The 144,179-nt window shown below is 43.7% G+C and overlaps 3 protein-coding genes across 13 annotated transcripts; 2 read left to right on the top strand and 1 right to left on the bottom strand.

The window, feature by feature from the left end:
• The first annotated feature begins 266 nt into the window (after positions 1-266).
• GET1 (guided entry of tail-anchored proteins factor 1) lies at positions 267-16,096 on the top strand. The gene is made up of 5 exons (XM_032355259.1): positions 267-472; positions 9,793-9,958; positions 11,224-11,291; positions 13,406-13,520; positions 15,252-16,096. The coding sequence occupies exons 1-5, from the start codon at positions 371-373 to the stop codon at positions 15,323-15,325; spliced, it is 525 nt and encodes a 174-aa protein (XP_032211150.1). The 5' UTR covers positions 267-370; the 3' UTR covers positions 15,326-16,096.
• A 7,662-nt stretch (positions 16,097-23,758) lies between these two features.
• Positions 23,759-64,936, bottom strand: LCA5L (lebercilin LCA5 like). Of its 11 annotated transcripts, XM_032355224.1 has the most exons (12): positions 64,735-64,854; positions 63,769-63,834; positions 58,828-58,906; positions 55,735-55,859; positions 44,013-44,353; positions 43,600-43,737; positions 39,446-39,960; positions 37,358-37,495; positions 32,485-32,569; positions 29,006-29,109; positions 28,721-28,838; positions 23,759-25,533 (listed from the first exon to the last, which is right to left on the bottom strand). In XM_032355224.1, the coding sequence occupies exons 5-12, from the start codon at positions 44,341-44,343 to the stop codon at positions 24,809-24,811; spliced, it is 2,154 nt and encodes a 717-aa protein (XP_032211115.1). In that variant the 5' UTR covers positions 44,344-44,353; positions 55,735-55,859; positions 58,828-58,906; positions 63,769-63,834; positions 64,735-64,854; the 3' UTR covers positions 23,759-24,808. The 11 variants fall into 11 exon arrangements, with proteins under 11 accessions (XP_032211115.1, XP_032211125.1, XP_032211079.1 ...); XM_032355234.1 differs by lacking the exons at positions 63,769-63,834; positions 64,735-64,854 and adding an exon at positions 64,861-64,936; XM_032355188.1 differs by lacking the exons at positions 58,828-58,906; positions 64,735-64,854 and adding an exon at positions 64,861-64,926 and having other exon boundaries at positions 55,735-55,891.
• A 5,126-nt stretch (positions 64,937-70,062) lies between these two features.
• Positions 70,063-115,202, top strand: SH3BGR (SH3 domain binding glutamate rich protein). Its single transcript, XM_032355270.1, has 7 exons — positions 70,063-70,369; positions 77,479-77,664; positions 84,752-84,832; positions 97,688-97,762; positions 99,131-99,223; positions 112,590-112,728; positions 115,159-115,202. The coding sequence occupies exons 1-6, from the start codon at positions 70,325-70,327 to the stop codon at positions 112,692-112,694; spliced, it is 585 nt and encodes a 194-aa protein (XP_032211161.1). The 5' UTR covers positions 70,063-70,324; the 3' UTR covers positions 112,695-112,728; positions 115,159-115,202.
• Positions 115,203-144,179: the final 28,977 nt, after the last annotated feature.

Consider the following 144,179-nt stretch of genomic DNA (forward strand, 5'->3'; position numbering starts at 1 on the left):
AAACCGAGTCAATTTAAAGTAAGTACTCATTACGTAATAATAAGAAAAGGCTCGCAGCTAGACGAAAACTGAAGCTGGTGGCAACCCAACCACCAGAGCTGGGAAAGCGGCGGCCAGGGCGGTGGTGGGGAGGGTATGAAAGGCTACGGAAGCCGGAAAGGCCAAGATTTGCCCAGAAAGCGTCCACCAAGACCAAGAAGCAAAGTCTTGCCTCCCCGCCCAGTGCAGCACAGTGCGCAGGCGCACCGGCGCGTTTGCGCGGCCCCCCCCCCCCCCGGGCCTCACTGCGCAGGCGCCCGCGCGGCGTGGGCGCCGGCGTGGTCCCCATGGAGTTACCTTAGCAGAGCCGGCACCTCCGGGAGCATCCGGGATGAGCGGCGCGGAGGCCGACCGCTGGGCGTGGCTGCTGGTGCTCAGCTTCGTGTTTGGGTGCAATGTCCTCAGGATCCTCCTCCCGTCCTTCTCCTCCTTCGTAAGTGGCTGCCTGGCCTTCCCGGGGCCGGTGGGTGGCCGCCGCGGTGCCCGGCGAGCCGGACTGCGCCTGCAGAAGTGTCCGCTTGGGCCGTTCTATTTTAAGATTTTTTTCTTTTTGTTAATTGCTAGCATCCAAAAGTTGCAAAGCTTTACTCCCCACATCCGGACTTCTCGATTCTGAGGGAGGAAGAATGACCTGGCGACAGCAGGCCGCGTTTTCCCGGGGCAGCAGCCCTGAGGCCGGGAGTTCGCAGTGCCCCCTGCCAGCCGGCCGCGCTGGTTCCCGTTATCTCCCGGTCGGCGGAGGCTTCGCGCAGCCCTCGCTGCTGGCGGCCAGCGCCTGGCGCAGCGCGGAGTCCAGGCTTTCCTGGAGGCCGCCGCCTTCCCGCATGGAGTGCCGGAGTGCCAGCCGTGCCAGCCGTGCCAGGTCCCGGGTGGAAGGCTCTCAGGCTGCAGCCGCCTCCACTTTTGCGGTCAGAGGCTGTGTAGACGGAATCTCGGCACTGTGTCACGCTTCCTGTGTTCAGGAGAGCAAAGGGCACCGGGAGCAGCTCTCTCGTGCACTTGGCGGAGGCATGAGTACATTACCTCGTGGCCGGTTGTCAGCTGCTGTAAAATGCGAATGTCATCCCATGTCCCTTTATCTCAAAGGAGGAGTCTGACTCAGAGGGTCACTGTGCATCCAGTTAGTGACCACTGGGGCGGAGACTGATCCTTGGTTGTGATTCTCCTGGTTTTGTCCCTCTGCCTCTTGGAGCTTGGTAATAGGGTTGGAGGCAGGTTTGATGAGGTGTGTGTGGGTTAAGGGCGTCCCCTTTACGCCTACAGCGGGAGTCTGACAGACCTGGAGACCTTTAAGACTGGGTGCGTGCCATGGCATTATTGGGGGAAAATGCCATAATTGGGGGGAATTGCGTGCCATAATTGGGGGAATCTCCCTGCTCTTACTTCCTGATTTACATTGGTGGTGGTGATGGTGGTGTGTGTGAAGGGGGTATTATTTAAGACTAGGCAGGATTTCTCCTTTCTTTATTTTACCAGTATTCATTGAGTGCCTGTTTCCTGTAAGATTCTATTCAAGGACTGTACTACCTGCATTGCCCAACTAAGGCATGGGGAATTCTCTCTTAACCCTTCATTCCCCTTTGACACTGCTAGGTTTTTAAGATGATGTCCCAAGTACTTAGCATTGCATAAAAGACCCTGAAAGAACTGGCTTCTCCATCTTTTTTCTCTTTTTAAATAAAATTTTGGTAAAATACACAACTTAAAATTTACCATTTTAGCCATTTTTGGGTATATAGTTCAGTTTCATTAAATCATTACATTATTGTGCAACTATCACCACCGTCCATCTCTAGAACCTTTCCATCTTCCTAAACTGAAGCTCTGTCCATTAAACAGTAAGTCCCTATTCTTCTTTCAACTCAGTCCTGGCAACCACAGTTCTACTTTCTGTCTCTATGAATTTGACTACTCTGATTATCTCATGTAGGTATTTTTCCTTTTATGCCTGGCTTCTTTCATTCAGCATAATGCCTTCCGGGTCTATCCCTGTAGACCATGGTTGTAGCATGTGTTAGGATTTCCTTCCTTTTTGAGGCTGAATAATATTTCATTGTGTATGTATACCACATTTTGTTTATCCTTTCTTCTTTTGATGGACATGCAGTTGTTTCCACCTTTTGGCTATTGTGAATAATGCTGCTGGAACACTAGTGTGCAAATACTTGTTCGAGTCTCTGCTTTTGGTACTTTTGGGTAAATATCCAAAGTGGGATTACTGGATCATATGGTAATTCTATTTTCAACTTCTGGAGAAACTGCCCAACCATTTTCCATAGCAGCTGCACCATTTTGCATTCTCACCAGCAACGTACAAGGTTCTAATTTTTCCACAAGTTCCAGCACTTGCTGTCTTGTTTTGTTTTGTTTTTATAACAGTCATCCTCAATGGAGGCAAGGTGTGATTTTATTATGATTTTGATTGCATTTTCCTAATGATTAGTGATTTTGTGTGCTTATTGGCCATCTGTGTATCTTCTTTGGAGAAATATCTGTTCAAGTCCTTTGCCCCCCTTTTTAATGGGGCATCAGGTGCTTGTCCATAAGGGAAGGGCATCCTCTGTGGGTTCAGAGTGGGGAGTGAGTGAGTATTTGGTTTGTTGTTGTTGTTGGGTGAGGAGTTGTTTACTTACTGGGTATATGATTTGTAAATATTTTCTCCTGTTCTGTGGTTTGCCTGCCCATCGTTTTTGTCACCTTGGTTCTTCTTGTATACCCCATCCCATTTCACCTTTATTGGAACTGTAAGAAACTAAGTTGCTCAAAGAGGCTGTGTTAGTTTTTTTTTTTAAATTTTTAATTTTTTATTAACATATAATGTATTATTAGCCCCAGGGGTACAGGTCTGTGAATCGCCAGGTTTACACACTTCACAACACTCACTGTAGCACATACCATCCCCAATGTCCATAACCCCACCACCCTTTCCCTACCCCCCTCCCTCCGGAAACCCTTAGTTTGTTTTGTGAGATTAAGAGTCTCTTATGGTTTGTCTCCCTCCTGATCCCATCTTGTTTCCTTTTTTTTCCTTCCCTACCCTCCAAACCCCCACTTTGCCTCTCAACTTCCTCATATCAGGGAGATCATATGATAATTGCCTTTCTCTGATTGACTTATTTTGCTCAGCATAATACCCTTTGGTTCCACCCACGTCATTGCAGATGGCAAGATTTCAATCTTTTGACGGCTGCATAGTATTCCATTGTGTATATATACCACATCTTCTTTATCCATCTGTAGATGGACATCTAGGTTCTTTCCATAGTTTGGCTATTATGGACATTGCTGCTATAAGCATTTGGGTACACGTGCCCCTTTGGATCACTACATTTGTATTTTTAGGGTAAATACCCAGTAGTGCGATAGCTGGGTCAAAGGATAGCTCTATTTTCAACTTTTTGAGGAACCTCCATGCTGTTTTCCAGAGTGGCTGCACCAGTTTGCATTCCCACCAACAGTATAGGAAGGTTCCCCTTTCTCCGCATCCTCGCCAGCATCTGTCGTTTCCTGACTTGTTAATTTTAGCCATTCTGACTGGCGCGAGGTGATACCTCATTGTGGTTTTGATTTGTATTTCCCTGATGCCGAGTGATATGGAGCACTTTTTCATGTGTCTGTTGGCCATCTGGATGTCTTCTTTGCAGAAATGTCTGTTCATGTCCTCTGCCCATTTCTTTATTGGATTATTTGTTCTTTGGGTGTTGAGTTTGATAAGTTCTTTACAGATTTTGGATACTAGCCCTTTATCTGATACGTCATTTGCAAATATCTTCTCCCATTCTGTTAGTTGTCTTTTGGTTTGGTTGACTGTTTCCTTTGCTGTGCAAAAGCTTTTGATCTTGATGAAGTTGCAGTAGTTCATTTTTGCCCTTGCTGCCCTTGCCTTTGGTGATGTTTCTAGGAAGAAGTTGCTGTAGCTGAGGTCGAAGAGGTTGCTGCCTGTGTTGTCCTCAAGGATTTTGATGGATTCCTGTTTCACATTGAGGTCCTTCATCTGTTTTGAGTCTATTTTCATGTGTAATGTAAGGAAATGGTCCAGTTTCATTTTTCTGCATGTGGCTGTCCAATTTTCCCAACACCATTTGTTGAAGAGACTGTCTTTTTTCCATTGGACATTCTTTCCTGCTTTGTTGGAGATTAGTTGACCATAGAGTTGAGGGTCTATTTCTGGGCTCTCCATTCTGTTCCACTGATCTATGTGTCCGTTTTTGTGCCAGTACCATACTATCTTGATGATGACAGCTTTGTAATAGAGCTTGAAGTCTGGAATTGTGATAACACCAACTTTGGCTTTCTTTTTCAATATTACTCTGGCTATTCGAGATCTTTTCTGGTTCCATATAAATTTTAGGATTATTTTTTCCATTTCTTTGACAAAAAAATGGATGGTATTTTGATAGGTATTGTAGTAAATGTGTAGATTGCTTTAGGTAGCATAGATATTTTCACAATACTTATTCTTCCAATACATGAGCATGGAATATTTTTCCATTTCTTTGTGTCTTCCTCACTTTCTTTCATGAGTACTTTATAGTTTTCTGAGTACAGATTCTTTGCCTCTTTGGTTAGGTTTATTCCTAGGTATCTTATGGTTTTGGGTGCAATTGTAAATGCGATCGACTCCTTAATTTCACTTTCTGTCTTGTTGTTGGCGTATCCTGACACTTTACTGAATTCCTGCATGAGTTCTAGCAGATTTGGAGTGGAGTCTTTTGGGTTCTCCACATAAAATATCATATCATCTGCAAAGAGTGATAGTTTGACTTCTTTGAAAGAGGCTGTGTTAGTTTGGTATTCCTCCATGAATCGTTTGTAATTTCCTCTTGGCGGGGGGAGAGGAGTCTGTGTTTGGGGTATGGCAGTGGCTGTAAGTAAGAGCTGTCATCATCCTGCTCCTTAACCAAGCTTCCAACACACTGGTGCTCGGCAGCTAGGACACACTCACCAAGGGTTATTGCTGCAGTCTGGATGCACATGAGGCTGTGTCCCTGGGTGTTACTCATTTAGATGAAAAAGCACCGTGTTCACATTCTGTGCTGCTTCCACAGGATGTATGACCTCTGTAACCTCAACACAGTTAGCTTTCTTGAACCTGTTTCCCCTTGGTTCTAACGCTCATTGTCAGGGTCATCACATATACTTACCTGAGCAGAGATCTGTACCGCCTGGGCACTGGGTTTGTGGTGAGGGTCAGGGTGAAGCCGTATGGAACGCTCTTCTCGTGAGCAGGGTAAGACGCTGTTTTTTTTTTTTTTTTAAATTTTTAAAATTTCTTTTCAGTGTACTAGAATTCATTGTTTATGCACCACACCCAGTGCTCCATGGAATCCGTGCCCTCCATAATACCCCCACCTGGCTCCCCCAACCCCTCCCCCCCACTCCCCCCGCCCCTTCAAAACCCTCAGATTGTTTCTCGGAGTCCATAGTCTCTGACGGTTCATCTCCCACTCCAATTTCCCGCAACTCCCTTCTTCCACGACCATTAGAGGCTGCCTGTTACAGGTCCTTTTGGAGGACCTAAGTGGGGAAGACCCCTGAGGAGAAACGAAGCTTGACTGGGAATGGGCCACGTCCTCCTACATCGAATACAGCATTCTTCCGGTGTTTCCGAAGCGTTTTCCACTCAGCCAGTAGGAATGGGGGGCGGGGCGGGGTGGGGTGGGGGCGCACCATCCCGTTAGTCAGGTAGGCCGGTTGAAGCCCTTGAATCAGTCTCTTAGGTATCACAAGTCCTCTGTCTAGCAAAGCCTTGCAGGGTCCTGGGAGGGGACCTCAGCTCAATACTGCGGTGGAGTCGGGGGCCGGGATGAGGACTCCCAGTCCCGGTGCTGACTTGGTTGGACTTTTCCTGAGAGTTCTTAATTCTCTTCAAGCTGGTCATAGGGCATGTGGATGGGAGGGCCTAGCTCATTTACTAAGTGAACCAGGACTTTCTTCAACCAAAGGCAGAGAACGAGGGAGACGGAGATGCCCCAGCGAGCGCCGCTGTGGACGGCTATAGGGAGGTGTACTGCGCAGGCGCCCGGGCCTAGCAGTGGCGGAGGGCGTCCTGGCGAGCTGTGTGCACTGCGCATGCGCTCCGGGAACGCTGGTGGGAGGCGGGGCGTAGGGAGGCGCCCTACTCAGGCGCCCCACTCAGGCGCCCCACTCAGGCGCCCCAGGATTAACGTGGCTGAGAGTGGGTGCTGCGCTGGGGTAAACAGCTCCCCCCATCAAACCCTGGGCACGGACCCCACGCAGGTTGCCCTCTGGGATTTGGTTTGTGGGGTGACTACCACCTTCATATTTGATGACTTTGAAATTGCCTTCACTTTTTGGTCTAAAAAGTAGCCGCCTCCCTCTCCCTCTAGGGGCCCAGGCTTCCGAAGCCAGGGAGGCCAGGGACGGACACTGCAGGACCTGCCTCCTGCTGTAGGGGCCTTCCTGAGACCCTCCCCTCTTTGAAAACAGTCGCCTGGTGAGTTCCTCCTGGGACCACCAGGCGTGAGGATGGCCCCCAATTGTTATTTGTGGGGGTAGTTGGGGCAGTGGGGGTTGAGTGCACATGCGCAGTCGGGACCTCGTGGATGGGGTCATCCGGGTGCGGGGGACCAGTGCGGTGAGGAGGGCTCCTAACTCGGAGTCCTCGTGTGGGTCTGTAGTTTCGCCGGAGCCTTGGTCCCTTCTCGGGATGAGCAGTGTGTCGCCAGTATTAGGAACACATCTAAGCAGGCCACCCCAGCATGTCATTCACCTAGTGTCCTCTGTGTTCCAGGAGGGACTAACCTTTGGGCTTAAATGTCATTATACTTTAATTTTCAGATGGGGTCTAGTCCAGATGCCAGCCATTGAGTGGCGGAGTGGGGTTTGATTCTTCCTGGGTGTGACTCCAAGTTCAAACCGTAACATTTTGTCTATTCGGAAAGGGGTTTGGGACTTGGACAGGATCTCAGGGTGAGTCTGGTAGGACACTATGAGCTCATGCAGGCTGGCAGCCAGTGTCTGGGGGACAAGGGTGACAAGGAGGATCGGTTCTACCCTTGTTTTCTCCCTAGAGTCTTCCACTGCTTGTCATCTTAATACGAATTTTGGGAAAACTCGTTTTCTGCTTGAGGATTCTTTATGGACCCATCTCCAGGTCTTTGAAAAAGCTGTACCCCACAAAGCTTATGTGTTTCTATCAAGTGAGAGGTTTAAGGTTCTGGAAGGTGCTTTTGAATACATAAGGAGGTCAGAGGTTTATTTTTGTTTGAAAAATTAATATTCAGAACACTTAAAATCCCTTTAGATTTTACTATTTAATTCATAATTCTGGTACATTTTAACTGTCACTTATAAGGAGGTCTTGGATTAATATTGGTACCTATTTGCAAATTTAAATACTTCCAGATATTTTTGTGTACTTGCAGACCTAATTTAATCATTTTCCCTCCCAAGCAGTACAGTTGTCTAATTTAACCATAAGATTCTAAGCTCCTCCACAAGCTCATTTTCCCACCCTCACTCACCTAGTCCTGAGTAAACATCTTTGGTCTTCTTAAAAAAGTTTTTTTGGGGTGCTTGGGTGGCCCAGTGGGGTAAACCTCTGCCTTTAGCTCAGGTCATGCTCTCAGGGTCCTAGGACTGAGCCCTGCATCCGGTTCTCTGCTCAGTGGTGAGCCTGCTTCCCTCTCTCTCTGCCTGCCTCTCCTCTTACTTGCAATCTCTGTCTCTGTGTCAAATAAATAAAATCTTCAAGAAAGTTTTTTTTTTTTAAAGATTGTATTTTTTTGACACAGAGACACCAAGAACAGGAACAGGAGCAGGGGGAGGGGGAGAAGCGGGCTTCCCGCTTCCTTGGAGAAGGGCTTCATTGCGTAGGTGCTAAAGGCTGCTACCTCAGAGGCTGTCCTGGGAACCCGCACTTATGCAGGCGCCCTGGGACACCCGTGATGGGGCATGGCTCCCAGCTCTATCTGAAGCGTTGCTGTGTTGTGTAGAGGGGACCCCAAGCCGAGGGACGAACCCAGTTATTGTGCACTTGCTATGTGCCAGTACACTTATATACGTTATCCCCTTTCATTTTTTAAAAAATTAATCTGTTTTTTAGAATTTTGAAACTAATGTGCCAAAAAGGTATGCATACAGTACAAAGAACTGATTTTGTTTCTTGAAAACAAGTTGTCAACCTGGGCCCCTGCATTCCCCGACACATTACTGTATAAACAGGTGTCTTATCCACAACTTAGCCATCAGGAACCTTCCTCCTGACCTGCTCCGTTCCAGGCAAGGTCCTTTGTAGCAAAGGGTTCCGGTCAGCACTGTGCATTGCACACACTTGATGCATCTCTCGTCTGGAAGGCTTCCCAGTATGGTATGGCTCGTGTTTCTGAATATGGCAAGGGCAGTGAGTTTGCAGGATGGCCTTCGTACACCTTTGTCCGGTGTCACAGAAGGGATGCTGTGTTCTCGCTGCATCGCATCTGACCCCGTGGGACGTTCACTCTTCGCTGGGGGTGGGTCCCGAAGGATTTCTGCGTTCCCTGCCCCCCACAATCCCCGCTTGCCCTTGCTGTCCGACGTTGCTGAGGCATCCTGGCCTGCTGCCGGGCGCCACCTGGTGGCCACTGCCATCTGTCTTTGGCTCCAGCTGGCGGGTGTCCCCACAATTGTATGCGAGGGTGGGGGGCATCAGGAGACGTCCCATGTGGGGGTCTGGCTTTTGGAGGCTCTTTTTCACAAACATTTACATCTATATTTCTCTATCTACCAAAAACCACGAGTTCACACCATGCCTCCGATTCTTTTTTTTTTTTTTTTTTTTTTTAAAGATTTTTATTTATTTGACAGAGATCATTAGCAGTCAGAGAGACAGGCAGAGAGAGAGCGCGGGGTAAGCAGGCTCCCTGATGAGCAGAGAGCCTGATGCAGGGCTCGATCCCAGGACCCTGGGATCATGCCTGAGCTGAAGGCAGAGGCTTTAACCCATTGAGCCACCCAGGCGCCCCCATGCCTCCGATTCTAATTCAACACTTCAGCATTTATTCTGGTTCTCCTCATCCATATTTCTAACCCCCAGTTCTGATAGTGAGAAAACAGGCTCCCATTATATTCAGTGTGTTTACTGTATTTGATCAGACCTTTGTAATTAATCTCGCATCCCCACTGGGGCCTCCTCCTCCCCACCCCAGTGGCTGCTGGTCCCACTTGGGCTCTGACTCTGCTGTTGGCTGGGTGCTTTCCTCTTATCCTGTATGCCTCTTACTCTGACACCTATGCGGGGCTGCCCTTTCTGGAGATGCTCATATCACATGCTTGCCTCTATCCTCCCTTGCCAGGGTGCCCCTCTATGGGAATGCCCTCCTGACGGTGCTTGGGATTAAGTCCTCTGGCTGGGCTACCCCCTCCTCACTAGCACTGTCCTTTTCCTCTGCCTACCTAATTCAGGACTAGATTCTTCAGGAAGGGAAGAGAATGTGTGGTCCTTGTTACCTGAATGATGGCTGGAATTGGTTTTATAATCACAGTTTTATCGTTATGGTGAAAGATCCAGACATTGTGCTGGAGCGATCCATGGGCATGTCTGCAAAAGGAAAAGTATAATTTGACTGGTGATTCACATCGGAGGCCGTTTTTGTCTGTGGTGGTCCCAGAGGGCAGCAGCAGAACTAGGCCACAGAGGCTGGCTGTGCAGGTCCAGAGCAGCCTGCCCATCTGGAAGCAGCAGCACTAGGATGGGGTGGGGGAGGTGTCCCCCTGTGGGAAGGCGCTGACCTCAGCTGTCCACTCTGCCAGATGTCCAGGCTGCTGCAGAAGGATGCGGAGCAGGAGGCCCAGATGAGAGCAGAGATCCAGGACATGAAGCAGGAGCTCTCCACCGTAAACATGATGGATGAATTCGCCAGATATGCCAGGCTGGAGAGAAAGATCAACAAGATGACGGATAAGCTTAAAACTCACGGTACTTGTTTCACCTGTAGTGCGGAAAACTTCATGGGAGCTGAGGAATAGAGAAGTCTTTCTGTGAAGATTGGTAGAACATGCGCTTTGATTCTTAGATGTTCTAAATGTTGAGAGGAACTTCTGAGTTTGTCCAGAAGAAACTCAGTAGTCATGATTATTGTCTCTTTGTCGGTGAACCTTTGTTTCCTAAACACAGAAACAACTAACGTCCTTTTAGCTTTTTTTCTTTAAAGATTTATTTTTATTTTTATTTTTTAATTATTTGCCAGAGAGAGAGCAAGCGAGTATACACAGGCAGGCAGAGAGGCAGCAGAGGCAGCGAGAGAAGCAGGTTCCCGCTGAGCAAGGAGCCCGATGCAGGACTCGATCCCAGGACCCTGGGATCATGACCTGAGCTTTTTTTCATTTCTGTAGGTAGACATTTTGAAATTCAACACTCCCCCCCCCTTTTTTTTTTTTTTAAGATTTTATTAATTTGTCAGAGGGACAGAGGGCGCACAAGCAGGGGAAATGGAAGGCAGGGGGAGAAGCAGGCTCCCTGCTGAGCAGGGAGCAGTTCGCAGGGCTCAATTCCAGGAACCTGGGATCATGACCTGAGTGGAACGCTTAACTGACTGAACCACCCAAGTGCCCCTCAACACTTTTCGAGATAAGCCTAGAGCAAGTGTCATAGTGGATGCCCAAGGGCTTTTGTGGACACTCACAAATGTGCCCAGAGTGTCCTTATCTGAGAATAGACTGACACGGTCACGGTCAGGTCTTGTTCATTACTGTGTTGGCCACTGTCCCTAACACTCTTCTATGACGAAGACATTTCCACCCGTGTGCTGCGAATGCGCACTGAGAGAGAGCTGCCTCCAGGCTGGTAAGACATGCAGAGCTCCCCCGCGTCCCCTAGGCCCAGGACAAGCTAGGCTCCCACATGTGGGTTAGCGTACAGTGTAGACAGGGAGACTGGGGAGCAAATGTAGTCCTGTTGGTAAGTACACTATAAAAAGAATCTCTGATGTAGACGGGTAGTTTTAAGGGTGTTCAAAATTAAAGCTTCAAATCTTACAATCTGTGTGTGATTCTGTTTTAATGCATGGCATCATGTGTGGCTTTTAAGAAATTCTGTTTTCTGTTTTCTAAATATACTGAACAAATGTTATACAACATGATTAGAAGCTATTTTATAGGAGGAGAATAACATTTCTGTGTCTTTGAGTATTTTCCTTTATTTTCAGGACTGATAGAATGATTTCATCCTGTTTTTCCTTTCAGTGAAAGCTCGGACAGCTCAGTTGGCCAAGATAAAATGGGTTATAAGTGTTGCCTTCTATGTATTGCAAGTAAGTGTCCTATTGTGTCACCTGGGGTCGTTAAAGTTGTTATGGACTGTCCTCCAGAACTGCGGCCACCAGGATCCAGGTCCAAGAGTTCAGGCTTTTTCCACTTTCCGTGGCTGCGCTGCGTGATCCTGCCAGTATGGAACTGAACGCTGTGCATTTATAAGTTGGACTGAAGGAAGGCCTTTCCCTCTCTCTGTTTTAAGTTGAAGTATAATTAACATACAGTGTCCTGTTAGTTTCAGGTGTACAGCATAAGGAGTCAGTAATTCTCTGCGTTGCTCCTTGCTCACCGGGATGACTGCGATCCCCGCCCCTTACCGCGCAGCGTGTCCTGATGATACTGACTGCGTCCCTCTGCTGTGCTTTTCACCTCCATGACTGACTGACTTTGGAGCTGGAACTTTGTACCTCTTAATCCCCTTTATGTGTTTCCCCCATCCCTCTATTTCTCTTCCCTCTGGCAGCCATCAGTTTGTTCTCTGTATTCATAGTTCTGCTTTTTCTTTATTCCTTTCATGTTTTAGAGTCTGCATGGGAGTGAAGTGGTCCGGTGTTTGTCCCTCTCGCGTATTTCACATAGCGGTGTGCCTTCTGGATGCATCCCTGTTGTTACAGACAGCAAGAGCTCATCCCTTTTGGTGGCTGAGTAGTGTTCCGTGTGTGTGTGTGTCTGTGTCTGTGTGTAAATATATATAAATACACAGCCTCATCTTTATCCGTTCGTCTGTCATGGACACGGGCTGCTTCCCCGTCTTGGTGACCGTAAATAATGCTGCGGTAAGCATAGGTGTGCATGGATCTTCTCCAGGGACTGTTTTTGTTTTCTTTGCGTGAGTATCTGGTAGTGGAATGACTGGGTCCTATGGTATTTCTATTTTTAACTTTCTGAGGAACCTCCGTACTGTTTGCACAGTGGCTGCACCAGCTTGCGTTCCCGTCAGCAGTGCACGAGGGTTCCAGGGGAGTCTGTCTCCTGAGTTGTGAAACATTGGGGTTTTTTAGCACATGGATGCTGACGTAGCTTCTCTGGGACTCTTGGGTGGTGCCGTTACTCCAGTGCAGCTTGGGGAGCTTGTGGGGAAGTGAGAGAAGCTTCTTTAGATTTTGTATTTGCTAAGATGGTCAGTTAGGATCATTGCTTGTTACATGGCACACAGACATGGAAACTGCTGCTCACTGTCGAGGTGAGGACCCACTGTGCTCATTGCAGTCCAGTGCTGTTGGTCCTCAGCAGTCCCGTCTGGGATAAGAGAGTTCCTGGGGAGCTACTCCTGTTGCTGCTTTCCTCTGAGGTCGTGGCCATGCTGTGTCCACGCTTGCGGCTGCTGTCAGTGACTCTGGGTTTCCGCGCTGCGTGTGGTCCTCGCTGCACCAAAGGCCTCGAGTCAGCCCTGCAAGCCCAGGGTGTCTGGGTTCAGTGATGTACACTCGACCTGAGGTCCTGTCGCTTTGACACCGGTTAGGTTTCCCAGGGACAGGATTGAAGCCAGACTCCCTCTTTTAAGTCTTCTCATTTGAGTGGCTTCTCCAAGGCACGGGACAGGTGAAGGCAGCGGAAAGGATGCTTCTGCTTCGCTGCCACTGTTTAGACTCAGGGCTCTGTCCACACGCAGATGCCAGCCCTGTGTGTGTGTGTGTGTGTGTGTGTGTGTTGGGGGGGTGGAGAACGGACTGTTGTTTCAAGGATTTTAGGCATGAGATTGCTGTTGTCACTAATAAGGTATCTTTATCATAGGCTGGCTACTTAAAAGAGATGCTCAGTGAGAAAAGAATACTTTTGTTATAGGAGACTGTGGTTAATTTATCAGCTAATATCAGCTAATTAATAGTGCATATTTATTATTCAGATTAAAACAGTAAAGTGGCATTTCAGTAAGAAGGCTTGGCAGCAGTTTGTTCTAGATGTCCTGTGAACTGTCTTTAATCAGACCCTGTTTGGGGTGCTAGCAGGTCGGTGGCAGTGTGGATGTGTCTGTGTCCCGCAAGAACTGCATTGCTGGGGCTTGAGGTCATCGGCTCAGAGCATCTCAGTGTGTTGGTCGGTTTCTCCTCTGTCTCGGATTACTGGGCATGTGGCCAGCAGGTGGTTGCACTCATCCGCACTGTCCCCGCAGGCTGCCCTGATGGTGTCGCTCATCTGGAAGTACTACTCTGTTCCCGTGGCTGTGGTGCCCAGCAAATGGATCACGCCGCTGGACCGCCTGGTGGCATTTCCTACTAGAGTTGCAGGTAAGAGTTTTCTGGAGCCCAGAGCAGAAGTGTACGGCTAGGCCTCTGTAGACATGTGGGGTACGGGGGAAGGAACCCACGCTCATCTGTTCACTAGTGAGTAGTCCTTTGGGTCTTGGCCTCACACAAGGCTCACAGTGAAGACACAGGTCTGGAGAAGTTGCTTGCCTTATCCAGTGTCACCGAAATGTTAAGTAGCAGAGCTAGTCTGGGTCTGCTTACAGAATGTCCCGTACCTTGTCTGATATCCTGGTTGTTGAAACCCCCATCTCTAGGTCCTAGGTTCTGTGACCTCTTCATTTCTTTTGCATGGCCTCTCTGCTGCATTTACTGCTATTGGCCATTCTTTTATTTTTGAAAGGTAATGATATCCTTTGGGTGTTAAAAGTAGAACATAATCAGACACCTGGGTGGCTCAGTGGGTTAAGCATCTGCCTTCAGCTCAGGTCATGATCTTGGGGTCCTGGGATCGAGTCCCGCATCAGGCTCCCTGCTCAGTGGGGCATCTGCTTCTCCCTCTCCCTCTGCCTCCGCTTGTGTGCAGAGGCAAATAAGTAAAATCTTTATTTTAAATAAATAAATGAATAATAAATAAATAAATAAAAATCTTTGAAAAAAGTACATATTGTAGAATGATTAGAAATATAAGAATAATTTAAAAACATCTCATAAGCTATAGCTAACCTCACTTAACTTTGTGGTACATTTTCCACTCTTTATTTTTTCCTATTTATTTTATACCACTAAGATCATCTGGCACGTACAATTTTATTTTATTTGTTATTTTTAAAAAAGATTTTATTTATTTTTTTGACAGACAGAAATCACAAGTAGGCAGAGAGGCAGGCAAAGAGAGAGGGGGAAGCAGCTTCCTTGCTGAGCAGAGAGCCAGATGTGGGGCTCGATCCCAGGACCCTGAGATTATGACTTGAGCTGAAGGCAGAGGCTTAACCCACTGAGCCACCCAGGGGCCCTGGTACATAGAATTTTAGACCCCTTTTTACTTTATATTGTAAACCCTTTCCTATATCAGTAAACTTTTAAGGAATTTTGAATAGCTGCTGTTCATTGGGATATATCATGATGTACTAATTCCCCTGATAGAAGAGAGTATTTAGGTCCTAATTCCTTACTGTCAGGAATAATGCTGCATGTCACTCAGCCTTTGGTTGTGATCTGTTGCTGGAGGTGAATTACTGAGTGAAAAGGAGTGACTGCTTCAGAGATCCTGGTTTCACTACACCCTCCACCCTGCCTCCACCCAACCTTGTGGGCACCACTGCCCGCCGGTGGGCTGTCAGTGCCGCTGACTAGGAGAGCTCGAGGACGCCCTTCCAGGCATCTAGAGAGCCACTGGCCGCTCCTGCTGCCCGACTTCCTGTCTCTCCGTCACCAGCTGGGCCAGAAAGGCATGGGTGGATGCTGCTCTGTTTATAATGGTTTTTTTAAGAAGGAAAAACAAATAGTCATACAGGGTAGTTTTACTGTTTGTTAATATCGTATGTAACAATGCACATCCTTCTGGCAGTTGTCCTGCGGAGTTCCTGTTTAGGAAGGAAGGCAGCCCTGTGCATCAGTAGGATGTCTGCTGACTCTGATCGAGGAAACACACACCTAGTTTTCCTTAGGCGAGCACTGCTGCAGAACGCTTGACTTCCTGTAAATTAAAGGTAGCAGAAATGCGGGCAGATCGTAGGCGTGCTCTCTTACGGTGAGCTTCTCCATTTCCAGGTGGAGTTGGAATTACCTGTTGGATTTTAGTCTGTAACAAGGTTGTGGCGATCGTGCTTCACCCTTTCAGCTGAGAGAAGACGAATGCAACTATGACATTTTAGAGAATGGATTTCCACTGAGATGGTTAAAAATCTGATTTATACTATTTTTTTTGTAAGGAAACTAAAGCACACAGGTTAGTTTTTTTGTTGAATGCGTTCTTGGATTTCTTGTGAGATACGAGAGTCATGATTTTGTACACTTGTCACCGAGCTGGAAGGCCGGGCTTTCGCACATGTGACCTGGCCATCAAGTCCCGGGTTTGTTACAAGATGGCACCTGGGCATCCACTTATTGGGGGGTGCACCGTTGGCATACTTTAAAGGTCACATTGCCATCCGGAGAATCAAAGTTTTCTAACTTAAGTACCTTAAAGACTTTGCACTATTTTTATTCCAGATTAGAAAGTGATTTAAATTTTAAAACCACTACCAGAATTTTAAGTCTCCCATAGTACTACTAAAAGAATAACACTAATTGACATTGCTTGTGTGGTTTTTCTTTCTGTTTAAAGGATCATTTGTGGGATGAGCCGTTGTATAGTGTTATCTACTTATTTGAAGTTGTTAATTTTTCATTGTGTTTTATAAATGTAGTCATGAGATCATAATGCATTATTTGAGGCTTGAATTGTGTTTTATATTTAAAGCATTTCAGATGAAGTGTGTTTTATAAGCACTTAATATTTATGCTCTGTAGAATGGAACAAAGTTAACAAAGATTTCTGACTAAATTAATTTGAGTGGATACATTTTTTAAAACACTTTTTTTTTACTGTCTTTTTTTTTTTGAATTCTAATTGACACATAACATTGTATTGGTTTCAGGACTATAACATAGTGATTTGATATTTGTATACACTGTGAAATGATCACCACAGTAAGTCTGGTTTCCCCATGTAAAACACTCTTTTTAATTAAAATTTTTGCAAGGGCTTGTGTGACTCTTCCTTACAGCCGCTTACTTGCTATGACGTTTGTAACTGTGACAAGTGACAGAGGCCTTTCTTTAACTGTTAACTCGGTTGGCTGCAGCTCCGTAGAGCTACATTCTGTCCCTGGTTTTTCAAAGGTCCTATTTGTTTTTTTGAGTTCCCTGTCGATCTGACAAGTAGCTCATTGTTAATTCCATGAATTGTACGAGAGACAGACAGCGTGCTGTGGTGCGTAGTTCTCATCCTCAGAGTGGGTCGGGCTCTTCATTCAAATGTCTCCAGCCCAGGCTGACTTAGTTTTAAGAAAGGATGTGGAACAGAGGTCACAGGAGCATTCATAGCAAAAGCATCAGAGGGTTTGCGTGGGCCACGCAGGCTGGGAAGGCTGCCTGATGAGGCGAAGGCAGCAGCACGAGGAAGCTGTGGGGTTCAGGCGCACGACACCCTGCGTTACCACCATGAGTGAGCCGCCGGCATCAAGGGTGGGGTGTGCAGTGAACGGTTGGTTGCCACACAGGGTCCACCCAGGGACATCCTTGGATCACTAATCCTCGTCCAGTCTCCCTGCCAAGACCCTTCTTGATCTCCTAAAGATCCATTCTTTCAGTTAACACTCAAGGAGTTTTGACAAAGCTCTCTGAGGCTAGAGGAGAAGACGTACAGTTGACAGCTGGGGACCTTCCCACACGTAGCAGCAGTTGACGAAGACGAGACAATGGACATGTAAGTGTTCTTCATGTTTTACATTGTGGTTTTTCAAAAATGTTATTTGTTTTTAAATAGGTAATAAACATAGTACTGGATTCAAAAGCTACAGAAAGGGGTACAGTGGAAAGGAGCTCTTCTGACCCTTGACCATTGTGTTGCCCCATCTTCTGTGTGTGTGCTGAGCCTCCCCTGCAGTCTGTGTGTGTGCTGAGCCTCCCCTGCAGTCTGTGTGTGTGCTGAGCCTCCCCTGCAGTCTGTGTGTGCTGAGCCTCCCCTGCAGTCTGTGTGTGTGCTGAGCCTCCCTTGCAATGTGTGAAGCCCTCTCTAATCACCTTAGATGACAGTGATTTCTTTTTTCTTCCCCTCCTCATCTGAACATCTTACGCAGTATTTATTTGACTCATTTGTCAACCAGTTTTGTATTGATTTGGGAGGTCTCCTGTCATGTAGTTTCATCTCTAATGTTTTAGATGCTCTTGTGTGTGTGATAAAGGGTTTTCAGTGATGCTACAAGTGCCTTTGGGCCAGAGACAGTCCCTTAGGCTTTTTTATTCCCCTCCCAGCATGTCTTAAGTTGATACCCAGGAAGATTTAACTTAGAAAAGAACGGCTTTCCACGAGGGCCATGTAGGTCTTTTCTAGGGAGTGTATTTTCTTTGTAGTTGAGGTGTTAACCATTGAACAGTTTTAAGAATTTTCTAGGATGTTCTTCTCTTATAAGACCTTCAGGACAGAGGCCTTTAGTGGTGTCAGCAGATTCAAAGCTGTATGTGTTGCAGGTTTGCACACTAGTATGGATGCCAACCTCTCTGGGGGCTCTCTTGTGTGGGTTAGCTTTTCTGCTTGCGTATTTGGAATGTAAAGAGTACGCATCCCTCTTTCAACACTCAGTACTGACTCGTGCCTGAGAGTTCATTCTTAAGTTGAATGAAAATCATGTAGCTTTTGCCAATATTTTTGTTGTTGCTTGTGCTTTTGGTGTCGTATCTAAGAATCCATTGCCAAATCCAAACTCACCCAGAGATTTATGTCTTTGTTTTCTTCAAGAGTTTTATAGTTTTAACTTTTACACTTAAGTCTTTTATCTACTTTGAATTAATTTTTATTTTTATTTTTTAAAAAATATTTTACTTATTTATTTGACACAGAGAGACAGATCTCAAGTAGGCAGAGCAGCACACAGAAAGAGAGAGCGAGGGGGAAGCAGGCTCCCTGCTGAGCAGAGATCCTGATGTGGGGCTTGATCCCAGGACCCTGGGATCATGACCTGAGCTGAAGGCAGAGGCTTAACCCACTGAGCCACCCAGGTGCCCCTACTTTGAATTAATTTTTGTACAGAGAGTGAAGTACGATTTCAACTTTATTCTTTTGTATGTGGATCTTCAGTTGTTTAAGCACCATTTGTTGAGACTGTGTATTCCCAGTTGAGTGGTCTAGGCAACCTTGTCAAAAATCAGTGAACTGTAGAGACATGGGTTTATTTCTGGACTCTCAGTTGTATTCTCTCCACCTCTTTGTCTATACTTAGACCAATACCACAATATTTTGATTTCAGTTGCTTTGTAGTAAGTTTTAAAATTGGGACGTGTGCATCCTCTAATTTTGTGTTTCTTTCTTTCTTTTTTTTTTTTTTTTAAGATTTTATTTATTTATTTGACAGAGATCACAAGTAGGCAGATAGACAGGCAGAGAGAGAGGGGCAGGGAAACAGGCTCCCTGCTGAGCAGAGCGCCCGATGCTGGGCTCCATCCCAGGACCCTGAGATCATGACCTGAGCCAAAGGCAGAGGCTTAACCCACTGAGCCACCCAGGTGCCCCTTTTGTGTTTCTTCTTAAATAGTATTTTGGCTATTCTCTGTCTCTTGCAATTTCATATGAATTTTAGAATTTGTATCTCAGTTTCTACAAAGAAGTTAGTTGGGATTGTGGGATTGTGTTGAATTTGTCAGCTTGGGAGTACTGCCTTCTTAACAGTGTAAGGGCTTCCAATCCATGAACATGGGCTATCTTTCCAACTATTTAGATCTTTAATTTCTTTCAACAATGCCCTGTAGTTTTCAGATGATATTTTGTGTTTCTTTTGTTAAATTTATTCATAAGTATTTTTGATGCTATTTTAAATGAAATTGTTATATAGAAATTGATTTTTGTGTATTGATCTTATATTCTGTAACCTCATTTTATTGGTTCCAATAAATAGTTTAGTGGATACCTTAGGATTTTCTATATGCAAGATCATGTCATTCGCAAATAGAGATAGTTTTACTTCTTTTCCAATCAATGCCTTTTATTTCATTTTTGCCTGACTTCTCTGGCCAGAAACTCCAGTACAGGGTGGAATAGAAGTGTTGAGTGTGGACATTATTGTCTTTTTCCTCATCTGGTTTTGTTATCAGGGTTATGCCAGTCTTGTAAGAATGACTTGGAGAGTGTTCTTTTTTCTGTATTCTGGAACAGGTTCAAAGTCCGAGTGAATATATGATGAATATCATATTCATATTCAATATTCATATATTCAATATTCATATATTGAATATATGATGAATTTGCTGGTAAAATCTTTGAGTTTTCTCTTATTTTTACTGAAAGATTAACTACAGATTTCAATTTCTTTAGTGATTATGAGGTTATTAGTTTTGTATTTTTTCTTGATGTAGGAAAATTAGTGTAGGATTTATCCATTTCTTCTCAACTTTAAAATATATTAGGATAAAATTTTTGCAAATGCTCCATTTGTGATAAAAAATACAAGTTTTAAGTTGTCTTCTTGTATGTGTCCATTGGGTTAGAGTTATTGGCTGTCTTACTCACATCTTTGTCTTAAAAATGCATCCTATGCATCTTTATTTGCTGGGCTACCTGTTACCAGGAAGTCCAGGCTGTGCTTCTGACCAACCAGTTATAAATCAGAGGTTCCCATGACCTCTTCCTCAGGTTTGATTAATTTGCTAGAGCAGCTCATGGAATTCAGAAAAGCCAGTTCCTCCGTTTACCAGTTTATGATGAAAGGATATGATAAATGATTGATAGCCAGCACATGGAGGGGATCCTTAGGGCAAGGTGTGTAGGAAGGGCGTGGACCTTCCACGCCATCTCCAGGGATGCCATTCTCCTGGTGCCCCCACGTGTTCAACCCAGAAGCTCTCCCAACCCCATGCTGCTGGGATTTTATGGAGGCTTCCTCAGATGGGCATCCGGGGGTCATCGACTCCACTTTCAGCCCTTCTCCCCACTCAAGAGTATGGGGTGGGGCTGAAAGTTCCAACCTTCTAATCCCAGTGTGGTCTTTCTGGTGACCAGCCCCTATCCAGGAGCCCACCTGGAGTCACCTCTTAGAACAAAAGACATGCCCATCACCTAGGAAATTAGCAGGGTTTCCAGAGCCCTGTGTCAGGAAGAGGTCAGAGACCAAATACCCAGAACAAAAGGTGCTCCGACTGCTCTTACCACAGGGAGTTACTGGGGTTTCAGAGCTCTGTGCCGGGAGCCTGGGCAGAGGCCAGGAGGTATTATCTGTATCTCACGCTTGCCTTTTTTTTTTTTTTTTTTTCCCGTCCTCCCCATTAAATTTTGAAGTTACTCAATTTTTGTTTTAACACTCGGAAATTTGTCCATGCTTAATGCTTTCCTCCCCTCTGCAGCAGTGTGAGTCAACACTTGAATGTCAGCCCTTCCCCCCGATGCACGAGGTGCTTGTCATCATACGTATGATGCCTCAGCCTTGTGTTCCCTCTCTGTGACCCCACAAGAGATGGTGTAAAACCGCGATGTTTAGGACTACACATTCACCACTCTCTCGCTCGCACAAGAGACCTTTTATCTCAAACAAGTTCTCCCTGCGGTCTGTCAGTCCGAACAGGAGTGAGGCGGCAGGCTGCACTTGGTTCATGGTATTAGAACTCGGCCAGGCCTGGGGCACCTGGGTGGCTCAGTTGCTTAAGCCTCTGCCTTTGGCTCAGGTCATGATCCCAGGATCCTGGGATCGAGTCCCGCATCGGGCTCCCTGCTCAGCGGGGGGCCTGCTTCCCCCCTCTCCCTCTGCTGCTCCCCCCACTTGTGCTCTCTCTCTTTCTCTAACTCTCTGTCAAATAAATAAATTCTTTAAACAAACAAACAAACAAAAAAGAACTCAGCCAGGCCTGTTTTGTTTGTGTATCGCCTGTGGCTGTTTCCACCTTCCAGTGGTGTCATGAAGGTGTTACAGAGGGTAAGGTGGCCTGTGAAGCCCAAGTGATTACTCTCTGGCCCTTTACAGAAAAGGTTACCTGATCTTCACATTAGTGAGGCTCTGAAAACGTGTCCTGCCTCTTCCTTCTTCTGGAATAATACTGGAGGGTGTGCGGTTCTAGGTCATGGCTGTCCTGTTGGCAGCCCACTGTTCTCTGCCTTACTGTCATGACCGATGAGTAGTACAGTGGTTCCTTTGACAATACGCTGCCTTTTTCCGTGGTTGGTCTTTGTTAGGGTCCATGATCAAAGGCACGAGACTGATACAAAGCAAAGGTCAAATAAAACTTTATTTCGCGCCAAGCATCAAGAATCAAACTGACCGGTCAGGGCTATCTCTTACGAAAAGGCGATGACGATGATCCCGACAAGGTCACTCCCAAGAAGGCCGCTCCGGACGAGGCTGCTCTAGATGAGCCTGCTCCGCAGATGAGGCCGCTCCATGATCGGAGCCGCTCCCAAGAAGAGGCCACTCCCAAGATGAGGCCGCTGCTCCATGAGGTCGCTCCCCAGACAAGGTCGCTCCCAAGAAGAGGCCATTCTGGACAAGACCGCTTCCCGGACGAGGCTGCTCCCGACGACGAAGAGGCAATGACCGCGACGATGACAAGGAGGACAACCCGGATGACACAGACTCTGCTCCCCACGATGCCACTCTGACAAGGCTGCCACCCAGAGGAAGCCACCGCTGTGGACAAGGCTGCCACCCAGAGGAAGCCACCACTGCGGACAAGGCCGCTCGAGGCTTGGGGTGGCGAGGCATTGAGGCTGCTGGCGGCTAGGGGCCGTTGGCATCTCAGGGCTGCTGGCGTCTCGGGACCGCTGGCATCCAGGGGCTGCAGGCGTCAGGACCGCTGACTGCTGGACCGCTGGACCACTGGTGTCTCGGGACCGCTGAACACTGACTGCTGGGCCGCTGGATTACTGGTGTCTCGGGACCGCTGGCGTCTAGAGGCTGCAGGCGTCGGGACGGCTGACCACTGGACTGCTGGTGTCTCGGGACTGCCATCAGCGCAACTGCCAGAGGCTGCAGCTCGGGGCTGCTGAAGGCGGGGCCGCTGGAAGCTGCAGGCAGCTGGAGGCTGCAGGCGGCTGGAAGCTGCAGGCGGCGGCTATAGCTCTTACAAGAGCTGTTACAGCTCCTCCACTCCGCCTTCCTGTGGACTCTACCTTCTGCTCCCCTCACAGCTCTCCTCCTCTCCTGCTAGCCTCGCACAGCAACCTTTATGCGGTCGGTTGAGCCCCACCCCTATACAGGTGGCCAATCGGATCTCAATTCACCCTAGTGGACATACACATCCCGCACCGATTGGACGTCTCCACCTGGCCTGCCCCGCCCCTACATCCCGGGTCCTCAAGCAAGTTCCTCTGGGAGGGGCAGGCCCTTACAGTCTTAAGATTTTCCCTTCGTCAAGAAACTGCTTGGCAGTCTTCATGCCTAGCCAGGTGTGAGTTTCGTTTTGCTTCTATTTCTACTTATTTTGTTGGAATTTATTGGAGTTTCTGAATCAGTATTTTTCACCCTTTATCTCTTTAGAGACTTAGCCCTGCTCCATTCTCTCTTCTCTCTTCTTCAGAAGCTCGGATTACATACTAGTTCAGCCCTTTTCATCTGTGCGTGCCTGTAAAACTCCCCTCACATCATTTCTCTGCTCTCTCTGCTTCGATGCTGATCATTTCTTCAGATCTTTCTGCTCTCTGAGTTCTGGGTTCATCTGCTGTGAAGCCCATTTATAGAGTTAATTTATTTTTTTATTTTTTATTTTTTTAAAGATTTATTTTACAGAGAGATTACAAGTAGGCAGAGAGGCAGGCAGAGAGAGAGAGGGGGAAGCAGGCTCCCCACTGAGCAGAGAGCCCAATGTGGGGCTCGATCCCAGGACCCTGAGATCATGACCTGAGCCGAAGGCAGAGGCTTTAACCCACTGAGCCACCCAGGCACCCTATAGAGTTAATTTAAATTAAATGATTATATGTATGTCTTTTATGTTTTGTCACATGTGCTGCGTTCTTGTTCTTTTCATTCATATTTTCAGAAACTTTTTATTTCTTTAAACGTGTTTATTTTCTGTATATAATAATTCCAACATGTAGAGCCTTTGCAGATCTGAACCTGATATCTGTTGTGCCTGTTGGTTCTCTTAGCACATTGTTTTCTTGTGTCTTATCATTTTTTGGACTGCATGTATGTGGGTGTTTTTTTTTTGTTGTTGTTGTTTTTAATTTTTGTTTTAACTATCTTGTGGGAATTTCTTGAGGCCTGGGTCAAGGACAGGTTTTTCTAGAGATAGTTTGCATTTCTACTGCCCTTGGGGGTACTGCCAGCCTAGAGCTCTCTTTTTTTCTTAAGTAGGCTCCATGCCCAGTGTGGAGACCAACGTGGGGCTTGAACTCACAACCCTGAGATCAAGACCCCAGCCGAGATCTAGAGTCAGACCCTTATGGTTTATGCTCTTTTTTTTTTTTTATGCTCTTGTGGGTAGGCATAAGAAAAGATCCCTTGAAAAATCCTAACCCTGCTATAAAGCAAGTAGACATTGCAACACTGGAATATTATTCTATATATCATTTTTAAAAATCCTTTTAGTAAATTTCTTCAGAATTTAGGGCAGGCATTCATGTCACTTGACGGGCATTTGCGTATCTCCCCTTAGGAGCCTACGGGACACCTAACGCTCCTCCCTCCTTCCCTCTCTCCCCTTCCGTCTCTGTTCCCCTCTGTGGTTTTCGTAAAGATCAAAGCTTAGGCCCTTACAGTGTTTATCTCCTCTTTGGTTTTAAATACAATTGTTTTCCCACCATGGTTTTCACTTTCTTTTAAAAGTTTTATTTTACTATTCTCAGTTTTTTAAAGTGCTCATATTACACACCAATCCATAAACCTTTTTGGAAATAGCATGGTCCACATTGTAAATAAGTTGCCCTTAAAAATAAATGAAGGTAAATAAAATGATTAGTGCTGGGAGTGAAGCCCCGTCTAGTTCCGATAAGAGATGCTGTCAGTGCAATGGAGTGTTAGGATAGAGCAGCTCACTGGAGTGCACACTCCTATGCCTGGTGCTCTTTTATGGCAATATTAACAGGAAAAAGGACATGGTATAGGTATGTAACAAATAGAAATAAAAATAGTGAATCTCAGGTGTAGACAAGGAGAGAGTCATCACAAAGGCAGTTTAGCTAAATTGGAGAACACTCAAAAATAATTTTCATAGAACTGTTGGTAATCACTGTGCCTTTTTTTTTTTTAATAGAATCTTCTCTTTCAAAACTGCTTCCATGTTTTTTTAGTTAAAACACAATTCAATTGCTGTGAACATTCCTACGTATGTGAGATGTATGACCCTTGGCTGACTGACTTGGACTAACGAGTCATGGAGTCTCACAGAATATTAAAGCCATGGAATAAGTCAGTCTTCCAAAAGATAATGGACATGTTTCAGGTATAGGGAAAAAAGATACAGTTTTATATTTGAAATGTCATTGGCTAATACACAGTGGATTTTTAAAATTAGGTTATAACAAAACCTTAATTATCCAAAGTCAGTTCAAGGACAGAAACCCACGCAGACACACACTAACATTATGAGATTAAAGGCACATAAGAATGCGAATATGATACCAGAATGTATTAGGATATTGATTATATTCAAATAATTATTTTTCTTTTTCCTTCTGTAGGTGAAGACGACTTAATGGACTTTACCATAGTTACTTTAGAATCTCCGAAAGCGTTGCTGGCGGAGGCCTGACCGGGAGGTAGATGGTGCGTCTTTTTACTTTCCAGGGTCTCGTCAGCCTGTTGAGGAGCAGCCGTGCTGGTCTGGTCATGATTAAAGACATAGCCTGACCCAAAGAGTTCTTCCATCAGACTGTTTTTCTTATCTCTGAAAGCATCTTTTGCTTTTGTTCGGGAGGACTGGCCAAAAGAGGGTTCGTACCCGCTCACAGAATGTTCTGGCTTCAGGCCTTCTGAGTTCCTGCAAGGCTTGCTGGTGCTTAGGCCGCCTCTCGTCACTCCCGCGCTGACCCGCCCGCCAGAGGCAGGGAGCCCGTGATGCAGGTTCTCGATGGCGTCTGTGAACGAGTAATGCTTTCTCTGTCTGAAGGGGATCTTGATACTTGCAGCAGCATTTTTACCAGGCGTCTTGTCCGTGTCGTTTATTTGGAGACTTCTTTTGAACTTTTCTTTCCCCGCGTCGTCTTCCTGCTTGCCTTCCCGTTCAGGATGAGTTACCTGAATTCTTTTTGGTGGTAGTTCTTCCTCTTTCACTGGAGTGGTTTTCTTTTCTTGATCTTCTTTCTTCTCTCTCTGTCTTCCGGTATTCTCCAGAGGTGGTGGTTCTTCCAAATGTTCCTCTTCCTTCGATAAATCTATATTCAAAAAATAGTTTACTTAGTGGTCTTTAAAATGAGCGGATTTCTATTTCAAGAAGGCATGCTGAGCACACTTACTGACATCGGACAGGCACATGAGCATAACCTGCATTCCGCACGAGAATACAGGGGAAGGGGCTGGGAACAAGCTTGAAATGTCCTACTTTCCTAGAACATACCAAATAAGAATTACAAAGCCAAAAGAAACATGCATTTGCTAAGAAGTTGTCAGAGGATGCTCATCACTGCTAGGCGACAGAGTGTCATTAAAACAATGATACTCCCCCCCCCCCTCCAAATTGGCAGATAGTTTCTAGATTTGGGGAGAATATGGGGAAATTGGAACTTTTGTTCCCCATTGGTGAGTGTGTCAATTGGTACAAGCTTTTTTTTTTTTTTTTTTAAGATTTTATTTATTTATTTGGCAGACAGAGATCACAAGTAGGCAGAGAGGCAGGCAGAGAGAGAGAGGGGGAAGCAGGCTCCCTGCTGAGCAGAGAGCCTGATGTGGGGCTCGATCCCAGGACCCTGGGATCATGACCTAAAGCAAAGGCTTTAACCCACTGAGCCACCCAGGCACCCTGGTACAAGCTTTTTTTGGATGGCAGTTTGAACTATCAAAAAAATTTTTTTTTTTTTTTTTAGAGCGAGAACGCGCATGCTGCATGGGGGGCGGTGGCGAGGAGGGGCAGAGGCAGAGGGATGGAGAGAATCTCAAGCAGACTCCCCGCTGTGCGGAGCCTGACCCAGGGCTCAGTCTCAGGACCCTGAGATCATGAGCTGAAACCAAGAGTCAGGTGCCCAACTGACCTCGCCAGCTACGTGCCCCTGTATCTATCATAATTTAAGTGAACATACTCTGAGCTCCAACAACTTCACTTCTAGAACCAAACTTCATAAAAATACACAAGAGTAGGTATAAAGATGTGAACTGCAGCATGGTTTGGTAACAAGGAAACATCCTACATGTGTGTCAAGGGGTCAGGGGTAAAGAAAAGGCATGCACAGTCCATGGGACTCGGGGCAGCTATTATAAGATGTCATAAGCTATTACAAACTCGGGGCAGTACGCATGGACTGACAGGGGAGGGAGGGTCACCATCCGATGTTAAGTGAAAAGTCTTTTGGACGTGACCCTTTCCGTTCCTTACCAGCACTTAGGAAGCCCTGCCCTCAGCCTCGCCTCTTACGAGGAAGGGCTGCTGCAGGTACAGACGTGCACACCTTCTGCGGAAACCTGCACGGAAGACGCGCGTCCTGGTCACTTTCAAACTCCGTCCCTCTGCGCTGTGTCTCCGGGGCCCACGCTCTTCGCCGGGAATGCCCGTCGCAGGTGTCCCGGGTGTCCGCTCGGTCGCTCCTCCCCCCAGCCCCACCGTAGCCGCCCTGCCCTGCCCTCGGTGTCGTCCTTCTCGGCAGCGTCACCGCGCTCAGAGGCGCCGCACGCCTTGTTTCATGCGGCGTTCGTCCTTCCCGCGGGAACAGAAGCGCACGAGGACGACGTCTGGTCGTCCCTGCTGCAGCCGCGGTGCCCGGAGCCGCCGGACACAGTGTGCGCTCGAGGAGCAGTCGTTGCCGAAGGGATAAGCTCCCCGGCACAATGATGGACGCGGACTAGCCGCTCCGCGGACCGCAGACCGCGGACCCCAGACGGAACGGAGAGCGGAGTCGTCAGCTCCTGTCCCAGATGCGGCGGCGCGCAGCGAGCCCCGCCAAGCTCGTGTCGTTGGAGCGTATCCGGAGACCCCGGCTGATGCGGTGGCCGCGCACGGCCTCTCCTGAAGCCCGCCGGCTCCGCCGGGGAGCCCGGGGCCGGGGGGACTTGCCGCAGCGCGTGCGTTGCCGGGCCGTGGGGCGCGGGCACGTTCCCGGGGGCAGTAGTTGAACTTGGACGCCGCGGGGCGGGGGCTTCAAAATTCCGGAGGGCGCGCGCCTCGGTGGCAGCGTCGGTTCAGGCTTGGCCTCCGGATTTCCCGTCAGTCACGGTCCGGCTCCGCGGGGCTCTGCCCGAGATGCTCTCTCTCCCTCTGCCCCCAGCCCCACTCGCGTGTCCACTCCGTCTAAATACACATCTTTAAAAGAGATAATGAAATTCAGGAGGTAAAAGATCTCCAACCTAGACTTTCCGGCCAGTTTCTAGGTGTGACGGCCGCGTCGCGCCGGGTCGGGTGAAGGCGCGCACACCGGCCTTGCGCGCACCCATCCTCGGGCAGCTGGCGGGACCGTGCGCTCTCCGCGCGCACCGCAGGCAGCGACGAGGAGCACGTGGCTTAGGAGCCAGAAGTCTTCGCAGAGAACGGGGCAGCAGGAGCCTGCGGGGAAGGGCAGGTGCCAGCACCACAGCTGCGTGCCACCGGTGGACGGGCCCGGGCTGGAGGCAGAGGCTGAAGCCCTGAGGCCTGGCACCAAGATGCCCGCTCCGCAGACCTCCTGGGCGCCCGGCGTCCTTGGCCTGACCTGCCCGGCCCAGTGAAGGTGATGCCCTCGCCGCCGTGCGCTGCAGCCTGGTTTGGCTGGGGACATCCAGGGAAGCTGAAGCCCGAGTCTCTGCATCTTCTCCCTGGAGTCTGCGTTCAAAGTCTTCGTTAGCAGGGCCGTTGCCGCTTACTGAGCTGGGTTTGGGTTTGCTGCTCAGTGTGCCGAAACTGAACATACAATTTAAGGATGCGCGTTGTGAGGAACAAGGAGGGAACGAGGTCCATAAAGCCGAAGGTGGTGGTGATTTCTGGTGGGTGAGGGGCGCGGGCTGTACTTCGGGAGCGCTCCCAGGTGTTCTGGGGAACGCTGTGAGGTCCTAGTATTAAGCATGGTAGTGGCTACAGAGGTGTTCATTCCTAATAGTTCTTTACAGTGTATATGTTTTTGTGTACTTTTATTAATTTTTTAATAAAGATGTTATTTATTTGACGGAGAGAGAGCACAAGCAGGGGGAGCTGCAGAGAGGGAGAAGCAGGTTCTCCTCTCTCTGTGGGGAGGCCAGTGCAGGGCTCGAGCCCAGGTCGCTGGGACCATGACCTGAACTAAAATCAAGAGTCTGAGGCTTAATGAACTGAGCCACTCAGGCTCCCCTTATGTATACTTTCTTTCTCTCTCTCTCTCTCTCTCACACACACACACACACAGAATAATTCATAACTTAAATCAAGTAAGAGTAAAGGAAACTTTTAAAAGTGGTTAAAATTACCTTCATATTTGCTCTTGGAATCCTCTTGGTTTGCAACTTTGCTGATAGGGTGAGGAATTGCACAGGTTATTTCAGTTGATTTTTCTTTCTGACCAATGTTTCCAGTTGTCTTTTTACCCTATAATTTTGAAAAGCAGCAAAACACATTTTTTTGGGGGGGTATACATAATTTTAAATTGTTTTTTGTTCAATGAATACAAATGCTTTTCATGGGGAATAAGAGACTGTGTATACTGTTTTCACAAAGATAGGTTCAGACACTGCAAGAACTCAAATCTGTTGTACCTTAGCTGTCAAAGATGGAACATCTTCTGATTTTTGGGTTTCCTGGTGTTTCATACTTGTCAGTGAAAAGCTTCTGTCTGCTTGTACAGATTTGGTCGAAGAAACTATAGAACAGGTACATTATATGTCAGAAACATTTCACATGTGGAAGCAACATTGATTTTAGATCTAAAATAACATTGAAGTTTGTAGTGTAAGGAAATGTACAGACATATAAAACTTTTTTTCAATATATGGATAACATTTGTCAGTTCCCTTTCCCCCTACCATTTCACCTGTTTTGTCTTATTTTGGACTGCAAAGGTTGTGGGTGTCACAGTGTTAGACTCCAAAACAAGGAGGCTTTAGGCTAGGAGGGCGCTCTGTTGGAGGACACACCCTGCACGGACCTCAGTCCAGAGGCAGTGAGCCACAGTGACTTCCTGACTTCCTGTGGCAGTGACCTTAGTTACCAAAGCTTAGACTGATTACTGTCACTAGAGCCTGCCACTAAATCTACAGTTTCCTCAAAGTGTGGTCCCATTTAAATGACTCCGTGGTTGGTATGGTCATCTCTGCTGGCCATTATTCTGAATTACAAAGCAGAAGCAAACAAAGGAAGGCTTGTTGCCTTTAAAAGTAAGCGCAGATACAGATGATATGATACTCTACACAGAAAATCCAAAACACTTGACCCCCAAATTGCTAGAGCTCATACAGGAATTCAGCAAAGTGGCAGGATATAAAATCAAGTCACAGAAATCAGTTGCATTTCTATACACTAACAATGAGACAGAAGAAAGAGAAATCAAGGAGTTGATCCCATTTACAATTGCACCAAAAGCCCTAAGATAGCTCGGAATAAACCTAACCAAGTAGGCAAAGGATATGTACTTAGAAAACTATAGAGCACTCATGAAAAAAATTGAGGAAGTCATAAAGAACTGGAAAATGATACCATGCTCCTGGATTAGAAGAACACATATTGTTAAAATGTCTATGTTACCTAGAGCAATCTACACATTCAATGCAATCACTATCAAAACAGCATCAACTTTTTCCACAGAGCTGGAACAAATAATCATACAATTTGTATGGAACCGGAGAAGACCCTGAATGGCCAAAGGAATGTTGAAAAAGAAGACGAAAGCTGGTGGCATCACAATTCTGGACTTCAAGCTGTATCAGAAAGCTGTAATCATCAAGACAGCATGGTACTGGCACAAAAACTGACACATAGGTCAGTGGAACAGAATGGAGAACCCAGAAATGGACCCTTAAACTGTAGTCAATTAATCCTTGACAGAGTGGGAAAGAATATCCAATGGAAAAAAGACAGTCTTTTCAACAAATGGTGTTAGGAAAATTGGACAACCACATACATAAGAAGGACCATTTCCTTACACCATACCCCAAAATAGACTCAAAATGGATGAAAGACTTAAATTTGAGACAGGAATCCATCAAAATCCCAGAGAAGGACACAGGAAGCAACCTTTGTGATTTGGGTGCAGAAACTTGCTAGACATGTCTCCAAAGGCAAGGGAAACAAAAGCAAAAATGAACTATTGGGACTTTATCAAGTTAAAAAGCTTTTGCACAGTAAAAGAAACAGTTGACAAAACCAAAAGACAACGAACAGAATGGGAGAAAGTATTTGCAAGTATCTTATCAGAGAAAGGGCTAGTATCCAAAATCTATAAAGAATTTACCAAACTTAATACCCAAAGAACAATAATCCAGTCAAGAAATGGGCAGAACTGATGGTTCACAGACCTGTATCCCTGGGGCTAATAATACATTATATGTTAATAAAAAATAATTAAAAAAATAAAGAAGTGGGCAGAAGACAACAAACACATTTCTTCAAAGAAGACATACAAATGGCCAATAGACACATGAAAAAATGCTCAACATCGCTTGGCATCAGGGAAATACAAATCAAAACCACAGTGAGATCCCACCTCACACTGGTCAGAATGGCTACAATTAACAAGTCAGGAAATGACAGCTGTTGTCGAGGATGTGGAGAAAGGGGGACCCTTCTACAGTGTTGGTGGGAATGCAAGCTGGTGCAGCCACTCTGGAAAACAGCATGGAGGGTCCTCAAAAAGTTGAAAATAGAACTACCCTATGACCCAGCAATCGTACTACCGGGTATTTATTCCAAAGACACTAATGTAGTGATCGGAATGGGCATGTGCACCCGAATGTTTATAGCAGCAATGTCCACAATAGCCAAACTATGGAAAAAGCCCAGATTTCCATCAGCAGATAAATGGATAAAGATGTATTTATACACAATGGAATACTACTCAGCCATCAAAAGAATGAAATGTTGCCATTTGCAATGACATGGATGGAACTAGAGGGGATTATACTAAGTGAAATAAGTCAATCAGAGAAAGACAATTCTATCTCACCGTGGAATTTAAGAAATAAGACAGAGGATCATAGTTGGAGAGAGGGAAAGATAAAACAAGATGAAATCAGAGAGGGAGAAAAATCACAAGATACTCTTAATCATAAGAAACCAACCGAGGGTTGCTGGAGGGGATGAGGGTGGGGGGGAAGGGGTAAGTGGGTGATGGGCATTAGGAGGGCATGTGGGATAATGAACACTGGGTGTTATATAAGACTAATGAATCAATGAACTCTACCTCGGAAACTAATAATATACCATACGTTAATTAATTGAATTTCAGTTAAAAAAAAAAAAAAAAACAACCCAGCAACAAAAACCAAGTAAGCACGGAGTGGCTTTTTCTACCAAACCAGGGGTGAGTGTTCCTATCGTAGCTCTTTTGATGAGTCTTATGCTGTTAGATCTTGGCGGAGGGGTGGATAAGTATGACCCGTCTTGAAGGGAAAATACGACTCAGCAATGAAAAGGTACAAACGAGATGGCAGCAGCAACACGGGTGAGTCTCAAAAGCATTAGTCTGACCAGAAGAAGCCGACACAGAAGAGCACCTGCTGTGACTCCATTCAGGAAGTTCCAGAGTGGGCGAAGGAAGCTGCTCTGACAGGAAATCAGTGTTTGCCTCAGGAGGAGGGGGAGATTCTATACTGACCGGGCTGCTGGTCACACGCATAGCAGCTTTTGTCAAAACCTGCCGAAATGCACACTGAAAATGGGTGCATTTTACTTAGGCAAATTGTACCTAAATGATGATTTTAAAAACCCACACACTGGCCAGCAGATGTGCTCAGTTCACTGTCTGGCAGACATTTTGCTCCCAGCCGGAAAGTGGGGCTCCTGGCCCGCCTGCAGGAAGGACACGTGGGCACTTGGCAGAGGCTGGAGGGGCAGGGGAGCGTGTCTTTGCCCGCCTACTGGTTCCACCATGTCCCACAGCTCATTATTCTTCTAGAATCACAACATGTTTCAATACCTAGTAAGACAATTTTTAAAATATCCATTATTTGCATGATATAAAGTAGAAAAATACAACTACATCCTTAAAAATAGATTTGGACCAAAAGTAATTAAAATGTACCTTTTGGATAATCTTCTTTGTCATGTAAATTTTTAAGTATCCGACTAGTATAGATGTTTCTAATTTCAAGCTCTCGATCCTTCTCCTAAAGAGAACCACAATACCAAATTTTCTATAAATGTTTGCTATTATCAGCCTTGATTTCTTCTATAAAACAATTTTAGTGGACTCAGTATTCTTTGAATAAAATCTGCAGATGCTAGCAGAAACAGAAATCGGCCATAACATTCTATATCATTCCTGACACCAAAAAGTACTCTTTTTTTTTTTTTTTTAAGATTTTGTTAATTCATTGAGAGAGAGCAAGAGCACCAGCAGATGGGAGAAGCAGAGGAAGAGGGAGAAGCAGAATTTCCTTGAGCAGGGAGCCTGGCATAGGGCTCGATCCCAGGACCTGGAGGTCATGACCTGAGCCAAAGGTAGACACTTAACCATCTGAGCCATCCAGGCACCCCCCCAAAAGTACTTTTTAACAGAGCAACAGATTGTGTGACGGAGACAGTATTGCTGAGGGCTTTGTGAGCCAGCTTCTTTTTCTTTTTTTTTTTAATTAAATTTTTAAATTAACATGTAATGTATTATTAGCCCCAGAGGTACAGGTCTGTGAATCACCAGGTTTACACACGTCACAGCACTCACCATAGCACAGACCCTCCCCAGTGTGTATAACCCCACCACCCTCTCCCCAGCCAGCTTCTTTCACTGTACTTTTTCTGTCCCCGGGGTCTGTGCTGTGAAGTTTGCTGGTTTTTTTCTCATGGTCCAATACAGCCACTAGCCATGTTGTGATCTAAACTAATTAAAATGAAATGAACAGTTCGGTCCTCTGTCACATTACCCATGTTTCCAGTGCTCAGTAGCTGCTTGTGGCTAGTGACCACACAGTTTGGTGGGGCAGGCAGAACATTCCCACCATCACAGGAAGTTCTAGTAGACAGGGCTGCATTTAGACAGTACGTGCAGGTGGGTAAAGCCCAGAACAAAGGCATTATTGTTCAGCTTTAAATCTCAATATTGAGTTTTTATTTTATTATTTTTATTTTTTAAGGATTGATTTGTTTATTTTAAAGAGTGTGTGAGCAAGCATAAGCACAAGCAGGAGGGGCAGAAGGAGAGAGAATCCCACGCAGACTCTCTGTTCATGACCCTGAGATCATGACCTGAGCCAAAACCAAGAGTCGGACAATCAGCCGACTGAGCCACCCAGGTGCCCCAAAAGTACTGACTTCTTAAAGTCTTGGCAAAACAAAAGGTATGAAATCCTGGCTTGTTGAGGGAAAGAAAACAGGGAGGTTTCATTAAGCACCAAACACAAATGCTCTTCTTACACATGCATCAAGAGGCAAGCCCGTTAGACTCAAGACCACCAAGTTTATTCAAAACCACAATCAAAGGCGGATCTGAGTGAAGGGTGTCTTCTACTGCATGACTAGACAGGAAAGCCTGGAAGAAGAGGCCGAGGGGAGGGTTGGGGCAGAGATGGCAGGGAGGGAGGGAGAGAGGGAGAGAGAGAGAGAGAGAGAGAGAGAGAGAGAGATTGGATGGGGTTCTGGTCTCCTTGTGCCCCTCGGAAATATTAAGGGGGTGAAGAAACAACTCTGAGGTTTGGGAAACTCTCAGCACAGGAGATCTTGGTAGGGCCCAGGCAATTCAAACTTCTTCATCAGGCCCCCAGGTTAGCATGGAGTTAGGGTAACATGGCATTGCCAAGTGGTAAGTGGAAAAGGCAAAATGCAATGTCCAGGCAAAGGGCCGAAGATAGTGGTTCCCTCACTTCCACAAGGAGTGGGACCCCACAGAGGGGAGCTGCGTGGAGAGTAGGAAACTGGTTCCCCAGTCCTCAAGATTACCAACCCAGGTGATCCCACAGCACATACTTTAGGATCGATGCTCTAGCCAAGGATCAGACGACAGATGGCTCTCAAGGCATTGGCATCAACAGACAACAAATGAAGATCACCAAGATTTGACCCACAGGGAAGAGGCTGTGAGTTTCACCAGCCATATTCAGTAGACACCAGACAGATCCTGTTGGCTTGGCTAGTTAAGACTAGTCAGTTCTCAGTAGAACTAGGTATAGAGGTCCCAGAGGGTCAGGGGCCTCTTTCTCCTTTTACCAACAGAAAGTGTGCACCGCTCCGCATAGATGCTATCTCCACTGAGAAATGGGAGATGGGGTTGGGGAAAACTGCTGCAAGCCTCAGAGACAACCTATACTAAGACCGGTTTTAAATGGAACAGACTGAGACAAGCTTCTGTTTAATCTCCATATCTGTCCCTGTTTTCACCTCCTACTTGTGGGAATGGGGCTCATAAGGAAGTAAAGTTATTATAGAAAATAAAAACATTATATATTTTTGCACATCTGAACTGGATAAGGCAGAGTTTGTATTTATTTTAATCATAAAATTAATCTGCTATCAGAGGATAACATAGAATATTAATCTTTTCTAGAAATTAGGTTTCTGGGAGCAAAAAGGTTACAGTATGTTTCTCTTTTTCTTTCTTTCTCATTGTGATAGCAGTGCGTTTAGCAAGAAAGAACAGTGATGGGGACAGTTTGTTACCATGAAAAATTGGTCAAGTTTATTCTGGATATTATGTTTAAGAAGGATATTGTGTAGAAATCTTAGATTTCTTTTCTTTTCTTTTTTTTTTTTTTAACCCCTACTGGCTAAGACAAGAAAGCTTTTAATGATCAGAGGGACGAGCATTGATCATCTGGAAAATTCAGTTATTTCTTTTCATTTGGTCCGGCTCCTTGAAGGGCAGAGTATGTGCTTCAGCAGCAGAGAGCAGGAAGAAGGCAGGTAAGAATGGCTGACTGACAGGTGGCTGGTGCAGGGCTGGCTGGGGGCAAAAGGAAGTCATGGGAAGGACAGTCTTCCCACAGGCTTGGAACAAATGTTCAAGCCTGGGGTGTCCTCCACAGACTCAAAATCAAAGACAACAGGTTCAGAACGCAATCCAAGATACCTGTGTAGTTGAGGTCAATCAGTTAATCAAGCGAGGCAATAAGAAGGAAAATCCACATTTAGGAATGCTCATGGAATGTTTGGGGAATATTTATAGGAAAGACTACTCACAAGCTCAGAGGCGATCAGGTTAGAGTTCAATGGGAAGTTGGGTCATGGTGGAGAACCATATTAAGATCAGGATAGATGGCTTCCAAAAGATAGGAAATATATTTTTTAAAAAATTTTATTTCTTTATTTGACAGATTGAGAGAGAGCACAATTAGGAGAGGGAGAAGCAGTCTCCTCTAAGCAGGGAGCCCCATGTGGGGTTTGATCCCAGGACCTGGGTATCACCATCTGAGCCGAAGGCAGCTGCTCAACCGACTGAGCCACCCAGGTGCCCCAGGAAACTATCTTAATAGACAATGCCACACTGATAAGGGTGAGCTTGTAGCCTGGATGTAGGGTGGAGGTGTAGTACCTCATTTGGGAGTGGAAGACTGACATTCTATCTCCTTACTTTTAGAAATGGAACAGAGTCTAGAATTGTTGTTGGATGACTTGGAAAATGAATTTCTGGGCACCTGCGTGGCTCAGTTGGTTAAGTGTCTGCCTTCAGCTCAGGTCATGATCCCAGAGTCCTGGGATCGAGTCCCACATTGGGCTCCCCGCTTGGCAGGGAGTCTGCTACTCCCTCTGCCCCACTGCCCCGATCATGCTCGCCATCTCCCTCTCTCTCTCCTGCCCCCAAATAAATAAAATCTTAAAAAAAAAAAAAGGAAAAGAGAAGAAAATGAGTTTCAAAGTACAGAAACAGAAATTTTGAACTTTGGGACCATGCTCTCCCAAACTCAGGTATTAATGATTTACGTTAATATGGCAGACTGCATTTTTCTAAAATTGGTTCAGCAATATTTCTGATCCCATTTCTGGTCCCATACTCTCCCAGAACCTGGTGACTCCCTATCAAGAAGCCATTGCTCCTCCTCTTGTACTGCCTTGACAAAGGGAATGCGGTGGAAGAGATGCTATGTGACTGGTTCTCTGTCTGTATCTCTCCACTCTTCTCCTTGGAGCCTAGCTGCCGTGTTGTGAGGAAGCCACACCACATGTGGGTGGTTCTGGCCGACACCCCAGGCATGATCTCAGCTGTCAGTCGGCACCAACTGCACACACATGTGTGAGACTTCAGAGAATTCCAGCGCCCATCTTTGAACCACCTTACCTGATGCCAGAGATGAGCTTGTTCCTGCAAGCCCTCACCAGACTGTGGATTCGTGAACAGAATTAATATTCTCATTTCTTACACCACTGAATTGTGGAGTAGTATGTTATGCAGCCATAGTGACCGAGGCAGTCAGGACACTTAAAACATCTTTAAAGTTTCTATTCCTTCTATTTCTATTTCTATTCCTTCTATTCCCAAGGGGGTCATGACCAGGGATGACCATGAATCATAAAAGGCAATGTCATTTTTCCAGATGAAACAGAACTGGTTTGCAAACATTTCCAAGAGAGACTTTAAAATAAATCTGAGGGCCACTACAATTACTCACCCTATTTTAATCATGAAAGGTAATTAAAAAAAAAAACTCAGTTTGGCTTCCATTAAAATGATAGCAAAACAAAATAATATTAATTCATGTGATGGGATGAGAATGTTAATAGGGTTTTGTTGAGGAATCGCTGAGAGATTTAATTTTTCTCCCTACTGCACGTATTCACCAGGCTGGGAACTCATCCGAGTAATTTCAGATCTTCTATCTGTTCGTATGATTGTAGGGACAAAAAGCTAATTTGAGAAATAGATTTTTTTTTTTAAGCTTCTTGAAGTTAAATAATTTAAAGAATAGTTCTGATATTTTTGGGAAGCAAAATTTCACAAATTTTGTTATATTTTGTTTTAAAAGAAGTACCTTAAGTTTTTGTTGAAGGCGTTTTACTTCCATTTGCAGGGTCTTTGTAGCTACTTGAGCTGCTACCGTCTTCCGGGTCTCAATGGCCAGCTGCCGATTAAAAGCTCTATTGTTCAACCTCAGTTGTTTTTCCAAGCTCTGAAAACAGTATATATTTCAACTCTTCTGTCACCAATGTAGTATTGTTTAAAAAAAACTTCAATTGTAATGGCAGTAATTGCATTATTGAGAAGTGTGAATTTTTAACAATTTTAGTGCATGCCATATATTAGAACTAAATGTAACTACACACACAGACACAAAAGCCAAAAAACCCTAGATCCCAATTCTAGAGAATCAATATATTTTGAACCTAATGTTTTTTTTTTACACTCTGGAATTTGATTTAAAAATACAAACAACCTTTGAACATTTCTTGAAAACAAATAAATATAACCAATGCCATCTTTACAAGACCAGTGCTCTAACCCCTGAGCTATGGAGCCAAACCAATGCCATCTTTAAAACTCAACCCAGGTGGCTGGGCTCACATGGAGGAGACCTGCTAGTGTGGCAGGTGAACTCAGGAGCTCTGTCAAGCCTCAGCTGCTGGAGGGCAGGCGTAAGGGCTCGAGTCTCAGCTGACTGACCCTGGAAGCTCCTGCAGAGACTCACCCCAACCCCTCAAGGAGGAAGGAATTCTAAGACCAGAAGATCTCTGCTGGCACCACGGCCATCGGCACTCAGGGCTCACAGGTCTGTGAGCACCTCCTCTCCATCCTCTCCAGCACGATAATTTTATTGCAGAACTCTTTGGTCTGGACTTTGACAAAGGCTTGGCCAAAAGGCCTTTTCTTTCTTTTTTTCCCCCATTATAGTATTAATACTTTCTCACTAAAGAAAAGTGGGCAATATGGTAAGCTAGAAGGATGAAATAATCCTAAAAATTCCAGTCCCCAAACTATTAACATTTAAAAAAATACTACATGTTTTGGCTCATAAGCATTTTCTCCAACCACCAAATGCCCTACAACCCAAAATTTCCCATATGACCAAGTGCATCTGATAAGAAGATAGTTCTTGAATTCTTTTTGATTTTGGTTACAGACATAAAACATGAACTACTTAACATATATATGTCAAAATATGTAGATGAGATAAAAATACATTTATTTTTCCCTGACAGACACGTGCTAAGATGGATCCAATATTACTTAGAAGGTCAAATAATAGAACTTTGGATTATAAATTACATGACTGAAAATGAGGCTGCTCATTTTATGGGAGAAAATTGTCTTTAAAAGTAGAGGAAGATTTTTACCAAAGAGGAAATTACTGATAAGAAAGTACATGAAATGAACTTGATATGTTCTTATTTCAAGTTCATAAAAAAATTGGCCTCTTACCATCATATAATAAGGTATTAAACAGCAAATTTAAAAAATTTATGTCTGTCCATAGAGACCAAGGACTAACATAACATTGGCAGAATTCTCAGTAGAATCAGAGTGTTCTCCCAAATCATCCCTTATGGTGCAGTCCCTGAGCCTTTGATGACCATGTGCCTTCAGGAAGATCAATGCATTCGTGTCAATGATTGTGGTTCCTTTCTCCTCCCTGTTCCCAGGAGCATTATCCGGGAAACACTTCTGTTTCGAACATACCAACAATGTCGGCAGTAGTGAGAAGACAACTGACTGGGGAATATGAGGAATGGGAGAGATGCAGGGGGCAGGCTTTTAGGAAAGTAGGCTTTTAATAAACAATTTAAAGTAGAAGGTTAGCATTGCAGAGGTTTCACCCAGCCCAGCCCAACCCAACCCAACCCAACCCAAACCAACCCAATAACCTTTCCAGCACACCAACAAGCTTAGAGAATGGTCATTTCGAGACAAACGAGCCCGGCTGCAGAATGAGCTCACTGGACCACAGAAGGAACATCTCCCCTTGCCCCTGGCCCCGACCCCCTCTTTAGACAGCATCACTGGTGTGGCCTGGCAGCAAAGCAGCTAGTAATACTTCACTGCACAGGCATAAGGCGTGATGCACATACACCCTCTCCATGTCCATTTTGGGACATTACAATTTCTAGGCCTCTGAAATACGGACCTGTATTTTTTTGTCATTTGCCTCCGTTTTTGTTGTAAGAACAGACAGTCTTTGAGTAAGTTCCTCTCTCTCTGCAAGGTTTTTGTCTTCAGAAAGCTTCTGCAGGGCCTGCAAGGCGTCTTTAGTCTTGAGCAGCTCATTGTCGGCTTCTCGAAGTTTCCGAGATGCACTTCTTTCCTTTTCCTGGGATTTCCTAAGTAGCTGCCTCAAATTTTTGACTTCATTCTGATGTTTTGCCATAATTTGAGGTAGATTATTTTGTGAATTCTCATATTTCCCTATAGCTTTCAAGTGCCTAAGCTGAAGCTGTTTCAAGAACTGGTTTTCTAGGACTGTGACTTCCAACTTACGATGGATATCACCTACTTCGTTTTTTAGCTCTTTAATCTTATGAAGCCTTGCTGACAGTATGCGGTGAGTCATAGCGTCTCTTCTTTGGGTAATCATATTGTTTTGGGAATGTAAATGTGGTGCATTCCAGGTGTGCTTTTTTTCAACTGAGATTTCCTTCTGGCCTGTGTAAGCAGACAATCCAGTTTGTTACTAGTAATACGCATACGGAGGCAGATATGCACGTTTGTGTCCCCCTCCCCCACCCCCGCACCTGTGCACACGTACACAGGCAAACTAGAGGGCGAAAGAACACATGTAATGAATAGCCATGCTCTAGGGCAGGGACTTCATATGGAGGATACCTCATACCTCACTCAGGGTCAGCAGGAGTCTATTTAACAGCTGAAGACTGTAAGTCATTTGTCCAAGGTTCCATAACCACAAAGACACACAGCATGGATTGAAAACCAGGTCTTCTTTGATTGGAAAACTTATGCTTATTTCCATTATTAAAGCTATACTAAAAGCCATAATAATAGATATCATTTACTAAGGGCTTACCGTGTGTTAAGCATCGAACTAAATGTTTTATGTAGACTTTCTGATATAACCCTTCCGATAATATGTTATAAAGCAATTCGAGAATAACCTTAGAATCCAGTGTTATATATGATGATCTCATATATTAAAAAAAAAACAAACCCAGAAAGCCACTGAGCTGCTTAGAGGAATTGTATGGATAGTCCATCTCTCAGTAAGTCCAACATAGACAATTTTCCCCATTACTTTGGACTGGACTTAAAAGGAAGTAGTTAGTTGGCTTGTATTCAGAAGTCTATTTTTAAACAAAATGTATCTAAATAATATTACACCCAACTTCTAAGCACCAACCTTGTATAACTGCACTGACTATGTCAACTGTATATGTAATGTCACTGTGTTATTATCCCCTTTTAAAGATGAACAAACCGATGCTTTGTGAAGTCACTTACCGGTGGGCACACAGCTAGGGGGTGGGGAGACAGAGAACCCAGGTCCCATACACACGTGCATTCATTTGACGCTTATGTACATATATGTGCACACTGCCTGTGTGTATGTGTGTGTGTGTGTGTGTGTGTGTGTGTGTATTATTATATCCACATTCTGAGAGAGATTGAAACTAGATTCTAGGATCTAAAAAAACATGGTCTTCATCCCGGAGAGAGAAAGCACTCAGTGGCCAATGTCACTGGAGTCTGAACATTAAGCTATTGGCCCAAGTGTGCACACATCATCTGAGACTCAGCTTAACATGTTTGGTATGGGTGGCGGGAAGGGGGTGCTGCCTGCGATGGAAGTGAGCCAGCAGAAACAGGATGCTTTCGGGGATAAAGCATTTCAGTCGTGACTATGACAGACTAGACGGTGACAACGATCATAGTATCCGCATCATACCAATAATTGATGGACTGGCTTTACAACTATCGTCCCACTGGGAACGATTTCGTAAGGGCTCTGGTTGGATATTTGAGTATTTTGGAATAGATTTTTGAGTACACTGAAAATTGGAAAGTGGAGGGCTGACTCTAGGACACCTACTGGGACACCAGGCAATTTAATATCTTGGGTGCTGGCTAGGGGAGCCCCAGACCCAGGCAATGTGGGTTGGGCTGGATTACAACAGGGGTGTCAGGTCCTACATGTTCTACTTGGAAGCCTGACTCCCAGCTTAGAATATTTTACACTCTTGGGTGGTGTGACCTGGTGGAGAGAGGGATTTCCCTGACTAGAAGGACGACGGGTGGTGGGTTCTGTGGGCAGTGGAGACTTCTGTCCCTGTCTTATGCTACACTCACATGATGGGAGGGCAGAGTCAGAAGGAGTGGGTGCCTGGGACGAATCTCGGTGGCCCTGGGAGCACTGGCCAAGGCCCCAGGAGGAAATGTGCATCCGGAGTATGGGTGCTTTGAAAACAAGAAGTATCAGCCTCTTAGTGTGCTTGGACAAGGAGCACATAAGTGATGAGAATGAAGGACCAGAACCCTTCTCTGGTGATCTCATCTGTGTAAGGGTGCCCACCCTCCCGCCACCCCCCAAACCTGCCCGAGATTGCATCTTCTGCCTACCTTAGTGGGTGTTTGGGGGACGATGAACCAGACTGGTCCCCTTCAGAAGGTAAATATACCACTTGTGTTTGAGTGATATAGAATAAATTCATACTACATATTATGCATATTTGTATACTAATTAAGGTTATGGAAAGTTGAAACAGGGTTTAGTCCTTAATGATTTTTGTATCTCATTACACTAACCTACACATGTAAGAATGACAAAATCTACAGTTTCTTTTTTGTTTTTAAGTTAACGTGTAGTGTATTATTAATTTCAGGGTAGAATTTAGTGATTCATCGGCTGCATACAACACCCAGTGCTCATTCCATCAGGCGCCCTCCTTAGTGCCCATCCCCCCCCCGTTACCCCATCCCCCACCCACCTCCAGCGACCCTCAGTTTGTTTGCTAGAGTTAAGTATCTCTTACAATTTCTATCTCATTTCATAAAATGAGGCAGATTTGGCCTATTGATTAAACTACTCTTAATGAAGGGCCCCAATTTATGACCAGGTATCTTGCATAAAACACTCAATAAATAATTGTGGAATAAATGAGGAAACAATTTTTAGAAGTTAAGTTATCAGGCACTTAGAACCCACAGTTCAGTTCCTATAGAAATAGTTTTATAAATGTTAACTGCTTTTCATGCAGCCCCACAAAAGTGCAGAATCGATATAAAATGTATAGAGCCATGACCCCTGTCATAAAACCCTGGGGCCAGACTGTTTCTGAATTATTATTATTATTATTATTCTGCTGCATGTACAGTGTTGTCCATAGTACTCCCTGTAGGGTTGGGGATAGCAGATTTTAATCAAAGAATATTTTTGTGAAATATAGGACTCTTCACACTAAGTGAAATGAATAAAGATCAGTCTCATGTTAGTCCAAATCAGGTTTTTGTTGCCAAATCAGTTTGGGTGCCACAGCTATAGAAAATGTTTGATTTTCAGAGTTTTATAAATTACAAATGTGGATAAGGGATTATAACCATGGAGTCTACCCACGATATGGGTTCTATTGTGATAATCTCTTCCAAATGCCACAAACAGACTTCTTTTGACAGAGTCCTAGGTGAGAGAAGGAACTGGACCTTTCATGTCCTACCGTGGGCCTTGCCTGTGAGTGTAAGGCTCCCACCTCTCTGGGAAAAGGGCTTTTAGCTTTTTGAGGATCTGGTAGAAGCTCATGGGTCCCTTCTCCCTAGAAAAATTTAAAGATGTAAATAGACACAAAAAAAATGCAAAGATTTTCATGGGACTCACAGACATGGGTCTTAGATTAAGAATCCCTACCCTACAGCTTAGAAGAAGGGGACCTGAAGATGATTCAGAAGTAGCACAGGGAGTCCTAGGCACACCTGGTCACAGGGGGCAGGGGGTGGGAGATACGGGGTAAAGGTGACGGTAGGTGTGTTCCACATATAGCATTACATGCTAACGTATTTTCTAGTTGTTGACTGACGGCAGCTCTGGTGGTCACAGTGGAAGAGCGTTTCAGCTATTTCTCTATTCGGGGTATTTATAAGCCCAGGATTGCCTAAATGGGAGGGAGTCATCACGGTCCAGGCAGGGAGGCAGGGAATGAGCTTAGGGATATCACAAGGCTCCTTCCAGTTTGGACAGTTAGGAATGGATGGTGTCAGTACTCTGACAGTCTGCGAGGGAGTGACATTATCAACAGCCTTTGGAACCACCCCTGTTTCAAAGGATGACCTTTGCCTCACCAGACTTGAAGCCCATCTTCTTGGGGTGTTGAAACAGGTTTTTACATTTCATTGGCAATTCAAACATTGGCTCTTCAGCTGAGATGAAAGGCAAGAAGCCAGTGAGATCCAAGTATCTGTAACGAGGCCACCTGTTAACTAAAAACGGAACCAGCCTCACTCGTGGGCTCCAGGAGGGTGAGATGGGCAAGAGGGCTAGGCTTTACATTTTCAGCCTAACTTCCTGCTGTCTTGTTATGATTCTTAATTTCTCCATTTCCTAATTCCTTCTATAAAAGTTCACTTATACAGACACATTTCAAATGTGGGAGGATAATAAAACGGAATGTGGTCTACTTAAAATACTAGAGCATTAAATAAAAATGTTATTAGAAACAGAAATTTGGTCTTACTTGGAAAAGACTGCTTCTTACCTTTAGATTGGGAGATTTTAGAGACGTACTTTTTCTTCTCGTCCTTTTCCTCTTTTATCACGGGTTTCTCTAAATAATTTCTATTAAGAGCAGTTTCTGAACATTCAGAGAGAAAGTCTTCTGAGTAATCACAGCGAGAACTTAAACTTCTGCAGGAACACTGGGACCTGCTATAGTCAACACTCCTATCGGAGGCGTGTCCGGGACTGCCACTGGGACAGTCACCTGCGCCCGGGCTGCCCCCGCACTCAGCGGCCAGCCTACCGGGTCCTAATGCAGCATCGGGGAGCTGCCGGTCTATGTCTGTTTCTGCTGGACCAGGCAGAGACATAGTAAACAACCTGACAGAAGAAAAGTATTTTTAGATTTATAGCTACTGACATTAAAATGAACATATGCCTTATTATACTTAACTATAAGTGGAGGACTAGGAAAGGGAAACAATACATTCCTTTCAAGTTATTTTCTGGAAAAATCTCAGTTTGGCTTTTATGTTTTCTCCGCATAAGATTTATGAGACCAAACTTTGGTGAGATTATGCTCACAGGCAATGGAAGATAAAGTTCATATCAGAGAACAACAATGACAACAATTTATGAATTACTGAATTACATCCTCATTCTCTAAGAATGTTGACTTTTTTTTCTTTTTTGCCTTGAAGAGAAGGACAATACGTGGTAGGTGTGGGTGGCTGGTATGAAGTGGAACACGGAGGAAAGCCAGACATTATTTGTGGAGATGCACACACTTTTATTTATTAGTGATGAAATTACACTTTTGAGATTAAACATATAATATAGGATACAACTGATGAATCTAGTAGTTCTCTAGAGCTCACATTCATTCTAAATATAAGAGTGATAGTGAGTCCCAGGGATGTACACTTGATCCATAATTATAAGGCTTTTTTACATTTTAATTTTAAAAAATTTGCATTCCTTTCTGTGCTTTATTTAGACTATTATAACATGAAAATAACTTCCCTGATTATATGTTACATGATGACAGAAGGAAGTCAGAAAAACATGCTGATTTGCATGGAAAAATCATCCAAGTATTGGAGGCTTTTTGAAGACAACCTACCCAACGGAAAGTTCATATTTGTTTAATAACGAACTGCCTATATTTGCAGCTACATAAAGACTGGACTTTTACAAATAATGGATCTGGAAAAATAAAAACTGAGTTTGTCTAATTATTATAAACTTAACTATTCAGTGTGAAAAAAACTCTTACTTAGGAATTAAGTAAGAATAAAGTAAAGCAGAGTTCAATGAAATGTGTTTAAAAACTGAAGATGGAAATGAAATTTGATGAAGTGATCCTAGTTTCTCATCAGAGACAAAAGATCCCACATAGTCCAAAGTCCTTATAACCAAAGTCCATGGCGGAGTAACTTTATTTAATTAAGACCTAGACAGAGTCTCTTTTATTTTGGGTGGATTTGATTCAAACTGAGTACCGTACAAGGTGATTTAAACACAGTGGTTCTTCAGGAATGTTTAGGTCATGAAAGTTTTAGTTCAGTGAATTACTTCCCAAAGCAACTTTCACACACTGTTTCAGGGTCCATGTAGCTAAAATAAATCTTTGGCCCTTTGTTCTTGGCACCCTGCTTAATTAACATTCAGTGAAAAATAGATTACTGCATTTTACTTCCACTCTATTTTTAAATTCTTGGTTTAGAGCTTAGGCAGCAGTATTGAACTTGACTGAGCTAAGCCACTGTGTGACAAAAAAGGCCTGTGACAGTGTCTCACACTCAAGCTCTCCCATATGCGCCCCACAAGGTCAGCAAGACTTCTTCCTTCCTTTCTGATTGAAGGGCCCTGGGAGAGCCGGCAGCCCACAGTTAAATGCACACTCCCCAAGAACACGAATTTCACAGGAAAGCTGCTCTCTGAGGTGCAGTGAGTCCAGCTCTGAGATCGCTCAGGACAGCCGCTGCACGTAGCTTCTCACATAGCCCTGAGCCACGGTAATTTAGAAAGAGTGATTCCAACATACGCAAACTATTTTTTTTTTTTTTTATTTTTTGTTAAGTAATTTCTCTATGCCCAACGTGGGGCTCGAACTCACAACCCTGAGATCAAGAGTAGCGTGCTCCACTGACTGAGGCAGCCTGGCGCCCTTGCACACGGACTTTGGATACTGTTGATAAGCAAGCCCTGAGTTATCTGAAGTGAGAATTTAAAATGGAGACAATATGAAATCAAACAAGAAGGACCCCAAATGTGGGCCCTCCAGAAGGCTGGCTTTGGTTACACGCCAGATGGCTTTGCGTCCCTCTGCAATGTCCCTGCACTAAGGCACAGTAATGCTGCCAGGGGATGTTGCATCAACGCACTTGAAAAAAAGGAACTCAGCTCCCAGGGGCTTTACAAGGGTTACTTTCTTTTCACTTAATATCCTCGATTCTTCTGTTTTATCAAGAAAGCAAAAGAGAAATTAGCTGCCATCAGACCCTTCACAACAGGGATCTAACATCCTCTCTACTAAGAGTTTTTTTTTTTTTTTTAAAGATTTTATTTATTTGACAGAGAGAGAGATCACAAGTAGGCAGAGAGGCAGGCAGAGAGGCAGGCAGAGAGAGGGGGAAGCAGGCTCCCTGCTGAGCAGAAAGCCTGATGCAGGGCTCAATCCCAGGACCCTGGGATCATGACCTGAGCTGAAGGCAGAGGCTTTAACCCACTGAGCCACTCAGGCGCCCTCTACTAAGAGTTTTTTGGTTTTTTCCCATAAATCAGTTTCTGCCTCTTTCTGCCTTGGCTTGACTCTCAAACTTTCTCCTTGTCTCATGGAATACAGGAGGTGGTTCAACATCTCCCCACTACAGAAATCTTAGCCCCAATAAGCCTCCTAACATTAACACTGCTCTTAATCTTTCATGAGTGTTTTTGCTTCCCACAACCTGCGTTCACATCATCTACTCCTGGCCATGTGAAGGGGACAGGCTCAGGCCATGTGAAGGGGACAGGCTCAGGCCACGTGAAGAGGACACGCTCAGACGGGTGAAACAGTTGTTCATGTTTTCCCCCTTCAAGGTCAGGAATTTTTTCATTAAGTATCACAGCAGCAAACACCGCACATCCTAAGGCAAAGAATCAATCTTTCCAGACCCATTCTGCTGTGTAACAGGGGACAGAAGCACAGGCAAAGATCCTCACTTTTGAACATTTGTAAATGGTTAAGAAGAGACCAAGATGTTGGTGTACCAAACTCCAAAGGTCCAAAAATGTTCCCTTGGGCCCTCATAGCCTTGCCTGTCCGTGTCCCTGGGAGGAGTTCCTCCTCACCCCTCCTTGCTCATGACTTTAGCTCCGAACTTCCTCCCCCATCCATCCTGATAAATCCACATCACTGCGAGAAGCTCATCTGTGAGAAGAATTTTGGACCAGTTGTTCTTGGCTGACTTCCCCTTCTAAAGCCTTATAAAAATTCCCTCCTCCTTCCTTGTAACACACCTCTGAGAAAGCCATCCCAGTATCATAGGATACAGGCTTAATTCAAGACTGTGTTTCATTTACAGTCACAAATTGTTCAATAGCTACAGGAGTGGGAGTGTGACAATCCAAGGTGACAATACGAAGGAATACCAGCATGGGTTCAAACCCAAGTCTGTCCATTAGTTAAGCGAGCTTGGCCATCTACATAACGTGATAACAGCACGGATTCCATGGGGTTATTATAGGGAGAAATGAAACTGTTTGTAAATACCCATCACGGTATCCGTCATGTAGTTTACAATCAACGAATACTAGTTCCCTCTTGGACAAGTATTTCTGGGACAAATGCTGGGACTCTCCAGCGCCCTGCCTGTGTCTTTATGCGAGAGATGCAAACACAAGTCAGTCTATTTCCCCATTGACTATTTTACTGGGAAAAATTACTTGACTAAAGCCATTTGACTGAAAGCTCCCTGAAGACAGAGGCTGTCTGTTCCTGTTGTAACTTCAGGCCTAGCAGAGTGCTGCCACATGATCCATATTTGTAAATGCTTGAATAATGATCACCACCATCCCTGCGGTAGGCTCTATGCCAGCCCAGAGGTTAAGTGCTTACATACGGTGGATTACTTCATCATGAAGACAGTCCTGTGTAATGGGTACTAGTAACCCTATCTTACAGATGAATGCACTGAGGCTCAGAAATAACCTGTCCAAGGTCACAGAGCTAGAGTTGGGATAAGTGAGTTTTGAATCCAGGTCTGTAGGCCTTGAAACTTTTTTCACTTACGCCATGCTATGTGACCCCAAATGGACATCATTTGACCGAACTTATGTATCACTGTAACCTTAAAATGTTCCATTATTTCAAACCCCGTGACAGGCCTATGAAAAAACACGCTCTTCAGCTTTTCTTGTTTTACCTATAGTGTTGAGTCCCAAATCTGAGACTATATTGAAAATTATCACTCATCCCGTAATCTTTCAGGTTAATCAGTGCAACTCACTCAGAATCTGACATGACAGGAAAAGGGAGATGATGAATGGAGGTTAGGGTGCTGGAGTATTTTTTTCCAGTTTTGATTTAGAATGTTGAGGTTTGATGACGTGCTTATACTCCACTCCATCTACATTAAAAAAAATATTCCCTCTGAATCACATGCTTCCAGAGGGCTACAATGAGTTTTGATGCCCCGTGTCTGATGTAGCAGAGAGCTAGCCATCTTGCTCTCTTTGTTTAATAAACACTGATATCACAGGAAAAAAAAAAGGAAATAATTCTAATGGAAATCCACTGGAGCCAAATAAGCCTTAATATCTCTAAACAACCTCACTCTTAAAACAATTCTACTAGATTAAAATGTACTCTAATGGAAGGCTTTATAGGTTTAGCTGTAAAAAAGAAGGTGCATCTGAAGAATTATTGCCCTCCTCATTTATATCTGAAAGAACTATAAGCCTCTATTGATGGCTGAATTGTCCCACAGTACACAGTCTCCTATGAGTCTCTATTTTGCAAGGTCTCTATGGCTAGGAGACTGAATTGTAGCTCCTTTAACATGCTTGAAAAAATAATCTCATACAATTAAAAATGTGCCAATGAGAAGATGCCATATTAACAAAATTGTCTATTAATATTTCCTGCTCATTAATGCAATAGGTAGTTTTCATGAGATGCAAATGTGGTCTTATTATAGAGAAATCTTTTTTGTGTGTGTGTGGGATGGGTGGATAGAAAATTCTTTATTGTCACCAATTATCTAGTGGATGTAATGTCAGTTTTTTTTTTAAAGATTATTTATTTGACAGAGAGAGAGCAAGTGAGCACATAAGCAGGGGGTGCAGCAGGCAGAGGCAGAGGGAAAGGGAGAAGCAGGCTCCCCAAGGAGAAGGGAACCCGACATGGGGCTCGATCCCAGGACCCCAGGGCCATGACCTGAGCTGAAGGCAGATGCCTAACCAACTGAGCCACCCAGGTGCCCCTTTAATACATTCCTATAGTACATGGTATGAGGCACAGTCAGTCTACTGTTGGTCACTATTATAACCTAATCTATTTCACTGATAAAAAACATTAACTCAGATTAATTACTGGGTTCATTGATCTACACTGCTTCATAATTAAAAAGACACAAATACTTTATGTAGTAAAAGGGACTTTGCATTGATCAGGTGAAGGGGCCTGAGGTCAGGAGATGATCTCTGTGGGCCTGATGTAAACACAAACTATGATTTCAATCCATATCTGTAAGATGTTTTAGAATTTACTAAACCTAAAAGTTGTCATAAATGCTTTACATGGTGCTATGTTCTTTTGAGACAGAGTGTTTCCAACCTAGTGAAGCCACAATGTGGAATTTACTAGGACTTATTAATTTCAGTGTTATTAATATCAGCTTTTAGGTAAACTTATGTACTTCCTTCTGCCATAATAAATAGAAAGATAACTGTTCTTAGTATTAACAGTATTCTTGGACAAAAACACATCATAAGAAAAATGGGGACCAGATGGTTTCATATTAAGCATTTCAGTAGCAATGATACCAGCACTTGAATGAGTTTATTAGGTGATTCACCAACATTTAAATGATCATTTTAAATGCATCCAATGGGTCAACATAGTTGCCATACTGACAGCATATATTTCATAAGAAAACTAAATCATAAGCCATTTGGATACAATTTTTTAAACCTCTTTTATTGCATATATAGAAATACAGTATGCAAATGACATGTGATAAACTGCACATATTTGAAGTGTCTGATTTGATCGTTACAGACGCATGCATATACTTGGGAGATGAACACCAACATCCAGAGAGTCGACATGTCCACTGTCTCCAGAAGTTTCCCTCGGCCCCCGTGTCATTCCTCTCCCCTGATGCTCCCTGCTCCCCACCTTTACCTCAGACAACCACTGACTATATTTTGCCCCCTTCCGTTTGCATTTCCCACAGTTTTATATGAATGGAATCATACAGTCTGCACTTCTATTTGGTTTGCATTCTTTAACTTGGCATCATTATTTTGAGATTCATCCAAGTTACTAGGTATATCAAGAGTTCATTCTTTTTTTTAAGTGCTGAGTACTATCCAATTGTGTGACTTATACCATAATTTGTTTGCTCATCACCTGCTGATGGACCTTTCTGCTCTCTTCATTGTTTGCCTATTACAAATAAAACTTCTATGAACATTGATACACAAGTCTTACATATGGGCATAGGATTTCTTTCCTTTGGGGTGAATACCCTGGAATGGAACCACTGGAGCATAAGGTAAGTGTACATTTAACTTCTTAAGAAACTGCCAAACTGTTTTCCAAAGAGGCTGTACCATTTTGCATTCCCATCAGCAGTGTCTAAGAGTTCCTGCTGTTCCACATTGCTGCTGACACTTGATATGGTCACTCTTTTTAAAAACCTAATAGGTCTGTATAGTGATAACCCATGTGATTTTAATTTTAATTTCCCAAATGACAAATAATATTGAACATCTTTTCATGAGCTTATTTCCCATCCTAACATCTTCCTTTTTTCGGGGGTGGATGGAATGCCTGTTCAAATCTTTTGTCTGTTTTTCGATTGTGTTGCTTGTTTTCTTATGGTTGACTTTTCAGAGCTCTTTTATAATCTGGTCATTAAGTCTTTTATTAGATGTACATTTTTTTAAATTTATTTTTTATTTTCAGCACAACAGTATTCATTATTTTTGCACCACACCCAGTGCTCCACGCAATCCGTGCCCTCTATAATACCCACCACCTGGTACCCCGACCTCCCACCCCCTGCCCCTTCAAAACCCTCAGATTGTTTTTCAGAGTCCATAGTCTCTCATGGTTCACCTCCCCTTCCAATTTACCCCAACTCCCGTCTCCTCTCTAACTCCCCATGTCCTCCATGCTATTTGTTATGCTCCACCAATAAGTGAAACCATATGATAATTGACTCTCTCTGCTTGACTTATTTCACTCAGCATAATCTCTTCCAGTCCTGTCCATGTTGCTACAAAATTTGGGTATTCATCCTTTCTGATGGAGGCATAATACTCCATAGTGTATATGGACCACATCTTCCTTATCCATTCGTCCGCTGAAGGGCATCTTGGTTCTTTCCACAGTTTGGCAACCGTGGCCATTGCTGCTATGAACATTGGGGTACAGATGGCCCTTCTTTTCACTCCATCTGTATCTTTGGGGTAAATACCCAGGAGTGCAATGGCAGGGTCATAGGGAAGTTCTATTTTTCATTTCTTGAGGAATCTCCACACTGTTCCCCAAAGAGGCTGCACCAACTTGCATTCCCACCAACAGTGTAAGAGGGTTCCCCTTTCTCCACATCCCCTCCAACACATGTTGTTTCCTGTCTTGCTAATTTTGGCCATTCTAACTGGTGTAAGGTGATATCTCAATGTAGTTTTAATTTGAATCTCCCTGACGGCTAGTGATGATGAACATTTTTTCATGTGTCTGATAGCCATTTGTATGTCTTTATTGGAGAAGTGTCTGTCCATATCTTCTGCCCATTTTTTGATATGATTGTCTGTTTTGTGTGTGTTGAGTTTGAGGAGTTCATTATAGATCCTGGATATCAACCTTTTGTCTGTACTGTCATTTGCAAATATCTTCTCCCATTCTGTGGGTTGCCTCTTTGTTTTCTTGACTGTTTCCTTGGCTGTGCAAAAGCTTTTGATTTTGATGAAGTCCCAAAAGTTCATCTTCGCTTTTGTTTCCTTTGCCTTTGGAGGCATATCTTGAAAGAAGTTGCTGTGGTTGATATCAAAGAGATTACTGCCTATATTCTCCTCTAGGATTCTGATGGATTCCTGTCTCACATTGAGATCTTTTATCCATTTTGAGTTTATCTTTGTGTACGGTGTAAGAGAATGGTCGAGTTTCATTCTTCTACATATAGCTGACCAGTTTTCCCAGCACCATTTAAATAAATGGTGCTGGGAAAACTGGGCAGCTATATGTAGAAAAATTAGATGTACATTTGCAAATACTTTCTCCAAACTGTGGCTTGTGTTTTCACTCCTTAAAAGTTTCTGAAGATGTTTTTAATTTTGATGAAGCCCAACTGCCAATTTGTTTTTTTTATGAATGATCCTTCTGGTGTTACAGCTAAGAAATTTTTACATAACTGGACGGCACAAAGATTTTCTCCCAGAAATTTTATAGTTTTGCTTTACTTTGATCCATCTTGAGTTAATTATGGTGGATCAGAAATTGATGAAAGTTCATATTTTTTAAATAAGGATATCAATTGTCCTAGCACCATTTCTTGAAAAGACCAGCCCTTTCCCACCGAACTGCGTCTGCATCTTTATAACTGAGATGTCTGTACCTGGGTCTATTTCTGTGCTCTCTCTTCTGCTCTGCTCCTCTAGTTCTCTACCTTTACACCAATACAACACTGTTCTGGTTGCTGCAGCTTTATAATTAATCTTGAAATGTGAGAGCATTTGTCCTCCAACTCTGTCCTTTGGCCTCCAAGTTGTTTGGCTATTTTACTCAGGTCCTCTGAGTTTCCATGGGGATGTTAAAATCAGCTTGTCAATTGGGATTGTCAAATGGGATTGTCACTGGGATCATGTTGAGTTGATAGATAAATTCACAGAGAACAAATAACTTGACAAAATTGAGTCTTCTAGCCATGGTCAAGCCATACCTCTGGCTTGTTAGGCCATCTTTAGTTCCTCTCAGCAATGTTTTGTTGTTTTTGGTACATAGATCTCTTACATCACTTTTTTCAGATTTATCCCTAAATATTTCATATTTTTTAAAAGATTTTTATTTACTTATTTGAGAGAGAGAGAGCAAGCATGAGTGGGGAGGAGAAGCAGAGGGAGAAGCAGACTCCCTCTGAATGGGGAGCCCCTTGTGGGCCCGAGATCATGACCTGAGCTGAAGGCAGAGGCTTAGCCAACTGAGTCACCCAGGTGCCCCAATATTTCATATGTTGGATGATAGCTGCTATTATACTGGTATTGTTAAGTAGTATTATCTTTTAATTTCAATTTCCAATTATTTGCTGCTAGTACACAGAAATACAACTGATATTTGCGTATTGATGTTGCATCATGTAACCTTGTTTACTGGTTCTAGCAGCTTTTTTATAGATTCTATCACAGATAATGATATTATCTGTAAATAGAGTTGAATTCTCCTTTCCTAACATGGATCCTTTTATTTCTTTTTCTTGCCTGATTAGTTGGCCAGAATCTCCAGTAAAATGTTGGTTACAAGTGTTGCTAAGAGTTGATGTCCTTGTCTTGTTTTGGATCTGAGAAGGAAAGGGTCCCGTATTTCACCATTAAGTGTGATGTTACTGTAGGTTTTCCTTTATCAGACTAAGGAAGTTCCCTTCTATTCATTATTTATCTAGGGAAGTAAGGCTAATCTTGAGGGGAAAAACGGGAAGGGAGAAGTTATCAGGAGAGAGAGGGAAGAGATAAAGGGGAAAAGCAGAATCAGGGAATGAGAGAAGTCCATTTGGGGCTCCTGCTGAAAGCCTAGGGAATATCCACGTGGAAACCCTTTTTCCACTCAGGCTCAGGCAGTGGACATCTGCCTTGTACAGTACAAGCAGGAACTAGATGTTAGAACAAAGAAGTTGTGCTTTAACTTCCCAAACCAGTTCTATTCCTGAATCCTTCTCTTAAGAATCACTTCAAGCTCGTTAGATTCAGTTTACGGTATTGGCTTAGGAAAAGGTGGTCAGGTACATCTGGAAGACCGGAAGTCCACTTCACTGGTTATCAGGACCCTTCCTGTTGTCATGATAATGATCACCTGACTGTGGACATTCACTGGGGGGAAACCATCAGGTGATTCTTCCACATTGTCACTTTTCCACCAAAGGGCGTACCAGAGCATTCCAGTGCCTCCAGTGATGAAGAAGGGGTCATCACATACCGTTCTCAGGCTGTCTTTGGAATGTACTCGGTGTGGACGGTGGTTTCTAAGATGGCTCCCACTGATTCCCACTTCCTGATATTCATGTCCTTGTGTAATCCCCTCCCCTTGAGTGTGACTCAGATGTCCCGCCCTCCCTCCCTCTTTCTTTCCTATTCCCTCCCTTCCTTCCTTCCAATTTCATTTATTGGAGAGAGGAGAGAGAGAGAGAGAAAACATGAGCAGGGGGAGGGGCAGAGGGAGAGGGAGAAGCAGACTCCCTGCTGAGCAGGGACACTGAGGTGGGGCTCAATTCCAGGACTCTGGGATCACGATGTGAGCCGAAGGCAGCTGCTTAACCAACTGAGTCACCCAGGCGCCCCAAAGAACATTTATTTAGTATCTACCAGGAACTGGCATTATGAAGAGAGCAAAGCTCTGCCTTCAAGATTTTAAAAATAAGTAGTTAGTAATTATGTTATTAGTGCTTACTCTAGAGTGAGCAGACTAGTTTTTGATATTCCAGTTTATGGTGTTGTATAGTTCAGATTTTGGCAACATTTATATATATATATATTTTTAAAGATTTTATTTATTTATTTGACAGACAGAGATCACAAGTAGGCAGAGAGGCAGGCAGAGAGAGAGGAGGAAGCAGGCTCCCCGCTGAGCAGAGAGCCCGATGCGGGACTCGATCCCAGGACCCTGAGATCATGACCTGAGCCGAAGGCAGCAGCTTAACCCACTGAGCCACCCAGGCGCCCTATATTTTGAACACTGATGAGTGTTTATAGTATAAAGTGCTGTTTGATTACCGTTGAAGCATAATTGCACTGTTTCTATCATAACAGGGTTTACAGTGGTTTCTTTGTTGTTATGACTCATGAATACAACCCACAATTAAAAACACCGTTTAAATTGAAAAAATGTAATCCAGCTGATGATATGCTTTTCTGGAATGCACTGCAAAAAGGGATGGCTGCCCAGCAGAACAATACATTCATGTATCATGTTTGTTTAGTTATAGAATTAGAAAGAAGAATGTTTGGGGCACCTGGGTAGCTCAGTCGGTTAAGTCTCTGCCTTCAGCTCAGGTCATGATCTCAGGGTCCTGGGATCGAGTCCCGAATCAGGCTCTCCGCTCAGCAGGGAGTCTGCTTCCCTCTCTCTCTGCCTGCCTCTCTGCCTACTTGTGATTTATCTCTCTCTGTTAAATAAATAAATAAAATCTTAAAAATAAAGAAAGAAGAATGTTCAAGATCAAGATATACATTTGAATCACTCTGAAATTATGCTTTTGTGTCATTACCTTCAATTCTGCTTTTTCACAAAAGCAGACCAAAAAATATGCTAAAATGTTTTAAAATGAATTAATACATACCTGCTGTCCTTTATCAAACGTTCCTAAGATGTATGAAGATCAACTATATGTTCTGAGCTGAGGGTTCTTCACACTGTAGTATTTATGAAGTTTCCAGGGCAGTATTTTTTGACATGTTTTGGTCTCTTTTTAAGGAAAGAATATATTTTAAAAAAACCTAGAATATTATGAAAGGAAAATGTCAAGATCTCACAAATGAACATTTATATAGAAGAATATTAAACATTTTGAATCTGTATTAATTTATATATACTCATTTGTTTATGGATTGCTGTATACTTCAACACTACTGTTTCCTTTCCCACTTTATTTTTCCCTATAGCACATCTCATATGATATAATACATATTATAGTTATTTAGCTTATATCCTGCCTGACTGCCCCACTGAATTGTGTGTTTCATGACTGCAGCCTTTTGACTGTTTGTCTACTGCTCAGTGCCCAGAAGAGTTCCCAGGAAATAGTAGGTGTTCAATAAACATTGATTAAATAAATTAATGGTCAGGCTGCTTCTATGCTTAATTCCTATCTCCGTATCTATTACTCCTGACAAAGTTTTCATGACTCCTGACCCAACTTAAGATGCCCTAAATAAATTCTTTCCCAACATGATAAACAAATACACATCTCAAACTTAAAAGCTAGCTTCATGCTTAATAGTAAAACATTAACTGATGTTGCTAAGACGATTAAGATAAAGATGCCCACTATTACTTCTGTTAGTGAATACTGTTTTGGAGGTGCTAGACAATGAAATTAGATGTGAGAAAGAAATAAGAGGAATAAAAACTTGAAAAGAAATGGCAAATTATTATCATGTGCAGATGGCATGATTGTATATTTACAAAACCCTATAAAACACTGTAACATAAAGAGCATTCAATAAAAACTACAGTTTTATAGTTATTAAGTGGACATAAAAATCAATCTTTTCTGTATGCAAATGAAAATGACTCAGAAAATAGATAAAAATATCCTACTTACTGTATCAGCTAAGAATCTGAAAGTATCTGATACAGGTTTAATACAAATAATATAGAGAAAACTTTAAAACTACTGAAAGAAATAAAAAATTTATATAAGTAGAAAGATGTATGGTATTCTTACATAAGGACCCAGAAGATAAAGTTGTAAATTCTCCCTACTTTAATCTACATAATCAAAATACTCCTAATAAAATGCCAAGAATAATTTTTTTGAAATTTGACAAAATGACACTAAATTCTTTTGGAAAAATAAATATGGGAGAGTCCAAAGGATTTTGAACAAGAATGACTGGGAGGGATGACCCCTGCCAGATGCAGAGACAGAAGCCCAGATGCTAAAACAGCCTGCTTGTAGTGCTTGAAGAGACAGAGCCATGTGCCACAATAGAGTTCCGAGACAGAAGCACATATGTAGTGAAATCTAGTGTAAGATAAAGGTGGAGAAGAGAGTACATTTAATAAATGATGGGAGGGGGGGATAGGCCAGACATCTGGAAACCAAACCAAAAGCAAATTCTTACTGTATTCCTTACACTAAAGTAAGTATCAGATGGAGTGAAAATGTAAATGTTAGAAACAAACCATCAAAGGACAAAATAAAAGAAGCTGCACAGAACCTTAAACCTTCTGTACAACAACAACAACAACAACAACAAATCAAAGTTGGAAGGCACATGAGAAAATGGGAAAACTATTTTCAAGACATATGACAAAGAGTTAATTTCCTTAATTTACAAAGAAGTGTAATAATAATGCATTAGTAAAATGGAAAAAGTATACAAACACATTACAGAACAAGCACAATATGGAAACAGACACCAGGAATATATAAAAAGATGTTCAATTAATTAATGAAATGCAATGAAAACTATTAGATTCCAGTTTGATCCATCAGAATGGCAAAAATTAAAGGGTTGGATAATATATCATTATGACTATGATTAATATAATACTGCTAATGCACAGTGTAAAACATGAAAGAATAAGATGCATCTCTGCATGTACAGTATGTAAAAAACGCTAGAAGATGTTAATTTCTTTTCTTTATTGAGATTTACTTATTTTAGAGAAAGAGAGAGACAGAGTGAGGGGGATTCACGCAGAGGGAGAAGAGAGAATCCCAAGCAGACTCCATGCAGAGAGCAGAGTCCAACACGGGGCTTGATCCCAGGACCCTGAGATCATGACCTGAGCTGAAACTAAGAGCTGGACGCTTAATTGACTGCACCACCCAGGTGCCCTGAGATGTTCATTTTCTAATCAGTATCTGTAGGCTGCCCATCACCTGCCATGAAAGGAGTTAAAATCCTGTTTTTAAGATATAAGACTTGCATTTGGTACCATGTAGGGCTGAATAAGGCAACTAGGCCAGCCTAATGATGTCCTTATCCCCAGAACCTGTGAATCCCTAGACCTTGTGCCAGAACTTTTTTGTATAGTAAAAAGGACTTCGCAGTGATCAGATGAAGGGCCTTGAGGTGGGGAGATTACCCATGTGGGCCAGATGTAAACACAAGGGCTACAGGGGTGAGGACCCCAAAAGCGCTGGTCAGAAGAAGCAGTATGATGCAGGAAGCAGAGTCAGAAAAAAAGACACTTTGCTGTTGGCTTTGAAGACAGAGGAAGGGGTTACAGGCCACCTACAAGCTTCTCTAGAAGCTGGAAATGGCCAGGGAATGGATTCACCGCTGGAGCCTCCAGAAGGAACCACCCCCGCTGACACCTTAATTTTGGCCCCATAAGACTCATTTCAGACTTCTGATCCCCAGAACTGTAAGAAAATAGATTTGTGTTGTTTTAAGCCACTGAGTGTGTGTTTGTTACAGCAGACACAGGAGACTAATACAGATTATCTGCAAAAACATCACGAACCAAAATGAGACTAAGAGCAGGCTATTAGAAAATAAATCAAATGCACTATTACAAATTTCAAAAAGTCAGAGAGGAGGGGGAGTTCAAATGTTTTCAAGAAGTAACTTAATGCTCCCCAAAACCTTCTTGCCTATGCTCGCCCAGGCTACATCCAGGAAAACATGACCCAACTCTTTGGAATTGGTGGGATTGCTGGTTTTGGAAAAACTAATTGGAGAAGACAGCAGACTCTCACCAGCATTCAGGATGGACATTTTGAAAAAGCAAGAGGGCTGACCCTTGTGCAGACACTTTGGTGCAGGTGGGCCTGGAGGCTGAGAAAGCAAAAATGTATGGGGGTGGGGAGGGGAGTTGGGGGAGATGGTGGAGAAGACGTGGAAAGAGGCTGAAAGCCAGCTGGCAAGGTCGGGAAATTAACTACACAGAGCAAAGAAGTGAATTGAGGAAATATAATTAGAATTATGGAGGCCAAGTTTATTTCCACCTGCAAGAGTTTTACTTACACGGAAAAAAAAAAAAAAACCCACCAAAACTTATACCCCTGAGTTGAATAAGAATAGTGGGTTAAAAATACACACACATGGACAGAAACAGTTATAGATCTATGTGTACATGTGTATGTATTTTTCCTAACTCTGCTCCCTGAGGGCCTCGAAGCAATGGTCCCCCAGTAACAATGAGCACACTGAGCACCAAACTCTACTAAAATAGCATTCTCCATTAAGAAGAATCAGGATCCTAGGAGGAATGAGTAACTCCAGGCCTGGGATAAGGGAAGTCCAAGAGAAGACTGATATGTGTCAAAGGACACAGAAGTCAGCTTAACAAAGTTCTCACTGGCCAAATATAGGACAATTTGAGCATCAGAATAAATGAAGATACAAGATGACAACCTACTAAAATAAAGTAGGAATCTGGGAGTCCATCCTGATATAATGAATAACTAAATGGATGAGGAAAGAGGAGAAAGCTCTTCCTTATGGTAGGATGACCACTAATAAGCGAACAAGGAGTGGTGGGAATAGAGGCGACAACTTGACAACTATCACAGAGGTAACTGAGATGGGCAGGGTTGTCAATGGATGTTAAAGGCCAGTAAATGTCAGACTGATAAGGAACAGAATTTGGCATCCTACTAATCAAAGAGAAAGGGAAAGATGGTGACTTGTAGAGAAACCCGCCAGATACCACTCTGACCTGGTCATCAAGGTTCACAACCCCTGTGATGGGACAGGTAGACAGCACATACCTCCCCATGCCTGAGAAGGGCACAGGGTCATTTTAGTGGTCTTTCTGCCAGGAACATGGCCACAGTCACGTCATGAGAAATCAGCGGCCAGATCCATGTTGAGGGTCTTCCTATAGTACAAAGGAAGGTCTGAGCTCTTTAACAAACCTCTTTAACACAGACACTTTGACACAAAATTAAGCAGAGTATTAAATGAATAGAAAAGCTCTTCCTGTAGCTTATAAAAATAGTATCATATTGGTGAAACGATCACCTATCTTAAGGGCTTTCAAAAACACTATTTCAAGCATTACACCCACTTTTAAGATTATGTGTTCTAATTTTTTGCTTCAGAAATTTGGTCATTCTAATACTGAAGAAGGGAAGTTTAAGAATTAACACTGCTTATTGCACTACTGGGTATTTACCCTAAAGAAACAAATGTAGTGATCTGAAGGGGTGCGTGCACCCTAATGTTTATAGCAGCAATGTCCACAATAACCAAACTATGAAAAGAGCCTAAATGTCCATCAACAGATGAATGGATAAAGACGTCTCATACACACACACACACACACACACACACACACACACACACACAGGAATATTACACAGCCATCAAAAACAAAATCTTGTCATTTGCAGTGACGTGGATGGAACTAGAGGGTATTATGCTAAGCAAAATAAGTCAATCAGAGAAAGACAAGTATCATATGATCTCACTGACATGAAGAATTTGAGAAATAAGACAGAGGATCATAGGGGAAGGGAGGGAAAAATGAAACAAGATGAAACCAGAGAGGGAGACAAACCATAAGAGACTCTTAATCTCAGGAAGCAAACTTAGGGCTGCTGGAGGCAAAGGGAGGGTGGGGGGGATGGGGTGGCTGCGTGATGGACATTGGAGGGCATGTGCTATGGTGAGTGCTATGAATTGTTAAGACCGATGAATCACAGATCTGTACCCCTGAAACAAACAATATATTATATGTTAATTAAAAAAAAAGAATTAACACTGCTTAAGAGGAAAGGGAGTTTGCTATAAAAGGAAAAAAAAAGGCACATGTAGCCAGATGCGTGAGTTAGTGTCAGCTCTATCGGCACAGTGAGCTGTTTGGCCTCAAACTGTTCAAAATCTGAAGTTAGTTAATTGTGCCCAGTAACTTCTAAAGGCCATCCATCACAAAAATCCATGAATTAAATATACCTATATCAAAGTTCAAGTTTTATTTGATAATATGAAAATGTGCCATGTTCTGTGTTAGGATGGTTAGAGCCATGTGATGTAGGTTTGGTCATTTAACAACTTGATATATTTTACTTATTTTCAACAAAAACCTTGAATTCATTACCAGACTGAGTATTCCAAAGAACTGCCTTGAGGATGAGAAAGGAGAAACTGGGCCTCTCTACTTCTGCCAAGTGGAGGCAAGTGCAACATACCACGTGACTCGCACAAAAATTGAATGAGTTTAGGGCTAAATTTCTAGAAGTGTGCATTTCAGCTCCCCCTCCTGGCCACTGCCATATTTCTTTCTAATTTTCAGTGTTGACCGGATTAAAAAAAAAAAAAAAAAATATATATATATATATATATATATATATATACATACATACACACACATATATGTATGTATATATGTATACATACATAGATATATATTTTTAATTTAAAAAATATGTATTTTTTGACTTTCTATTTTTCCCTAGAATTTCATTCTATTCTAATAAATTATACTAAAATACCCTACACTTATCATACACATTAATTTGTTCATTTCATTCATTCTTTCAACACATATTTGAGAACTTTCTAAGTGCCAGCAACCGTATGAGGTATGGGGGGATGTCATGAATACAAACACTTCTCTTTTCATGGAACTTATATGCTGTTAATAAAATAATCACATAGTGACTGTTCTAAGTGTTTTAGAGGAAAGAGATATAATTCTGTGAACGTAGGACGGCAACCTTGGAAGTTCTGTGGAAGGGCCATCTGAACAGAGATATGACAGGTCAGTGGGAACTAACCACCCAAAAAGGAATGGAGTTGGGGAAGGAAGTACATTGCGGATGGAGAGAGGACAGTTCCAAGGCCTGGTGGGTAGATGAGGCCCACGTGGCTGGGTCCCAGGGGGTCCCGATGAGTCTCCAGAGGTAGGTGGAGGTGAGCAGCTGCAGTGCCACAGGAGGCAGGTTTATGATTTGGGTCATCACTCCAAGAGCAACGGGGAGCTGGCAGTGAGCAAAAGGGGGAGGCTGGGGAAGAGATAATATAATTTGTTCTGCTTCCTGAAGGTTACTTGGGTTGCAGTGTGGAGAACAGAATAAAGAAAAACCAGAGGAGAGGATTTCAGAAGGCTGCAGAAAGAAGGTGGCAGCTTGGATAAGGTGCCAGTGGCAATTAAGAGAAGTGAAAGATGCACAGGGGACAATGTCACCAGGGCTCAGTGACCCGCTGGATGCAGGGGTGGGGGAAAAGGTTAAGGAGGAATCCTTGGTGCCAGTGGAAGAGGTCCCAGTTGGGAGGGGTGGTGGGAGACTTGTCTTCTGCACACAGAGTTGGTGTCTGAGGTATTAAGAGGCAAGGCCATTCTGCTAGTTGTACATATGCTTCAGCTCAGAAAGGAGGGTCAAGCTGGAGAGAGAAAGTTGGGAGTCCAGAGTATAAAGGTGGTGGGCATGGATTTGTGCTTAATGTCAGAGTAAGAGGGGCATAGAGAGAGAATGGATGAAAACTGGGCTTTGAGGAACTGCAATCTAAAGGGGCCCAGAAAAGGAAAGCGAGCCAGCCAGCATGGTAGCAGGAAAAGCAGAAAGACGCAGGGCAGATGGGGGCTCAGAAGCCAAGGGAAGACAGCGTTTTAAGAGATGGGAGCAGCGTGGCCAAATTTAAATGTTGCTGAGAGATTGAGCAAGACAAGCCCTGGAAATGTCTGATCAGTGGTTTTTGTTTTAGTTAGAAAAGAGGGTGGAAGGCAGAATAGAGGGGGTTAAGGGGTGAGACATAAGACATGGATGCATGGAGGATGGCAATTCTTCAAAAAAAGAAAAAAGTTTGCCTGTCAAAGGGAAGGAGAGATTGAGCAATAGCTGGAAAACGAAGGGATACTTTTCTTCCTCTTTCTTTTGTGATGGGACACAAGAGTATGTTTAAAAGCCAAGGTAAAGAGCCAGTTGAGATGGAACAGGGGACTGCTGATAGCGAAGCGGAAGGTTTTTGACAAGTGGGTGGGAATTCCAAAGCACAGGGAGGGGTGGCCTTGGATGGGGGGATAACATGGGTATGGCAGTTGTGGTAGCTGGGGTTGAGCAGATTCCCATCAGACGGCTTTAGTTCCTCTAGGAAGTGACTGCGTGAGGGAAAGGTGTGAGATCAAATCCGAGTGAAGTGGAGGTTCGTGATTTGCAAGTTTATAAACGCCCGTCTGCAAGTTGCAGCGACCCCACCACGCTACTTTGGTTAGCTGGGGTTCCGCTTGATGGAAAAAGAAAAAATGGGAGCTGGGGTTTGCGACTGGCGGGGTACAGGTGTGTGCGGGCCATTAGCTCCCCGAAGACAAGGACCCTGCATCATTCAGGGACGGACTGACTGGAGTACCGGCGCCCAGGCTCTCCCTGTCAAATTGACCAACACTGGGCTGATCACTTGTCTCCATTACAATTTTCTTCTTTTGGTGCTTCTCTAGAAAACCAAAAACCAAAAACCAAAGAGTAGGGAGTAGACAGAACCTAAATTCCTACATGTCTTCTTTTTCTCACTTGGACGGAGGCTCTGGATTCTTTTACTCTTCTGTACGGTTTTAAAAGGTCTTGTCAAGGTTCTATGCAGGGACACAGTCATACACCCAAGGAAGCTAAGGGGCATCTTTCCATTTTCAGCTTGTTAACACTCCCACACTTATGTAGCTCTGGCTACCTGTTTAAGAGCTGCAATCTTCAACATACCTACTAAAAATTACCTTTATCTGTGTAAACTACGGAACACATATCCTCACGAGGAAACCTGATTCACTGGCAACGACAGAGAAAGGGATCAGAGTCAGACTGTCCACACTGCAGTCAGCCGGCTACCGAAGCAATCCGGGCGGGGGCAGACGGTGGCCTGGGCCGGGGTGAGGAGTGGGGGTTGGCGGGAAAGTGGGGGGCTGTGCATCGGCCCAGGGTGTGTGTGATGCGAGGGGTGTGCTGACAGACTGAATGCGGCGAGGCAGGAACACGGGAGTCAAGGAGGACCTCAAGGCCTAGACCACCCGGAGAGCGGCTTCGGGGAACGGGGTGGGTCGAAGTGTGGCCAGCACGGGTCGGCGGGAATGTGAGGCCGAGCCTTAGACACCCACGTGGGGAGAGGGTCAGGCTGCTGAGAGCCCGGGTCGGAGGTTCTGGGAGGGGTCGGGGCTGGAGACACACGTCTCGGGCTCGCGGGCGCTCGGAACGGTTCGGAGCCTGTGAGGCTGGACGAATTCACAGGCAGCGGGTGCAGACACCAGGGCTCCGGGCTGCGCGGCACAGGAACGCGGGCCTTGAGGCACCGGCTGGCACCGGGTGGCAGGAAACGACACACCGCAGAAATGTCAGGGCATTCACCCCTCCTCGGGCTGGGGATAAGGACACGAGACGCTACACATTAGAGTAAAAGGAGAGACGCAGAGCGAAGCCAAAGCGGGCGGGCAGGCGCCAACCTCCCCGCAGCGGACTCACGCACGAACCGAGCCCTGGCCGGAGCCCGCGGCCGGGGGCGGCGCTGACGGCGGCCGTGGGTCCCCGGGCCGCGGCGGGCCGCGCCTGCGAGAACGCCCCGGCGGCCGGGCCGCGTGCGGAGGGGCCCCGGCGGCGCGGCGAGGGCGGAGACCCCCGGTGCGGGCCGGGCGGGCGCGCTCTGCGGGAGAGGCGGCGGCGGCCCCGCTACGTTACCGACTCCAGGGAGAGCCAGGCGGCGCGGCCCGAGCCGGGCAGGGGCCAGGGCTGAGTGACCGGAGGCACCGGGAGGCCCAGAGGCTTGAGCGGGAGGCTCTGCCTGGGGCCGGGCCGGGCCGTTACCTGCTCCGCGCGGCTCCGCGGCAGCGCCCACCCCGCGGCCTCCCGGTCCCGCGCGTCGCTCTGGAAACCGCGCGCGGCGCCTGCTGGGACCGGCCGAGCCGGGGGGCGGGGCGGCGAGGGCCGCGCGCTTGCGCACTGCTGAGCGGAGCGTGGCGACTTCGGCTCCGGCGCCTCCCGCGGCCCACCGTGGCCCCGGGCGCGTCTGGGGCGAACGAACGGACCCCGCGGCCGTGCAGCTGTCCCTTCACGCTCTCGGCCGCACTCGCCCGCCTGCTGGTGTTCTGAATCCGAGCCCAGTGCGCGTGTCTGTCCGGTTCCCGGCCGGGAGGCGCGCGGACCCAACTCCCGGTTGGCTGCCAGGCGGCGCGAGCAGGTGTAGACGCCAGGTTCCCGGGGTAGGGGGTGGACCCAGGTGGGCGGGTATAGACTCGTCGTCTCTTCCTGAAGACGAAGGGAACAGACAGCGGAACACTCCCGTTAATCTCTCTTCATAAAGATGAATTTCTTTGGGGAAAGAAAATCTCATCCCAAAGCAATGCCTGTTGGTTGCATAGAATTTAGAATGTACAGCGAAGTACGAAGAAAAATTAAAAACCACCTAGATGATGGAATTGCAGGTGATTTTTAATGACTACATAGGACTTTTAAGCGACTGCATAGGCAGAGTTAATGAACATTTATATTACTTTTCCTCTTTCTCTCCGCCTTCTGCTCCTTTTCTCTCCCCCATATGTATTAATGTCATGTTGAATATCCCTAGAAGTGAGTCAATTTAAGGTGTGAAAATTAATAAAGGGAAAAGTCGCTAAAGTAGGTCTGAGGCTAGAAGGGGAAGCCCTTGTCATTCAACTCAATTACAGGCTCCAACAGAAGTGTCGGTTACAGATTCCCCAACAGAAGAGTGTCAACAGGAAGGAATGATCAATTATGGGCCCAAGAGGGGAAGATGTGCATGGCCTCTCCTACAAGAAACTGGCCACCCTGGTTACTCAAGTCAGCGAGAGAGTCATCACCCTGAACTCTTGCTTTCTCAGAGGGACTTTTGAATCCCTCCCAACTTCCTTCTCCATAAAATCATGTTCCTCTCCTTTGTTTGTTGGATTTGTCTAAGGTTTTGCCATGGCTTGAATGTCCCAGGTTGCAATTCTTTGTTACCCCTGACTAAATCCATTTGCTGGCAAAATAACTCACAGTTTGATGTTTAAGATTAACAGACGTCACCCTGACTCCTTAGAATAAATCCTACATGGAAAATTGAAGGATCAAAGGAAATGCCCACTTTGAGGCTCTCTGAACGTATATGAAAGTTTGCCTTCTAGGCAAATATCTCCCAATCTTTAACCAACAATGGGGATAATCTTTTAATCTTGTTTATTTAAAAGATGTTTGCCCAAGTGTCAAAAGTTGACACTTGAATTTTATTCACATCTTTGCTAGGAAACATTTAAAAAATACTTTTAGGGACATTTTGGACTTTGCTATTTGCTTTTCCCTGTCTTTTGCCCAGTTTTTCACTTGGTGTCCATCTTTGTAGAACTTTCGCTGTTCTGTGAAACTCAGGTCTCCTATATGAAAACTTGGTTTGTGGTATATGTTGTAAATATTTCCAATTTGTTTTAAATTTTGTTTAGATGTATTTTGATATTTGTATACAGTCAAATTTACCACTTAGAGTTTTTGATTTGGATTTTACGTAGTAGAGATAGTGGGTGTTTCCAAACTGTCTCTGTTTAGATCTAGTTTTTTAGGGGCAAGGAGGGGGCAAGCCTTCCCCTTCACACCACCACCCCTTCCTTCTTGTGCTGTTAGAGTGTCCACTCTAATTTTGGTGGGCTGTGTTTCAACAACCTTAGGTGGCGAGTTATCCCTAGAAGGCGGGTGGTGGCACTTTTTGTTGGTGGTGAGCTGGGCAGCATCTCTAGGAGGACATACAGCAGAGGGGTGTCACCCTAGATTGACATCATTGAAAGATGCTGGCTTTATGGCTGCTGGTGCTCCCAGGACAGTAACAAAAGTGACAGCTTATAATTAAGTGAATATTCCAACCCTTGTACTGAGGACTGCAGGATCCTGAAAGATGGAGGTCCCTCAGAGCTTCCTTTCTCATCCAAATGGTCTCTCTTCTACTTTGCTAGCTGTTCTTGTCTATAGCTGATGTTTCTGCGGTATCCATGTGTGTTATGAAAGAGGAGAGACCCAGTGAGTACAAAGCCGAAGAACTGCCTTTAGGAATTCTGTTAAATAGTAACATGCACCTTTATTTCTCTGTATTAGTTTGGTTAACTACACTGTAACAAATCACCATAGACCCAGTGGCTTAAAACAACAGTAATTTACTCTCTCACAGTTTTGGAGAGTTTTGCCTCCTCTTCTTGTAAGGACATCAGTTATTGGGCTGAGAGTCCGAAATCCAGGATGATTTAATTTTAAGATCTTCAACCAATTTCATCTGCAAAGATCCTGTTTCCAAATAAGGTCACATTCTGAAGTTTAGGGTGGACATGAATTTTGAGGGGAGACACTATTCAAGTCACTGCTGTTACTCTGGTGATCACTGCTGTCATTCTACATAATACAAATATCTGTTTCTCATTTTAGTTTACCTATCACATTATGTAAACAGAAACATAGCATATGGTATCATTTATTTTAAGATCATCTGAGAATCTCTGCCCAGTTTGGAGTCAATACCTCACACTTTTAGCATTAAAATTTGATGAAATCTTTCTTTCATAGAGTGTATGTTCCACAAATCATCATGAGGTACACTTCAGCTATCTTAGGATTGTATCTGTCAATTATACTTAAATAAAGCTGAAAATAATTCTTTAACAAAGTAAGTAATGTTATTTCACTTAGCGTCTAGGGCTAGGGATGTGAAATGATAAGACTTTTGCCTCTTCAGTAGAGCACACAGCTTTTTTGAAGTGAATTTTCTTTCTTTCTTTCTTTCTTCTTAAAAAAGATTTTATTTATTTGACAGACAGAGTTCACAAGTGAGCAGAGAGACAAGCAGTGTGGAAAGCAGGCTCCCCGCTGAGCAGAGAGCCAGATGCGGGGCTCGATCCCAGAACCCTGGGATCATGACCTGAGCCAAAGGCAGAGGCTTAACCTACTGAGCCACCCAGGCACCCCTCTTTCTTTTCTTTTTAAAAAAGATTTTATTTATTTATTTACCAGAGAGAGAGAGAGAGAGAGAGAGAGCGAGCGAGCGCAAGCAGGGGGAGCAGCAGAGGGAGAGAGAGAAAAGCAGACTCCCTGCTGAGCAAGGAGACTGATGTGTGACTTGATCCAAGGACTCCGTGATCAGGACCTTGGCTAAAGGCAGACGCTTAACTGACTGAGCCACCCAGGCATCCCTAAAGGGAATTTTCTAAGGCAGAGACTTGTTGAGCTTTTATTTTAAGCAGAGATTTGTTGAGCTTTACTTGGAATGTTTTGTATTCCTATTAATTATCTTGAAGTTTATTGGGGCCACTGTCATAAATGAAAAGGTCTTTCAGTTAGAGTTTTCAAAGTCCCAATTTGTACATTTTCATGGTCATTATTAAAGAGGTAAACTTCTAAAAATAATCCATTGTGTAAAGAGGGTACACTAGGAATTTGAGGGTAGTATGTTAGGAGTTTTTCTGGTGTGGATGGGTTGGGTTCATGTTTTGGATGCACCATTTCCTACCCTCATCCTTGAGAAAGGATGGGAGTAGGACCCAGTGCTAGTGTTGTGCAGATTAAGGGAGTGGTTTATGCAAAACAATTAGAGTGCCCCTGGCACACGGCAAACATTTAAAAATTATTAGCTCTCATTTCAAATAGGCTATTCTTTCTCCCTAGGGCATGTGGATGGAGGGGGTGTGTCATTGTCAAAGGCAGCATTGCCCTGTATGATCAGCAGCTGTGTACTCTTTAGGGCAAATGAGGATCAACTACAGTTTATGTTACTAAGTTACAAAACCATTGAGAAATATGCATAGTTTATTACTCTCTTCAATCGTGTTTGGAGAAAAATGGTTTGCTTATGTGGTAGAATTTGAGACTAAGGTGTTGAAAAAAGTTTGTATGACAAAAATAGTATTTACTTGCTTTATGATTTTGAAAATACAAGAAAGAGGAGCACAAATGTCCTATAATCTTTGGTGGGCTTGAAAATAAAGTTTACAATGCTAATGACTTAAATCTGGGGAGCCATTAATCATCTTCAGCAAGGGCCTAAATTTGGGGAGCAATTTTGCATAGTGAGGCTCTAAGTTAAATGTCAGTCATCTCAATCATTCATTCTACGTAAATGGACTTGAGCTATGTTGCAGGGATGGGTGTCCTTTCTCAGCAAAGGCACCTGTCCTAGGGGAGGGGAGCAGGCCTCTAGGCCCCTGGGACTCTGGTGAAGGGGGCAGGTAAATAAGGCTTCCAGACCCCTCCCTGCTCCAGCATGCCAGTAACCACCTCCTCAGGGAGCAGCACAGGACTTAAGAATAAAAAGAGAGAGAGAGAGAGGAGAAGAGACTCAGTTATCTAAGAGGAGTAAATGACCCCTTGGTGCCTTTGTGTCCTATGTCCTTGAGCTTGATTTTGAAACTCATCAGAAAAATTGGACGGTAGCATTTGGGCTTTTTACTCGATTTAATTATGTACATAAAGAAGACGGAGAGAGACTGTTACAAACATTTATTTTCTCCCCATGTCTCTGAGATAGTGAAGACATTTCGCTTGTTGAACTCATCCCTGCTGACAGCCCGCCTCTGCCGCCCTGCCTTGTCTGGGATGTCAGTGAAACCTTACACCTCTGTGGTCTGTCAGCTTCGTTCTTTAGGAGCAACAGGTGGGAAAGGGAGAAAACTGGAAGTGGGCCACATCTAAAGGCATCTCTTGTATAAGAGTTCACCTTTTTTTTTTTTTTTTTAACCGACTGGAAAATGTGAAAGTCAGGACGCCTTTGCTTATTTCAAGGCCTGTGTGGCTGTTCCGATCCTTGCGGTCCGTTTGCCCAAAGCCTTGCAAACACAGCCTCCCCAGGGAAGGAGCTGGCGTCTTCTGGGCTTTTCCAGCGCCCAGGCGCTCCGCTGTCACCTCAGGCGTCTATGCCTGCGCAGCGCTGATTGGTGCTCGGCGGCCTGATTGGTGCGCGGCGCAGCCTGGCCTTTTAGGGGCTGTTGTCCGGCGTTTAAAGTCAGTGGCTGCTTTTATCCACCAATCCCGTCTTCGCCTGGCAGATCCCCTCTCGCCCCCGGCCAATGGCCGGGAAAGCCCGAGCCGCCCGCACCGCTGCGGGCAGTCGCAGCGCTTAAGTTGCGGCGGGAGGCTCGGGGGCTCAGACCGCGCTGGGCGGCCGCCAGCTCGCACCTGGCACCTGCGCCTGCTGCTACCTGGCACCTGCTACCTGCCCAGCCGGGATCGCGGTCGGGATCCGTCTAACGCCGCGTTCCCTCACGGGGGTGTGTTGGGGGGAGCCCTTTTTCCGACTGTCAAAATGGTTATCAAAGTGTTTGTTGCCACATCTTCTGGGTCCATAGCGGTAGGTGTCTGCTGGAATTGGTGGGGCTTTCATACTGCTGGATTTTCTGAGAAACTCAGACCGGGAAGTAGTAGCAGCGGGTCTGGCCCAGCGTAGGCCTGAAGTTTCTTTTGTGAGGAGAGTGTAAGTCAGCCTTGGCTCCGCAGCAAGCCTGCGTGCCTTTGCTTTCTGCGTTTGCTTTAACCGTGTTGAAGACGTGTGGAAAATGAGTGATCCGGGCTAGCTGGGTGTGAAAGGGATTCCAGGAAGGGGGCGTGTGTGATACTAGAATTTTTAAACATGTGATTTGTGTTGTGTTCGCATATATTATAGAATCAAAGCCTTTTTTTTGGTGGAGTGTTTCTGCCGATCATTCTGTAAGGCGTAGACTAATTTAAAGTTGCAAATAAATGACACTTTGTGTCACAATATTTGGAGGGTGTGATGAAGCAGATTACCAAAATGATTCCTGGAGGTAATTACAGTTGACTCTTCAACAATTCGGGTGAGGGGTGAGGGGCACTCACACTTGGGTAGTGGAAAATCCATGTATAACTTTTGACTCCCCCAAACTTCACTAATGGTCTACTGTTGACCAGAAGGCTTATTGACAACATAAGCAGTTGATTAACATATTTGTATGTTATAGGTAATATAAAATGTATTCTTACAATAAGTAAGCTAGAGAAAAGAAAATGTTATTAAGAAAACTGTAAGAAAGAGAAAATACATTTACCATACTTTTGGTAGTTATAGAAAAAAAAAAATCTGTGTATGAGTGGACCCATGCTCTTTAAAATTTGCGTTGTTCAAGGGTCAATTGTACTTACGTGTGTGATGTAACTATACCAAAAGTGTAAAGTTAGCATGTGTAATAGTATTATTTGGGGAAAATGATGTCACAGTGACAAGAGCAAACATCTCTAAGGCCACAGTTTCAAAAGTTCTAGGAATTCAAACGGGCCAAAAATAGGTGTGAGGAGCCCACCCCATAAAGCTGCTTTTGCTTTCCCTGGGACCAGGCTCAGAATTACCCCTCCAATTTCTGCCTTCATTCTGTGCAGGATAGACCTGCCTGAAGAAACAAGGGCAACTGAAGCTGCCACTTCTCCTTGACAATGCTTCAGTCTTTGATTTTAGGCTTGAACCTGCAGTTATCTATTGGAGACTGACATTTCTGGGAGCATTTGAGGCTTTTGGGGGTGTAGGAGGAAGCCATTTCATCAGTCCTGATGAAACAGCACCGGCAAGGGGTCTGTTTCCTTTTATATCTAGTTCCTGGGCCATCCTGAAGCTTGGATTTCACTCAGCCAGGGATGATACCCTTGGCCAGCAGCTGGCTGGGAGCAGCCCCAGTGCTGGCTCTTGAATGCCCCCACCCACAGCCCTGAAAGTTCATGCAGTTTCCAGAGGACAGGAAGAGAACAAGAAAGAAGAGGCTGGTTGTTCCTCTGAGCACAGCCCATCAGCAACCACTTAGTATCTGTGGAGCATCTTTTAACAGAAACAGAGGAGGAAAAATTCCAGATGTAAAACCACAAAATCTTTTGTGGCTGTTGATGACCTCAGAAACTTTTAGTTGATCCATAAAGAGCACATTTTTGGATTATTAGATTAAAAATAATTTTTACTGAAGAAAATGGCTTTAGTAGGCTTTCAGTATCCTGATGATGCTTTACGGAAACTTTTATCAGTGACTAATCTCCATGTTCTATAGACCACATGTGAGATGCCTCCTTCCAGAGATGGTGGACAAACTTGTGGAGTTCTTAGGATTATTTGACGTCTTACATTCTTGAAGTCTGGGCATATGATTGAGTTAGCCTCAGAGGGGCTGGAGAAGCACTGTTCATTCTAGGATTTTAGAAAAGCCACATTAATTCTGGTTCCCTAAGTAAATGTTTTGTTGTCACTTAGAACTGTTTGACCTTGGGAAAGTTATTTCATCTTGCTAAGCCTCAATTTCCTTATCTGTAAAATGAGGGTAAGAATAGTATTCATCTCATGGCATTGCCATGAGGATTTAGGAAATAAGCCCCTGGGTGCCTTACATGGTGTCCCATGCTTAATCAATGCTTAATACATATTATAATTATTAGTTAATTTTATGATTATTACATATGGCTACTTAATATTATAGTTGTTTTAAGTATTAGGTATTATTACTGTTAGCTAATGTTAGTTAATGTTTAAAATATATTTTTAAAAGATTTTATTTATTTGAGAGAGACAGAGAGAGAAAGAGATTGAGAGAGAGAGAGAGGGCACTAATAGGGGGAGGGGCAGAGGAAGATGGAGAATCAGTCTCCCTGTTGAGCAGGGAGCCCACACAGGGCTCCATCCCAGGATCCTGGGGATCATGACCTGAGCCGAAGGCAGATGCTTAACCAACTGAGCCACCCAGGCACTCCAATGTTAGTTAATATTCATCAGTATTATTGTAGTTGTTACAATTATTAGCTAATATTAGTATATGTGAGTCTGTGATGATTATGTGTGAGAATAATTGTCCCAAGTCAAATGGGTGGAATAATTTCTCTGTTATCCTAAAGAAGGACAACTGATTATTCCCATGGTATCAGTGCTAATGATTTTCCCCGGGTGGGGGGACTTCACCGAGAAGCTTCTTTGCAGGAGAACCCCAGAGCAGCTGCCAGTGTGTGTGGTGGTTGGTCTGCACACACTTTACTACTTGTTTCTTTAGTCTCTTCACTTTAAAAATGGATTCTTGCCTGTAACTTAGTCAGTGAGGTCATATGATTTCTAGGGGATGAATGAAATAAATGAAAAAGGAAATGTCTTTTTATAAGGGCTTATGCATATGCAGCTCTGTGTCATGTCTCTGAATGGTTGGCGGTAAGGCAATGTCACACATTTTACCGATTTATGAAGGAACGTAGTGAAGAGAACTTGGGAGCGGGAACAGGTCTGTGTTTTCCCAAAGGCCAGTGCCACAGTGGGCTGGGGGACAAAGGGAGAGAGGACTGTCCTTGCTGTTTTCAAGATGCACAGCCCTTGGAACCATGACCTTTGAAAATAGATCCTGAGAGTGGCTCCTGAGTTTCTCCATCATTTCCTCCAGCCTTGCTTGAGTGTAAATATAGTGGGCATAAACTCTGCCCTTGAACGAAATGGATCCTGGTGTACATCTTGGAAAATTCCTTAATTCATTGGTGCCTTAGCTTTGTTATTTTAAAATGGTGATCAGATTACTTAACCTGGCTTGGCAATCAGGACAAGTCAGTGAGATAACCCTGTGCAGGCTCTCACCTTGTCCAAGATTCTCTGCCAGACATCATGTGATGTTCCTTGGTTCTCACCAGAACCTGAGGAGGGTGGTGCTTTTCCCATTTTGCAGACAAGGTCATTCAGGAGTGGACCCCTGCTCAGACAGGAGCCTTTTGAGCCAGGGGAGAAATGCAGGTAGCCAAATGCAGTGTGCTTTTCACTAAGTGCAGGACCTCGGTCGGAAAAGCTCCTAAGTGTACAAGACAATAAAAGGGAGGTGCCAAGCAAATGACTCAAAGATCACTCTGACACATTACGGTAACCAACAGTGGCCGGCAACTTCTGGAAAGGAACACTTTCTTTCTTTCCTTTTTTTTTTTTTTTTAAAGATTTTATTTATTTATTTGACAGACAAGTAGGCAGAGAGGCAGGCAGAGACAGAGAAAGGAGGAAGCAGGCTCCCCGCTTAGCAGAGAGCCCAATGCAGGACTCGATCCCAGGACCCTGGGATCATGACCTGAGCCGAAGGCAGAGGCTTTAACTCACTGAGCCACCTAGGTACCCCAAAAGAACACTTTCTTAAGAATAAATATAACAGGATAGGAAACACTGAGCTCTCTGAGCCTCTGCTGAAGTCCCAAAGACCCATAGGGACCCAGACATCAGGGACCCCAGATCCTCCAGAGGGGCTGCCTGGAAAGAAGGTACAGCCTGTGGGACCAGCACTGGCCATGGTGCTGTTGGAGGGAGGAGAAGGGGCAGAAGGTGGGGAAGAGATGGTGTCTGTGGTGAGAACCTCTGGGTGCCATGCATGCTTCTCCCCTGGGGGCCACAAAGGGAGCTGATGTCCTCTGATGTCCTTGGGGAGGCCACATGGAGAAGAGTTGCACTTTGCCTGGGAGGGTCTATGGGGCTCCTTGAATAGGAGGGAAGACTGTGGGAGAGGGGGCCCCCACGCAGGGTGGTCATTCAGGGTATGGGCAGAGATGACCATGTCACCAGGTGAGCTTATGTACTCCTTGCACTGCTCTCTCCTCCTCTGGGCTCATCCTAAGACTCGACTTTAGCCCCCAGCAGAACTCAGGTGCTCCAAACAGCAAGATCAATGATACCTTTAACCCAGTATAAAGTACTGGTGTTTGGGAAGGATAGAAACCGATTTTACTTTTCTTCTCTTTTTTTGAGGGGTGAGGGGCTGAGAAATAGCAATTAACACAAGGTCAAGCAATTAACAGTTGGTTAAGTTCCTGCAGATGCAATTGCTTGTCTTGCAAGAGGTAACAGCAAACAGATCTTCCCCTCCCATTTTCTCCATCCCTCTTTGACTTTCTAACTGCAGAAACACAAGTCAGGACTTTGGGAACGGTTTTTCACCTATTCAGAAATTGTGGAATAAAATGAAGTCCTTCTGTTTCATCTCAAGTCTTGAGGCATGATTAATAGAGGTGGAGATAATGTTGGTGAGGCGGCCAGGCTAATTTGGGATCCCAGACAGAATAAAGGATGTTGCCTTCTGAATCTTTAACTAAAAGTAAACCTGCCTAAAATGAAGAAATCTGTACTCTTCAAACCACAAAGTTATCTTTGGAAATAGCCAAAGGAATAAGTAATTTATTGAGTGGCACAGATAATTATGGACAAGGTGTAGAGTATGTATAGAAAGCATGATTAATTAAAATAGTAATTTAGTTCCAATGACCTGTCATCAGGTCTGATGGGATTTTGTAATATTCAGAAATTCAGCTGTGAAGCTATGGAATTTGGAGCGCAGTTTTGGTGATGAGGAGCAGAAGGTCTGAGGGCTATGCTAGCTTAGCCTTGGGGGAGGGTACATGAGGGAGAAACACGAGCTCCTCCTTTGCTTTTGATAAATGTGACACTCAGGAATGTGCCAGAAGCTTGTGCCAGAAGCTTAGGGGAAATTCTGTCACCCCACACCTTTCTGTAGGACTTTAATTTTATTTTTGTCCACACTTGCTCCAAACTGAGTCTTACTGATTAAGTGTTGTATTGTAGCTAACAGTGGCCTTCAATTTATAGATCTAATACTTTTAGACGCATTACCTTTGCTATGTTGATGGAATAAATGTTACTTAAAAAGTAAATGTGTGATTACCATTTTTACAAACCTGGATAACTAACTTATATATACAATTTTACTTGCAATTTACATTTTACTTGTAAAAATTTTTTTATATTCATTTTTGTCATATTGATAATTCATAGAATATATACAATAATGTTACCACCAAATTCTACATAATCCAAAACTTAATTTGGTTTTGGTTGTGACCTGCTTCCAGGGCTTAAGTATCTATATGTACTTTATTTTTCCTTATATTAAGAAAGAAATACTCTACACACGAGTCATTGATAGGCTCATTCATTTTGGCAAAAGTGAATAAAATAAAATTTTTTTGGTATACAAATCTATGAAAGGAATTGGGTTTGACCCAAAGAAGGGCCATTAAGACTAGACCCTAGGTTTGGGATCGGCATGAGCCTTTTGTAATGTTTGTTTGGGATTCTCAAATTCTAGTACCTCTACTGATGAGTGAGTTACATGAGAATGACAGGGGCCTCACACCCTATAAAACAGTTTTAATGGTTTGTTTTGATATGAGGCAACATTCTATGGAGAAGATTTAACCAATTAAGATATTATTTTCGTGTCAAAGAAAATCTCTAATATTTTATGCTGATTTTTAAGAAATGACTTATTTTACCTCTTGATATCTTCCGCATGTTCACTGCCTAGAATGTACAAATGAATTCTTTGCATTTTTTTCACCCACATAAGCAGATTGTGAATCTGTTCACACGAAGAACTTGGTACACTGTCTTGTGCAGAGTAGAGTGGGTAAACAGGTGTTTATGACTGGTGGGTGGACCACTCTAGACCTCTCTCCCAGGGGCTCCTAAGTAGGGTCCATGCAGTGGCACGGTGTTTACCAGTGTGTATGAAAGAGGGCATTGTGCATTTTGGGACTGAATTCTTTGAAGAGAGAGAATGGTTGGAGTTATCTCTGGGGGTGGAGGTCTGATCTGTGAAGAGGGCCACATTCCTGAGCAATAGTGGCTGGTAGACGAGAGCCCGGGGTGGGGAAAGGGGCACCAAGAGTTGTCTCTCAGGCGAGGCTGGCGTCCCGCTCTCCGTGTGCGTGGAAAGGAGAAATCTGAGGGAGGACAGGGTACTTGACTGTGTTGCTGTTTGTGACTGGGAGACACAGCTACTGGGTTTTCCTGGTTTTTCCTCTGTCCTTTTGGCTTTCACTCATCTCCACATGCGCTTTCCAATCTCCTTTATTATTTCTGAAGGCACTTTTGTTCAATGTGACTCACATGCCCATTTTCATAACTGTGAGGAAAGCACTTTTTTAGTTGGGTGTACTTGGTACTTGAGCTTCGTGGCGAATTGTGTTTTCAATCTTTCCTTCTTGCTCTTCTCCCAGTCCTCCCTTTTCTTCATAACCAATTTTTATTTTTATTTTTTTGGCATTAAGGCTTAGCAGAGAATTTAAAAGCATATCGAAGACCTCAAGTAAAAGCTATGATGAGGACCTCTCTATTCATATTAGGTTGATTATACCATGACTGAAACATTGGTGAGATTAAAATTTTAGAATTTAAACAATGACTCTGTTGACCTTTTATAACCAAGAGGTGTGACTTTATCATTTTCCTTGTTTAAAAAATAGCAAGATTATTTGTGTTGTATGGTATACTTGGAGAAAAGATTTAATTTATGTAAATATAAGCAAACCACAAAAAACCCCTTAGTCTTTTTAAAATTTATTTTTATTTTTAAATTTTTAAAATTTTTTAAAATTTCTTTTCAGCACAACAGAATTCATTGTAAAAAACCCCTAGTCTAATAGTAATCCTTCTCTACTCTTGACCAGATTAGGAAGAAGCAGCAGGAAGTAGTAGGCTTTTTGGAAGCTAATAAGATCGACTTTAAGGAATTGGACATTGCTGGAGATGAAGACAATAGGAAGTGGATGAGGGACAATGTTCCTGGAGAGAAAAAACCTCAAAATGGAATCCCTTTGCCCCCCCAGATCTTCAACGAAGAGCAGTATTGTGGGGTGAGTATTTGGTTTCTTAGGAAATTCTTCTGCATGTATGTTTATCAGAAATTGTTTAAAGCAGATTAATTTGGGGATGCCTGGGTGGCTCAGTCCTGTTAGTATCTGACTCTTGATTTGGGCTCAGGTCATGATCTCAGGTTAATGAGTCCAGCTCCACGTTCAGTGGGGAGTCTGCTTGAGAGTCTCTCTTTCCTTCTCCTTCTGTCTCTCCCCCACAACTCTCTTTCTCTCAAAATAAAATAAATAAATCTTGAAAAAAAAAAGAGGCTAATTTGGAGGCAGCATTTGAATTTGTTGATGGTTTTCAGGACATGATTTATTTCTATTAATACCTGGATGGTAGACCCATTGTGAGTCACTAATATATAAGATTCACAGAAGGATAGAAACAATAAAATGGTGATTTGGTAGTTCTTGGGATTATTTTAGGTCCCTGATTTTATTTTGAAGAGTGCAGGTCACTCATACAAACAGAGTATACATTTCGTTGGAAAGGAATTCTGATCAGCCTCACGATGTACACATTCATGAATCCAGGCAGACACAGGGTCGGCTTTCACTTTTATAAAGAATTATTTGCAGAAGCCAAATCCTAATACAGATGCAAGGTAAATTTGTGGAAATGTATCTAGATAGCTTAAAAACTCTTCTGGACATTTTGATTCAACAGCACTTTTATTTTATACATTTAATAGTTCATGTCACCAGAAAATCACCTTTGCCTCCAGAGTTTATAGTTATGTTTAATAAATCAAATTGTTGAAAAGAAACATTTAGAGATGATGGAGGAAGGGAGGAGGGGGGAGGTGGTGCCCTCAATAGGCTCAAATGGGACGAGTCAACAGAAAGATAAAGAGGGAGAGTATAAGCAGAGGGAGGAGCAGAGGGAAAGGGAGAAGCAGACTCCCTGCTGAGTAGGGAGCCCTCATGCCGGGCTCCATCGCAGGCCCCCTGGGATCATGACCTCCGCCGAAGGCAGATGTTCACCCGACTGAGCCACCCAGATGGGGAAACCAGTTCAAAGAAGTTATTGGAGATCATAAAGAAATATGAGAGAGAATTGGAGATGCCAATAAGAATGCCCAAAGAGCAAGAGCCTGTGATAGAAAAAGAGAAGAGTTTAGTTATTAGATCAGTGAAATTATTCTCATTACTTTGAATCTCTGTGCTAGTTTTGCTTTCTCTGGAGAAATAATATACACCACAGTTCAGGAAATACCACAGAAGCTAAAGAAATCGTCGATAATAATTCATATTAAAGAAATATTGTCATATGGATTAAAGCAAAGAACTAAAAAAAAAGAAAGAAAGAAAAGAAAAGAAAAGAAAAGAAAAGAAAAGAAAAGAAAAGAAACATCTAAAAACTCAAAGAACTTCAGAGCATGAGAGCTGACTTGGATTTCTGTCTATGTGAGTGAGGCTTCTTTTCCTATGTTTATAAGCTATCTTTTCCCCCCTTATGATTCGCTATTTTTCTGTTGGGTTACAAGTAATATTTATTGGTTTGTAAGAGTCTTCATTTGTGAGGGAAAGTTGCCCTTTTATGACCATAGATGTTGCAAAAATTTTTCCATGATTTTTTTTTCTTTTGGCTTTTTAAAGTGATTTTTTTTTAGAATGCAGAATTTAAAACATTTTTTGTGAAGACAAATTCATGAATCCTTTTTCTTTATGTTTCCTGATCCTGAGTCTTACTTTCAAAAGTTTTCTGCACTCTGAAATTATCAAAAGAATAATTTCATTTTTTCTTCTGATACTTTCCAGTGAAAGTAATATTTTAAATCTCTTACTTTTGCTTATTTTAATTGTCCTTTAAAATTAAGGTTAGTTGGGCGCCTGGGTGGCTCAGTGGGTTAAGCCACTGCCTTCGGCTCAGGTCATGATCTCAGGGTCCTGGGATCGAGTCCCGCATCGGGCTCTCTGCTCAGCGGGGAGCCTGCTTCCTTCTCTCTCTCTCTCTGCCTGCCTCTCAGTGTACTTGTAATTTCTCTCTGTCAAATAAATAAATAAAATCTTTAAAAAAAAAAATTAAGGTTAGTTATAGTAGAGAAAATATTGACATATGTAGCTTTTAATGTATGTTAACTCTTAGGGTAAAAGTTTTGCAATCACTTTTTCTCTGAAAAGAAAACCTCAAAGTCATTTCTTATCCCATTTTGGTGTGATTTAGTGATTTTTTTTTTTTCATTTTAGTTGTGGAAGAAAAAGAAAAGTTTTCCTTTTTCCTAAGAAAAAGACTTCTATGGGACGCCTGGGTGGCTCAGTTGGTTAAGCAGCTGCCTTTGGATCAGGTCATGATCCCAGCGTCCTGGGATCGAGTCCCACATCGGACTCCTTGCTCGGCAGGGAGCCTGCTTCTCCCTCTGCTTCTGTCTGCCATTCTGTCTGCCTGTGCTTGCTCTCTCTCCCTCTCTCTCTCTGACAAATAAATAATAACTTAAAAAAAAAAAGAAAAAGACTTCTACTTTTTTTTAAAAATTAAATTTATTTATTTTCAGCATAACAGTATTCATTATTTTTGCACCACACCCAGTGCTCCATGCAATCCGTGCCCTCTCCAATACCCACCACCTGGTACCCCGACCTCCCACCCCTCACCCCTTCAAACCCCTCAGATTGTTTTTCAGAGTCCATATTCTCTCATGGTTCACCTCCCCTTCCAATTTACCCCAACTCCCTTCTCCTCTCTAACTCCCCTTGTCCTCCATGCTATTTGTTATGCTCCACAAATAAGTGAAACCATATGATAATTGACTCTCTCTGCTTGACTTATTTCATTCAGCCCAAGACTTCTACTTTTTAAGAAGTAGAATATTTTCTAATATTTGGATATATATTTGTAATATTTCAGTATATATTATTTTGTAATAGAATATTTTGAATATTATTTTATAATTATTTCCTATTACAAGTATGGATCTAATGAGATGAGTCTATAAATTCTCCTTGTTATTATTTTTAAAATTTTATTTATTTATTTTAAAGAGAGAGAGTGCGTGTGTGCCGGCAGGGGGAGGGTCAGAGGAAAGGGAGAGAGAAAATCTGAAGTCAACTCCCTGTGAGCTCAGAGCCCAGTTCAGCGCTTGATTCCAGGACACTGAGACCATGACCTGAGCCAAAATCAAGAGTTGAATGCTTAACCAACTGAGCTACCCAGGTGTCCTGAGCCTATAAATTATTTGTTTAACTGTTAATGTTAATTCTTTTCATTTCTGCTTTCAGAGAGGTATTAGTAGTGTATCTTATGAACAGCTTTGCTAAATTTGCTTTTCTGCAGTCTGTGGACACTCTTAACAAAAGTGCATTAATGAGGCAGAGGACTTGGTTTCCAGAAAATAGTTAAAAATGATTATTTGTATTGTAGGTTCAGATTTTGAAAGGAGACTCAAAGGTTCCCAAGGCCCTGTCAGGTTTAAAAGGGCGTGAATCTGGATGGTCAGTCAATGTGTCTTCCCACGAGCTTGAAATGCCTCCTGTAAGAATAATGATTATGTATGTAGAATCACGGGTCTCATCTTGAATGGTCACTCATGTGCCTCATCTGATGATGGTGGCAGGGAGCAGGAACCTCAAGGACGGGCAGTTGGATTTCTCGCCACCACGGCACTATGGGGACTGGGTGTCGATGGTAGTTCTGAGTACCATCCTGTTCCTGCCAGCGCGAACTCCTGCTGCTCTATCTATGTAGAACGGATGAAGATATTATCCCGAGGGCATGGCTGACAACCATTAGCTAGAGAAAGGAGACACCCGATGGAAAGCTAGGCGCAGTGGAGGCCAGGTTACCCGCCTGGCAGAGGATACTAACTGGTAATACAGACATGTCTGTCAATGCCAAATTGGAGTCTATGGGTCTTAGCCCAGGTAGAGGCTGGGTGCTTGCCTGGGCCTGAACACAATCGAAGGGGACCTTGGTCATTCAGCACAGGCAAGCATCCTCAGGACTGGGAGGGAGGCAGAAGACAAGCCCAGTTAAGGAGGGGGAAGGGCGTTCTCAGAGCATAGATATTACCAGACAAACTATTTCACATCACTAAAAGCTTATTATGAAATGTATCATGTGATAAAAATACAGAGCTTAAAGTGGAATAACAAAATGTACAACTATGTGTGCACCAAACATTAAAAGAGCCTTTTAAGACCTTAATCACCGTTTCCCTATTTACATGTATTTATTTTTTTTTAGTAGTTTAGGTGGCTGGCCTTCATTCCACCCCACAAATTAGGCATTTCTAGTGATTGTTTTATAGTCAATACTTGTTAAGGGTTAGATTTACACACATATTTATTAATGTCTTTGCTCATGATTTCTTCTTGCATCATAGATAATACATCTGGAATCACTTTCCTTTGGTCTAATATAGCCTATAAAAGTTTCTTTAAGTGACTATTAGTGGTAAATTCTCTAAATTTTTGTTTGAAAATAACATTTTTCAGAAAAATGTCTGTTTTACTCTCATGTCTAAAAATGGTTTCACTGAAAAAAATAGTTTCACTGGGTCTAAAATTTTGGGTCAATGGTTGTTTTGTTCTAAAGATGTTGAAATTATGGGCACCTGGGTGGCTCAGTTAGTTAAGCAACTGCCTTCGGCTCAGGTCATGATCCCAGAGTCCCAGGATTGGGTCCTGCATCGGGCTCCCAGCTCCATGGGGAGCCTGCTTCTCCCTCTGACCTTCTCCCCTCTCATGCTCTCTCTCACATAAATAAATAAAATCTTAAAAAAAAAGATGTTGAAATTATGATTTTACTTTCTTCTGACTTCTGTGTTGGTGTTAAGAAGCCAGTTGTTAGTCTAACTGTCATTCTGTCGTGGGGAAACTGTCTTTTTCCTTGCCCCTCTGCCTGACTCCTTCACTAGCTCCCTTGCTGCCCTCCTTTTATAAAACTCCACCCCTTAGGCTCTAGGCTTCAGTCACTCCTGCCTTCACTCTCTGTGGCATCAAAGTGGACATAAAGATCTACTGGTTGTATCAGAAACTCTGCTTTGGTATGTGCTTATTCTTAGAATCCCTGGTCTCACCTGCAATGATCTTTCCGTTATCAGCTCAGCAATGTGTCCATACTTCTTCTCTTAATCTGACTTTAAAAATTTGTTTTTGAGACAGTGTTTCAGGGCTTCTAATCTGCTATACTATCATAGCTGGTAGTTGAAAAACCATTTCATACTCATTATTTTTTGTATCTATTTGTTAGTGTCAAGTTAAAAATAATGACAAATTATTGTTCAGTCTTTGGAAGTTAGAAAAGCTATTTGGAAAAAAAGAAGAGACAGAGAGAAAGAAAAAAAAGAGAAGCTATTTAGACCTAAGTTGAAGCAAAAGACAATTCACTCAATGATAAGAAACATTTTCTGGGGCACCTGAGTGGCTCATTCGGTTGCCATCTACCTTTGGGATCAAGATGTGATCCCAGGGTCCTGGGATTGAGCCTTGTGTCAGGCTCTCTGCTCAGCAGGGAGTCTGCTTCTCCCTCTGCCTCTGCCCTTAACCCCCTAAGCCCCCACCCCCACTCATGCTGTCTCTCTCTGTCTGAAATAAATAAATAAAATCTTGTAAAAAAAAAAAAAAGAAGACCTTTCTTGATTTGAAAGCTTCTAGAGTTGGCCAACTAGAGAAGTTAGAGATCTTTATGGAATTTTTGTAAAATGGAATAAATTTACTTCATTGTATTTCACCTATTCTCTACTACTACTACTACTGCTACTACTACTACAAATGTGTTCTATCATATAATTTTTAAAAAAAGATTTATTTATTTATTTGAAGAGATAGAGAGAGTGTGTGAGTACATGGTTGGGGGGAGTAGCAGAGGGAGAAGAAGAGAGACAATCTCAAGCAGACTCCCCACTGAGCATGGAGCCTGATGTGGGGCTCGATCTCATGACCCTGAGATCATGACCTGGGCTGAGATCAAAGAATCCGGTGCTCAACTGACCGAGCCACCCAGGCGCCCCTCTATCATGTAATCTTTAACATCCTGCATATTGCGTGCTCCAGGAATCCATACCAAATGACCACTTGCCCTTGATGCTCTAGTTCCTCCAGCTAAGATTTGAGGCAACTCACAAAAATGCATTCCGTGTGAGAGAGTATAATTAGCCACTGAGTGAATCTGGGCAACAGGTAGGAAAATAATAAAGCTTTGGGTAAGATTGACACACAAGAATACATAACGTTTTCTTCCCGATGTCCGTGGCCTGTATTTGGTTTTACGCTTCTTAACACACGTAAGAGTAGAGTGGGCAGTAACACTAAGCTGGTTTGAGCACCCTCTGTTCAAACTGGGCCATACACACTGTCCTTAGTGCATGGAGAAACTGATCGTTGCCCGGATGACAGAGACAGGCAGTCACGAAGTCGTCTGGGGAAGTGCTCCTATGTTTTAACTATATGAAATGAAACTCTTCTGGGCTCCTGACAACCATGCTCCTGAAGAGAGGGTTTAGGGCTGGACCCCCGGGTGGGCATATGGTGGGGGGCAAAGTGGGGCTTCACTGAGCTCCAGATTTCAATCAGCTACCAGGTTTCACCACACTCTGTAGTTCTTCCCACTCTGCCAAAACAGGTGCCACCATAAGCCCTCCATGATCCTGTGGCGACTGGTGTCAAAAGGTCCGAGATGGGTCTTGTCCCGTAGAAGCTATTACAGTAACTCTGGAGAAACCCTGTGTTGTCTTAGTCTCAGCTGATCAGGGTCCAAATCCATGGGGCCAAATTTTAAGGAAACCAGCTGAAGATATGACACTTCTGGAGAATCCTTTCATTCTGTATATCTGAGTCTTGTCTGCAATTCCTGAGCACAAACAGGTGTGTGTGTGTGTGTGTGCGCGTGCACGCGCACGTGCCCGTGGGCGCTTATTCTCGCTGCTTTGTATTCTGCAAAGTGGAATGATAAAAACGAACTTAAAGTTCATGGTTAGAGATTTCTTAACTTTTGGGGTTAGTCATCTTGACAAAACAAACTGGGATAAACTTTTGAGTTGTATCTTCCAAGTTAATGACTAATAAAAACGATCAACTTAGGCAAATCTTCTGGCTCACAATTGTGCAGTGGGGTTTAAACATTCTTTTTCTTTGCTTCCAGGATTTTGACTCTTTCTTCTCTGCAAAAGAAGAGAATATTATTTATTCATTTCTGGGTTTGGCTCCCCCTCCAGGCTCAAAGGTAAGCTTGAACTCCCCACTGGGTCTCCACACAAGTCATAATAAATGAAGCTAGAAATCAGCCTCCAAGACTGTTTAATAAATGATGATCTCAACATTCACATAGCTTAAATATATTCCTTATTCGGATGAAGCCTTACACACGTGTAGCTTATTTTAGTTAATTTTATAATAATACATCACCTGTATTAATTCTTTCTATTTAAAATGAGTTGACTTTGCTTTTTTAGAGAGGGGAAGGGTGAGATCCCGACATAAGAACGAGATAAATCTCAACCTCTTTTTCTCTTCTGGTGTTGTCTTATCTTTGATTACACATAATTATGTCAGTTAAATAAAGAATTAGGCTGATAAAGCAAATATCCTGAATCTGTCTGATGGAGATCACCTGGCTCAGTCCACGCACCAGCCTCTGCATCATTACTTCTCCCAAGAATCTCACACATGACTCTCCACCAGTCAAGACAAGTACACATTAGTTTAATTCATTTGTTCCTTAATTAATTTGTTAGCTTGTCCTCAGCTTCATTTCAAAAGAGATTTGTGATGACTGAGTCCAAATTAATTCTTATTGTAGGAGAAATAACTCAAAAGCTTGCCTTATAGAGATGGGTTTGTCTCAGAGGCATGTGGCTGTGCTGTCTTTCATAGGTCAGCATTCTTCAGGTAATGCCACTCGGGACCTCTTAGTGCCTAGGTTAACATCAAAGGTCTAGTGGCAATTCCTTCTTCAAAGGTAACATGTAGATTTCACAATTGCTAATAAGGTTTTATATGAGGAAGAAAATCTTCCCTTTTAGTGAAACACCTTTTTGGCTTTGACCAACTTAAACGCAACACATTTCATATATGCTATTCACAGTTAAGAAAAGCTATTACATGCAATTCATTCTTTTTTATTTGGCATTGGAGTTTGGTATGGGAGTTTTATTTGGTATAGGTGTTTATTAATGGGGTCATGTTAGTTTACTTACTTCAAGACATGGTGCCTTGGTGTTAAGGTACATTTCTTGGTGGGGACATTCAGGTCACTTGTGTCTTGAAGACGAGAAGGAAAGGTAGAGGGAAGACTGTTTCAGGCAAAGGGAAGGTCAAGTGCAAAGTCCCTGAGGCAGGAAAGAATGTGGAAAGTTCTAAAACTGCCATGAGGCCCACATTGCTGCAGTGAAGAGTGGAGGTACCATAGGAGGTGGGAGTTGCAGGTGGACATCCCATGGGCCATAGTGGTGCTCTGGATTCTGTCTTACATGCAGTGGAAACATTGTAAGTGGTTTAAGCAGAGAAGTAATCTTATTTCCTTTTTGAAAAGTCATTTGGTTACTGTGGGATGAATGGACTAAAAGGGTGCATACTCCCATAGTAATACAGATGAGAATTCATGGCAGCTTGAACTAGGGTGGTGGGATAGAACTGCAAGGAAGTGGATGATTTTAGGTCTGTTTTGGAGGAAGAATTGGTAAGACTTGCTGATAGATTGAATGTGGGTGTGGGGATGGGGTTTCTGGTTGTTGGGTGTATGCATTCACTTTAGTGGAGGACCGACTTTTCAGGGGGTTTTTAGGTCTGAATGAGACATCTAATTGAAGAAGTGAGGTAGGCAGTTGTAGATTGCTGTGTGTCTCACTGAGGTCTGGTTGAAGAAATGCACATGTGGGGTCTGCTGCCATGTGGCTGGGGCTAAAATAAAGGGGGAGGGTTGACAGGAAGGACAGTGGGCTTGGAGGTACTCCGAGCTTGAAGCTGGGTAGAGGAGAAGCAGAGGCCACCTGAAGAGGCTGAGATGAAGAGTCTGAGTCAGAAGGAGACCAGGAGCATGTGGCATGAAGGCTGCCAAGGAGGAGCATTTTTCATGGACGAGGGTCCAACGCTTCTGAGAGATTGAGTCAAGTGAGGACAAAAAAGTGACTGTTGTGTTTCCTTTCTGGTTCCTTTTTATTTTTCTGTAAGATGTTTCCTAAGATGTCTGCGGACCCTTGGTTATCTAAGAACAAGTTGCTAAAAAGTTGAATGGATGGTCTAGATCCATGGTCATAACTTTCTGTGTGGTAAGCTTTACCATGGGTTGACTTAGTGATGATCTGTTGGCTTTCTGTTAGGGATCCGGGACTGCGGACTTTTGCTGTTGGTCTGGGTTTGTTTCTCCTTCTCCCTCTGCTCCTCTCTCTGCTCCCACTCTCTCTTTCTCAAATAAATAAAATATTTAAAAAAATGCAAGTATCATTATCTATCCTTCTCTTAAGTCCTTTCCATATTAATTCAGTTAATTAGTCAGTTAATTCTGTCTAATTTACTTCTCAGTTATATAATGAAATTAAATGTTTAATTTTTGGTTGTTGTCTTAAAAATATAATACTGAGTTGTAATTCAGTCATCACAAAATTCACCTACCAGAAGTATGCAATTACTGGCATTTTAGTATAGTCACAGATTTGTGCAACCATCACCATGATCTACTTCCAAAACATTTTCATCAGTCCCTCCCCACCAAAATCCAGTACCCCTTAGCTATTACACCCCATTCCTCAAACTAACCATGCTCCCAGCCCTAAGGAACCACTGATATACTTCTTCTATATAGACTTTCCTCTTCTCAGCATTTTGTAGAAATGAAATCACACAACATTTTGTTCTTTCTGCCTGGCTTCTTTAACTTAGCATAATGTTGTCAAGGCTCATTCATTTTCTAGTATGTATCAGGACTTCTTTTCCTTTTTATGCAGAATAATATTCTAGTGTATGGAGAGACCACATTTTACTTATCCACTTACCAGTTGACGAATACTCGAATTGTTTCGTTTTTGAGCTATATGAGTAATGCTGTTATGACCATTTGTGTATCTTTTGCTTGGTTTCATTTTAAGTGGTACAGTTTTATATTACAGGTTGCTGTGCTGTAGAAACAGTTGTATAGTTTTAAAAATTCAGATGCCAGAGTTTGTTTGACCTGCTGATTCTGAATTACTGGGAGAGGCCTGAGGATTTTCACTTAAAAAAAGTTCTTTGGTTGATTCTGATGCACACTTCTTTCTTTTTTTGGGGGGGCAATCTGTTTTTTTAATGAACATATAATGTAATATTTGTCCCAGGGGTACAGGTCTGTGAATCATCAGTCTTACGCAACTCACCGTAGCACATACCCTCCCCACTGTCCATCACCCAGACACCCTATCCCTACCCCTCCACCCCCCATCAACTCTCAGTTTGTTTCATGAGTTTAAGAGTCTCTTAACGGTTTGTCTCCCTCCTGATCTCTTCTTGTATCACCTCCCCTGACCCCCATGATGTCCTGCTCTGCCTCTCAAATTCTTCATGTCAGAGAGATCATATGATAATTGTCTTTCTCTGATTGACTTATTTCACTTAGCATAATATGGTCGTGGGTAGGTCTATTTTCAACTTTTTGAGGAGCGTCTATGCTGTTTTCCAGAGTGGCTGCACCAGCTCTGACGCACACTTCTGTTTAACAAGCACTAAATGAGGGACTCATTTTAGTATTCACATACGTGTCTCTGGAAAATGAATGTGATGCCATATTTGCTTTGGTTAAACAACTCAAACGTTACAGAGCAATTATAAGGTTACCTTGTTTCCCTCCCTCCCTGGGGACAGTCAACATCGTTGCAAGATTGCAGGGTTCTTGTCTCACAGAGTAGAAGAATGAATCTCAGGGACAAAAAAGGGTGAAGTGAAGTGAAAGTTTATTAAGTGAGGGTGAGAGCAGAAAGGAAAGAAGCAGCTCTCTTGCATGAGGTGGTTCCCGAATGGGTTGCCACTGAGGGCTTCTAGTGGCAGTTTTTCATCAAAAACTTGACCAGGAAACTTGTGGCCTTGAGATTCTTGTGCCATCTTGGTTTGCGTGTGGACTATTGATAACATCCTTAATGGCTGACTTCTTTGAGGTCTGGTTATGTTCTGTAATTACAATGTAATTACAGAGAGTGATGCTCCCTTACATCACAGCCAGGTGGTCCTGTCTCTTCCCTGATCACTTGTTCTCTCGGGCTTAGCTTCTTCCTGCCAGGAATAGCCTTAGAGCCTAGCCAGGGGCCCCTACCTCTCTCTGCCTATACTTAACCTTTCCTTATTCAACATCATGAATTAAAAAAAAATTAGATATAAAACTATATATATATAAACTGCATATTTATCTCCACGAGCAATGTGTATGTTATTTTGTACTTTTAATGCCTGATTGGTATCACATTTTTTAGAATGTTCTATAGCTGGCTGTTTAAAAAACATTATCCTTTGAGATATATCCTACTAAGATATGTAAATCTATTTCAGCCTCAGCTAAGTTTTATCTTATCCCATTTTAAAAATATCTAATTTCAGTTTTTATATCCCGCCCTGATCTGTGCTTAAGTCTTGTCATATTGCATGAAATTCTCTTTAACTAAGTGAAAGAAAGGTCTGGCCATGGAATTATAAAACCCAGCCTAGAGAGAACTAAGAGACCGTCCAGTTCTGATTATTATCTTCCCAGAGGAGGTGCTTGAAGCTCACAGGACGTACATGATCTCTGCAGATACTGCACTAATTAGCAGCACAGATTGTGCTGGAACCTCTGGTGTTGTCAGCATTGCTTGGATTTATAGGTGTTTATGCATGCACATGTGGGGAAAGTCCTTCAATTGCCCTTTGGGAAGACACACATTTGATGATTTATGGAAATGATATTATTTGCCACAGTGTCACTTTGTAGTAAACAACATTGTGGATAAGTATCAGCAAGGAAATTAATCTCACCCTTAAAATAGATACTCTTGAACAATTAGATAGACAATGTATGCTTAAAAAAGTGTAAGTAACATACTCAGCATTTTTGCTTTTGGAATATTGTTTTTGTCTAAAGCATGCTGTACGGGGCCAAGTATGAGGACAGTTTTCCCGATGAGGGCTTTGCCAGTAAGCACTGGCTCCGTAAAGGCAACCGTAGTTCTTTAAAACCATCTGGTCATATCTGATTAAATGAGCATCATTGTTAATAGCACACTCCTGGCAAGGCTTTGGTTGTATACACAGTTTCCAGTTATGTCCTGGCAATAAGGATTACACATTCTAAGGGAACCTAGGCAGAGACCTATATTGCCATGAAACACAGAAAGACTTAATAAGAATTTTCAAGTTCTGAAGGGCTCAGGCAGAGGGGATATCACTTACAAATGTCTCATTTCAATGTACAAAAATAGTCTGCCACATTGTTGTGATTTATAAAAAGCTTAACAGGAAAGACAGAGGGTTTCCTTATATATTCAGAAAATAGGACATTAAGATAACATCAACAGTAAACCAAACAAAAACCATACTCATCCTTCACTGATTCATTCATTTCTATGTAATTAATTTTCATTCTGCTGGCTCTGGGGTTGGTAGTCTCACGAATCCGTCTGCTTCTCAGCTAAGGTTCTGGAAATTCTGTCTCAGTCCACTGGTATGGTCTCAATGATCTTTAAGTGTTGCCATCAGAAGCCTATACCCCAAAGTACCTGGCATATAGTCCTTTTCTCGGGGGCTCTGGGTCATTCTATGTAATGAATGAAGCAGTCTGGCTTGTAGTGGACTGCAAAAGCTTTCAGGGAAACAGAAGAATGAAACAAGCTAAGAAAAACAACTGTGGGTGACAGAAGACTTAAAATAACTGTGGTTAATTTTTTAATGATTTTTTTGAAGGTAAAAGTCTTTATGGGGATTCTAACAAGAATAATGCACCTGATACGAAACTGTGGTTGTTTCTCTGGCATGCAAAAACAAAACAATAAACTCTGTCCAAAAAGTTTTAGATAAGATATCTATAAACATAGTCACTAAGCCTGTTTTCAAAGTTAGAAAACATTGTATCTTATTTGGAAAAAAGTGGATGAATGGAGGAAAACTCCTGATATAAGATAATTATCCAGAAACATATTATACCAGGAATATACCAAGCAATGCCCCATGAAAGATACCATGAATGCCAAGCACACGCTCACCATGTATGGTAGGAATATATCGAGAACATCAAGTGAGGAGAGTCAGTAGATCTGGACTAGGTCCTAAACACCTATATAGTAATACAACTGTATGTAGGTGATGGGAATCTCTAGGTGTAAACTATTGTTCTAGAACATGCTAGATTGAAATGAAAGACATAAGGTATGATCAATTTGACATTTAAAGCAAATTACTGAAATTATGATGGATAACCTATACTGTGGTTGTCAAATGTCAGGCAAGGAATCACTAGGATCAATGTCTTTTGTTTTTTGTTTTTTTTTTTAAGATTTCATTTGAGAGAAAAAGAGAGGGAGAGAAAATCACCAGCAGACTCCCTGTTGAGCACAGAGCCCATCTTGGGGCTTGATCCCATGACCCATGAAATCAGCACCTGGGTTAAAACCAAGAGCTGGGCACTTAACTAGTTGAGCCACCAAGGTGCCCAGGATCAAGGTCTTTTATACATTATTTTGGTCAGGGGAATATTATTAAGATATCAGTAACAAACATCCACTTACGTATGTAATTGGATTTCCTCTGGCTGATGAAGATGAGGGCAGTCATGCCCACATTAGAGCATTACGTTCACAGAATGCTGTGGGGGTGACTACTGCGTGGCAGAAACCCCACATCACAGGGAGTACTGTTCTTCTCACCGTGGCCATCCAAGGAGGTTCTAACATTCCCAACGGCAAGGCTGCAGCATTTGGGGCTCCCTCTCTCCTGTCCAGGATTCTGTCCTCATTTCCTAGTAGCTATGGTTGCCCCAAGTTCTGTTTCCTGATTCTTCCGTTAAAAACCCCTGAGTTTTCTTTTGTTTTTATCTCCCCAATAAGATTTGTTTATTCTCAGACTTAGGCCCCCCAAACAGTAACTCACTCAGTGTCATTGTCCTCTTTCTTTTTTTCAAAACCATCTTAGCCATTTTTAAAAAAGATTTTATTTATTTATTTGACAGAGAGAGATCACAAGTCAGCAGAGAGGCAGGCAGAGAGAGAGGGAGAATCAGACTCACTGCTGAGTGGGGAGCCAGACAAAGGCTCAATCCCAGAACCCTGAAATCATGGCCTGAGCTGAAGGCAGTGGCTTAACCCACTGAACCACCCAGGCGCCCCCATCTTAGCCATTTTAAATTACATAGTTCAGTAATGTTAAGTATTTTCATATTGCTGTGCAAAAGATCTCTAGAACTTTTTCACTTTGCAAAAGAAAAATACTATACTCAGGCAACTGTCAATTTCTTCCTCTCCTCCAGTTCCTTCCATGATAATTTACTTTCTGTTTCTATAAATTTGACTATTTTATTTTTATTGTTTGTTTATTTTTATTTTATTTATTTATTTTTTTAAAAATTAACTTATTTATTTTTAGCATAACAGTATTCATTATTTTTTCACCACACCCAGTGCTCCATGCAATCCGTGCCCTCCCTAATACCCACCACCTGGTTCCCCGACCTCCCACCCCTCCGCCCCTTCAAACCCCTCAGATTGTTTTTCAGAGTCCACAGTCTCTCATGGTTCTCCTCCCCTTCCAATTTACCCTGACTCCCTTCTCCTCTCTATCTCCCCATGTCCTCCATGCTATTTGTTATGCTCAACAAATAACTGAAACCATTTTAAAGATTTTATTTATTTATTTGACACAGAGAGACAAAGCGAGAGAGGGAACACAAGTAAGGGGAGTGGGAGGGGGAGAAGCAGGCTTCCTGCTGAACAGGGAGTCTGAAACGGGGCTTGATCCCAGGACCCTGGGATCATGACCTGAGCTGAAGGCAGACATTTAATGACTGAGCCACCCAGGCACCCCTAAATGTGACCATTTTAGATATCTCATATAGGTAGAATCAAACAACATTTGTCTTTTTGTGAGTGCTTATTTCATTTCACCTAATGCAATCAAGTTTCATATGTGTGGTGGTATGAGATAGGATAACTTTTCTTTTTAAGGCTGAATAACATTCCATTGTATGTATTTACAGCATTTTGTTCATTCACTCATTCATGGACATTTGGATTGTACCTACCTCTTGGTTATTGTAAACAATGCTGCTATGAATATGGATATACAAATAATTTTTATCATTCAAATTTCAAGTCTCCCTTGAATCTTCTTGCTTTGGCTCATTTTCCTCTTATTTTTTTCTTTTGTTTGCTTGCTTATTTGTTTGTTTTTTAAAGTAGGTTCCACACCCAACATGGGTCTTAACCTCACGACCCTAGATTAAGAGTTGCGTGCTCTACCCGCTGGGCCAGCCATGTGCCCCTGTTTGTTTCTCTTTTTGATTCGGAATTTATAGTCATTATCTGTTGGAAGGTTGGGTTCCAAAGGAGATTACTTGGCTGTAAGGGAATTGGAGTCGGGGACGCTTGGGTGGCTCAGTTGGTTAAGCAGCTGCCTTCGGCTCAGGTCATGATCCCGGCGTCCTAGGATCGAGTCCCACATCGGGCTCCTTGCTCAGCAGGGAGCCTTCTTCTCCCTCTGCCTCTGCCTGCCATTCTGTCTGCCTGTGCTCGCTCTCTCCCCCCCTCTCTCTTTGATAAATAAATAAAATCTTAAAAAAAAAAAGGAATTGGAGTCGACAGTGAAATTGGATTTTAACAAAGATTGAGCCATATGTTATTTATGAGCACATAATAAGACAGTCATTTCAAGAAAACTTGAAATAAAAGAATGAGTATACAGCAGGCCTGTACAGACAACAAGAATGCTGGAGTCGGATTAATGATATCAGATAAAGAGGAATTCAAGGCCAAAAGCATTAAATAAGAAAAACGTATAATTCAATGAAAAATGATAAAAATCTATGAAGAAAATACAGTAGTCATGAATCTTTATGGATCATGATAGCAGTCAAATACACAAATACATGAATCAGAAACTCCTAGAAATAAAATGAAAACTTATTAAAAACATCTTTTAATAGATACATTGTATTTATTACTTACCAGGTACAATTATAATTAGAAACTTGATTTAATAGACGTGTATAGGATATACTTATGCATACTCGCATGAGTAACAGTATATTAGATTAATATTAATAAAATGTAGTCTTCCCTTGTACTTATTAAAACATTTTCCACAGTGATCATATACTTGGTCAAAAAGAAAACTTTCATAAATTTCAGAAGGGAATGATTTTACAGAGTATGTTCTTATCCCAAACACAGAATTACAACCTGAAAGAAAAATATCATAGAAACTTAAGAAATAAACATATCCCATTTCAAATAACCCCATATCCCAAAGAAAATAAAACTGGTATTATAGGGGCACCTGGGTGGCTCAGTTGGTTAAGTGCCCAGCTCTTGATTGCAGCTCAGTTCATGATCTTGAGGTCAAGAGATGAAGCCCCAAGTGGGTCTCTGTGCTGGGCATGGAATCTGTGTATGATTCTCTCTCTCTCTGCCCCTCTCCCTCAAAAAAACTCCTGATATGATAAATCATCAAATAGTAAACGAGAGGTTATTTCATATCCAAACCCCAATATATGAGTAAATCTCTCCCTACACAGAGTAAAATTATTACTTTTAAATACTCTTATGATTGAAAAAGGAAGGAAAAAAATAAAAAAGAGTGGTAAAAACTTAGTAAAATAGTTAATTATAAGTAGATTCCATGCCCAGTGTGGAGCCTGATGTGGGCATTGAACTCATGACCCTGAAATCAAGATCTGAGCTGAGATCAAGAGTCGGATGCTTAACTGACAGAGCCACACAGGTGCCTCTAAAAGAAATATTCAATTTAAATAACTAACAATAGGAAAACAAGATAAAAATGTAGGCAGTATGAACCCAACAAAACCCCAAATCAATTAAATACAAATGAGAGAGAAAGTATGTGTCTTTGTGCATATGGACATGCCTATATATATATATATATATATATATATATATATATATATATACACTCAAATTATATATATATAATTTGAGTATAATTTGAGTATATAATTGTATATATATAATTTGAGTATATGTAATTTGAATACATACATGTAATTTGATTATATATAATTTTAACAGAGAAATGAAATAGAATAAACCCCTGGCCAGTTGATATATTACTTAGAATACTTTCAATTTTACCTAGATCAATTCCTGTTATAAGTACAGAGGGGAAAAGTCTAAATAAAATGTTAGCAAACTGTATAATACAAAGCAGTATTTAACATACTTAGTTCTATGAACTGATTGATGGAGTAAACCCTTATGTTTGTTTCCATAAATACCAACAAGATATTTGATAAAATTCTTCAGACTTCCCTTGTTAAAACTAAAATGGATTAAAATATAAACAGAAGGAAACTAATTAAACATGATAAAAACCAATTATCAAAAGGCAGCTGTAAGTGTCACACGGATCATGACATACTAAATCATTTCTATCACAATTAGAGGCAAGATAGCATGCTTGTCATCACTATGTTATTAAACTTTGTTTTAAAAGTTGTAGTTACTATAGTAATGTAGGAAAATAAAATGCATCGTGTATATATGTAATACATGTGAAATTTAAAAATTATCTTTATTTTTATATGATGTAATTGTACACCTAGAAATCTCAAGAAACTTCAATAAAATCTATTAGAATTAAGAGTTTATGACATTTCTGGATAAAAGAAAAACATAAAAATTAATAGTTTTTGTTTATATCAATAATAATGGATAGGAAGTTAGAATGTAAAAATCAAACCTCATTCACGATGGTGATAAAAATCCATAAATAATTAGGAATAAATTTTTCAAGAAAAATATGGGGATTTATATTATGAAGACCATAATTTTGTTCTGAGGGACACCTACAAATACTTAAAGTAATAGGGGGACCTACAATGTGTCTGGATATGTTGACTAAACAATAAGAAGTGAACATCTTCTAAACTAACAAATATAATTAATGCTATTTCATTTTATTTTTTAAAGATTTATCTATTTATTTATTTTAGAGAGAAAGAGAGCGCAAGTGGGAGGGGCAGAGGGTGAAGGAGAGAGAATGTCAAGCAGACTCCATGCTGGTGTGGAGGCCCACGCAGGGCTTGATCTCAGAACACTGAGATCATGGCCCGAGCCAAAACCGAGAGTCAGATGCTTAACCAACTGTGCCACCCAGGCACCCCTATTTAATGCTGTTTTAACCAAAAGCTTATTTTAAAACATTTGACACCAGGAAAAATGACTTTAAAATTTATTAGAATAAAAAATGTCTGAGAAGAGCTGAGAAAAACTGAAAAAAGACTTTGTGTAGCAACTTGCCTTTCTGAATATTAAAATTCACGTTAAACACTACACTGATAAAAGCAGTATGTTGGCATGGGAACTGATAAATATATTCATGGGTATGTCTTGATATTCATATATAGAATAGTATATTTACAGATCCAAATATATACATAAAACTTAATGACAAAAACATCTTAATTAAATGGGAAAATGATGATCTATAAATAGTGCAGATATACTTTGCTGTTTATCTGGATGAAAAAACAGAGCCCTACTTTACATTCTATGTAAAATTAAATTCTAGAGTAATTAAAGCTGTGGGTGTTCTTAATTAATATAGAAGAACAGCACTGCATTTCAGATAATAAAAATTAGATAAATTTATTGTATGTAAAAGACTAAAAACTGAAAAGCAAAATTTATAAAACTTTATAGACTAAAAAAAGTTGTAACTTGACAGAGAGCTAATATTTCTATTATATTAAGAACCTCTAAAAATTGACAATAAAAGACAGACAACTGAAGTGAAAAGGGGCAAAACATATGAAGACAGGTAGCTGGGCAGGAAATATAAGTGGTTAAAACTCATGAAAAATATGCTTTCTCTTATTAATTAAGAAAATGTAAATTAAAACAAAAATAAAATTCAATTTTGTCCCCAATGTGTTATTGAAGATAAAAAAGAGCTGTCATCTTCATTGGTCATGAAGATTAAGGAAAAGAGAAAGTTCATTTATTTACTATGGAATATGAATTGCTACAGTTTCTTTTTTTGGAAAGAGATCTAATTAAAAAATTTAAAAAAACCCCATCATTTTATTCAGCTTAGTAAAGTGTTGTTTATAAAGTACAAACAGATAAGTTCTGAAAAACTGTCAGCTGGGAAATATTTGAATAAATTGTATATTTAATATTCAGCAGATTTTCTTTTTTTAAATGAGGTTAGAACCATCTGATTTAACTTGGGCCAATGTCCATGATATATTAAACTAAAAAATCAAGTTGTGCCCCATGTTCCCATGTCTGCTCGAAAAACCACAAAATTAAACAAAAATAGCAACCAATAAAAAAATAGCCTATATGTATGTATTAGGATAGTTTCAGGTACATATGGAAATTTTGATATTGATTATCATAGGAGCATGGCATTAGAGGACGAATCTATGGTTTAACTGCCTTTGAAATACGAGTAACTGCTTTCCTCCCAATTTTGATGAGATATAATTTACATGTAACATTGTATTAGTTTGAGGTATACAATATAAAGATCTGATGTATGTACATATTGTGAAATGATTACTATAATAAATTTAGTCGATATCCATCACCTCACACAGTTACAAAACAACTTCTTATGATGAGAAAATTAGCTTAATATCTTAGAAGGTTGGCAACTGTGGGTAAGTCTGAAGAGCATAAAGTAGGAGGCGTAGACCTAGTCCCACCTCTGACTTGCAGTGTTACGCTTTCTGCCTTGAATTTCTCATCTCTCAAGTGTGAGTGGTAGTAACTAACCATCCTACCTATCAGGCTACAGTGTTGTAAAGATAAAATGAAGGATGAAGACAAACATAATTTGAATAGTTAAAAAATGTTGAAATGTAAGCTATTATCCTCAAGAAAATTCTCAAACATTCTCAATTTATATAATGCAGGTGGAAAAATCATCTGAGGAAACATCTTCTCTTCCCAATGGTGATGTAGCGGGAGAGGAACAGAGCAGTGTAGAGGTAAGAGTTAGTATCTTGAACCATCTTCCCCCTGACTACCTTCCTCAGAATGTCTATTGGTTTTCATTTTTCTGTCATTCAACTCTACATAGATAGAGTATCTATCTATCTATTTATCTATCTATCATCCATCATCCATCTATCCATCCATCTACCCACCCATCGTCCATCCATCCATCATTCATTCGTCATCCATCCACCCATCATCCATCCATCTGTCCATATATTTATTCACTGTATATCATCCATCATCCACCCATCCATCCATCCATCATCCATCATCCATCATCCATCATCCATCCTTCCTTCCATCCATCCTTCCTTCTTTCCATCCATCCATCCATCCATCCTTCCTTCCATCCGTCCATCCATCCATCCATCCATCATCCATCAATCTATCCATCATCCATCCATCATCCCTCCATCCATCCATCCATCATCCATCCCTCCATCCATCCATCTATCCACCATCCATCCATCCATCATATCCATCCATCATCCCTCCATCCATCCATCCATCATCCATCCCTCCATCTATCCATCCATCCTTCCTTCCATCCGTCCATCCATCCATCTGTCCACCCATCATCCATCCATCCATCCATCATCCATCATTCATCCATCATCCATCCATCCATCCATCATCCATCCTTCCTTCCATCCATCCTTCCTTCCATCCATCCTTCCTTCTTTCCATCCATCCATCCATCCATCCCTCCATCTATCCATCCATCCTTCCTTCCATCCGTCCATCCATCCATCCATCATCCATCAATCTATCCATCATCCATCCATCCATCCATCCACCATCCATCCATCCATCATATCCATCCATCATCCCTCCATCCATCCATCCATCATCCATCCCTCCATCCATCCATCCATCCACCATCCATCCATCCATCATATCCATCCATCATCCCTCCATCCATCCATCCATCATCCATCCCTCCATCCATCTATCCATCTATTATCTCTCTCTCTATTCTCTATCATCTTTTCTTACTCTCTAAAATTATAAAACCTGCCACCACTCAAGCAACAGAAAACAAACTCTGCCTGAATATCAAATCCTTTGGAGTTCTCTTCATAAGCCTTAAATGGATGAATTATAGCTCCTCATTAGTGTGTTTATTTCTCTACCATGCACATGACTCAGATGTACTGACCAACAACAGGAGGTCCAATGAGCAATACAGGGGGTGGTGATTCTGTACTAGTAGCGAAGTGACCAAATAGATAGGAAGTCTGTGTTCCCTTTGTTTATATACTGCGTATCCAAGTAAGAAAACCGTAGCATGTGTGGTTTGGTTTTCCCTCGAAATCTTATCTAAGGTTAGTGATACCATGGGTTTGCTTCATGACCAGGGAACAGAGAAGACTGAAGAGAGTGGAGAAAATGAGGCACAAAAAGAGGACAATGGGGACGCGGGCGACCTTGCTGAGTCTCAAGAGAAGAATGTGAGTGTTGGTTTTTTGCCCCATGGTTTCTCTGGATTCAGGTCAACAAGCATTGCAGCATTGCAGCACCTTCCATGTGCCAGGAATCCTCCAGGGCACACTGAAGTAAGCAGGGCAGCCAGGAGCTGAGCATTTAGCCAGTGAGGAAGCAGGAGGAGCATGTTCACTATCATGGTCAAGGCAGGTTGAGGATTAAAAGGAAGCCAGAGAAGGACCCTGAACCCAGGCCTGGAGGGGCAGGCTAGACAAGGCTTTAATAATCTATAGTATTGTGACGGGTAGGTTAGGTTCAAGTTCTTCATAAAACAAGGGACCTTATCCCTTGGTCATGAGTAATGATGGATTCCCAGTGAACGCCTGCCAAGGGCATCGCCTACTGAGGGCACAGAGGTAAGGGGGTGTGATGTTTTTTGGGAAGCCAGTAGGACCTGGGGATAAAGAAGGGGCCCTGGGGACGGAAACCCATAGTCCGTTCAGATCCAATTATGGGAATATCAGCAGCTCCAAGACCTGTGATCTAATTCTAAAGGGGTCCCAATTCAGGGGCCCCAGAATAAAGGGCAGGGGGGTGAGTATGGGAGCGCAGGGTAGACTGTAGTTCTAGAATGGCCAGGCTGAGAGAATGGGGTATCAGATGGGCCACTTAGTCATGGAATTCTGAAAATGTAGCTGGGAAGCCAGGTAAGCGGAAATGGTGGTGCTCAGGGAGCTGAGCGTGTGGGCTTGGGGGCATTGGGCTGAGCCCCCCTCAGAGTTTCAGTGGTCGAAATGCATTGGGCCAGTTGCAACAAAGACTTGTTTACTGAACCATGATGGTTTGCATTTTTATCTGCTTATGACTTTTTTAAATGATTTATTGATTCCAGAAGAGGTGTAGATATCTCATTCCCAGCAGATGGAATGTGGTTATAAAGGGCCGTAGGGAACCATGTTATGGGCTTGTTGGGGTGGGTGTGGGTATTAATTCATTTGTATCTTAAAGAATTTAAATCTGGAGGGGCCAGGGCAGTAAGTTCCTCATATTTAAAGATGGGTAGGGGCGCCTTGGTCATAAGCAGTCATTAAGCATCTGCTTTCGGCTCCAGTCGTGGTTCCAGGGTCCTGAGATCAAGCTCCGCGTAAGACCCCTTGCTCAGCGGGAGGCCTGCTTCTCCCCACCTCACTCCCCTTGCTTGTGTTCCCTCTCTCACTGTGTCTCTCTCTGTCAAATAAATAAAATAAAAAAGATGGCTATTTCAAAGTGTTGATAATTCAAGACTCTTGGAAGTCTTTAGTTTGGAAAAACACAAGATCTTTAATCCCAACCTAGAAGTTAGATGGAGTTTCATGGCAGCCTGTGTCATTCAGAGATAATAAATTTTAAATTAAATATAGTATCAATCTCATTACATTGTCACTTAAAAATCCATGTTTTTATAATGCAGACTTTACAGGAATTGCCTAGTGCCCTCTTATGGTATTATTGATTTATACTTTCTGAAACCTAGTTGCTTCCTGTAAGACAGAGAGACAAAGAAACATTATACCCTAATCCCTTTCTCCTGGGGAAGGTAACATTTTCATAACTATAGCAAAGAGGGGTCTACTTTCTCTTCTCAGCTACTGTTCAGGGAGGTGGTAAGCCAGCAGGTCTGGGGTCCTCTTTGTTAATACATTTCTGTTTTTTTGAATTGAGAACTCTTTACAAGGTAAATTATAATCCTATGAATCCTGATAGGAATTAAAAAAAAATCATTTTTGTTATTTTTGCCTGGGCTCTGGTGGAGAAATGACTAAGTAAAAGGCATTTTAATTTTATTTATTTATTTATTTATTTATTTATTTATTTATTTATTAAAAAATATTTTATTTATTTATTTGAGAGAGAGAGAGTGTATGAGAAGGGGGAGAGTCAGAGGGAGAAACAGACTCCCTGCCAAGCAGGGAGCCCAATGCGGGACTCGATCCCGGGACTCCAGGATCATGACCTGAGCCAAAGGCAGTTGCTTAACAACTGAGCCACCCAGATGCCCAGACATTTTAATTTTAGATGAATATATTACTCACATTAATGATCAAACTAATCTTCAACTCTTTAATCATATTCTACATAAAGATAGATTCTGACTTTCTCCCATTTGACAAGTGATCCATGCTCTTTGACTTACTTTAATTCAGTTGTATAAGAAAGAAACCCCACGATTTGTCAGTGGGCATCACAAATGACATAGTAACATGATTAGCTTTGGGATTGAATATAGAGGAAAATGGACTAAAATTTGAAAAGGAGACCAAACTTTCTGATATTTTGAATGGTTGCATTTTGTACTTAAAAAACCTCCCATCTGTTTAAGTGTTTTTGGGTTCATTCATTCATTCATTCATTTAGATTTATTTATTTATTTGAGAGAGAGAAAGAGAGAGCGAGCGCGTGGGGGAGGGCAGAGGGCAGGAAATCGCAGACCCCCTGCTGGGCCTGGAGCCCGACGTAGGTCTCATCTCCTGACCCTGAGATCATGATCTGAGCTGGAATCAAGAGTCAGATGCTCAGCCAATGGAGCCGCCCAGGCACAACTTGGGTATGTTTTTCAGGGTTAAGATGGGACGGCCACCCAGGCTACTTGTCGTCACACCTTTTGACCCACGGTGCACTTGGGCTTAGATCGGCTAATTTGTAACCAACGGAGAAGCTAACTAGATTGCTAGGTCTTACCTCTATTTATTTATTTATTTTTGTAAAGATTTTATTTACTTATTTGACAGACAGAGATCACAAGTAGGCAGAGAGGCAGACAGAGAGAGAGAGAAGAGGAAGCAGGCTCCCTGAGGGGCAGACAGCCCAATGTGGGGCTCGATCCTAGGACTCTGGGATCATGACCTGAGCTGAAGGCAGAGGCTTTAACCCACTAGGCCACCCAGGCGCCCCAGGTCTTACCTCTTTAAACACTGATTTTCAAAATACTAGACACGTCCTGGTAGATTCTTCCAGATCTTACAGCCCAGATCAATCCAAAAAGCCAGAGCTTTTTTAGATAAGGTTCTGGTCTGTTGAAAACCACCTGACAGAGATTTCATGGAGTCTTAATGTTTTGCTCCTTCTGGCTGGTTGTATTTGAACAGCAGGGCTCCCTCTGCTCCCTCCGTGGGCAATAGAAGGGTTCCAGGACCCGTGGGCCTCCTTTGGGTCCTAAATCATGTAGCAAGAATGTCAGCTTCTTCTGTTTGTCTAACAGCATGATATCGGCTTCAGCCCTCCACCTCATGCTGGCGGGACCTTCCATCAGGGTGAGGGGCTGGTGGCACCGGCCCTTCAGCTGGGTCAGGCCCTCTGCCTCTGACGGAGCACATCTGCTGCCCTGGGGTTCAGTGTTTGCCCTTCTGCCCCTATGTCTCCACTCTGGCTGCTTCTGTCAAGACAACTCCAAACCCAAGCTCCAAGCCCCCTTTATAGGGACTGTCGAGATTCATCGCCTCTCCTAGCTGGCCTAGGGTCTTAAAAAGCAAGGTCTCTGCTTTCTTCCCCGGGAGCCCAGATCCACCACCAATCTGTGGGTCTCTTCTTGGAATGTGGGAGGGGTAGTAACTCTACTCCCTGTCCCCAGAAGGAGGACAAAACATCATTCATCCTGCATTCGGCCACACTATTGATGACAAAGAGTCCAAACATATTTTAACCTTTCATTCTGAAATAATTACAGATGTACAGGGACATTATTCAGTGTCCTATGTAGCCTGCCTGCGGTGACGTCCAGGGCTGATGTTCCTGATAGCCACGGCGCAGTGTGGACACCAGAATGTGATGCGCTGCCTCTCTGTGGAATGGACTAGAGAGCTGATTCAGTGTGCACCATCACTGCAGAACTTTCCTTTGTGTGTTAAGATCAGTTTTCAAGTGTACAATGGTAGCAACTGCCTGCGGCATCTGGCAGCAGTAAACCGAGGGAGAGCCAGCTGAGTAAGCATCTGAGGCGTGGGCTTGTTCCTCTAACTGCTGCACATGCTCACTCGGGACGCATTTGATGCCTTTTTATCTTATTTCATCTTATCTTATTTTATTTATTTATTTTTAAAAGATTTTATTTATTCATTTGAGAGAGAGACACAGAAAGAGCAAAAGCTTGAGCTGGGGGAGGAGCAGAGGGAGAGGAAGGAGCAGACTCCCCACTGAGCAGGGAACACGACATGATCCAGGACTCCAGGATCACGACCCAAGCCAAAGGCAGATGCTTCACTGCCCGAGCTGCCCATTTCTCACCATTAAAATGATGCCATTTTAATGGTGAGAAATATTTATCTAAGAATATCACTCTTGGTTTAAAAAACAAATCAGAAATGGAGACAGAAGCCATCACCTTCTGTAGTGAAATGGACCTCCCCTGACCACCAATCCAAGGGTCCCAACTCTTAAATGCCAGAGGCCAAGATGCCCCTTACCACGCGCTGGGGGTGGGGTGGGGTGGGGGCATTTGGGAGGCAGGACGGTGAACACTGGGAAGACTGTTCATTCATGCCTGAGAAGATCTCCTCTGTTGCTCCAGACCCCAATAGAGAGGGGACTTTGTGATCGCCTTCCCTGCTGACCCGGGAGGGACGAGGAGCTGGGGAGGAGGGGCGAGCTGTGTGTGGCACCTGAGAAGGAAGTGGAAGGTCACCTCAGCTGCAGGGTGCACTCTGAGGAGGGGGCTGCGGACTGGGGGCCTTGTGAGAACTTCATGGGAGCCTGGACATGTTGTAGCTGGTTCACCTTTGCGTTGGGTTTCCACTGAGGTAACAATTATTTTAAGTTGTGCTTCTTGCCAACTCAGTGGTCCTCTCCAAAATCTCTTAAGACCTTGGCTTGCCTGACTACATGATTATGGCTTGTAAAGCCCACTCGGCTTCCTCCAAAACCAGTCCTGAGGAGAGTTGATTTCTTGAGGGGCAGAGATAGGTTTAGGTCTTTGAGGAGCTGCTGAGTCTCAGGCCAGATCCCCGCAGTGCTGGGAGATGGAGAGAACTCTGCCTTTGTCCCTGAGACTTCCAGCCACTCGGAGACCACTTGCCCTCCTCAGGTCACTCTGGGCTGGCCCTCAGTTTCCTTCCACACCAGCCACCTGTCCTAACCAGCCACTGCCTGACACTCACCACAGCTGACACCTGTCCCTCATCCTGGCTGCTTGCCGCCTCTGTGGCCTGGCTCGCTGGCCAAGTTCCCAACCAGGATAGCTGCCGGAAAAGGTTCTAAGACTTTCCACTTGCGGAGGCTTCCCCTGACTATCTTTATTATAGGAGCAACAAGGTAAAATGATTTTAAGCTGTGGCTTTGTCAGTTGAATGATGCATAGCCTATCCTAAGATTTGCAAGAGTTAGCTCAACTGACCATGTGATCATAATGATCTCACAAAACAAAACATTTCTGCTGGTATAATTATTTGCCAATCATAAAGGTCCGTCTCAGGCATTGAATATGGATGACTTTTAAGGTTCTGCCAATTCTGATGTTTTATAATTCTGTGAGCTAAAGATGGGAGTTCTATTTCCATAATCTATCTCCCTCCTCCTATGAGGGATTGGAGGCAGAAGTAGCAAATATAAGTGCATCCATTCAGTATGTTATTGACAGCTTGTGCTGCTGCCTGCCAGGCAGGATTCTGGGGACTGGGGACGGAGCAATGAAAATGACAGCATCCCTGCTCCCCCAGAGCTTATGTTCTAGGAGAACTGGTGATGGTCACATCCTGGGTTCTTCAAAGCATTCTTGATTTTTTTGGTGGCTAAGTAATTTTATAAATACTCTGGGCAATTACTTTCCCCATTTAATGTCTCTTTTAAGAAATTAAGGTCAATTCAAATATTGGTAGGGAGTCCTTGGTCCCATGGTGATTGCTGCAGGCTAACTGTCAAAGCTCTGGCTTGCACGGATTCCTGTGGGACCCCCTCCCGTCTTCCAGCCTTGCTCTAAGGAAACCCCATTTTTAGCAGGGTGTGTCTTGTTAGTGCATTTGGTTCAGCTGAATGCAGTTCATATAGATAATTGAATTTAGAAAAATGTGAAATTCTACATAGCTGATAATTTTCTGTTGCACATTTTAATTTGATATCATGTGGATAAAAGAGAAATTAATGTTTTTAGAGGTCTGAACAGTTGTTAGCAGAGTATTTGTTCATTTATCTGGTCACTAAGCACATTTATTGAGCTTACACCTTGGTTCCAGACAGGGGCTGGATCCTGGAGATCCCAAAATGAATAAAGACACAGGCCATGCCCAAAGGAGTACACAGACCAGTCAGGGAGACAGATAAATGATGATCATGGGAACAGATGAAGGGATCCCGTAACTCAGTCTTATGGGTCAGGAACGTCTTCCTTGAAGGTGTCGTTTTAAGCAGTGTCATAGAAGGTGGCCAATGTGAGAAAGTAGCACGTGGTCCATACGGCTTAAATAAGGAGTGGTGAGGGACATGGCAGGGTGGAGGGTAAGCAGGGGCCCAATTGTGAGGGTCTTCCAGCCATCCTGAGGATAATGGATGGAAGTTTCTTGAAAAGATGGAAGTTTTTCAACATGAGGGAAGCACGGTAAGGTGTGTTGTGTCCTGGGACAATATCCCTCGCCATGGTGTAGAGAACGGGTCAGAGATAAGGAAGACTAGGGTGCTGTGCCCCGTGAGAGAAGCTGGGGGTCATGGAAGGGAGGGCCCAAGCGCGGGCTGAACTGGCAGTCCTAGAGGGGTACACTCAACACATTGCTGAGAAACCAACAAGAGCGGGCCTCTCTTTTCTTGGACATTATCTTAGCACTGAAGCTTGGGGTGTTGCCAGCGGTGTAAGGATTACTTTGGAGATTCCCCGTGCTGGGCAGACCTGTGGGGCTGACTTGACCTGGACAGCTGGAGCAGCCTTTCAGGTTCTGTATTTTCTCTGCCAACCTCAGAAATCTGAGAGTATGCGTCCAGAGCTGGCCAAGAACATGGGGCTGCAATGGGGGACGTGGTGGGTCCTTATTACCTGCCTTCCATGATTTTGCCTTTTCTGTTCCTGATGTTGAGACATAGCATGGTAGGTAGGTAGGAAGGGCACTGAGTCAGGGACCAGGAGCCTCACAGTCAATCCTGATTGTGTTGCTTACTTGTCCTCTGACCTTTGGCAAATTATTTAACTCTCTCTCTGGCCTCGGTGACCTGGTCTGTCCAAAGGAGGACGAGTGAGAGACCCTGCTTTCAAGTCCCCCAGTGCAAGATTCCATGAGCTCCCTGCCGAGCTGTAAGGCGCGGCGGGTTTTTAGGGACTTCTCCGTCCACTTATGATCAAAGTGATTCTAACATACCGGCCCCGCAGACACTTATCACAGGGCCACTTTAGGAAGGGCTAGAAAAATTCTTGTTTCCTTACATCTGTAGGAGCTATAGCCTGGTCCTACTACTTTGATCCAGGCAAACCGAAATTCCAGTGGGCTGGTACAGTGCAGACCTGTTTGAAGTTGGGGGGGGGGTCTCACCCTCTCCTACCTTGCACATTTCTTTCTTTAACCAGAAATCAGTATTTAAGTACGAAATGTTTCAGAAATGTTATTATTTTGTTTTGATGGAGGATTAAGTTTTTGACAACTTTTATTTACTGGTTCAAAACTGAACTAAAGGCACATTTACAGGGACATAAATTCAAAAAAGACAAAAATAATTTTGTTTTAATTTTCTAATTGCTTGTATGTATGATCTGATTTTTCCTTAATAGCTACAGATCTCCCGTGTTCTCTGGATATAGACAGAATTAAACACATAATTAGGCAGTATTACTAATGAATTATGTTTTCTCAGGAGTAAGAGTGGGGAAAAAATGTCTATAATCTCCATTCTAAGAGCTTCAAGCACAACACATAAAATAAGTAGGCATCACTTAGTTATCATGTCTTTGCTGTTTATATATTTTATCAATGCATTAATGTCTTTCATTTTGATGAAATGTATCATAGTTTAATTTTTAAATACATTTGTGAAGATTTTATTTATGTTAGAGAGAGAGGGAAAGAGAGTGTGTGGGGGGAAGGGCAGAGGGAGAGAGAGAATCTCAAACAGACTCAGGATCAGCATGCAGAGCGCGACGCAGGACTTGATCCCATGACCCGGAGATCGTGACCTGAGCCGGAATTAAGAGTTGGATGCTCAACCGACTGAGTCGACCAGGTGCCCCTGTTTGTTTAGTTTTTAGATTCAACTTAAAACTTACGTGAATTCATGTATTTTTAAAAATTTCTACTTGTGGACCTATGGAAGAAGTGGAGGGACGGTGACAACAGGTGCGGTAGCATATTTAACAGCGGTGCTTAATAAAATCATCTTTTAGGTCAGAGAATTGTGGCTCTAGCCACATTCTCCCTGTTCTTCATGACACGAAGAAGCTGGTGCATCCGACATCCCTGAAAATCCTCCTTTAGCTTGCAGAGAAGGGAGCTATAGCAAGTCCGAGGTAAATTTATCAAAGAGAGGTGGATGGGGAAATAGGGTGTGATGGTGCCCCTAGCTGGAGCCCCCCTGGTGGAGGTGTTGCCTGTGGAATCTGCGGGGCTGGACCAGGTCATGCTACCGTTTTCCCCTCCACCTTACTGCCCAGTGTGCACAGTTAATGCAGCTTGCATGGTGCTTAGCCGTGTTGTTTCGAATGCCTCCCGTGCACCTCGCTGTTAGGGGAAGGATGCCTTCCGATGGTCATGGGGATGGCCAACACACAGCCCCTGAGACGGGGCAGATGAGATTCACGGCAGTTTATGACATATTCTCTAAGCTCAAGGGATGAGGACATCACCATAGTGCAGGGGCCCGGGGGTGCCCTTGGGACAGTGGGAACAGTTGGAGGGGTGGGAGGCAGGCTTCGTGGTATCAAGAGGGCTGAGTGTGCCCTGTGATTGGCTTGTTGGAATAGTTCCAGGGGAAAGGCAGGCACGGTGGTGCCTGGGTCCTTGGTAAAGCAGGCTGCTTGGGTAGGAGACCTAATCTTTGGCCATTTCCGGCCTTCCAGATTTTACCAGATGTCAAGATAGCATGTAATATCCAGTCAAAAGTAGCTGTGTATCATGGAAGTTCACACACACAGCTCGTCATGAAGTGTCTGGAAGATACGCGACATTAGGAAACCTTAACATGGCTCCAGTGGGAATCTATCCAGGGAGAGCGTGACTAATTTGGGAAGAATTTCTAACATGCCCTCCTGCAACCTGGAGGTTATATTAGAGCAGTGGTTCTCATCCACTTGTGAGCCGAAGAGTCGCCAGGAGCCTGCCTCCCGTGACTGGTGCGTGAGGCCCTGTAGGGCTTGGGCCAGCATGCCTTTAGTGGTCTGATAGAACTGAGGTTGAGAGTCTGTCTTCCTTTAGGAGGCCAGGATTGAAGGGGGCAAGAGCTTGCATAGCAAGAGCCTCTGAGTTCCTGTTGGGGCACAGCCTTCTTCTCGGCCACCCTCCTACGCCCACAAGAGGAAACACCCACTGACAAGAAGGAAAAGGATTATAAAAAGACTTAAAATTAAGTATGTAAAGGAAACATATGCATTCAATAAGATAAAGAATTTGAAAAAGAAATGCCTTCTATGAATAAAGGTAGAATAAGAAGAACTTAAATAGAAGAGAATCAAGTGTCACAGAGACAGAAGATTAAGAATCATACAAAATAAGTATTCAGAAATTAAGAGTACCGAAGATATAAGATTTAAAAGCACAATTACAGCAATAAAAGAAAAACTAGAGGGGCTCCTGGGTGGCTTAGTCAGGAAAGCCTCTGACTCTTGATCTCAGCTCAGGTCTTGATCTCAGGATTGTAAGTACAAGCCCCACGCTGGGCATGCGGCCTTCTTAAAACCAACACCAACAAAAGAAAAACAAAATAGAACAAAACAAAAACCCAACTAAAAAACAGTATTAAAGCTATTGAGGACACATTTAAGGAAGTAAGATTTATCCTCTGTAATGTAATGTAACCTATTATTGGTTTGGCTGATAAGTTTGCTTGTAGATTGTATACTTAAATAATAACCAACATTCCCAGGTACAAGGGAGGACCTCACATCCTGTGTTTGGAACTGAAGGTGGTTTGACCAGTTGAAGAAGTCACTTCAAGTGCTAAGTTGTAAACACATAGAAGCCTAGAATTTTCGCCCCAATTTGAAATATACACACGTATACTTACTGTTAGTGTTTTTGATGCAGGACAAAGACTATTTCTTTAAACCAGAGTTCAATGATTAGAGTCACCCTTTGTCTTTCTAACACAAACATAACTCCTTTTTCTGTGTAGAAAATTACTTTTGGCTTCTTTAAAATAGAGCAGAAATTTAAAGATGTCTACAAAGTAAGCCAGGTGTGTAATCTGTCTGGGTCTCGTGAGACCTCCCTGGGTGTCCCGGTTTTTTGGCACCTCATTTGATGATGAGTTTTTAAGGTGACTTACAAGTACTGGGTCTTTCTAAAGCATTTTGTTAAGTTCATGTAGAAAGAAAAGCCTTTCATGGTCCTATTTCATTGGTTTCCATGATATTTATTTAAATGATGTAATTACAACACGACTCTAACTTACATGCACAAGTGTGGGAAGAAACATACCCTCCCTGGAAAACGAATGCCAAACCTGCTGCTTGTGGGTGCTCACTGTGCTCCGGCCGTCAATCAGCATGATTCAAGGGACGGAATAGAAACGCAGTGGAGGTTCTCAAAGTGGGGTTCCCAGAGCAGCAGCAGCCTCACCTGGGAACCTCTGCAAATGCACATTTTCAGGCCTGGCCCCAGATCTCTTGAATCAGAACCTCTGAGGTGCAGCCCAGCAAACTATGGGTTAGCAAGCTCGTCAGGTGTTTCTCACGCCCCATCAACTCAGAATCACTGGATGAGAATATAAGTTCTAGGTAACCTGAGGTATTGGCAGGGGAAGCCAATTTCAAAAACTCCTCATAAAAGGTCCATCTAATTTCAAAGACAATAATGTTTGTTTTATATTAAGAACTTGTGTTTAGTAAAAAAAATCCAAACAGCACCTTAATTTTCTTTCAGTGACTGAAATGAGTTGCAGGAAATGAGAAGGGGGAAAGAGACCCCAGACCCAAGGAGGTCTGTAACTCGGCTTAACCTTTTTACAGATGAACCCTCTTCTTTACCATTCTTTTCCTGCTTGTTGAAATGTTCTAATTCTTAATTGTGAAAGCTTCCAGGAAGGATCTTTCTCTTGTTTGAGAAAGTTTGGTTTGCTTCCTCATTGGCACTGGGGGAGGGACTTCATTATAAGGCATTTAACGATAATTTCATTAATTTAGCCCTGCAAGGGCAGCATGTGATTTTTATATTGCTGCTGATGTGCTACGTGTCCGAAAGAGGCAGATTGAGATTCTTGCTTGTTGAGTCTGTGGCCTGTTACCTGGGCGTTGAGGAGTTTTAAATTTAAACCCTCGCAGGGATGGACTCGTGTCTGTGTGTAGAGGAATCAGCTGAGAGAATGTTAGTGGATTCTGAGGGCAGGTCCGAAGGGACGTTCTCAGATTTTCCCTCGTATCCCAGTTCCTCATGTGACTGACGTTCAGTGACTCTCACTGTAACCCAGAGTTTTTGGAATATTGTGAATGGATGTTTTTTGATGAATTGTTTGAAAATGCTAATCAAAGAGCTCAATCAAGATGAGAACTCAAGGGTAGGGAGAATAATTTACCAAAAGTCACCAAACGTATTATCTCAGTGTCTCATCAAGTCCTCTGTGGATGAAGGTCATCAACATTAAAGGGGGTCTGGAAGGTCAAAAGAAATTCCCCTAAAAAAAATCTATTGTTGCTTTTTAAAATTAGAAATAGTTCATGATCAGGGTGCCCAGGTGGCTCATTCAGTTGACCTTCAGACTCTTGATTTCCGCTCAGGGCATGATCTCAGGGTCATGAGGTTGAGCCCTGCACAGGGCTCTGCTTGGGGCAGAATCTGCTTGTTCTTCTCCCTCCCCTCCCCCCGCTTGTGTGCGTGCACCTGCTCTCCCTCTCTTGCTCTCTAAAATATATAGGTAAATAAAATCCTTCAAAACAAATAAATAGTTCATGATCTTTAAAAAAAAATTATTTATTTATTTTTAGATGAGCAGGGAGGAGCAGAAGGAAAGGGAAGGAATCTTAACCAGGCTCCACAGCCAGCACGGTCATATTTGGGGCTTGATCTCACGACACTGAGATCATGAATTGAGCTGAAACCAAGAATCACATGCTCAGTTGACTGAGCCATCCAGGCACCCCAGAAATAGTTCATGACTTCATAAAAATTTAGAAAGTACAGATTAAAGAAGAAGACAAAAATAGTTTACAGCCCCATTAACCAGAGGTAGCCACTAGTCACACACACACACACACACACACACACACACACACACAGTCTTGATGAATACTCTTTTGTAATCTACTTTCATTCATGAATTTTGTGTGTGGTTTTTGGGGGCAGGAAGGTGGTAAGTATCGATCTGCTTCCATTAGCTTTAATGTCATTTTGTCAAATTAATCTTTTTTCCTAGGTTATTTCTAGCCTATTCTATGCTATGATTTTTAAAATTATCTGTAAATTACATCTTTCCAATAATTATTTTATTTGTTGTTAGATAAGATTCCATTTTTAAAAATCCCATTTTTATATATAAAGATAGGAGGTACTATTAATTTGGAAGTAATTTCACCTTATGTGTCATAGGTTTGCTGATGACTTTGGCTTGAAAAAATCCTATAACAAACTATATCCGACTTATACACTTAAAAGCTTCATCTTTTGTGATAGAATTCTATTCGCTGAGATTCCTTTTGTATTTTATTCTTCTAATAGACTTCTAAGTTTTTAAAGTAATTTGATGACAGTAGTCTGTTAATATGAGTAAAAACTACATGCTTAAGAGAAATCATGAATACCCATTAGAATTAATGTAGTGCTCTGCAACACCATTCCAAATTGTGGGGCGTGTGTGTGTGTGTGTGTGTGTGTGTGTACTGTGTGTGATGTATGTTGTGTGTGTGATATGTTGCGTGTGTTATGTGTGTGATATATGTGATACGTGTGTTGTATGTGATGTGTGTGTTGTGTGTGTGATAGGTGTATGTGTTGTTTAGTGTGTGTGATGCATGCTGTGCATACTATGTATGTGTTCGGTGCATGTGTTTGTTGCGAGTGTGATGTGTGTTGTGTGTGTGATGTGTGTATGTATTGTGTGTGATGTGTTGTGTATATAGTATGTGAGATGTATATTGTGTGTGTTGTGTGTATGAGGTGTGTTGTGTATATTGTGTGTGTAATGGATGTGTCTGTGTTGGGCGGGGATGTGGGATGCCCTCATCTCTAGTGTGAGAGTTTCCATTTCTTTCCTCAGTGTATCTGTGACCTTTCTCACAAATAATGAAATTTTTGTTTAAATAAGACGGGAGAAGTAACGGGAGACGGAGCAGAAGGGGAAGCAGAGGAAGAGGAAGCTGAGGAAGCTGAGAAAGGAGAAGAGGCCGGAGAGGAAGAAGAAGATTCTTAGGCCTCTTCATGCTTTACTTCTTCAGCTTTTCCAGGTAAGCACGGCGTCCTCGGTGGAAGAGCGCTCTGTTACTGGCGTCCTAGTACACGGACTCGTCCCGGCCCAGATACACACCGAGCTACAGGGGAGTGACAGTCAGGGTTCCTGGTGGCGGCCGTAAAACGACAGCCTGGAACAATCACAGTGCAGGCTGTTGTTGGAAGGGAAATGCTGCTGCTGGCGAGGGAGCGGGAGGGATCTCCCTGATCAAACATCCACCAGAAGGCCCGCGTGGAAACCTCGTGCAACACGTGAAAATCACTTTAGGTGTCTTCGACAAGGACGCTTGCGGCTTTGTAATTTTAAAACTTCCGACGATGTAGGATAGCCAGGTAATTCTCAACAGTCTGGTGGGAATTGTGTAAATATATTAATGCCATGATGAGACTATCTAATGATAGTGGGTACTGAGGACCTAGAAGAAATGCTCAAATACCGTGGGCTACATAGATAAGACCGTCTGTGTGAAAACAAGTCAAGATCAGTGACGCTACAGAAATATCTGGCTATTCCAGACACTTAGCAAATACCGAGGCAAGTGTTATGTTCTTATTAATATTATTTAACCTTGTGACCAGATTTGTGGCAGCAGTTTATTCTCTGGGCAGTGAGGTCTAAAGTGTGCTCTGATGCTAGAAGGGTTTAAAATTTAAGTTAGAACAGTTCTTCCCGTTTCCTTACTAGAAATTTATTTGGTCTCCTTGTCTCCACGGAAACACGTGAGGCAGATCTGGGGGCTGCGGACATCAGGGGGCTGCGGAAGGAGAGGAGGAGGGTGGGGCTGAAGCACAGCGCAGGCGTTCAGTAAGGTCTGCAGTGCGTCTCGGGGCCTGTGGCATGAAGGGTGGGCAAAGCCTCAGCGGGAGGAGGAAAAAGAAATCCCCGGTGCTTTGTCAATATTAGCTCAGGGACAGGGCCACCCTGTGAACCAAAGACCAATTCGATTAGTCTGCATCTCCCCCCTTGCTGTTCTTATGCTTATACATAAAAAGTTAATGTAAAAAAATTTCATCAACAGAAATCTATGACAATAAAATCAAGACGAATTAAAAAAAAAATTCATATATTTTTAGGAAATCTCGGAGCTGGTGAGAGTAGCCCATGGTTATCAGATCATGGAAATTTCACACCAAATCTGGCCCAGCATTTGACATTTCCCAGGTGGTTTCTTTCTGGACACACAGACCTCCCCTTGAAGGCCTAATAGTTGTCATTTTGGAAATAATCCCATTTCTTTTATTTAAGAAAATTTAAACATTTTCTTCTGTTGTTACCGTTGAGAGGCCTGTTGTTAATCTTACCGGTGTCACTGCTCTTACTTCTAATGAATGGGCTGAGAAAATATTTTTTGAAAGAAAGAAAATGAGCAAGTTTACTTTTAGAAATTCTATCTGAAGAATGCTGGGGAAGGGAAATATCCTGACTATTTATTCTTATACCAAAAAGCCCCCCAAAGTGAAAACTTGTAAGTACTGTTTAAATCCATTTCTATTCACTGTGCTTACAAGGTTCTTTTAAAATTATGCAATTTTACTGTGGTAATTAAAAGTACATATCAAATGTGAAGTGCCACAGCTCAGACTATCCCTCTTGTAGCCAGATGGCTTTCTGTAGGCTGATTCAAAGAAGAAAAAGAAAAAAAAAGGCAACCACAGCTGCGGCGCGCAAGCGCATTTGCCTGTTTCACGGATTCCCTTGTTTGGAATCCGTCCATAGCGGTGTGTTGTGAGGTCAGAGTGCCTGATGCTGAAGGAGGGGCTGGGACGCCGCCCCCCAGTCCTACCTCCGACTCCCGAGAGACTCAGCATCCTTCCGAATCCAGCATGGCAACGCGGTCATGCATGCAACTGGGCAGGCCCCCTTCAGTGTCCGACGCGAACCCATCTCTTCACTCATGGAGCTTTTTTTTGGAAGAGATTTGACTTTAGGGAGAATGTGGAGAAGCCAGGCACAACAATGAATGGAACGATGGAGGAGTTCTCATTTCCTGTGTCTGAAATTGATGCTTAATTAAGGTCCAGGAGAAATGATCTCTAGTGTGAAACAGTTCTCCAAGGGCTGCTACTCAACACTGTCCTCCAGCTGAGGGGTGGACCATTAAGCCTTCCCTCCCCAGGACTAAGCTCGTGGATTCGTCCTCTGCATTCTTCTGAAATATCAGTGGGAAACGGTAATCAGAGACATTAGTCAATGTCTCCTTACGGTGTTTGATATGTGTTAGTACAGAGAAGGTATATCGACCTGGTCTGGTTTTCCATGAAAAGAATTTCCTTTCCTTTCCTCGCATTTGAAAGCAAATGATGAGTAATGGTTTATAGTGTCCAAGGGAATACTTCCCCCTAAAGCATGAGAAATAGTGACGATCGTGGGAAACACTGGCTTTCTCTCCTGAAGTCTTCTCCCTGGTATTTTCCCTTTCTTTCAGAAAACCTAAGCTACGAAGCAGTATTTCAACTGTCTGCCCACAAACCAAACTCAACAAAACGCTTTGGCGTGAAGCTAGCCCACTTCTCTCAGTGCAACCGGGTTTACTGAGGATTGTACCACCTGATGTGGTTGGATGTACACGGATATGTCTACCTAATCTTAGCAACGTGAAATTCCATGCGAAGACAACTCGTGCATACTTTCATGTGCCTGACATCCTTGGCCTTTGCTTAAAAATTTTTTTAATTTTTTTTGCTCTGCATGAATAGATCTTCTTACTAATGCCCTGGAGAAAAAAAAAGATTTTGAAAAATAATTTCAAAATTTAGAACTTCTCTTTGTGGTGTAATAAAAGTATTTCTTTGTATGTTTCTTCTGCCCCTTGTCTCAGAATTAGCTGAAAAGAGCGTTGAAAATAAAGAGCTTTCCATAAAACAATCACACAAATAAAGATTAATGGCAGATCTCTTGTCCCATGGAACATCAATTTCTTTATTTATAGTTTCTACGTGGTTCTTCTTGAACTCAGTCTGCCTGTTGCCAAGTCTAGGTTCTTAACACAACCTTTCTGTCTGCACCAGAATGGGCATTTTTGGTTGTTCTGGTTATTTGGTCCGTGTTTTCAAATGACACTGGTTGTCTTGTTACGTCATATTTTGTATTGTCCCCACAGCTGTGCACATTCTCTCTGAAACCTTGTTTAAATGTAAGTCTGCCATTCACACGTGTGGGGATGATGGTAAGGACAGGTAGATTTGCACCCCATTGTCTTTGCACGTTTCTGCACGGAAGGAGTGGCTGCTTCTGTTCCTTCTCATTGATTTGCAGCCCCAGGCTGGGACCTGCCGAGCTCGATTCTGTCGTTGTGCCTCCTGATGCTGGAGTTCACCAGGAGCTGGTCCAGCTCCGACGACGTGTGCACCAGGTAGGCTGGAAGCGTTTCTCTGCTCCCGCGCCCCATCCCAGTCTATCATGGGGATTTTTCCTCCTGATGAGATTTTGTTGACATGCCCCTCCTCTCTCCTGTCCGCGCTAGTCCTGGCCTTTCTCTTGCTGCACGCTTTGCTTCCGTTCTGTCAGAAGAGCTTGTCCCCTCGATGCGGTCCTATTCAAGGGTGATCATGGCATTTCCCCATGGGGTGGCCATTAGCTTGACCTCCTCCTCCGTCTGCCCATCGATTTTGTGGCTGAGCCTGTTTGTGTCACCTGGGAATGTGTGCGTGGTGGCAGAGGTTGTGTGCCTCAGAGGAACTCGGCAACAGCTCTTTTCTTGTTACCCTAGTAACAAAAAGAGGCATTTTGGAGAGAATCAAGATATTTTGTGCCCAATTGTTAAAGAAGGCTGCCTGAAAGACATTTCTTTCTTTGCTAAACATGAGGTGAGACTAGAGTGGAAAAAAAATGCATGTAATTAAAAATTAATTTCTGTTTTGTACTTTATTGCATTAAGTGTTGTTTTGTCTCAAGAGCGGGTGTACTTAGTAACAACTCCAGTCATAGGTAGTCCTCAAGCTCTTTGTTGTCGCTTGGGCTGAATTTTAGTCCTTTGGTGGTGGAGTCATATGGAGATAGATTTATTTAGCGGGATGCCAATTTTTCTCCGGTTCTTGTATTTTCAGATGAAAATAACTATTTGTGATAATAATAAGCAAGAGAACATGGTGACCACTTACTTACTTTTTTTTTTATATTGTCTTTCTGTAATCAGAAAATTAACATTGGACCAGTGTAGTTTTATTTACTCTCACTTCCTTCTCTTGAAAGTATTCCTGCAATGCGGACTCCACTCAGGTCTGAAATGCTAAGTAAACAGCACCGGCTTTCTTGCAGGCTCGACTCCATGGCCTCCGTGGCTTCTGTGGCTGCTGAGTCCCCAGTACGGAGTTTGCAGTATCTAAATACGGTTGTAAACCTCCTCATAATTCAGCAGTATAGGAGATTTCTAGAAACCAAGCAGCTTTATGAATATATATATAAAAAAAAAAACTCAAAAGAAAACCCCGTGGGAATAAGCTAAGTCATTCTGATAAAAGAAAAGACCAGAAAAATGGAATAATTAATGATCTGAAACTAATAGAGGTACAAGAAAGTTTATCAGTCTACAGAAGGCCCAGATTCCAAGTAACCGTTTCTCATTTGATTTTTTTTTTTAAATTTTACTTATTTATTGGAGAGATAGAGAGAGAGCACGAGGGGGACGTGGGGGAGGGAGAAGCAGAATCCCCACTGAGCAGGGAGCCTAGGACGCTGGGATCACGGTCTGAGCTGAAGGCAGACGCTTCACTGACTGAGCCCCCCAGGTGCCCTTGCTTTTTTAAGTGGAAAAACAACTGCACGAAAATCCAGGCACACTTTTTCTAAGCCTTGAACAGGAACTGTTCTCTTCTGCCCTCTGCTCTCTCCTATCTGGGGTCTCCTCGCATCTCTTCGGGTTGGAGTCTCCACTTGCACATCCCACATGGGCAATAAAGGCGGTGTGTGGCTTTTTGAGTTCTTTGTTTTCTAGGCTAAAGGGAGAGATGCATGAAGAGAATGAGACGTATTGCCTACAGAGTTCCTTGAGGAAAAATTTTAAATGTTTCCTTTACAAAACAGTTTCAGGAGGACACCTACCTGTGCAAGCATGCTTCTGCTTGGTGACCCTAGTGAGTTGCAATAATGGAGAAGGGCCATTAGGTGGTGATAGAACACAAGCTTCTGGACCCAGCGTGCTGCCCCCAGAGCCCCCTTCTTCTCCTGCAAGGTGGGGTACTCTTGAAATCAGAAGGGCGGGCAGAAGGGATTCACCAACAGGACAGAGGAAGAACAGACAGAAACCCTGCATGTCAACTGGACAATTAATTAGTGCAACCATTTATCATGCTTTTATCCAAGACAGTGTATCTTGGGCAAAAAACTGTGCATTGTTTTTATTTTATTTTTACTTTTTTAAAATTTTATTTTTTCAGTGTTCCAAGATTCATTGTTTACATTGTGCATTCTTAAGTGCCATTAAACCAGTAATTGATTGTTTGAATTTCACACCCTTGCCTTCCGTGGAAGGAGTCTAAACTCAGCCAACGACTGTCTATGGGCACTTTGGGTAAAGGTTCAGGATCTTCTTGCAGTCTCCAAACAGCTCCTCCCAGGAGTCTAGACTGGTGAGCCAAGCCACTGCTTGTCCCTCCCCATTCTAGCCCTTTAGTCCTAATCCCGTGTATTTCCAGCTCTTTGGAGATACCCTCATGTCCTTACGAAAGCATGCCTTTCACGATTGTCTAAGAGCTTCAACTTTCCTTTTTTATGTTTGCTTTGGAGGGACTTTGTTGGAAGTAGGAAAAATGAGTTGTAAAATCTTGAAAACATATCAGCAGGTCGGGCCGTTTTCCAGAGCTGGAAGTCTGGGGACTGTTCGCAGGCACTGTGATGCTCTCGGCGGGAGGATACACATGGGGAAAAACTTGGCCAGGTAGGAGCCTATGGGGTCAAGGAGTAGCTTGGCTGGAACGGGTTCATGTCTAGCAGACAGTCTGTTGGCACCAGAGCGTGCCCACTTTCTCACCCGCTCACACGAGTCAAACTGATTTTAGGAATAGAATCAGGCCGCTGTGGTTATTGTGTTTCCTCGTGTGTTTATTCGCTAACATTTGTTGGGTGCCTGTAGTGAGTCAGGCTCTGTATTAAGGGCTTCACGTAATCCCTATGGTAATCTGATGAGGGGGACAGCACCCTCATTTGACAGATTAGGAAAGTGAGGCAGCAGGGAGGTGTGAGGGCAGATGATCTGTACTCCTGTAAGGTCACACAGCCCAGAGACGGCCAGGCTGGGACTGCGATCTACCTGGGTTCCGCCCCGTGGTCCGGAGCAGCCTTCCCCACAAACCCTGTTCTCTCTGTCCTTGACTGTGGCCGTGCCCCCTGGGCTGTTCCCCGCTGGGCAGTGCAGTGCGTGCCTTGTCCTCAGAGCACATCCTGCCCTGGACCCCGATGGTCCTCGTGTTCTGCCTTTAGACTCAGTGCCATGGTCATGATGTTCAGGCCCTGGAGGGAGGGGACTGGAACTTCTCAGCTGTGATCCACACATGCTGATTTCTTAGTTGAACCAACGGGGGCAACTCCCTCCCCTTCATTCTCAGATTCTTGGGCTGCTTGCTGTGTCACCCACCGCAGCCCCCGTTACAGAGGGAAGGGGAGTGCTGTCAGCCCAGAGCGCTCTAGAAGTTAGGTGGTGGCTTCCGATCCAAAGCCTTAGTTTGCAGAGAGAAAAAAGTAAAATTGTCATCTGCTTTTTCCAGTCTGGTCGTCCTTGGGTACACTCCGCTCGCTGATGCTGAAGGGTACACTCAGATCTCCTCCAGGGCTTAGCTGTCACCGGCCACTGAAGGATGCACCGGTGTCGCAATGAGCTCCGCACGGTATTTTTAGCCGAAAGGATGGTTCCTTCTGGCTCCTCGTTGAGGAAGATTTAATGAGGCGAAATAAGCTTTAGTCCCAGGGCATGAATTCTAGTTTGCTGGTTTTGTAGCAGATCAGAGTTCTCTGTGTTTCTTTTATAAAAAACGTTCGTCTATGGCTGAAAGGAAACAGAAATTATCTAGGGAGGGAAATAAAGCTCCTATTAAAAGCCTCACACTCATAGGTTTATTTCTTTTCAGATTCTGCAAAAATAAAGCAGAGAAATACAACCTGAATTTAGTTTTCTCTAAGGGGTAGAGATATTCTCCAGCCTTTAACTAGATTCGGGGATTTAGACACTGTGAGGTCAAATCCACTAACCGGTCAGCTTGACTGACTCAGAGTTGCTACGAGGGATTTCGCTGGTATGAAGAGGTTCTTTGTGAAATATTTAAGCAGGGGACTGGGAGTTCTGGATAGCTCCTGAGTACACCAAGCGATGGCTCTCCACCAGGCTAGAATCGCTGGGGACTCTGTACTGTGACGGTGTCTTTGATCCACGGAGAAGGCACCGGAGTATTTTTGGAAGCTCCTCAGGGGGTTAGATGTGCAGCTGGGTGTAGGAAATGCTGCCCAGGAGGAATCTGGACTCTGGGAAATAGCCAAGCCCTGTTCCCTCACCTGCATGGGCCAACCAGACGGATCACTTCCAGCAGACTTATAAAAGAACCGGTAGGTTGGGCGCCTGGGTGGCTCAGCGGGTTAAGCCACTGCCTTCGGCTCAGGTCATGATCTCAGGGTCCTGGGATCGAGTCCCGCATCTTGCTCTCTGCTCAGTGGGGAGCCTGCTTCCTCCTCTCTCTCTCTGCCTGCCTTTCTGCCTACTTGTGATCTCTCTCTGTCAAATAAATAAATAAAATCTTTATAAAAAAAAAAAAAACCGGTAGGTTTCAAACATGTTTTTAAGCCATGGACCTCTCTGTTCAAATGGATCTCCAGTGTAAAAGTCAGATGGCAGGAGAGCCTCTCTGAGTCTAGTTTTAGGGACATTCGCCCTGAGAAGACCCAATACAAAGAACAGTTTGAAAAACTCTTCGCTTGGTTGTAGATTTTTCTCTTTCTTTCAATTTCCTTGAGGCTTATTTTATGCAATCATATGCAGCTGTGCTGTTTTTCCAACATCACCCCGTTCTCCAATTTTCTGACACCAACTGGGTGTCTTACAATTTAGTTCTGACGCTAATTCCTGGGGTTAATTTCTGGGCTTTTTTTTTTTTTTTTAAAGATTTTATTTATTTACTTGACAGAGAGATCACAAGTAGACAGAGAGGCAGGCAGAGAGAGAGGAGGAAGCAGGCTCCCTGCTGAGCAGAGGGCCTGGTGCAGGGCTGGATCTCAGGACGCTGGGATCATGACCTGAGCTGAAAGCAGAGGCTTTAACCCGCTGAGCCACCCAGGTGCCCCAATTTCTGAGCTTTTTAATTGAGGTTTCCTACGTAATGCATAAAGGTCCAAACTTCCAATCACCCGGTTGGTTTTTCTGGCAACCAGCTCCCATCTCCTATTTCCCAGGCCTCAGGTCCAAAGGGATCCAACGGGGTTCCTTATGAATAACAAAAGATGCTCTTATCACTCAGGGAATTCAAGGGTTTTAGGAGCTCTGTGTCAGAACTGGAGACAAAGACCAGCTATGTTGCTTACTATATCCCCCAGCATCCACTTGACCTGTCTGGTTTGGTGCATTCTGACAACTGTGTTTTTTTATGGAACCATACCCCTGTCAAGATCCAGAGCATTCCCATTATCCTTTAGAGATCACCTGTGATCTTTTGGTAGCTGCTCCCTCCCCTCCAACCCCTCCCCATGTAACAGCTACTCTGTTTTCTGACACTATAGATCTCCCTTTTGAAGAACTACACAGAAATGGGTAAAATGACTATTTACTCTTTTTTGGTCTGGCTTCTTTCCCTCTTCACCATGCTTTGGAGATGCACCCATCTTGGTGCGATTGTCAGCCTGGGTTTCTTTCTTCTCATTGCCGAGTATGGAATTACCAGTCCGTTTGTTCCTAGGTCTGTGGATGCGCACTGAAGTCATGTCCAGTTCTTGGCCATTTTGCATGAAGCTGCCACGGACATTTGTGGACACACCCCTTTGTGCACAGATGTTTTATTTCTCTTCAGTAAACACCAAGCAGTGGAATTTAAGTGGCAGGTGTTAGAGAATGCAATCTGCACGACTCAGCATAGTCGCCTTGAGCCTGAGTGTTAAGTGAATATCTTGGTCAGAAAAAAAGAACAAATACTTATGAAATGTTCATTATGGGCTAGATACCCTTTAAAGCATTTTAAATTTATTGTTGTCTTTACTCCTTCCCATGATCCTAAGACCTAAGTGTTATTTTTATAGAGCTTTATTTCCAGCCGGGGAAATGGAGGCTCAGGTAAGTCAAGCAGGCTCCCTAGGAGCACACAGCTAGTGAGGAGTAGGAGTAGCAGTCACACTCTCTGTTTGACTTCGAAGGCCAGGTTTATTTTGTCCCTACTATTTTTAGCGGTGTAGCCAAACAATTAAAGCAATTTAATTTGCAGGAAAATCTTGACGTTCTCCAGAGAGCCTCTTGGGCTAAGCAGACACTTTCCGGCCACCGAAGCGGGTCAGATCCTGCTGCTGTGAAGTCTGAGTCAGCCTGTAACTTTGGGACACTGACCATTTGTTAAAAAAAGGAGAATCATCACCTGAAATTTACCTGCATTTTCCATGTTATCAGGTGTTACTATTAAACTAATTATGAATTGTCACCTCGTGGAAATTTAGACTAATTATCTGGCTCTTGTGTCAACTTGCATAACGACGCTTCCACCATATCCAAGGACTATTCTGAAACCTTTTCCTTGGCCTCCAGGATGTTTTGAAGAAAATGAATTTGTGGGAAGCCAGTTGTTCTTTAAGATTTTATTTTCTCCCACCTCCTCCAAGAGGCTATGGAATACAGGGGAGCAATTGGTACCAGCGTTCAGTGTGGCCCGTGGTACCACGGTGAGGACAGAGTGGACTCAGGTTGGCCCAGTCCGCGCTGTATGGCCCTGGGTTGACCACACTGGTTGACAAAATGTGGAGCTACTTATCTAGCAGTAGGTGAAGAGCGTGCTGCCCTGGCCCCTCCCCAGGGGCCCTTTCCTCTCCACTGCCCCCAGATCTAGCAACTAAAGGTAAACACTCAACTCTTCAGGAGGCCTTCAGAGCCCTGTTCTGTTGCCTTGGCCATGGCCCCTTCCCCCTTGGCTGGCCCCCACAACACAAAATTGTTGTGCAGTTTGAATATAGCTCTTGTATAGGCCATCTTCTGTAGTCATGTTTTCACCCCAATTTTTGGTATTTAAAACCCCAACGAAGCATTGCTTTCTTCCTTCACGCTTATAGACACACTTTAAGCAAAAAAAATTGGATTCATGTCTGTTTCCAAGTTTTTCTGGTCGTGCCAGGGAGTAGGCAGTCATGGTAGAGCAGTTTTGAGCATGGATTTGGGGTCAGACAGCTTCGCTTTTGATCTTTGATTCTGCTCTTTCCTCACATTGTGTGATCTTTGGTGAATTAAGGCAAGTTGTGTGCTTTCCTAACATCTCCGTTTTTCTCATCTGTAAAATGGGTAACATAGCAGTGACTTCACAGTTGTTGCCAAAGATGAGTGGGTTAATGGGGGCCAGTACCTCATGCTGAGGGCTCCCGACATGCTGGCCACTGGAGTCCAGCTGAATTCTTGTGGATTCATTCACTGTAGATGATATTCTAAAACATGGGCATATGCACGCTGTCTAAAAATGAAAATTTTAAAAAAAAGTAGGAAGTAAAGAAGAAACAGGATTTGAGAACAAAAAACTACATGAAACTAATGTAACATGGGTCAACTGTACTTCAGTTAAAAAAAAAGAAAAACAAACTTAATGCTTGGATTTTGCGTTTACACAGTCTCTACTTAGCTGACACAGTTGGAGGGAAGGTGCAGTCATTGCGTGTCTTGCGTAGAAAATCAGCTGAACACAATGAAGTACAGCTTTTCTGGGCAGAAAAGCTGTAAGTTCCTGGGGGTTTGAATCTTTGATTTTTTAAAAGATATTATTTATTTACTTGAGAGAGAGAGAAAGAGAGAGAGAAAGAGCACAAGTGGGGAGGTGGGACAGAGGGAGAAGGGGGAGCCTGATGCGATGCAGGGCTCCATCCCAGGACCCTGAGATCACAATGTGAGCTGAAGGCAGATGCTTAACCCACTGAGCCCCCAGGTGCCCCTGGAACTTTGGTTTTAAATACCGATGAAAGCAATGATTCCTAGCCTTCGGATCCCGTCTTTTCCCTGATAAGGTCATATTTTGGAATTGAAAGAACACACATAGCTTAGGGACAAAAGCAATAGAATTTATTCTAAAACTGTCAGGAAGTGACGGAAAGGTAGGTGTTGTGGTGTGTGTGCATTCATGTGTGTGTGTGTTGAAGAATATTATGATACTAGAGATGGAAACACTGAGGGGGAGGGAGTGCTGGGAGCTTCCAGAGGGAACACATAGCTCCCACCGAGGCAGTGCTTCAAGCCACCGGTTCCTCCTGTAGACACATAGACCCCGGGAGAAATGATTACAGATGGTGGACACAGTTCTCTAAGATTGCAAAGAGTTCCATGTAATGGTATTTCCTTTGTGGATGTTTAATCTTGGCTAAAAGTTCAATTGGTTTATCTTGGGAAAGAAGAAGGAAGAAACTAGAAATGTACGTAAGAACTGGAAAGATTTTTTTTTGCAAGCAACAATAAGATTCTTCTCAAAGGTGCAATCACAGATAAGTTTTATGAAAAATAATGACGTAATAGAGGCCCCGCACTCTTCTCTCTCTTTACCAGGATGATGTTGATGTCAAGTAAGAGCAGCTGTCCTTTAAGATTTACTTAAATTTGGCTCAAGTTCCTCTTCCGCTCAAAGGAGGAAGCCTGCCCCCCCTGTGAATTTTCCAAGGGCAAATATGATCTTGGTGAAATATTAGTTTAGTGGATAGAAAAACTTCATTTCACACGTCCATAGAGTATGTACATGAGCATGGATCTTAGTTGCTTTGCGTCCTAAGACAAGTGGCATAATTTCACTTCGATTGGACTGAATTTCTAAGTAAAAAAAAAAAAAAAAGGAACAAGGAAGGAAAGGCAGACGAACGCTTCTACTGTGGATCCTTTTGGAAATACTGACAACGTTCATGTGTTCATGTGGATGAATTTGGACTGGTCTGATCTTGACTGATCAAGATCAGTGTGGCTCACCGTGGTATACTTGTTATCTCAAGGAGCATTTGTACTTTTCCTACTAAATCGAGTTGTGCCAAACAGGGACTCAGCTCGGGATATTACAAGGTCCCAAAAGCAGCGCGCTCAGGTGGGCCCGGGGGCTGCATCCAATGTCGTGGGGAGGACTGGGAATTTAGCTGAGTGCCTGGCCTCCGGTCTCACTCGTGCTGCGTCCACGATCGTCAGCCACATCAAACCTTATCGTGTCACCTCGCTGCTTGAAATCCTCCCTGGCCACCCTCTAGCTTTTAGCACGAAGTCCAGATGGCTCTACATGTCCAGCAAGGCTGTATGTGATGCGGCTGTGCTTTTCAAAACTGCTTATCTCTCTGCATTTCCCCACCACAACCTGGCTGTAGTTAATTTCTTTCTTTTCTCCTCCCTCCCTTCCTGTCTCTCTCCCCCTTTTTCTCTCTCCCTCTCTCTCCCTCCCTTCCTTCCTTCCTTTCCTTTCCTTTCCTTCTTAATCTCCCTTCCCTTCCCTTCTCTTTTCTGTCCCCTCCTTTCCTCTGCCCTGGGTCTCTCCCGTGTCTGAGCCCGCACCCCTGCTGCTCTCTCTCCTGGAATATGTTTGCTCATTTCGTAACCCGACAAACGTCCCCCCTCACATGTTAACCCCCGTATCTGTTCCTCAGTGCAGCCTCCCCGGCCTCTCCATCCTCCTCGGGACCCAGTTAGTCCCTCCTAGCAGCACACACTGTTTAGAACTCCCACTGCCCTCTTGAACCATAAGCCCAAGGCCATCGTGGGGCAGCCGCTGCAATCAAGACTCCCAGGAGAAGCAAGTGGCCAAGCACATTTGCTCCCTCTCTCATTCTCCTGTTTGACGGGGGCAGAAAGAAGACGTGATCCCGAGCCCGTCTGTAGAGGAACAGCTTTCCAGCCTGCTGGGTCTGGTCACCCAGCTGTTGCTCAGGCATCAGCTGGGTGCCTTCGGCGGGGCTGGGGGATGTGGGCAATAACAGAACTTGCCAGTTAGTCTTCCTTTATCTGGCAGGAGCAGCAGGGTACCTATTCATGCCCCCCCCCCCCCAGTGTCTGTAACTTAATCTCGTTGTATCATCATGGGGCACGCACGTGCTGCGTATTCCTTCATGAACGATTTCAGGGGAAGACAGAATCACAGATGACATTGGGTGAAATCTGAATCAATCAGTGAAGGAAATTACTGTGGATGAACTGGGATAAGAGGTTAGGGTCAGGGGGCTGGAATATTATGGCCTGTTTGATGATAAGGGTCTTAACAGGTTGCCACTTAAATGTGATGCATCGAGGGTGAACATGTAGCTCCCTCCCTGCTCTTTCTAATTCAGCCCTGCTGGTGTGCTTGGCTGCCATCTCTAGATAAGGCTTATTTAGATCACCTCCTTCCCAAGTCCGCTCGATGTCAATTATCAACAAGGCCTCCCTAGATCACTTGATTCAGAATAGAACTGTCTCCCCAAAGGCAAAACGTAGAGTCGCCTTATGACCCTGCAACTCCATTTCTGTGTATATCCCCAAGAGCCCTGAAGACTGGAGCCCACACAGAACTTCGTGCACAAATGTTCCTAGCAGCATATTCTCAGTAGCCAAAAAGTAGAAAAAACCCCAAGTACCCATCAACTGAAGAATGAATAAACTAACTGCAGTAAATGCACATATGCAATGTTACGTGTGTACATACAATGGAATATTCATCCATGACAAGGAATGGGATACAGACATATGTTATCACATACACAAACCTTAAAGACATTATGTTGACAGAAAGAAGCTACAGAAAAAGCCACAGATTGTCTGGTTCCATTTATGTGAAATTCCCGTACCCGACAAGTCCAGAGACAGAAGGTAGATTAGTGGTTGCTGGGAGCTGGGGACACAGGGCTCAGGGAGGGATGCTTATGGTGCTGGTGTCTTTCGGGGAAGGGATGGAAAATGAGGGCATCCTGGAAGTAGATGGTGGGGACGTGTGAACAGCTCTGTGAATACATGAGAAACCGCAGAACTGGCCAGTGTACAAGGTGGATTTTATGGTGTCTGAATTATGTCTCAATGAAGCTGATATAAAAAAGTGTGAACTCCCCAACCTCTTGGCACATATATTCTCCCTTTCCTGCTTTATTGTCCCGTTAAGCCCAATTCAACATACCATTTATTCATGTTGCTCACTGTCTGGCTTGTCCCACTGGATTATAAACTCCATGTGATTAGAGATTTTTGTCTGTATTATTTACTGTTGTATCTCTTGGGCCTAGAACAGCGCATACAGTTGGTGCTCAATAAGTGTGTTGAATAATTGCATCAATGTAACTAGACATACATTAAAGCTGGCACAAGAAAGTCATTTCAAAAAGATGATAAAAGATGGTGGCTCAGAAAGGGAAAGAGAATAAAAATGGGATGTTTCTGTGGTAGATCACTGTAAGAAGTAGGGACCCAATATTTGGATTGAAAACGTTAGCACAGATGGAAAACTTTTGTAAGATGGAAAACCTTTGTTACAGGGATGACTGAAGATTTCTTTCTGGGGTCACTTTGCCTACAACCGTGCGGTCCTAGCAATGAACCTCAATCCTTGACTCCCTTCCTTCTAGGAAAGCTTGGTTTCCTTGCTGTTTTCAAATACAGTGTGTTGAGAGGAAACATGAGACTCAGTAAGGCCAACAGATCGGGAGACAGTTGCCATTGAAATGGTAGTTTGTTACTCACAGCTCCCAGAGGAGGGGGCACACAGGGAAGCACCAGCTGGGTCAGGAGACAAAAAAGAGGGAGGGGGAAATGCGGGCAGGAGTTTTTACTATGGTTCCTGCAGGAAAGACATGGCCTTGTGGGGTAACCAGGCATAGGACAGGCTGGCTGGAATAATTTCTGCAGACTCTGGGGCATAGGGGGCTATTCCTCATTGTTTGATACCTGGTTCCAGGTGATGAGGGAAGGGGATAGTGGTCCAGAGTATGAGAGAAAGTGGTCAGGGGTGTGGGCTCTAGATTGGTGGTTTTGCATTTGAAAAGCATACAAGTTGTCTACCATCTCTAAGAACTGGTCCTGCAAAGACGTCTTTCCAGGGTCAGCAAGGCCCCCGTGTCGGAGCATCACATACAGAAAATAAGCCATAGCTAATACATCAGGAGGGTGAATAGCACTAGATCCTAGATCTCAGGTCTCTAGATAATCCCCAAATGCCTTGTTTGGGGAACCTGAAAGTACTTGGGAATACTGCTGGAATGGGCTGGGAAGCCAATGGTGGGGAGACTGCACAGGGGGGCCACACATTGAGGAGATGTTCTGAAAGGTAATGACAGCTGCCAGGTAGCAGCCAAGTCTGTACGAATCTTAAGTCCGTGAAGATGCTGAACAGGTCCTGAAAGACACCAGGCTGACCTGTATCATAGAATGCTTGTGGTATTTCTAGGGAATTAAGTGTTGTTTTAGGTACACTGTAAAATGATTGAGCTCTATTATGAGCTCTTGCTAAGTTTTGGCTGACACCTGGCATCTCTCCTCTGTATACCTTCAGACCTGGTCAAGTTCTTATGTTGGAGGCTGCCAATGTGGGCGGTTCTTCATTATTCCGGACGATATAGATTGTGATTGAATGAAATAATTGATGGGGTGCAAAATGAGAGTTGATTTCTAACAATCTGTAAATTATGTTCCAAATGCTTAACTTACACACACACACACACACACACACACACACACACACACACACACGGATCTGCCATTCCAGAGTCCTGCAATGGCACAGCTACCTTGCTCTTGGAACCAGGGAAGTCACTCTGGTTCTTAGTTTAAAACATTCCATGGAAATGTCTCCACAAAAGATGGAAAATCAGGGCAGCATTGTTTCCTTAAGTCTCATTTCTTCGGACATCTTTGCTCTCTGCTTCCCAGGCCCGGTTCTGAAGCCAATAGATATTGCCAATGGCAGTAGATGACCTCTTATGTTTCTTGTGGCCAGAAGTCCAGCCAGTTCCTGGTTTTACTGCCCTCCACGAGGAGGATGGCTTAGTGGCCCTGAGTAATTCTAAGGAACAGCCCAGCCGCTGAGGCCCCCTTCTTGGCAATGCTCTGGAGAATGGACGTCGGAATAGAATGATGATTCCACAGAGAAAAGAGGAGAAAGGGAACAGGGGAACATGAAAGGTTGCAGAAACGCCTCAAGCTGGAGTCTCCTGCTTAATATTCCTGTTTTGGGGGAGGGAGTTGGCTGAGTCCTTTCCTTCAGTCACTATAAGCAAAAGAGTGAACCGATGTGGTCTGAAGGGAAGACCAAATGGTAAATTCTGGAACTAACAGAGACGGTTCAGGGGTTGTGAACATACACATGCTAGAGTCGGGGTTTGGACCCGTATCTAGAAGCACCACTGACCTCCGCCCACCGCCTGTTTATACACAGCAAGATGTTGTAGATGCGGGAACTACTCCCACCTCCTGGAACTACTCCCACCTCCTGGTCTTCCTCTGGTTCTTCTTTCCCTTCTCTCCTCTTCCTCCTGCTTGGCCTTCTCCTCTTACCCTCCATCTCTGTCTCTTCTTCCTCCCGTCTTCCTTCTTTCTCCAACCCACCTCCTCCTCCACCTTGTTTCTTACGGATAGTGCAGCCCCCACCTACTGACCGTTACTGCCTTCCAAGCCTCGTGCCACGTCATGCAGTTGGTGTTACCATCCCCACTTTGCCTCAAGGAGTTTGATGCTCAAAAACAATGTGCAGCTCACCTTGTAAGGACCTATTTAGAAACTGTCCCTGCTCCCCTTCCCCCAGGGGACAAACCAGCTTCAGGTAACAAAGTCCAGATACAAGGGTGGGTCAGGCCAGGTGCAGACATCTGATCAGTGGGGGGATGTGTACTGTCTCCCTGGTTACCAAGGAGTATGGGCCCTGCGCATTGGGAGCTTTTTGGGCGCCAATCCCAATCAAGGTGTAATAGCTGGTTCAACGGTCTACTAGGGTAAATTGTAACTCAGTTGGTCACCTAGCATCACTGTGGAGTTTCCTGTGTGTGTTACAATCTCATTGGCCACCTGTGCGTGGCCAGGCCCGACCGCATGGCCTTTGTCCTTAAAAGCTAGACTGTGGAACAGAGAAGGGTCGCCCTCTCTTGTAAGAGGTGCGGCCCTGAACGTTCGGTTAGATTCTTGATGCTTGGCGTGAAATAAAGCTTTGCTTGATCTTTGCTTTGTATCAGTCTCACTCCTTTAATCACGGACCCATTATTGGGGCATAACACACCTAAGTTCTCCTGGCTCTCAAGGGCTGGGGTTTGCCCCCCAGATTTGCCCGACTTCAAAGCTGGGGTTCTTAACTACTGTGGGCATGGCTATGCCTATGGCTCCATAGAACCACTTCCCCTTAACTCTGAACTGTGCAGAAAAAAAGCACATGGCTTCCTCTCTTGGCATGATTCATTTGTCCTCAGGCCTTGTAAATTTTGCAAAATTTCAAGGTAAATAGTAACTGCCCCTCGTACTGTGCCATCTTTATGTAGTTTATGGGTCGACCTTACTTTCATAATGACGGTGGAGATTCCGGCCCATGTGGAGCTGGTCATTTCCTTCTGCATCACTCACCACGGCTGGTGCATGGGGCCGGCGTATGGCCACTTCTCCAGAGAGCCCTCCTGCAGCTCCTTCCAGGATCTGGCCATTCTCTAGGGCTTTTGTTTTCCTCCAGGATCCAATATGGAACATCTGTGATTCATTATAAGCAATTTTGGTCTCTGGGAAAGAATCAATGATGGTTTTTAGATTGTTACTCTTACTTTTACTTTATTGTATCAGAAATACATGTTTGAAGAGGAGTGTTTTTTCCCTTTTCCCTATTGAAGTGACTCGTCGTGGGATCCCCACCAAGACATGAAATAGACATAATGTAATGCCACTTACATAAAAGCACAAATTCCGCTTGCTAAGACCACGATGTTATGAGCTCTCAAATAGTGACACCCAGGGGGATTCTTGTACTGACTCAAAGGGTCACAGTGGTTCTCCATTCAGGAATAAAACCAGTAGAAATTGCATGAATAGGCACTAAGGAACCAGTCTGTTTTCAAAGAAATATCTGTAATCGGGAAAGCATTTATTTTTCCTGACAACCCTATTTGTCGATTTGAAACTCCAAATAGCTCAGCAATTACGGGTGGCTTTCTAAAATCCTCTTTGCATATTTCTTCCCTCTTCCAAAATAGTTTTTTATATTTGACCTCAACGACTAATAATCTAGACTAATTTACTAGCATGTGGCCCAGCTTTGAGTTTTATTTGTTTTTTCCCCCCTGGGGATTTTGTGGTGAGGTGTGGAAACCGCAGTGGAGGGCCCTGTAACCATGGCGACGACATTGCCACAGTGAAGTGGTTTTCAGAGCTCAGGTCGGGAGGCTAATTCCTATAACAAAGCCTTTTCTGTGTTCAAGAGGGCCCAGGAGAGCCGGGGGTGGTGACAGAGGCTGACAAACCTTCAGCCCAAGGACCCCTGAGGGAAAGAGGTGCGCCTTAATCTTCGCATCATTAATCATTTTATGAAAAAATGAATAAAAGACGCTGGCGAACCTGATGAGCGTCCTCCTGGGATTTGACTCCTCTCCTAGAAGGTATCGTGGCTTCACGGCCCGTGTTCCCACACCAGCACGTTTGATGCCTGTCCAGCCAGTCTGGACGTGTCCTTTCAGTCTTTCTGGTTTTGTGCCCCCAAAACACGGCGACCAAAGCCTTCTGGAATGTCTAAAAAGGACTGGAAATGCCATCCTTTCTAAAGTGATTTTAAGATAGTTCCTACTGTCAGAATATTACCCTTCCTTTGCTGCTAGCTTAGTTGGTTTTGTCATTGGTTCTCCATCAGAAATGAAAGGGGATGGGGCGCCCCGGTGGCTCAGTTCTCAAGCGTCTGCCTTCGGCTCATGATCTCAGGGTCCAGGGATCGAGCCCTGCTTCGCGCTCCTTGCTCAGTGGGAAGCCTGCTTCTCCCTCCCCGCTGCGGCTGCCCCTGTTTGTACTCTCTTGCTCTTTCTCTCTGGCAAATAAATAAATAAAATCTTTAAAAAAAAATAAAGGGCGCTTAAAAGTAGCACCTTTTCCATGATGCCTTATTTCTAAGGTTGTCTGGTTTCGTCACATTATTCACAGAGTTTATTGTCAAGTAGCAGATCCGTGTAATGAATGCAAGAGAAAATAGATCTGAAGGTAACAAAACCCTTGGGATGGAAAGTGTTGAGTCTGAAAAAAGGCCCATTTTTGAATTCTAGAGAGAGAGGAGTGCTTAGTTTGAAAAATTTGGGATGGTAACGATGTGCCTGAATGGCAGTCCTTTTGATCCATGACGATAGCTATGCTGAATGTTACAATGGTAAAATCTTAGGCTTTGTGGCTTAATTTTGCATTTCTTATTTTCCAGGTGTGCAATTTTCGGTGAATTATTAAACCTCTTTTTAGGTGATAAAATGGGCGTACCAATAATACCAACCCTCAGAACGTGGTGAATGTGAGCAATGATGTCGTCTGCGTAGTGCGCCCAGCACGGGGGCAGGAAGGGTTCTTCCCCACGGTTTATGACTCGGTCCATGCTTCATGGTTCCATGATGACTGTTAATCAGGCCATGTGCATATTTCAGTGAAAACTATTACTGCAATACAGAATGTGGTGATGGGAAGGTCCAGAAAGGGTTAACCTAATTCTCAGCTTCAACTTCTGAATTTTACAGCTCACCATAGGGTTCACCATGGGATCGGCAAACCATTCTGCTCTGTATGTAGCATCCTACCCTGGCGAAGGGAAGAGCATTCTTTTTCCAACAAAGGAGAATTGGAATTAAGCATCTGGAGATGAGTGGTGTTCCTTCAGCAATAGCCAGCCTGGGGTCTAGACCGGAGGAAATGGAATGCCAAAAGAAATTCCAAAGGCAGGGAATTATAAGCTCGTGTCTGGGTTCATTTCCACCCCTAGAGCCTTGACCTGTGGTTATGAACCCATGACAGCACAGCATCCTCTGGGTCTTCAACTCAAGAATCAAAGCAATTGAAGGTCAAACTGCATCTTCCAGCGGATGGCTTGGGTTTGGTTCCTAAAATCACAAGGATGGGATCTGCCAGGGTCTTTGTGTGAAATCATGAGTCTAGAAATCTGCTGGGGTGGGGAGAAGGGGCAGCCCTCCTGGCTCTTCTCCTTTATGGCTGTGTGACCTCGAGTGGCCTTGGTGCATCAGGAGAGCTGTGAAGAATGCTGGTACCTGACACACAGGGGCAATGGGCATATTACATGAAAAAATACCGGAAGTGCCTAGCACAGCTCATGGTGTCTCCAGAGCCCTCAGCTCAGGATACACATACACGTTCCCTAATGGGGCTGGGGGGCCTCTGATTGCCCAAGGGCAAGGGCTCCCCCACACCTTCCTGTTGTGCTCTGAATTAGGTGAGCTCCCTCTAGGGTGGGGCAGGGTGGGCCATGGAGTCGTGGGGTTCTGGGTTCTACAAGGACACGACCTCCCCAGCCCCTCTGAGCCATAAAGACTGGTGGAGTCTCCCCAGGTAACAAACTCAGAAAAGTAACCACCTGCGTTAAGGGTTATTAGGCTTCTAGTGTTAGGCCCCTTGACACCTCCACAAAGCTGGCCAGGGCTGGAGACATGCTCACAGCCTCTGTCTTTGCCTCTCTCTCCCTTTCCTTCCTGCTGTTTCTGTCTGTCTCCGTCTGTGATGCAGCAGTAGGAGTTATAGGGCAGAGGCAAATCCTAATGCACTCGAAAAGACCCAATTAACTGTGCTTGTGTGTAATGACAGCTTGAAGAAGGTAAAAAACTTTCTTGAAATGGTAAAGGCCTCAAAGTATCAGCATAAAAATTGTCAGGATATCAACAAATAGGGACTCACAGGAACAGCTGTAAGTTTGTACCAAGTACCTTTGACCTATAGGGTGAGGCCACCTTGACCCCAATCACCTTCAACATCAGCATCTTCCTCTGAAATCACAAATATAATTCATCCTTGTGGTGAAAAGAAAAAAATCAAGCAGAAAGGAAAGTAAAAATTCCCTTCACTTGCTGATCCTTTTCCTAGTCTTCAGAAGTAACTATTTAATAAAGGCTAATTATTAGTGAGGGATTAGTAACTAATGACAATTATTAATATAGTTTTTGTATATTCCTCTAGAATTTAAATATATATATATATATATATATATATATATATATATATATATATATATGCCCTTTAAGTGAAAAAGCAAGTTGTGGACTGGTGAGAAGGCTATAATATAGTGTAATGGATAGGAAATATAGTATAGTATAAGATAATACATTTTGTTCTTTTTTTTCCTTTCTAGGAAAAATATCCAGGCAATGTTTCCATTTCAGCCCATACCGATTTCTCTTATTGTTTTGAAAAGCCAAAGTCAGTGTTACTATACTGACTTACCCAAGCTTGTACTCTAGACTTTGGAGGTAGTTTCTACTTGTTTGTTATTACAAATAATGCTACAGTGAGCATTTCCATATAGCCGCTATTGTATTTTTATGCAGATATCCATAGGCTACATTCTTAAATGGTATTTTAAGAATTTAAACTGTGTTCGTTTGTACATTCTAAATAAATGTTGCCAAATTCCTTCCCAGTTCCTGTACTTATGAGCCAGCCCACTGTGTATAAGAATGTTTCTGTTTCTCATACTTAAACTTGAAGTTTTTGCCAACATTGAAATAAGTCTTTTTTATTATTTTTGTCTTAGTTTCTGTGACTATGAACCAGTGTGAGACAATTTTCCCTTGCTTTCTTGTGAACTACTCATTTCCAATCCTGTTTTTCTCTCCCTATTGGTGGCTCCTTACTGTAAGAACTCTTTGTATAGTGAGGAAATAAGCTCGGTTGGGACCCCTGATGGCTCGGTTAAGCATCTGACTTCAGTTCAAGTCATGACCCCAGGGTCCTGGGATTGAGTCCCGCATCCGGCTCCTTGCTCAGCAGGGAGCCTGCTTCTCCCTCTCCCTCTGCCTGCTGCTCCCCCTGCTTGCGCATGTGCTCTCTCTGACAAATAAATAAATAATGAAAATCTTAAAAAAAAAAAAAAAGAAACAAGCTCCATCTACACATGTCATACTTAGGATAGATTGTCATTTGTCTTCTGATTTTGGTTATGATGTTGTGTTTTTCTCTCATGCAGCAGTTGGAAAGGGTTATGGAGTTAAATTATTAGCCTTTTAAAAATGACATCTGGGAGCAGCAATCTTTAATCATCAAGAGGGTCCCTGAGGTTGAGTTGGTGTTTTAGTGGTGGGTGTAGAATGTCTTATGATTGGAGAAGCAGTTGGGTCTACAGAGACCCAACTTTATGGGCTTGGGGAAATTTAAGGAAGATTAACCAAAATGCTGCCACCCCACCGCTTCCAAGAATGCCTCTGGGTCTGTGGTTCTCAGCTCCCTGTAGGAGCAAACATTTGTAGGTTCTCCTACGGAAATGACATGTTGCTTGGCCTCATTTATTTTGACTATTGTGTGATGTGGGCCTTTGATCCCAATTAATAGGGAAAGCGGTGCTTGATTGAGATTTCCACTGAGAGAGCTGCTCATGTGAAAATCCCAAAAAATATGTACAGAGGGAGTAGAATCCCCAAATGCCTTCCTTTTCCCCCGTAAGCTCCAAGGTAAACACAGAGATGTAAATTAACACAGGACAGGAGACATTGGGCCTGTTAGTGATTTGACCACACTCCCTCAGGCCAGACCTGGAGTGATGGGCTAATAAACCATAATCTCCAAAGAGTTCCTGATTTTTTGTTATTTCATATAATTCTTTCAGATTAATTTTTTGCCTCAGGTTATGAGGTGTTTCCATGATGGTTCAAATAAGATTCACACGTTTCCTACTTTACAAATTACCATAAATGTGGTGACTTGAAATAGCAAAACTTGATTCTCTCATAGTTCTGGAGGCCAAAAGTCCAAAACCAAGGTGTCAGCAGGGCCGTGCTCTGTCCGAAGGCTCTAGGGAGGATTTTTCCTTCCTTATTTCTTCCAGCCCTGCTGGCTCCAGGCGTTTGCTAGCTTGTGGCTGTATCTGTCCAACCTCCATCTCCATTTTCATGTGGCTGCCCTTTCTCTGCCTCTGTGTGCCATTTCCTTCTCTTATGAGGACACCAGCCATTGGATTTAGGGGCCGCCTAAATCTAGGATGATCTCATTTTGTGAACTTCAACTTAATTCAATCTGCAATGACTCTATTTCTGAATAAACTAACTTTGTGAGGTTCTGTGTGGACATAAATTGTGAGGAGACTCTGTTTCAGGTGGACATGAATCTTGGGGAGACACTATTTAGTCTGCTACATCAATAATCTCAAAACTTTAAGGTAAATGTGACTCCTTTTAAGGGGTTAATATCCTAAGTATATAAAGAACTCATACAATTCTACACCAAAAACCAAACAATCCTATTAAAAAATGGTCTGAGGACCTGAATAGACATTTTTCCAAAGAGGACATCCAGAAGTGCAACAGGCACATGAGAGATACTCAACATTGCTCATCATCAGGGAAATGGAAATCAAAACCACAATGAGATACCACCTCACACCATCAGCATGGCTAAAATCAAGAAGACAAGAAGCAAGTGTTGGTGAGGCTGTGGAGAAAAAGAAGCCTCTGTGTACTGTTGGTGGGGATGTAAATTATTGTAGCCACTGTGGAAAACAGTATGGGTTTTCTCAAAAAACTGAGAACCTGAGAGCTGCAAGTACCAGGTGTAGAGTTGACAATTGTTGAGGCTGAAATTTGAGGTAGTACTACAAGTTCCTTGAGCCATTTTGAGAAGAAACATCACCAAATTTCTCCCCAAAATGGTAATGCAAAATCAATGAAGACCTAGATCAGAGATTCCTGATAGCTTCTCACAGATGAACACAACCTTTATCTACTGGGTGACCTTGGAAAGAGCTGTAGAGTGTTCATCTATAAAATGAGGATGACGATATACTCTATTTTTTCAGGGTATATGAGTTAAATAAGAAAATGCATTTGCCGTTTTTGGTGCAGTACTTGAAATATAGTAAATGTTTAATAAAGAAAGCTTTAAAACTCTTTAAGAACTGAGAAAAACCTCCTGTACAGCATAATGTTTGGGGGATATAGGTCCATCTGTCTGTCTGTCTTTCTCTCTTTCTTCCTATTTAAAGATTTGTTTATTTGAGAGAGAAAGAGAGAGAGAGAGAGAATGAGTGAGAGGGGCAAAGGGAGAGGGAGAGAGAATCCCAAGCGTTCTCACTTGATCTCATGACCCTGAGATCACAACCTGAGCCGAAACCAAGAGTTGGACACTTAGCAGACTGTGCCATCCAGGTGCCCCAGAGGGATATAGATGTTTCTTAAAATCAAGGCATAAAAGAAGCCCATAGAAGGGCCCAGGCAGAGATTTATACATTGTTGGATTTGATCATAATGTTGGGGCAGCAGAATCAGTCAGGGTCCCAATAGGAAGTACATTAGACACTCAAACTCGGGAAACCCAAGAAGGGTTTATAATAAATTAAACTAATAAACTAAAAAAGTACTCAGTACAGGTACAAAGGTGTGTAGTCAGGGTGTAGGAAACCATCAGGGGAGTGTAGTAGTAAGGGCAGGAGGGAGCTGGAATAGCTGTTACCGCAGGATCAAGGGAACGAGGAGGAGGACGTGGCTCCAGGGTCTACAGAATTGTTAATTCTGCTGTAATGGGAGCAGTGACAGAGGCCGCCCTGTAGGAGGCAGTCACAGGAACAAATGCCACGAAGGTGCTGCTCTTCCTCTTCCCAATCTCCTGCTGTGGCTCCCCTTTGCTGAATGAACTGTATGAATCTAGAAGCCAGAAAGCAAGGGAGCTTTTTGATCACCAGGGCTATGTGTGTCATCAACACAGTCCCCATGAAAACAAGCTTCCTAGGGCAGAAAAACAGGGTGGAGAAAGCTAGGGAGTAGGTCTTAAAGAGGCACATTGAGCGATGTCTTCTCACTCACTTTATCTTCTGGGTTCTTGATCAGCTTGTGCCACATTCTCTTCTTGTAGAACAATGTTCAAGAACATTCTCTTCAGTAATAGGCAGCCGGTGGCTCAGCGTCATCATCCTGAGTCCTCCCAATAAGAACCAGCTTCTGGGCTTCCTGTCATGTGAGTGATCAAGATTGCCTATTGCCAGGATGTGACGTCTAGGTCTTCCCAGAGCGCAGCAAGCCAGGCTCTAAAGAGTTGGTTTGCCTGTAGGTTGGCATCTGTTCTCATTGTTTGGCACCTTGGCAGTGGCAGTACCGTGTAGCTTCCTGCATCCTGTCCCCTTCTCCACCCTGTTTGCTTATAGTGTGGGTTGATTTGGAACCAGATTCAGCATTATGGTTGTTTTCTGCCTTAGTGCCCATATCCCCACCCATCTGTTTCTTCCAAGGGTTTCCAGAAGGTGTGTTGTCTTAGCAGAGAATCTCTCCAAAGTCTAACACATTCTAGGCAGGGTAGGTGGTGAGCAATTCAAATTCAGCTTCCTGAGTTTGGGAAGCTTTGGGTATCACCACTGAGCATACCTTGCCGCAAATGCCCCAGGTCCTATCTAGGGCTGGTAAGAGCTCTTGCTGGGTCCAGTCTCTTTCAGGCAGACTGCACCTCCAGTGTGTCCACCTTGGACACCAGGGACCCAGATGGCTATCTGGATCTGAAGGCTACTAAGAGATGGAACTGGGAGTAGAAGAGGGGGTACACCTGCTCTCCTGATCTAGTCCACAGTGTGAGGGGAGTCTGCTTCAATGGCATTGCGTTCCTCCTGCCTCATTACACTCTCTGCCCAAACACTGCTCTTTATTGTTCTGAAAGATGACTGACCTGGTATTCAGAAGTCAAGTTCAAGCTCTGAGTCTGGCCCCAACCTGTGTCCTCTGATTCAACTCCCACTGTGGACCAATACACATTTTCTACCAGAGCCCAGATTTCCACATAACACCCACCCATCACGAATGCACACCCCACCCACCCACATACCCACATCCTTACACACTTACAGTGCACAGCTCTGTACCACTTACTGGTCTCTGGGAAAGTCTTCTCTGCCTTTCTCCATATCTAAAATGGACCTGCCTTCCAGGCTCTCCCCAGGTCCCCCTCATGTTCTCCCACGTTTCTCAGCCAGTCCAACCCAGGATAATCGTTCATTGATTTGCAGCTAGTTATCAAGTGCTGAGTGTATCAGTGGGCTTTAGACACAATTCCAGCAGGTCTGGGAGCCCAGGCTTTCAGGAAGATGGAAGCTAGAGCAGCCAGCTTTTGAATTTGTTTTGGGTTAATAAGTGTAAAGTGATTTTCAGTGGCATTAATTTGTGTTTCTCTGACGGACTGGAGATTTTGAGTAATTCTTCTGATGCAGGCCACCTTTCCCAGCCTCCTCCTTGTAAATCACTCTTCCTCATTTTTCTGTGAGGATTGCTGAAATGTTCTTGTTGGCTTGCAGACATTTCTTGTTCTACATTTTTGATACCTTGGTTTTATCTTTGCAAAATCTTGTCTCGTCCTGTCATCTATTATCTTCGCCTTCATGTAAATGTAATCAAACTTGCTAGTTTTCTGTGCACTTGGGGTTTTGTTTAAAAAGTCCTACCCTACCCGTAAATGATAAAGATATTCTCTTATCTTTTTACCAATGTCATAGTTTTACCTTTCTTGTATAGTATTAGATCCACTCAGGTTTCACTATTATTGATGTATCAGGTAGAGATTCAATGTCATTTTCCTTGATATAATTTCCCCAACATATCTGCTAAGCAATGTGCTCTCTCCTGCTGTTTTTGCTACTGTCTCTACTATATATTACATCCCCATATGGCATAGATTTTGCTCTGTATTCTCTATTCTGTCCCCTTGATATATTTTCTGCTTTTGTGCCAGGGCACATTGCTCTTTATTTCTATAACTTTGAGGGGTGTCTTAAAGTCTACTTGGACAAGCCCACTACTTCCCTTGGCTTTTTAAAAAGATGACTTAGCATTTAGAGACCTTTATTAATCTTAATATATAAATCTTAAAATAAGCTTATTGAATTCCTCAAAACATTCACCTGGGGTTTCCACTGCAATGGCCCTGCACTTACAGGTTAATGTAGGGAGATTGTTGTCTTTATTCCAGTGTTTTCCCATTTACAAGGCATCTTTCATGGTCTCTTGACTCTTCCGTGTCCATTGACAAAGGTCAAGAGTAAACCCAGAGTGCTTGAAATCGGGTGTTCCTGTCCCTGAAAAAGGAGCACCCCTCTCCTGGTCTCTGTACTCCCTCGCAAGAGACTGTTGTGGATGCTGCCTTTTCCCTGAATCCTTTCATCCCTCTGCAGGTTGAAGAGGGAACTCAGATTGTTTGTCCACCATTAACACCCACATTTCCACCCGCAGAAGTCCCCCACCACTCATCTCCATGTGGAATCCCAGGTCATTCCTGCTCTCCTCATGCCCCATGCCCAGAGGTATCTGAACATCCCCTCCATGTGCTATTCGTCCTCAACTGCTTAGGTAATCCCACCACACCTTCTGGAATTCCCTAGAGCAGAGGTGTTGCTTCTGCTCCTTATTGGCCCGTCTGGGCTTCCTTAAACTCCTCAGCTCTGAATCTCAGGTCATCAGACCATGCCCCTCTCACCCTTTCGCTGCAATCATCTGATGATGGCTCATGGGTCCCTTCCCTTCCTCCTTAGTGATTCCACCTCCTGGGTCACTACCGTTGTCTCCGCTCCCCTCCACCCGTGACTCTTTGTGATTTGACCTCACAGAGCTGATTCATCGAAGGAGGGGTCTTGAATCCCGTTCTGCCCACAGCTGTGGCTTGTGCGCCACCAGACTCCTTGCTTTTATGTCTCATACTGCCGTCCACCTGTTGTTCTGAAGAAAATATTGACAATAACCGTACTCTCAGTTTTGAAGGGGAAAAGGCACTTGATTGATATCGTAAAAATCTAATAGGAACTGAAAGAAGAAAAGGGAAGTCTGCACAGGTGGCGGCAGCAGTAAGCAGTAAAGAAGAATAAGACAGAGTTCCATCACATTGGGTCCTTCCCGCAGCTGGCCTCTCTAGCTGGGGAAGGCCTGTGGAGACAGCCAGGCCGGAGTCCCGGTGGAGAGGCCCGGGCGGAGCGTCCTCCCGTCAGCTGGGACTTCCAACTGACCATCCCCATAGGGCCAGACTTAGAGGGCAGATGACGGGGTTCGAAGTTAAACAGTTATTCACCTGTGTGCAGTTTGGAGCGAGCTGCATTCCTGTTATCACGCCTTTACATCTTCAAGGAGCCTGGGCTGGGTGTGTTTGCCTCCCCTTCCGGATTCCATTCTGGGGGAGCGCCCCGGCCTGGAGCAGGAGGGGAGGCAAACCAAATTTCACAGCTCTTGCCGTCCAGACCAGAAGGGCCCGTTCTGACTGGGAGGCCAACAGATGTCCACTAACCAGGATCCCGAGATCACTTACATGGCATGAGTCTCACACATAACATTCCTTAACTTGCCTGTGTATGTGCAGGTCAGGGTGGTCGGTTTCGCAGGACAAATCCCAAAGACCTCCATTCATACAATTCATCTGGGCTCTCCAATATGGTAGCTACTAGTGATGTGTAGCTGTCTACATTTCAACCAGTTAGAATTCAGAGTAAGTCAAGTCTCCCTTCTCAGTTGCACCAGCCGTGTTTCAGGTGGCTGTGGCTAGTGGCTGCCATCTTGGCTCGTCAGACACAGTACATCTATCATCACAGAGCTCCATTGAAACTTTCTAGCACTGCACAGGACTTTGACATTACCAATTTGTGAACCCCTCCAGACTCAGCTGGGTGCTCCCCAGTCTCTGCCCACCACCTCTCGGCATTTCGGCTTACCTCTGTCTTGTCAAGGACTTTGCCAGTCCTTGGACGCTTCAGGAACCTACACACAGCTCAGCGATCCTAACCCCTTTCTGCTGTCCTTCCTCCTGCCTCCATGAGCCTCTCTTCTCCTCTCACTGCTGACCTTTCTGGCTCAAACATTAGGGTCATTGGTTGCACGTTCTGAACTCCTTGTCTTCTCCTGCTTTACCGTGAGTGCTCGATGAAATGGCAGTCTGGCTAATCCGGGTCTCCCCATGCTCTTGGCCCACAGTTGATCAGCAGAATGGAGCTGGAGGAAAACACAACCACTCTTACAGTCTTACTTCAACTCCTGACCTTGTTGCACACCTGAAACTAATATGATATTGTCTGTGAGTTATACTTTGATAAAAAATAAAAGTACAACCAGTGCCATTGCACGGCACTGTTTTTCTGGTCCATTTGCTCCATTCCCCTAGACGTCAATTCCAAGAGTGTCTCTTCTCAGACTCCCACCACACTTCCTTCATCCTCACTCTTATCCAATGACCTTGCCTCCTCCTTCCTGTGAGTGTTGGATAGAACACCATTGTACTCCCACCACACCTGCCCCTGCTCGTGTGCGTATGTGTGCTGCTTCACAGAGGAGCTGTCTTGGCTTCCAGTGTAGACAGACTCTCCTGCTTGGGCCTAGGACCCATTCCTGCCCCTACTCCAGGACATGGCTGTCTCAATTTCCTGTCCCTTTCCTATACCACCATTTCTTTTTCTTATTTTTTTTAAAATTTCTTTTCAGCGTAACAGTATTCATTGTTTTTGCACCACACCCAGTGCTCCATGCAACCTGTGCCCTTCCTAATACCCACCACCTGGTTCCCCCAACCTCCCACCCCCCGCCCCTTCAAAACCCTCAGATTGTTTCTCAGAGTCCATAGTCTCTCATGGTTCACCTCCCCTTCCAATTTCCCTCAACCATCATTCCTTATCTCCTTACTGCCTGATAAGCACACAACCATGCTTTTTTCCCTCCCATTAAAAAATCTGTTGGCCATCTGTACCCCAGTGTTCATAGCAGCAATGACCACAGTTGCCAAACTGTGGAAAGAGCCAAGGTACCCTTCAACAGACGAATTGATAAGGAAAATGTGGTCCATATATACAATGGAGTATGATGCCGCCATCAGAAAGGATGAATACCCAACTTTTGTAGCAACATGGACGGGACTGGAAGAGATTATGTTGAGTGAAATAAGTCAAACAGAGAGAGTCAATTATCATATGGTTTCACTTACTTGTGGAGCATAAGGAATAACACGGAGGACATTAGGAGAAGGAAAGGATAAGTGAATTGGGAAAATCAGAGGGGGAGACAAACCATGGGAGACTGTGGACTCTGAGAAACAAACTGAGGGTTTGGAGGGGACGGGGGTGGGAGGTTGGGTGAGCCTGGTGGTGGGTATTAAGGAGGACACGGATTGCATGGAGCTCTGGGTGTGGTGCATAAATAATGAATCTTGGAACTCTGAAAAAATAAAATAAAATTAAAAAAAATCTATTGGCCCCATTTTCTCCCCAAGTTTGTGATCATTTCTCTGCTTCCTCAGACGCAGTGTCCAACATCTTGAGACGTGTGTGTATCCCTTTCCCTGTGTGTGCTTACCTGAGTGAAGGACCACAGTCCCTTTGGGGAAGGACTTGGAGAGTCATTACATAGTAGTCTTGCCATGATGCTGTAGGGTCCTTCCTCATGGGTCCTCGGCCTCTCCTCTGTCAGACGTTCTAGGTCTGAGAAGTGACACAGGTGCCTGGACAAGGGACTGACTTGTCTTTGGACTGGTTGCCTTCACTCTCCTTCTCACCCATCCTTCACTTCTTGTGGTTTACAGACTGGACGGTGCCCTTGCTGATCTTGGGGATGCCAATCCTGATGACCTCCTGATAGCTCTGTGCAGGTCAGGCCTCTGTGGACGCCACTCTGAGCTCAGAGCTCACTATGCTAATTGGATGGGCCCTGAGGGTTAGGTGCTGCCACTGGGCCCCTATTGTTTTGGGATTTTTTTCCCCATTTATTAAAATGTGTATTTATTCCATGGCCTAATTTGTATAGGGCTGTGGCCTCTTAATTATTAAATAATCTAGGTTCTCGGTTTTTTTTTGGGGGGGGACTTTATTACTCCATTGTGCCAAAAGCCCAGTTTGTCCACTTTCAGCTTGAGCTTTTGGGGAGAGCCACTGCTGAGTTTTTTAAACAATGTGGTTGTCCCCTCACTGTACACCTGTTCTGATTTAATGAAGGCAGTGTCCTCTGGGGGATGCAGTTGGCTGCTGGCAGTTTTGGCTTCATGGCAAATCTGCTCGGGTGTGCCCTGTTCTCAGAGCTTCTCGAGCCCTTCCTTGCCCATCAGCCCTGGGAGTTTTGGCATTTCTTCTTCACCTATACCTTCAAGTTTCCAAAGATCAACCTCTCAGTTTTTAAGGATATTTATTTATTTATTTATTTAGAGCAAGAGATAGAGAGAGAGAGAGAGAGAAA

The sequence above is a fragment of the Mustela erminea genome, chromosome 1, assembly GCF_009829155.1.
Source record: "Mustela erminea isolate mMusErm1 chromosome 1, mMusErm1.Pri, whole genome shotgun sequence".
In the NCBI taxonomy this organism is placed as follows: domain Eukaryota; kingdom Metazoa; phylum Chordata; class Mammalia; order Carnivora; family Mustelidae; genus Mustela; species Mustela erminea.

Coding starts and splice junctions, on each gene's coding strand:
- GET1 (XM_032355259.1), top strand. CDS start 371: ATGAGCGGCGCGGAGGCCGACCGCTGGGCGTGGCTGCTGGTGCTCAGC. Junction 9,959..11,223: donor GGATAAGCTTAAAACTCACG/GTACTTGTTTCA, acceptor TTTTCCTTTCAG/TGAAAGCTCGGACAGCTCAG. Junction 11,292..13,405: donor TTGCCTTCTATGTATTGCAA/GTAAGTGTCCTA, acceptor CTGTCCCCGCAG/GCTGCCCTGATGGTGTCGCT.
- LCA5L (XM_032355173.1), bottom strand. CDS start 44,343: ATGTCTCTGCCTGGTCCAGCAGAAACAGACATAGACCGGCAGCTCCCC. Junction 43,738..44,012: donor TAAAATCTCCCAATCTAAAG/GTAAGAAGCAGT, acceptor TTCCGTTTTTAG/TTAACAGGTGGCCTCGTTAC. Junction 25,534..28,720: donor TTCCAAGAGCAAATATGAAG/GTAATTTTAACC, acceptor TTTTGAATATAG/ATTTATCGAAGGAAGAGGAA.
- SH3BGR (XM_032355270.1), top strand. CDS start 70,325: ATGGTTATCAAAGTGTTTGTTGCCACATCTTCTGGGTCCATAGCG. Junction 70,370..77,478: donor CATCTTCTGGGTCCATAGCG/GTAGGTGTCTGC, acceptor ACTCTTGACCAG/ATTAGGAAGAAGCAGCAGGA. Junction 99,224..112,589: donor CTGAGTCTCAAGAGAAGAAT/GTGAGTGTTGGT, acceptor TGTTTAAATAAG/ACGGGAGAAGTAACGGGAGA.